Source organism: Lissotriton vulgaris, chromosome 6 (assembly GCF_964263255.1).
Source record: "Lissotriton vulgaris chromosome 6, aLisVul1.2, whole genome shotgun sequence".
Taxonomy (NCBI): domain Eukaryota; kingdom Metazoa; phylum Chordata; class Amphibia; order Caudata; family Salamandridae; genus Lissotriton; species Lissotriton vulgaris.
The window spans coordinates 1,507,465,334-1,507,609,512 of NC_141694.1; positions in this window are offsets into that span (position 1 = coordinate 1,507,465,334).

Sequence of the window (144,179 nt, forward strand, 5' to 3'; positions counted from 1 at the left end):
TAGTGACTTTTGAACAGTGGGGTGCTGCTGTCCAGTGCTCCCTGTATGTCCTCTGACCCCTAAATACATACCAATTGGCTAATCAAAGACTATTCTATTTAATTTACCTAGAAGTCCCGAGGATATGGTACTCCGAGTACTTGTTAGTTAAATGTCACTTCAGCACCTTTTGAGCCACCGCTAAAATGACACTGCAAAGCATGTCCCTAGGCCTCTTTCTGCAGCCTGAGAGTGCAGTTATTCCTAAGGAAGGCCATACATGCACTTAGGACAGATTGCATGGTATTTAAAAAGTTGGACACATACTTTAGTGATGCATGTCCTCTCAGTAAAATTATCCCCAAAGTTGTTTTTCATTTAGGCAAAGCTGGCTCCCCATAGAAAAAAACATTCTAACACCCTATATCGTATACCCTCAGTTTGGGAATAGCAAGAGCCTAGATTAGAGGAGTCAAATTAATAGGAATTTTAAATCAATCTGATTGTAAATTTGGATTTTACATTACTATTTTGAGAATGCCACTTGTAAAAAGTTCGCATTTTCCTGCCTAAAAACCTCTTATAGCCCTATCAGAGATAATTCCCAACTGTTTCCTATCAGACTCCTACTGAGAGGTGTGAATTGAAAAGAAACAAAAGGGACTTGACTGGGAGGACATAAGGATGGTATGGAGCATGGGTACTTGCAAATATTTTCCCAAGGGCCGAAAAGTTTGGTCTTTGATGTGACTGAGAGCCGCACTAATGCCAGCAGAGAGGTGGAGAGGGCTAGAGGAGGTGCGAAGTGGGTGTAACTGGACAACTTGGGGTGCAGTACACACTAGTTACTTTCTTTCTTTCATTGAAATGAACCTTTAAATAAATGATTGCTGTTTATTTAACATATTTGTAATGTTAGTGCTGTTTCCAGTAAACGATTCAGAAAAGGGGGTGGTGATGGACAGAGTACTCTGAATTAAGCAGAACACTCCTACCCAGTCCAAAGATCAGGGCTGGATCCATCACCGTTTTTTAGCTCACTGCACCATCCCAGCTCAGAACCTGGCTACATGCAAATTAGTCTGTCCCTGGCCCAGTGCATCATGGGAACAGGGCAGACCAAACGACCAAGCCAATTCTTTCACTGGAAAGGAAACAAGCTTCCGGGGACCGGTTTCTTGCATTTCAGCCGTCTTCGGCCCGGCTTGCTTGAATCCTGATGGTGCAGTGAGCAAGGGACTCACATCTGAGTATACCCTTCCACGCTTATGGTGGACAAAACGATTCAGAAAAGGGGGTGGTGATGGACAGAGTATTCTGAATTAAGCAGAACACTCCTACCCAGTCCAAAGATCAGGGCTTGATCCATCACCGTTTTTTAGCTCACTGCACCATCCCAGCTCAGAACCTGGCTACATGCAAATTAGTCTGTCCAGTAAACAGCAGCCCGGTATTGCTGTTGTCCAGGGGGCCACATGTAAAGGTCAGGAGGGCCCCCTGCAGCCCCGGGCCATACTCTGAATATCACTGGTCTGGAGGATGTGACCACCAACTGTACAAGCTTCTAAGGGGCAGCCTCTGTGACAGGCAGATATAACTCACACCTAAGCCTGCCCCTGTTATTGAACAAGTAGGTAACCTGTGAAGAAAGACCCCAAAGACTGAACCCGCACCCATTTGTACCGAGGACTGAAGAGTTTTCTCCAAGGGCTAATTGGTTAGCCTTCTATTAAGCTTAAGGAACGCAATAGCTGCAAGAAGTTTAAGACTCTGCTGAGCCTAGCTAACCAGTTTTAGTTGGATCTGCCCTGGGTCCTGTTGGTGGCTTCTGTGAGATTGAGTCCTAACCTGCAATCGGTGCCCAAAAGGTTCTGGACTCTTGGCTGAGAAAATTGTTCTCTTACCCAAAAAGAACCAATTGTCTACCACCGAGCCGCAGCCACCAACATTGCATTGAACTTGCTGACTTCCTTGCTGAAAGGCGTTTGACTTCCAAAACAGTTTCTAAGTCAATATGTTAAAATCTTCACCAAGAGAGTAGAATAAAGGTATCTGGCCAGCGATGGACCTTTCCTCAATCTGGATTTTGAATTTCTCCCACCTTGAGCTTTCCAGCAGCTATCCAGAGTATTTTTTCAGAATCGTTTCTATGTCAGAAGGTAAAACTTTCTACCAGACTAAATCTGATCTCTCTATCAAACTAGTGCTCCATTACAGTTGGCATTACTTCTGACTTTGACCCTGTCTAGCAGGCCCAGATACTCACAGTTGTAACTTTCACTTTTTGGCGCTAGAAACATCTAAAACTTTGAAAATCATATCTCTGGCTCCCTACATCGGATTTTTATAGTTTGAGTGTTTATTTGCTCTTCCTTGTCCTCTTTATTATGAATTGGAATGGAATTGTTATTGGATTTTCTACTGTCTAACTATTTTGGACCTCATAAATGTTTTACACATTTCTCCTAATTTAAGTCATCTGTTCTGTGCTACATCTGTCAAATGTTGAGACCAGGTTTAAATTATTGCCACTTAACTGAACCGAGACAAGAATAGTGCCATTATTACTAGCAGAGGACTGCCAACTAATAATCCACTTTCCTCACCAATATTTACATTTTACAGTAATATAAAAATTATTACAAAAACCTATAATTTTTAACAAAAAAAAGATATCCATTTAAAAGTCAAAGTAATTTCATTTATTTAACATTAATTCCAACAGAACGTTATTTTAAGTCCCTGGCTCTGTTGCTTTTTATAGAATGGTGTTGGAATACATGCCATGTGTGGTGCTGGACGTACTCCAAATCTAAGCTGGAGTACATTTACTACTGTTTGAGGCCTTTTTAACAATAGTACATTTAAAAGTGTAGCATGTGCACATCACTCTTTTGGAGGTTGGTTTTTTAATTTGCATATCACTCGTTCACCCCCTCCTTACTCCTCATTAAAGCACTCCCATCTACGTGTAAATATTCTGCATTTTCCAGCCACCCCTGCCCCTCTCACATTTACTTCTACAGAGAAGACCTACATGTCTGGAGATCTCTACACGTGATGGAGCCCTCCACATACAAAAGATAAGAGAAGCAGGAGGTCTACGCCCCGTAGGCTAGTGAAAACCATTTTGAAGTACATAAGAGGTTTTACTGTAGTACTTCTTCATGTACTACAAAATGCAGTTTGTGATGTGGCCCTAAAGTTGCTACTGTATGCAAAGCAATTACAGAGTTTATTGCTATCTATGGCGATTTTATAAAAAAAAAGCTAAATAAATAGATTTGCAGCAATAGGAAAGGTTGTGTATGGCTATCCAATTTCTGTAAGGTGCACAATGAACATAGCTAGCTAATGTAGCACACATCTGGTTTCACATTCTCCACGAAGCATTTTCTGATCCAACCAAAAAATGATATAAGGTTGGCCTACAAGTAAGTAAAATGGGAAATCCCATGGGCCACGGGAAGCCCAAAAATCAGTATTTGCTTAAGATATTTATTTTTGGTAAATATTGAGCATTTCCATGTGAAATGATGAAAACATGTGCAATTATCCCTTGGAATGATCAATAGTTACCGAAAATGACATCACAACTATAAATCTGCATAAAGTGTGCCCCATGTACAAAACAATTCTGCTTTCACTGCAGATTTTATAATATGAACTAGCTCTAAATCAGGGCAACAGTGTTTGTTCCAATTCATTGTTAAATGTCACTGGTTAATTAAAAAATAAAATAACGCATTGGCTCTCTCTTTATAGACCCAAACCCATTGCAATAAACGGTGAGATAGTCCATGTCCGGCGCCTGTCCTGGCTGGGGGGCAGAGCAAAGGACATTGGTGGCGATGTCGTGGTCATAAACTTTAGAGACAGGAGAGCCGTACAACATATCCTGAACTGGCCTTACGGAAATGAAAAGAACTGCATAGTACCACGCCCCCTGACATACTTTTACCCCAGATCCACTGTCTTCCCCCCACAATACTATAATAACAATACCTTTTCCTCTTCCCAGTTCCCTAACATCGAGTCCGCTCTAAACCCTGTATACATGCACCAACTGGCTCCACCACCAGCTATACACGGGTGGAATACCATACCTTTTAATCATAAAACAGGTTTCAATGGGAACATGTCAAATTTGTTACCATTTACGCCCCTAGAGCTTTCCAACAGGTTCACGGCCTTTAGCGGCCTAGAGGACTGTGATTGATGTTTAAGGAATGCAGAAGCTATGGGGGATGGGGTAAGTGCTTCATGTACTTCAAGGTCACCTGAGAAGCTAGGGGGTCGCTGCCATGATAAAAATTCATATATTGCCCAAACCATTGCTGCTAAAAACAGTAGTCCCCCTAAAGCACCACCCACAGTGTTTTCTGGGGAAATCGAGGTGCCTTTCACACCCCTACCAGATATAAGGCTAGTCAATAGCGATACATCCGAGCATCGGGAGTCAGATGCAGTGAGTACTGTGGGCCCGGTGGTGGCAGGCGCAGCGTTGCCTACTTCAACATCCACCCAATTAATCAGAGAGTCTGTTACTTGCCCTGCCCTCAATGACAGTGCAAATTTAATCTCTTGGAATATTGCAGGCTTGGCAAATAAGCTACGAGATCCAGTATGGCTATCATTTATTAGAAAATTTAGCATTGTGTGTCTCCAAGAAACCTGGATAGAGGATAATAATGTTCATATGGAGGGCTTTCTAAGCTTTATTACTCCAGCAGTTGCCTCGACCAGGGGTAGAGCCAAGGGTGGCTTGGCCATTTTCATTAACCAAGGTCTGCGATGTAATATAAGCAACTACCATAGTGTAAATTTGAATTTACAGAAGATTGATTTAAAAAATGGCAAGATCGTGTTGACACTGGTTAATTTTTATAATGCTAACAGTAGTAATGAAACTTGCAATATTGCCTCCCTAAATGATATTCTGAGCAAAAATGTTTACAATGTATCACGGCATTTGTTGATAGCAGGTGATTTTAATGTTCAACCATGTGGTAACCCAGCTAGTTCGCCAATGGGGTCTTTAGGGTGTTATAATGAGGAAGGTTTTCACTTCTCCCACAGTAGGGGTGGCAAGAACCTAAACGATCTAATGAATGAACACAATTTGACTGTAGCCATGTCGTTGGTCCCCGATATAAAAATCTTTGACACCCCAACCTTTAAAGGGCACGGGCAGGGTTCCTTTATCGATCACATATTAATATCTCCAGATGCTGTTCAATGGGTCTTGCATTTTTCTATTCTCACCAGTATATACAGTGATCATAATCCCCTTGTTATAAACTTGGGTGGACCATTTATTGCAAAACGTCAGTCACGCTTCGATCATGGCATGTTAAGGTGCGTAAATGGCAGGCGTCGCATTAGGTGGTCAATGGTAAATCAAGATACCCTGTATTCTAATATAACCAGCGCATGTGAAGAGGAGCTGTCCGTTTGTCTTTCATCTGATTCAATCCCCTCGAACATTTTGTCTAAGTTCGAGGGGCTGGTCGCCAAAATTGGTTCCATGCTCACAGCGCCAACAAAAGGTCATAGTGAGAATAACTCCAAATGGTTTGATCATAACTGCTCAAAGGCAAGCAGGGATCTGAAACTTGCATTAAAAACTAAACCAAGAGATCGTGAATTGATAAAAAATCTTCGCATGGCCTACAGGAAAGTAATAGCCATTAGAAAAAAGGAAATTAAGGCAAACGTTATTGAATCCCTTTTAGACCCATCTGTGTTGGGGAATAGCAGCAAGTTTTGGCAAATAATTAACAAACCTGTGTTTGAAAATCCAAATGACACAGGTATTGGAACAAACATCCCAGAGGGGGAGTGGGTGTCCCATTTCAGTACAATTTTTAAGAGCAATGAGCAACGGGAAGTCTCTGACCTTTTAATTCCAACTGCGACTCCACTGTGTTTCACAGTACAAGAGACCGTTAGGGGAATACAGGGTCTAACTACCAACAAGGCTCCGGGTCCGGATGGATTGCCGCCGGACCTGTTTAAGTCTAGTATCCCTTTTTGGGCCCCGGTTCTCACAGCTGTAATAAATGCAGCGGTGACAACTGGATGCCCAAGAATTTGGGGTCTTTCGACTATAGTCCCCATTTTTAAGAAGGGCGACCGCAGTAGCCCGTTATGTTACAGGCCAATTTCTTTACTGAATTCAGTAGTTAAAGTGGTAGGGGGTGTAATTCTTAACAGGTTATCTACCTGGGCTAAAGAAAATAATATCCTTTCACCCATACAATACGGGTTTAGACCAGATCATTCGACCATTACGCAGTGTCTGAACCTTTACCTTATTCTAAGTAAGTATACATTGGCGAGACAAGGCACTGTCTACATGGCCTTCATGGCCCTGTCGTCCGCTTTTGACTGTGTAGACAGAAGCCTATTATGGGCCACTCTGTTGAGAATGGGTGTAGAGAGGAACCTTGTTAATTTCCTCGCTGATCTGCATACAGACACAAGGGCGAACGTCCGTTACTCTCAAGACTTTAACGTAACGGATGAATTTAAAATAAACCGGGGCGTCCGTCAAGGTTGTATCTTGGCCCCTTTTTTATTTAACCTGTATATAAACGAACTGGAGGAATTTCTTTTACTTGTAGAAGCAGATTACCCCTTAGTTGAGCGCAAAGGGGTACCTGTATTACTCTACGCCGACGATGCTGTTCTTATTTCTAGAACAGCAATCGGCCTCCAGAAACTTTTAAATTCCTTCCACAAATTTATGGAGTCACGTGGTTTAAGTATAAATAACTCCAAGTCCTTCGTTATCAAAGCAGGTAAGGGTATTCTGAAACCTGGCCATTTCAGTATAAATGGGGAGAAAATTCCATCAACCAACTCCTTCTCTTACCTCGGGGTCCTGATAGATCACAAGTTATCATGGGGCCCAGCAGTCTCCAAAAAGAAGGGAGAAACAACAAGGGTCAATGCGGCCATCCTTGGCTTTGCAAAAAAAATCGGCAATTGCCCGCTGGCCGCATTGCTTAAATTGTACCAGGCAAAAAGCGTTGCTGTTGCCTGTAATGGGAGTGAGCTCTGGGGCTATCGTAAGACTAAAGACCTAGAGGTCGCAGAAAATAACTTCCTAAAAAAGATCCTAAGACTGCCCAGGGGTATCGGGAATTACTCAGTACACGAGGAGCTGGGGGTCCCCTATTTAGGTGACAGAATAGCAGTAAGCCCAGTCACATGTTGGTTGAAATGTTGGCTAAACAATGAAATCCCATTAACACATGCCCTATTGAAAAAAGCTTTACAGCTAGATGGGAGATTTAAGGTACCGTGGGTAAAGTACATAAAGGACAGCCTAACGGCAATTGGTCGACAGGATTTGTTTTATGCCCCAAACACAATTAGAAAATCTGATGTGAACCTGGTCAAGAATGCCATAGTTTTGTCAAGATGTACCGACAGAGAAGAGGCCGAGATACGGAAGGTCAGTGTTAGGAAACATCTATTGTTAAAAACATGCTTACAAACAGAACCTTACCTGACATGGCCTATGTCTAGCTACGAACGGTTTCTGCTAATAAGGTTTCGCTTTGACCTTTATCATCTCCTATTGGCATTCCCAAGTGGTGCTCAACGGGGCGAAGTGTTGCCAGCTTGTGGCTGCGACGGAAAGTCTCCACAAGATCTGGCACACTTCCTTTTTATTTGCCCTTATTACTCCACTCCACGGAAATTATACCTTAAACCGTGCCTTAAAAAAATGAGTTTCACACAAATTAAACCCGCACTTTATTACTTACAACTACTGAATATTGACTGTACTTTGTTTGTATGTAACTTTTTTTAAAAAGCCATCTGCTTTAGGAAAAGCATGGATGGCTAACCATGCTGCAAAATATTGCTGGTGTTTTTTAAGATCACAGTTATTTATATTTTTAACCATATATTGCCCATGCTCCTATTGTCTGATATATTGTACTGTTTACTGTGTCATTATTTGCCATTTGAAAATGAATTTTGTGTAATGTTTTTAACTGTGTGCTTATAAAATGCACTTTTATGATTGTAAATCCTACAATCGAATAAAGATTATGACTATGACTATGACTAAGCTGGAGTACATTTACTACTGTTTGAGGCCTTTTTAACAATAGTACATTTAAAAGTGTAGCATGTGCACATCACTCTTTTGGAGGTTGGTTTTTTAATTTGCATATCACTCGTTCACCCCCTCCTTACTCCTCATTAAAGCACTCCCATCTACGTGTAAATATTCTGCATTTTCCAGCCACCCCTGCCCCTCTCACATTTACTTCTACAGAGAAGACCTACATGTGTGGAGATCTCTACACGTGATGGAGCCCTCCACATACAAAAGATAAGAGAAGCAGGAGGTCTACGCCCCGTAGGCTAGTGAAAACCATTTTGAAGTACATAAGAGGTTTTACTGTAGTACTTCTTCATGTACTACAAAATGCAGTTTGTGATGTGGCCCTAAAGTTGCTACTGTATGCAAAGCAATTACAGAGTTTATTGCTATCTATGGCGATTTTATTAAAAAAAAAGCTAAATAAATAGATTTGCAGCAATAGGAAAGGTTGTGTATGGCTATCCAATTTCTGTAAGGTGCACAATGAACATAGCTAGCTAATGTAGCACACATCTGGTTTCACATTCTCCACGAAGCATTTTCTGATCCAACCAAAAAATGATATAAGGTTGGCCTACAAGTAAGTAAAATGGGAAATCCCATGGGCCACGGGAAGCCCAAAAATCAGTATTTGCTTAAGATATTTATTTTCGGTAAATATTGAGCATTTCCATGTGAAATGATGAAAACATGTGCAATTATCCCTTGGAATGATCAATAGTTACCGAAAATGACATCACAACTATAAATCTGCATAAAGTGTGCCCCATGTACAAAACAATTCTGCTTTCACTGCAGATTTTATAATATGAACTAGCTCTAAATCAGGGCAACAGTGTTTGTTCCAATTCATTGTTAAATGTCACTGGTTAATTAAAAAATAAAATAACGCATTGGCTCTCTCTTTATAGACCCAAACCCATTGCAATAAACGGTGAGATAGTCCATGTCCGGCGCCTGTCCTGGCTGGGGGGCAGAGCAAAGGACATTGGTGGCGATGTCGTGGTCATAAACTTTAGAGACAGGAGAGCCGTACAACATATCCTGAACTGGCCTTACGGAAATGAAAAGAACTGCATAGTACCACGCCCCCTGACATACTTTTACCCCAGATCCACTGTCTTCCCCCCACAATACTATAATAACAATACCTTTTCCTCTTCCCAGTTCCCTAACATCGAGTCCGCTCTAAACCCTGTATACATGCACCAACTGGCTCCACCACCAGCTATACACGGGTGGAATACCATACCTTTTAATCATAAAACAGGTTTCAATGGGAACATGTCAAATTTGTTACCATTTACGCCCCTAGAGCTTTCCAACAGGTTCACGGCCTTTAGCGGCCTAGAGGACTGTGATTGATGTTTAAGGAATGCAGAAGCTATGGGGGATGGGGTAAGTGCTTCATGTACTTCAAGGTCACCTGAGAAGCTAGGGGGTCGCTGCCATGATAAAAATTCATATATTGCCCAAACCATTGCTGCTAAAAACAGTAGTCCCCCTAAAGCACCACCCACAGTGTTTTCTGGGGAAATCGAGGTGCCTTTCACACCCCTACCAGATATAAGGCTAGTCAATAGCGATACATCCGAGCATCGGGAGTCAGATGCAGTGAGTACTGTGGGCCCGGTGGTGGCAGGCGCAGCGTTGCCTACTTCAACATCCACCCAATTAATCAGAGAGTCTGTTACTTGCCCTGCCCTCAATGACAGTGCAAATTTAATCTCTTGGAATATTGCAGGCTTGGCAAATAAGCTACGAGATCCAGTATGGCTATCATTTATTAGAAAATTTAGCATTGTGTGTCTCCAAGAAACCTGGATAGAGGATAATAATGTTCATATGGAGGGCTTTCTAAGCTTTATTACTCCAGCAGTTGCCTCGACCAGGGGTAGAGCCAAGGGTGGCTTGGCCATTTTCATTAACCAAGGTCTGCGATGTAATATAAGCAACTACCATAGTGTAAATTTGAATTTACAGAAGATTGATTTAAAAAATGGCAAGATCGTGTTGACACTGGTTAATTTTTATAATGCTAACAGTAGTAATGAAACTTGCAATATTGCCTCCCTAAATGATATTCTGAGCAAAAATGTTTACAATGTATCACGGCATTTGTTGATAGCAGGTGATTTTAATGTTCAACCATGTGGTAACCCAGCTAGTACGCCAATGGGGTCTTTAGGGTGTTATAATGAGGAAGGTTTTCACTTCTCCCACAGTAGGGGTGGCAAGAACCTAAACGATCTAATGAATGAACACAATTTGACTGTAGCCATGTCGTTGGTCCCCGATATAAAAATCTTTGACACCCCAACCTTTAAAGGGCACGGGCAGGGTTCCTTTATCGATCACATATTAATATCTCCAGATGCTGTTCAATGGGTCTTGCATTTTTCTATTCTCACCAGTATATACAGTGATCATAATCCCCTTGTTATAAACTTGGGTGGACCATTAATTGCAAAACGTCAGTCACGCTTCGATCATGGCATGTTAAGGTGCGTAAATGGCAGGCGTCGCATTAGGTGGTCAATGGTAAATCAAGATACCCTGTATTCTAATATAACCAGCGCATGTGAAGAGGAGCTGTCCGTTTGTCTTTCATCTGATTCAATCCCCTCGAACATTTTGTCTAAGTTCGAGGGGCTGGTCGCCAAAATTGGTTCCATGCTCACAGCGCCAACAAAGGGTCATAGTGAGAATAACTCCAAATGGTTTGATCATAACTGCTCAAAGGCAAGCAGGGATCTGAAACTTGCATTAAAAACTAAACCAAGAGATCGTGAATTGATAAAAAATCTTCGCATGGCCTACAGGAAAGTAATAGCCATTAGAAAAAAGGAAATTAAGGCAAACGTTATTGAATCCCTTTTAGACCCATCTGTGTTGGGGAATAGCAGCAAGTTTTGGCAAATAATTAACAAACCTGTGTTTGAAAATCCAAATGACCAGCTATTGGAACAAACATCCCAGAGGGGGAGTGGGTGTCCCATTTCAGTACAATTTTTAAGAGCAATGAGCAACGGGAAGTCTCTGACCTTTTAATTCCAACTGCGACTCCACTGTGTTTCACAGTACAAGAGACCGTTAGGGGAATACAGGGTCTAACTACCAACAAGGCTCCGGGTCCGGATGGATTGCCGCCGGACCTGTTTAAGTCTAGTATCCCTTTTTGGGCCCCGGTTCTCACAGCTGTAATAAATGCAGCGGTGACAACTGGATGCCCAAGAATTTGGGGTCTTTCGACTATAGTCCCCATTTTTAAGAAGGGCGACCGCAGTAGCCCGTTATGTTACAGGCCAATTTCTTTACTGAATTCAGTAGTTAAAGTGGTAGGGGGTGTAATTCTTAACAGGTTATCTACCTGGGCTAAAGAAAATAATATCCTTTCACCCATACAATACGGGTTTAGACCAGATCATTCGACCATTACGCAGTGTCTGAACCTTTACCTTATTCTAAGTAAGTATACATTGGCGAGACAAGGCACTGTCTACATGGCCTTCATGGACCTGTCGTCCGCTTTTGACTGTGTAGACAGAAGCCTATTATGGGCCACTCTGTTGAGAATGGGTGTAGAGAGGAACCTTGTTAATTTCCTCGCTGATCTGCATACAGACACAAGGGCGAACGTCCGTTACTCTCAAGACCTTAACGTAACGGATGAATTTAAAATAAACCGGGGCGTCCGTCAAGGTTGTATCTTGGCCCCTTTTTTATTTAACCTGTATATAAACGAACTGGAGGAATTTCTTTTACTTGTAGAAGCAGATTACCCCTTAGTTGAGCGCAAAGGGGTACCTGTATTACTCTACGCCGACGATGCTGTTCTTATTTCTAGAACAGCAATCGGCCTCCAGAAACTTTTAAATTCCTTCCACAAATTTATGGAGTCACGTGGTTTAAGTATAAATAACTCCAAGTCCTTCGTTATCAAAGCAGGTAAGGGTATTCTGAAACCTGGCCATTTCAGTATAAATGGGGAGAAAATTCCATCAACCAACTCCTTCTCTTACCTCGGGGTCCTGATAGATCACAAGTTATCATGGGGCCCAGCAGTCTCCAAAAAGAAGGGAGAAACAACAAGGGTCAATGCGGCCATCCTTGGCTTTGCAAAAAAAATCGGCAATTGCCCGCTGGCCGCATTGCTTAAATTGTACCAGGCAAAAAGCGTTGCTGTTGCCTGTAATGGGAGTGAGCTCTGGGGCTATCGTAAGACTAAAGACCTAGAGGTCGCAGAAAATAACTTCCTAAAAAAGATCCTAAGACTGCCCAGGGGTATCGGGAATTACTCAGTACACGAGGAGCTGGGGGTCCCCTATTTAGGTGACAGAATAGCAGTAAGCCCAGTCACATGTTGGTTGAAATGTTGGCTAAACAATGAAATCCCATTAACACATGCCCTATTGAAAAAAGCTTTACAGCTAGATGGGAGATTTAAGGTACCGTGGGTAAAGTACATAAAGGACAGCCTAACGGCAATTGGTCGACAGGATTTGTTTTATGCCCCAAACACAATTAGAAAATCTGATGTGAACCTGGTCAAGAATGCCATAGTTTTGTCAAGATGTACCGACAGAGAAGAGGCCGAGATACGGAAGGTCAGTGTTAGGAAACATCTATTGTTAAAAACATGCTTACAAACAGAACCTTACCTGACATGGCCTATGTCTAGCTACGAACGGTTTCTGCTAATAAGGTTTCGCTTTGACCTTTATCATCTCCTATTGGCATTCCCAAGTGGTGCTCAACGGGGCGAAGTGTTGCCAGCTTGTGGCTGCGACGGAAAGTCTCCACAAGATCTGGCACACTTCCTTTTTATTTGCCCTTATTACTCCACTCCACGGAAATTATACCTTAAACCGTGCCTTAAAAAAATGAGTTTCACACAAATTAAACCCGCACTTTATTACTTACAACTACTGAATATTGACTGTACTTTGTTTGTATGTAACTTTTTTTAAAAAGCCATCTGCTTTAGGAAAAGCATGGATGGCTAACCATGCTGCAAAATATTGCTGGTGTTTTTTAAGATCACAGTTATTTATATTTTTAACCATATATTGCCCATGCTCCTATTGTCTGATATATTGTACTGTTTACTGTGTCATTATTTGCCATTTGAAAATGAATTTTGTGTAATGTTTTTAACTGTGTGCTTATAAAATGCACTTTTATGATTGTAAATCCTACAATCGAATAAAGATTATGACTATGACTATGACTAAGCTGGAGTACATTTACTACTGTTTGAGGCCTTTTTAACAATAGTACATTTAAAAGTGTAGCATGTGCACATCACTCTTTTGGAGGTTGGTTTTTTAATTTGCATATCACTCGTTCACCCCCTCCTTACTCCTCATTAAAGCACTCCCATCTACGTGTAAATATTCTGCATTTTCCAGCCACCCCTGCCCCTCTCACATTTACTTCTACAGAGAAGACCTACATGTGTGGAGATCTCTACACGTGATGGAGCCCTCCACATACAAAAGATAAGAGAAGCAGGAGGTCTACGCCCCGTAGGCTAGTGAAAACCATTTTGAAGTACATAAGAGGTTTTACTGTAGTACTTCTTCATGTACTACAAAATGCAGTTTGTGATGTGGCCCTAAAGTTGCTACTGTATGCAAAGCAATTACAGAGTTTATTGCTATCTATGGCGATTTTATTTTAAAAAAAGCTAAACAAATAGATTTGCAGCAATAGGAAAGGTTGTGTATGGCTATCCAATTTCTGTAAGGTGCACAATGAACATAGCTAGCTAATGTAGCACACATCTGGTTTCACATTCTCCACGAAGCATTTTCTGATCCAACCAAAAAATGATATAAGGTTGGCCTACAAGTAAGTAAAATGGGAAATCCAATGGGCCACGGGAAGCCCAAAAATCAGTATTTGCTTAAGATATTTATTTTCGGTAAATATTGAGCATTTCCATGTGAAATGATGAAAACATGTGCAATTATCCCTTGGAATGATCAATAGTTACCGAAAATGACATCACAACTATAAATCTGCATAAAGTGTGCCCCATGTACAAAACAATTCTGCTTTCACTGCAGATTTTATAATATGAACTAGCTCTAAATCAGGGCAACAGTGTTTGTTCCAATTCATTGTTAAATGTCACTGGTTAATTAAAAAATAAAATAACGCATTGGCTCTCTCTTTATAGACCCAAACCCATTGCAATAAACGGTGAGATAGTCCATGTCCGGCGCCTGTCCTGGCTGGGGGGCAGAGCAAAGGACATTGGTGGCGATGTCGTGGTCATAAACTTTAGAGACAGGAGAGCCGTACAACATATCCTGAACTGGCCTTACGGAAATGAAAAGAACTGCATAGTACCACGCCCCCTGACATACTTTTACCCCAGATCCACTGTCTTCCCCCCACAATACTATAATAACAATACCTTTTCCTCTTCCCAGTTCCCTAACATCGAGTCCGCTCTAAACCCTGTATACATGCACCAACTGGCTCCACCACCAGCTATACACGGGTGGAATACCATACCTTTTAATCATAAAACAGGTTTCAATGGGAACATGTCAAATTTGTTACCATTTACGCCCCTAGAGCTTTCCAACAGGTTCACGGCCTTTAGCGGCCTAGAGGACTGTGATTGATGTTTAAGGAATGCAGAAGCTATGGGGGATGGGGTAAGTGCTTCATGTACTTCAAGGTCACCTGAGAAGCTAGGGGGTCGCTGCCATGATAAAAATTCATATATTGCCCAAACCATTGCTGCTAAAAACAGTAGTCCCCCTAAAGCACCACCCACAGTGTTTTCTGGGGAAATCGAGGTGCCTTTCACACCCCTACCAGATATAAGGCTAGTCAATAGCGATACATCCGAGCATCGGGAGTCAGATGCAGTGAGTACTGTGGGCCCGGTGGTGGCAGGCGCAGCGTTGCCTACTTCAACATCCACCCAATTAATCAGAGAGTCTGTTACTTGCCCTGCCCTCAATGACAGTGCAAATTTAATCTCTTGGAATATTGCAGGCTTGGCAAATAAGCTACGAGATCCAGTATGGCTATCATTTATTAGAAAATTTAGCATTGTGTGTCTCCAAGAAACCTGGATAGAGGATAATAATGTTCATATGGAGGGCTTTCTAAGCTTTATTACTCCAGCAGTTGCCTCGACCAGGGGTAGAGCCAAGGGTGGCTTGGCCATTTTCATTAACCAAGGTCTGCGATGTAATATAAGCAACTACCATAGTGTAAATTTGAATTTACAGAAGATTGATTTAAAAAATGGCAAGATCGTGTTGACACTGGTTAATTTTTATAATGCTAACAGTAGTAATGAAACTTGCAATATTGCCTCCCTAAATGATATTCTGAGCAAAAATGTTTACAATGTATCACGGCATTTGTTGATAGCAGGTGATTTTAATGTTCAACCATGTGGTAACCCAGCTAGTACGCCAATGGGGTCTTTAGGGTGTTCTAATGAGGAAGGTTTTCACTTCTCCCACAGTAGGGGTGGCAAGAACCTAAACGATCTAATGAATGAACACAATTTGACTGTAGCCATGTCGTTGGTCCCCGATATAAAAATCTTTGAGTCAAGTCAAGTCAAGTCATAACACTTATATAGCGCACTACATACCCAGAGGGTTTCAAGGCGCTTAGGAAGGGGAGGTGGATTATTTGTCAAATATCCACGTTTTAAGCTGCTTTCTGAACGCTAGGTGATTCTGGGTGAGGCGAAGGTAAGCGGGGAGTGAGTTCCATGTTTTGGCAGCCAGGTATGAGAAGGATCTGCCTCCCATGGTGGTTTTGTTGATGCGAGGTACAGTGGCGAAGGCTTGGCTGGAAGAGCGCAGTTGGCGGGAGGGGGTGTAGAAGGACAGTCGAAAGTTGAGGCAATCTGGTCCGATGTCGTAGAGTGATTTGTGTGCGTGGGTAAGCAGTCGGAAAGTAATCCTCTTATTGACGGGTAGCCAGTGGAGGTCTTTAAGGTGACCAGAGATGTGTTCGTTGCGTGGGATGTCTAATATGAGCCTGGCTGAGGCGTTTTGGATTCGTTGTAGTTTCTTCTGGAGTTTAGCGGTGGTACCTGCGTAGAGGGTGTTTCCGTAGTCCAGTCGGCTCGTGACTAGAGCGTGGGTGACTGTTTTCCTTGTTTCGGAGGGGATCCAGCGAAATGTTTTTCTGAGCATGCGAAGAATGTTAAAGCAGGAAGAGAATACGGCGCTGACTTGTCTGTTCATTGAGAGTGAGGAATCCAGGATGACGCCAAGGTTCCGTGCGTGGTCTGTCGGGATGGGTGCATTTCCGAGGGCTTCCGGCCACCAGGAGTCGTCCCATGCAGAGGGGGATTTACCTAAGATGAGGACTTCTGTTTTGTCTGAGTTCAGTTTCAGACCCCAACCTTTAAAGGGCACGGGCAGGGTTCCTTTATCGATCACATATTAATATCTCCAGATGCTGTTCAATGGGTCTTGCATTTTTCTATTCTCACCAGTATATACAGTGATCATAATCCCCTTGTTATAAACTTGGGTGGACCATTTATTGCAAAACGTCAGTCACGCTTCGATCATGGCATGTTAAGGTGCGTAAATGGCAGGCGTCGCATTAGGTGGTCAATGGTAAATCAAGATACCCTGTATTCTAAAATAACCAGCGCATGTGAAGAGGAGCTGTCCGTTTGTCTTTCATCTGATTCAATCCCCTCGAACATTTTGTCTAAGTTCGAGGGGCTGGTCGCCAAAATTGGTTCCATGCTCACAGCGCCAACAAAGGGTCATAGTGAGAATAACTCCAAATGGTTTGATCATAACTGCTCAAAGGCAAGCAGGGATCTGAAACTTGCATTAAAAACTAAACCAAGAGATCGTGAATTGATAAAAAATCTTCGCATGGCCTACAGGAAAGTAATAGCCATTAGAAAAAAGGAAATTAAGGCAAACGTTATTGAATCCCTTTTAGACCCATCTGTGTTGGGGAATAGCAGCAAGTTTTGGCAAATAATTAACAAACCTGTGTTTGAAAATCCAAATGACACAGCTATTGGAACAAACATCCCAGAGGGGGAGTGGGTGTCCCATTTCAGTACAATTTTTAAGAGCAATGAGCAACGGGAAGTCTCTGACCTTTTAATTCCAACTGCGACTCCACTGTGTTTCACAGTACAAGAGACCGTTAGGGGAATACAGGGTCTAACTACCAACAAGGCTCCGGGTCCGGATGGATTGCCGCCGGACCTGTTTAAGTCTAGTATCCCTTTTTGGGCCCCGGTTCTCACAGCTGTAATAAATGCAGCGGTGACAACTGGATGCCCAAGAATTTGGGGTCTTTCGACTATAGTCCCCATTTTTAAGAAGGGTGACTGCAGTAGCCCGTTATGTTACAGGCCAATTTCTTTACTGAATTCAGTAGTTAAAGTGGTAGGGGGTGTAATTCTTAACAGGTTATCTACCTGGGCTAAAGAAAATAATATCCTTTCACCCATACAATACGGGTTTAGACCAGATCATTCGACCATTACGCAGTGTCTGAACCTTTACCTTATTCTAAGTAAGTATACATTGGCGAGACAAGGCACTGTCTACATGGCCTTCATGGACCTGTCGTCCGCTTTTGACTGTGTAGACAGAAGCCTATTATGGGCCACTCTGTTGAGAATGGGTGTAGAGAGGAACCTTGTTAATTTCCTCGCTGATCTGCATACAGACACAAGGGCGAACGTCCGTTACTCTCAAGACCTTAACGTAACGGATGAATTTAAAATAAACCGGGGCGTCCGTCAAGGTTGTATCTTGGCCCCTTTTTTATTTAACCTGTATATAAACGAACTGGAGGAATTTCTTTTACTTGTAGAAGCAGATTACCCCTTAGTTGAGCGCAAAGGGGTACCTGTATTACTCTACGCCGACGATGCTGTTCTTATTTCTAGAACAGCAATCGGCCTCCAGAAACTTTTAAATTCCTTCCACAAATTTATGGAGTCACGTGGTTTAAGTATAAATAACTCCAAGTCCTTCGTTATCAAAGCAGGTAAGGGTATTCTGAAACCTGGCCATTTCAGTATAAATGGGGAGAAAATTCCATCAACCAACTCCTTCTCTTACCTCGGGGTCCTGATAGATCACAAGTTATCATGGGGCCCAGCAGTCTCCAAAAAGAAGGGAGAAACAACAAGGGTCAATGCGGCCATCCTTGGCTTTGCAAAAAAAATCGGCAATTGCCCGCTGGCCGCATTGCTTAAATTGTACCAGGCAAAAAGCGTTGCTGTTGCCTGTAATGGGAGTGAGCTCTGGGGCTATCGTAAGACTAAAGACCTAGAGGTCGCAGAAAATAACTTCCTAAAAAAGATCCTAAGACTGCCCAGGGGTATCGGGAATTACTCAGTACACGAGGAGCTGGGGGTCCCCTATTTAGGTGACAGAATAGCAGTAAGCCCAGTCACATGTTGGTTGAAATGTTGGCTAAACAATGAAATCCCATTAACACATGCCCTATTGAAAAAAGCTTTACAGCTAGATGGGAGATTTAAGGTACCGTGGGTAAAGTACATAAAGGACAGCCTAACGGCAATTGGTCGACAGGATTTGTTTTATGCCCCAAACACAATTAGAAAATCTGATGTGAACCTGGTCAAGAATGCCATAGTTTTGTCAAGATGTACCGACAGAGAAGAGGCCGAGATACAGAAGGTCAGTGTTAGGAAACATCTATTGTTAAAAACATGCTTACAAACAGAACCTTACCTGACATGGCCTATGTCTAGCTACGAACGGTTTCTGCTAATAAGGTTTCGCTTTGACCTTTATCATCTCCTATTGGCATTCCCAAGTGGTGCTCAACGGGGCGAAGTGTTGCCAGCTTGTGGCTGCGACGGAAAGTCTCCACAAGATCTGGCACACTTCCTTTTTATTTGCCCTTATTACTCCACTCCACGGAAATTATACCTTAAACCGTGCCTTAAAAAAATGAGTTTCACACAAATTAAACCCGCACTTTATTACTTACAACTACTGAATATTGACTGTACTTTGTTTGTATGTAACTTTTTTTAAAAAGCCATCTGCTTTAGGAAAAGCATGGATGGCTAACCATGCTGCAAAATATTGCTGGTGTTTTTTAAGATCACAGTTATTTATATTTTTAACCATATATTGCCCATGCTCCTATTGTCTGATATATTGTACTGTTTACTGTGTCATTATTTGCCATTTGAAAATGAATTTTGTGTAATGTTTTTAACTGTGTGCTTATAAAATGCACTTTTATGATTGTAAATCCTACAATCGAATAAAGATTATGACTATGACTATGACTAAGCTGGAGTACATTTACTACTGTTTGAGGCCTTTTTAACAATAGTACATTTAAAAGTGTAGCATGTGCACATCACTCTTTTGGAGGTTGGTTTTTTAATTTGCATATCACTCGTTCACCCCCTCCTTACTCCTCATTAAAGCACTCCCATCTACGTGTAAATATTCTGCATTTTCCAGCCACCCCTGCCCCTCTCACATTTACTTCTACAGAGAAGACCTACATGTGTGGAGATCTCTACACGTGATGGAGCCCTCCACATACAAAAGATAAGAGAAGCAGGAGGTCTACGCCCCGTAGGCTAGTGAAAACCATTTTGAAGTACATAAGAGGTTTTACTGTAGTACTTCTTCATGTACTACAAAATGCAGTTTGTGATGTGGCCCTAAAGTTGCTACTGTATGCAAAGCAATTACAGAGTTTATTGCTATCTATGGCGATTTTATAAAAAAAAAGCTAAATAAATAGATTTGCAGCAATAGGAAAGGTTGTGTATGGCTATCCAATTTCTGTAAGGTGCACAATGAACATAGCTAGCTAATGTAGCACACATCTGGTTTCACATTCTCCACGAAGCATTTTCTGATCCAACCAAAAAATGATATAAGGTTGGCCTACAAGTAAGTAAAATGGGAAATCCCATGGGCCACGGGAAGCCCAAAAATCAGTATTTGCTTAAGATATTTATTTTCGGTAAATATTGAACATTTCCATGTGAAATGATGAAAACATGTGCAATTATCCCTTGGAATGATCAATAGTTACCGAAAATGACATCACAACTATAAATCTGCATAAAGTGTGCCCCATGTACAAAACAATTCTGCTTTCACTGCAGATTTTATAATATGAACTAGCTCTAAATCAGGGCAACAGTGTTTGTTCCAATTCATTGTTAAATGTCACTGGTAGGGGAATGCCAGCTAGGGAGTAACAAGTAAGGGCAAACCCGATATGTCTAGCTGCAATTTGCTAACACTTGCAAATATAGGAATGCACAAATGCTGTTTGCAAGTATTGCAAGCAAAAATGCTGTTAAGCACAGTAAAGAAAGACCCTAATCTCTATGTTACTGTACACACATTTTGTCTTCTCCAACATTTGTAAGAGACATATGTTGAAGTGGTCCACTGTAAATGCTGCTAAATTTGAAATGACTTGAAGACATGTGAACAAGAAAGTGTCAGCATTCCTTCGAGATCATGAAATGTCTTCCATTTTTCATTTGAATATGAAATATTGCAATGCAGCCCTTATTCCTCCTGATAGTGTCCATGGACACCATCTTTTTTCTTTACAAACCTGAAAACTTAGTTTCACAAACATATTTATGTATGTTTAGTTGAAAAACGCAAAGGCTATTTTAAGAAGGAAAGGAAGGGAACTGCAGGGAGGGAGATCTGTGAAGCAAAACAACAAAGGTGAGTACAGATTTATGCAGGCAACCTTCTTTCTGTCTATAGAGCCTTGGGTACCTGTAAAACAATTAACTGTCCATATTCCAAGGAAGGACTGTATCAATAACCTAATCTTTCAGGCTCGCAGGAAAAGTGGAATTGTGCTAGGGAAAGGGGTAATAAATCAGAAGGCACCAAAATTACCCGAGCCATAAGAAGCATTAGATGGCAGGGGAAGAGCAGAAGGCCGCCCCTGTAATCCCCTGTTAGGATGCACAAACAATCATCACCTAAAATACTTCTTTTGGTTCACTGCATCGGAAATTATATGTATATTTTTGTATGCCATAAGAATTGTGCGCAATAGTCTGTATCCTGTGGACAAGTTCCTAAACACCTAATGCACCCACTGGTGCCTGTAGTTCAGCGGTAACAAAGTTTCAGGAATGAACCAACAGGTCGAGTTTAGAATACACTCCAAACCCCGGCTGGCCAAAGTTATCCAAATGGGTTTCCAAAACAAAATGTGCTTGTTCAGCATTTACTGTGAAATCTCAAAGTCTTGTAACTAGTAGTGTATGTGCACCCTTACCGGTACCAGAAAGAACAAACAGGAGCTTCCAGCACAGCGCGCTGTGAATTACGAAGAATAATCAGCTCCGTGTCCGGCATCGTCGATTCTTTTGAACTCCTCCTGCTTCCGGGTCACGTGGTTCTTTCCCATGAGGCAATCGCTGAACTTCCACTTTGCCTCATGGGAACTGTAATTTATGTTTCCTCAGACCTCGCTTTCATTGTGCTGAACACTGGAGCTCTCGTTCCTTCTACAGATGTTGGCCCACCACCCCTCCACCCAGGACCAGGATTTGCATATAGCCGCGGGAAGGGTCGCATCGGCAGGAGACATGGGGACACAACACGCGGCTACAGGTGTGCCGAGTTTGCGTGTGACAGCACATCCCTTTTCTGGCGGGCACTTAGCAGGCTGGGGTTTATCAGGATTCTTCCTATTGAAGGTGTTTGTCAGACGTGGGGCATGAACGCTTGTGGCTGGTTCCCAGGAGTTTTCCGCAGGACCGTAGTTCTTCCATGCAATGAGATACCACAAGGAACATTTCCTCCTTCTCAAGTCCAAGATTCGTTTTACTTCGTACTCTGGTTCTTGGTCAATCCAGATCAGTGTACACTGTTTCTTTACTGGTTTACCCGAGGGTTTTAACAGAGAAACATGGAATACCGGATGTATCTTCATGCTAGAAGGTAACGCCAACTTTACAGCTACAGAATCGATGCATCGCACAATTTTGTAAGGACCTACGAACCTGGGGTTGAAGATGGTGTATTTTCTGAATCTTATGTTTCTGGTCGATAGCCACACATAATTCCCCTTTTTATAGCTCAGACCAGGGCTTCGTCTTTCGTCCGCATACTTCTTGTAATGCTCCTTGGCTTCCCACAGGCATTGCCGGGCCACCCTAAACGTATGCTGTATCTTTTTGGTACGTTCGTTTAGTTCTGGGATTTTATCAGTTTTTTGAAGTTGAACCAAAGGAATGAGTCATGGGTGTACTCCATAGGTACAATAAAACGGAGTCATCTTGATAGAGCTGTGATGGGCGCTATTGTATGCCACTTCCGCAAGCCACAACAAGTCCACCCAAGAATCTTTGGTGTTGTCTATGTAACAACGGAGGTATTGTTTAAGGGTTTGGTTTACTCGCTCCATTTGGCCATCCGTCTCTGGGTGATAGGCTCTTGACATATTAGCAGATATTTGGAGGGTTTTACACCATGTCTTCCAAAATTGGCTGGTGAACTGTGAACCTCTGTCTGACACAATCACTGTCGGCAATTCATGCAAACGGACAATATTGGTGAGTAACAACCGAGACAATTGTGCCCCAGATGGGACTGCGGAACACGCTATGAGGTGCCCCATTTTGGAGAGGCTATCGTCAACCACCAATATCGTGGTGCATCCTTGGTCCTTAGGTAATCCTACTATAAAGTCCAGCGAGATGTGATCCCATGGCCTTTCTGGGGTAGGTAAGGGATGAAGGAAACCTGGGGTTTCCCTTTATCCATCTTGGCTGCATACCTCACAACTTCAAACCTGTTGCTGTATGTCTCTTCGAACAGTGGGCCACCAGAAACGTCATAACACCTTCTCCAAGGTCTTCTCTGTTCCAGTATGCCCTGCGCAGGGATTTTCATGACACCACTGGAAAACTTCCTTCTATAACTCAGGGCAAGGAATCAATAGCTGTTGTTTTCTCAAAGGCAACCCTTCCTTGAGTTGCCAGGTGGGATTACTCTTTAACCAAGTCTTCCACTTGGTTCCACTTATTGTGCATTTAATCTGATTAAAAAAATGGTCTGTATGTACAGGCTGATCACCTTATGGGTAGGAATGATGGCTTGTTTTTGGGATTACTCTGGTTCTATTGCGTGTCCTGTCTTTTCTGTTAGCTACACCTGGTCGATACGTCACCACAAAGTCGAATTCTGTGAAGTATAGCATCCATTTTAGTTGCCTCAGGGTAAGCAGATGGGCAGAATTCATGAATGGCAGGTTCCGATGGTCGGTGTAGACCGTGACGGTATGTTTTGCCTCCATCAGGTAATGCCTCCATTCTCCGAAAGCTATTTTGATGGCCAACAGTTCTCTTTCAGTGATGGTGTAATTAGTTTCGGCCTGATTCAGCTTATGGGACATGTAAGCCACTGGATGCAGCTTTCCAGTGTTCTTATTCCTCTGGGATAGTACTTCTCCTATTGTGGTACCAGAAGCATCTGCTTCTACGACATATGGGATGTTGTTATCCAGATGTGCCAAAACAGGCGCTGATGTAAAAGCTTGTTTCAACACCAGGAAGGCAAGCTGGGCCTCCTCCATCCATTGGAATGGAACATTTTTCCTCAAAAGTCTTGTAATAGGCGTTACCACACGTGAAAACTGGTCGATTAAAGGCCTATAGAAGTTTTCAAAGCCCAGGAAGCTTTGCACATCCATAACCGAGTTGGGCTGGGGCCAATCCATAACGGTCTGTATCTTGCGACGAGCCATTTCTTGTCCCTCTGCTGATAACATGACTCTCAAGAATTCCACTTTACGCATTTGGAACTCACATTTACTGAGCTTACAAAACAGGTGGATCCAGTGTAATGTCTGTAAAACCATTCTTACATGTGAGATATGTTGTTCTTCACTGGTGGAATATATCAAGATGTCGCTGATATATACAATGGCCGTTACGTCTAGGTAGTCTCGGAGCACATAATTTAGAAAGAATTGGAATGCCGCAGGGGTGTTACACAACCCAAACGGCATGACTGTACTCAAATAGACCATAGCGGGTACGGAAGGCCATTTTCCACTCATCCCCCTTGCGCATTCTTACCAAATGGTATGCGCCTTTCAGATCCAATCTCGTGACAATCACGGCTTGCCGCACCTGGTCCAATAAAGCTGGTATCTACGGTAAGGGATACCGGTTCTTTACCGTAACGCTATTCAGCTCTCTAAAGTCCACACAAGCCCTTAACTCGCCGTTAGCCTTTGGAATAAAAAAAAAGAGGCGAATCCGCAGGGGACTTGGATGGTCGAATGAATCCATTCTTCTGGTAGGTATGGAGGTACTTCTTCAGATGTTGGTTTTCTGGCTCGGTAAGCGCATATATCCTGCCACAAGGGATCACTGCTCCAGGGACCAAGTCAATTTGGCAATCATATGCTCAATGCAGGGGTAAGATGTCCGCTTGGTCTTCATGTAATACATCTTCCAGATCATGGTAAGGTAAAGGCAAGTCGATTTCTTGCTCTTCGGCGGTGGCTATGATTTATATCTGGGATAACGCAGTGGTGGGTCTCCCCTGTAAATTTCAGAAGTGTTCCAAACAATAGGGGGACCCAAACTCCAGAGAAGTATCGCTCCAATTGAAAGTGGGGTTGTGTTTTTGTAACCATGGGAGTCTCAGGATGATGCCATAGTGAGGGGCAGGTATGAGATTAAAGAGTAACATTTCCCTATGGGTATTTCCGCACGTCACTTCCAATTCCTGAGTACTGTAGCATATGGGCCCTGAAGCCAAACGCCGCCCATCAACGGCCACCACCATCTCGGGTTCTGGTTTCTTCACAAGTACTAGCTGCAAGGTTCAGGCTAATTCAGCATCCATAAAGAGGCCTGTGGCTCCGGAATCAACCATTGCCTTAAGAGAGCGCCACTGGTTGTCGATGTATACCTGCAAGGTAACGTAAAAATGAACGGAGGGGTGTTCTGACCCTTGATTGACGGAAGGTATCATTTTCATGCCCAAGAACTTCCCTTCCTGTCTTCTTGAGCTCTGGCGTTTCCCGGTTTCCGTAGTTCCATGACAGCTGTGGTTTGCCCTTCTCTAACTCTACCTTTCGGCTTGATTAAGCAATCCTTTACTTAGTGGCCTTTTCTTCCACCGTACAAGCAAAGCCCATTCTTCTGGCATTGTTCTCCTTTCTCTGTGGCGAGGGAAGCTCTGATGGGCCTATCTCCATCGGCTCTGTGCTGTTACCGCCGCTCCCCATAACGCTTCTGTTTCTCTCAAACCTAGGAGCTGGTCGATCAATACATTTTCTATCGTTTCTGCTTTCATTAGGTCTATGGTCTAGTCACAATGTCAAACTGATGAGTTCCATACATGTAGTGGGTTGGGGGACTATAGGTGCCAGTACATCTTTCAGGTCGTCTTTGAGCCACGGATAGAACAAGGCGGCTTGTTTAGGTTCAGGCAAGTCAGTTCCGGCTATCAACCTTTGGAAGGCGTTGATGTAGACTGGCAAATCCCTATTCCCTTGCTTTAATTCAAGTAATTCTCTGTCCCCGGTAAAGGCGGCAGCTCTGCGATCAAATACTCTCTCGAATTCGGTACGGAAGGCAGACCAATCGTATAGTAAAGGGTCATCTCGGCGTACCAATGGAACAGCCCATTGCGCTTCATCACCTGATAAGTTCGAAATGGCAAATGCTACCTGGGCTTGGTTGGCAGTAAAGGACTTGGGCTTAAAATTGAAGTGTAGCAGTAAATGTGTGACGAACACCTGGACCATACAGGGATCCCCAGAGAACCTTTCTGGTGCAGCAAGCGGGATAGGTGTGACCATCTCTACGCAAAAGGGGGCCGCAGGATTGGTTAATACCCCCCGTATATCTCCACACGCCTACATCAAATGGGTTTAGCTGCATCTAGTCTATCTTCTGCTTAAGGTTCTCGGTTTCTGTTTGAGAGGTGGCTAATTCAGTCTGTAGACCTTCCAGGACTCCTATGAAGTCCTCTAACATGGCCATCTTTGTATCAATCCGCCCAGGAGGAATTAATATACATGGGCTGATTATTCTATCAGCTCGATGATTCCTCAGGAAATGTTTGATGCCAAAAAGGGGTCCACCTCTCGACAGTCCCAACCCTGAATGCTATAGTAGCACAGGTGAGTGGGATGATCAAGTGGGGGAAGGAAAGGAAGGGGACTGCAGGGAGGGAGGTCTGTAAAGCAAAACAACACAGGTGAGTACAGATTTATGCAGGCAACCTTCTTTCTGTCTATAGAGCCTTGCGTACCTGTAAAACAATTAACTGTCCGTATTCCAAGGAAGGACTGTATCAATAATCTAATCTTTTAGGTTTGCAGGAAAAGGGGAATTGCGCTAGGGAAGGAGGTAATAAAACAGAAGGCGCCATAATCACCAGAGCCATAAGAAGCATTAGATGGCTCATAAACAATTATTACACATGCATTTATGAACTACTGTACAGTACACACCATCAGGCCTGGCAGTGGCTGCTTCACAGGGGAAGAGCAGAAGGCCGCCTCTTGAACCCCCTGTTAGGATACACAAACAACAATCACCCAAAATACTTCTTTTGGTTCACTGCATTGGAAATTATATGTATATTTTTATATGCCATAAGAATTGTGCGCAAAAGTCTGTATCCTGTGGACACCTAATGCACCAACTGGTGCTTGTAGTTCCGCGGTAACAAAGTTTCTGGTATGGACCAACAGATCGAGGTTAGAATACACTCCAAACCCCGGCTGGCGAAAGTTATCCAAATGTGTTTCCAAAACAAAATGTGCTTGTTCAGCATTTACTGCAAAATCTCAAAGTCTCATAACTAGTGGGGCATGTGCACCCTTACCGCTACCAGGAAGAACAAACAGGGGCTTTCAGCGCAGCACACTGTGAATGACGAAGAATAACCAGCTCCATGTCCGGCATCGGAGATTCTTTTGAACTCCTCCTGCTTCCGGGTGATGTGGTTCTTTCCCATGAGGCAATCACAGAACTTTTGCTTTGCCTCATGGGAACTGTAGTTTATGTTCCCTCGGACCGCGCTTTCAAGGCGCTGAACATCGGAGCTCTCGTTCCTTCTACCGATGTTGGCCCACCACCCCTCCACCCAGGACCAGGCTATGCATATAGCCTCAGGAAGAGTCGTGTTGGTAGGAGACGTGGGGAGACACCAAGCAGCTACAGGAGAGTCGAGTATGCATGTGACAAAACTTTTTTTAAATATAGAAAACTACATTTCCCTACCCCTGCAGAGTTTGCTAAAAAGCCTCATTGCTTCCTATACATTAAACCAACAGTAATTGTTTTACATTAACACTGAACAAATGCAAAGAGTAGTCTGAACAATACGGCTGACTTTTCATTTTGCATGGGATTTCTTTGGCCAATCATATTGTGTTTTGTCATCACCAGGTACCGCAATATACGGCAAAAGTACTGTGGTATATCACGGCCCAATATATCACTAACGTTTTGTCACTTATAACTTAAAACCAACTGAACTACGGTGTGGAAAGGACTCTTATCATACCACAATCTACATTCCTGCCAAATTTCATGAAAATCCATTACGCCATTTTGCCGCTACACCTGTCTTAAAAGTCTATAAAAAATGCATTGGTGGCAAGACATGCCTCAGACCTGCCAGTGCAGAGCCTATGTGTGTTGTTTACCCTGCAATGCCAACGTGACATTTAAAACCCCCTGCCATGCCTTAAACTTTACTTTCATTACATATATGTCACCCCTAAGGTAAGCTCTAGGTAGCCCATAGGGCAGGGGGCTGCGTAAGTAAAAGGCAGCACATGTACTTCTAAGTTTTACATGTCCTGGTAGTTATGTTCATGTTTCACTATGGTGAGGCCTACCCCTCTCATAGGATAACATTGGGGATTCCTTATTACATTTAATAAGCTGTAATTCCTAATTGTGAGGAGGTGGAGCTGTCATGTTTAATGCGTATGGATTTTATGATAAATCATCTTTAACGGCAAAGGCAAAATTATCATTACTATTTTGAGAATGGCCTTTTTAGAAAGTTGGCATTTTCCTGTTCTTAGCCCTATGTGCCTGCTGACTGTCTCTGATACACATCTGGGGAGGGTGACACATGGTCTTTGTGTATTCTACCTGGACAGCCACACAGAATGGGAGCTTACATCTGACTTGAAGGGCAATCCTGGGAGGATGGGAGGAAGGAGCTGGACCCAGCCTCACTTACACCTGAATAGGCTGTGTCCTGTTTTCACAGAAATGACTAAATACTCCTCTCTAGTGAGTCTGGAGCCAGGGTAGGAAGAGAGGACCTCTGTGCACTTCAAAGACCCTCCTCTGAAGACTCCCCCACTTCAAAGGCCCCACTGAGTATAAGAAAGGGAGCTCCGACCCTACCACTTCTGTACACTTCTCGAACTGTGGATACTCTGTCAGGACAAAGGACTGCTGTGCTGCTGAAGGACTCCCACTCTGCTGGGGTGCTGCTCTGGAAGAAATGGTATCCAGCTGTGCTGACCTGATGCCCTCCTTACCTGGGTGGGAAGGACTGGACCTACATCACTTGAACCCAGAACCCAGAGTGACTCCGAGGGCTAATTGACTGGCCTCCTGATATGATGTCTCAGGGACAAAAATGGTTTCCAACCACCCGGCTCCAGCACCCAGGCTCTGCCATCTGTGAGTCTGCTATGCCAAGTGGCGCCACCCCAGTACTGGACCCTTAGAAGTGGGACTAAGGTGCTGCTCCAGCAGAACTGATACATCGCCGTTGTTGCAGAGATCGTAATCAACGCATTATCACTGTTGCGTGGTGAGCATTGATGCTGTTGCATGGATCAGAACATATAGGATGCAATGTCCCACTAGGTATCAGTATCAAAGACAGTTTGAAAATTGCATACAATACGTATTACAGAAAAGGAACACAAAGAGTCTCAGTACATTTGTGAAAAGGTTATTAATCACCAATTTTGTTGGAAATGGGAAGCACAGTTAAGAAGCAGCACTGTACATGAAGAACATTCATGGAGCAACCCAAATGGCACTTGGTGACAAGGTGATGACAAAAGTGAAAGTGACGACGCAAGTGAACGTGGTGAACAGCGTGGTCGGCGCAAAGTGATAAAGAACAATCAAACATAGGCTTCACATTGAGTATACAGGATTAAAATGTTCCAATTTGGCACAGTTATGAGTCTATTGATAGTGCGCCATGAAATCGCGCTGTGTTTGTCGATGGCGTTTCGATCCTCTATGATTTGGGATCCTCTTCAGGACAGGGTTGACGTTGATTTGGAGTGCTGCATGGAAAAACAATTAAATTTAGGAGATCGGGCATGGAAGAGCGGTGGCTTAAATAAGGGGCACGAGAGTGAGCCGGGTGGTCGGGCAATTCACGATGAAAGAAAGAGCCAGATTTAATAAAAAGGTCTAACCATGTTGGCGGTGGCAGGGCGCATGCAATTATTGATCGCGAGTAAGGAAAGTTGGGCTAAGGTGGGGGACGGGGACACGGGAGGTAAGGGGTAGCAGTGGCGTACCTGAAGTCAAGGAGCGCTGACAGAGCGGAGGGGTCAGTCGTTCAATGGTAGTAAGCCCAGGCGATCAGAGATGAAGCAGTGATCTTGGCCGGGGGATCCAGGTCTCAACGAGTTGAGCCGGTTAGGCGCCTAGAAAAAAGGTCTAGGTTAGGACGAGGTGTATCGGGCAGATAAAGATAAAGAAAAGAAAAGAAAGATAAAGAAAGGTCCGATGCCTCCTAGCATGGATCAGAACGGCACATCTCCACAGTGGCATGGAACGGAGTCACAACACCGCCTTTATATCCACTGCTGTGCGATGCATTCTGGTGCAAGGTCCTTGCATTCTCGTCTGCTCCCTGAATCCTTGCTTTTGACAGGATCCTCAACGTCGAAGTAGCCTGAACTATGGTATTTTTTGCTCAGCGGGACAAGCCTGTTCTATGTAGCTGGCTCATGCTCCATCACCATTGGCCTGAACTCTTGACTTTGTCCCGGTCTAGCTTGACCGGATGTCTCTTGTTGGTGCTTTGTGCCTTTGGGCACAATTTTCACTTCTTTCTTTAAAATTCAACATATCCAGTTCTACTAATTGGATTTTTGTTATTTTGCATCAGCAGGAATAAAGGATTATTCATTATTTCAGCTATTGGAGTGCCAAACCTTTCTTCACTGGTGCCTTTGGTGAGTATTTATATAATTTTAGGCAAATATTAAAAACATATATTTTACATTATATTATTCTTTTCATTCTTTAATTTCACTATTCTTAAAGGATATTATATACATATTGTACATGAAATAGAAAAAATATTACCAATTCAATTCCAAAACATTAAATACATTATAAACAGATAAACTATACAAAATAAAAACACATGTATAAAAACAATTCTTAAAATCTAAAAACAAATACATTTATAAACAAATATAATAAAATTAAAATTATAAACAAATATGAATACAAAGTATATTTAAACAATATTAGGAAATGTATTGAAGTCTGAGAATAATAGATCTAGAATTCACATTCTAGTTTATGCAACAGTAGAAACTGTAGGGCTTCGGAAGGGTTATATTTATTATTACCATTCCAAACAGCACAACAGTAGGGAAGGTGTTGGACTTTTAATGGGTTACATTTACTATTCCCACTCCAGTCTGTGCAACAGTAGGGGAAGCATTTGTTTTTTTGGGGGGTGGGGGGGCTAAATTTACTATTCCCACTAAAGTCCGTGTAACAGTAGGGAAAGTGTTGGACTTCGGAGAGGTTACATTTACTTTTCCCACTCCAGTCTAAGCAACAGTAGGAAAAGCGCTGGACTTCAGTAGGGTTACATTTACTATTCCCACTCCAGTCTAGGCAACAATAGTTAAACAACTTCAAACATTCTACTTTTTTGAATAACACTGTTAATTTAGAAAAAAACATAAAACTCTAAATAAAAACATTATTACTTAACATAAAATATATATGAACATGAAAGAACAATTATCCAATTTGCAAAATGCATAAACAATGGAATAATTCGTTTTCAATTAGAAATAATGGCTATTTAGTTATTACTCAATTAACTTTCCACCGTTTACCCCACAATCCTAGCAACCTGCACTTAAAATACAATAAAAATAAATAGGTCAACACAATATACATAACTGATAATCAATTACGTAATTTATTAACAATTAATAGTTCATTATTCATGAATTATTACTTCATTGACTTCCCACAATATAACTCTCTACAAATCCACCAGCCCAGACCTAAAATATAACTAAAACATATAATTATTACAGAATTTACATAATTATTAATCAATTAAATATTGAATTATACATCACTCAAAATGTTTGTTCTAATTATTATTTAATTCACTTGCTACCCTATACTCCTACAAACCCAGAAACCTGCAAGTAAAATATAACTTAAATAAATCAGTATAATAATCAGTAACAATATTCGATTCAATAATGAAAAATAAATTATTAATTAATTGTTGAATAATTATTACTTAATTAACTTCACACCCTATACCCCTGCAAACCCAGCAGCCTGCACCTAAAATATAACTAAAATATATAATTATCACACAATTTACATAAATAATAATCAATGAAATAATTCATAATACATTATAAATTGGTTGTTAACTAATTATTACCTATTAACTTTCCTCCCTGTAGCCCTACTTACATAGCAACCCACACCTAAAATATAAATATGATTAATCAATATTGTAATATATATATATATAATGACTATCAATCACATATTTACTTAAAAATTATGAATTAATTATTACTTAATTTAATTCACATTCTATCCCTCTACAACCCAACAACCCATGATGGCACTATTAATTACTATTAACAATTCAACTTTAAAATCAAAATCATTTACAACTACAAGCTAAGGTCTTGATTTAGATCTTGGCAGATGGGTTACTCCGTCACAACAGTGATTGACGTCCGTCAACCAAAATATAAATCCCATTATATCCCTTGGGATTTATATTTCGGGGGTCAGGGTATTCGCCACTCTTGTGACAGATTAACCCAATCAGCTACGATCTAAATCAGGCCCTATATTTAAAAAAATGAATAACAATTATACAGCAATTATACAAACATACTAAGACATAAAATTATTATATAAACTAAAACACGATATTTTTTACAACTGTATTATTGAAAACGATATGTACAACAACCATATTCCTAACAACAATATTACTTGCCGGAAAAAACTATATTCTTGACAACAATATTTCTGCATCACGTTATTTTTCCATCACAATATTTTTTCCTGATATTTCTGTCCCCATATATTTACAACTTGAAATTGTGTCCAAATACCGCTCCATTTGTCCTTCAAAAACATTACAGAGAGATTGAAAATTATACCTCATATGCTCCATCTCTACACACGCCATTCCTCTCTACAAAATGCCACTGCACTATAAGCAACTACACTCTATCCACTGCCGTCTATGACACTCTACAACACACCACTCTATGACTCGCCACTAAACTCTATGCCATTCCATTCTATAATACTCTACTCATTCTATGTCCCTCAAGTCTATGGTACTCTACTACATTCTACAACATGCCCCTTCACTCCATGACACTCTAGTCTGCAACACTCTATTCCACTCTATGCCCCTCTAATCTATGGCACTCTACGACACACTAATCAAGCCTAAAATACGCCATTCTACAACTTACTATTCTACTCTACACCACGCCCCTCTACAATATGCCACTCCACTCTTTGGCACGCCACTCCACTCCACTCCAATCCACTCTATGACATGCCACTCCACTCTACAACGCTCCATTATACAACAGTCTACTCCACTCTATGCCCCTCTAGTGTACGGCCTCTACTAAACTGTATGACACTCTACAACACAACACTCTGCTCCACTCTACAATATGTCACTCAAATCTCTAACATGCAACTTCACTTCACTCTGTGATATGCCACTCCAGTCTTCGACTCTCCACTCTACAACCCTGTATTCCACTCTAAGCCCCTACATTTTATGGCACTCTACTCCACCCTATGACATGGCACCCCTCTCCCCTCTATGATATGCCACTTCACTCTATGACTCACCACTTCAATCAATGTCACACCACTCCAATCCACAACACGCCACTCTACAACACTCTACTCCACTTTATGTCCATCCAGTCTACATCACTCTACTCCAGCTTATAACACTCTAGGACATGCCACTCCACTATACGATATGCCACTCCACTCTATGACACCCTACTCTACTCTACAACTCTCCACTCCACAATACCCTAATCAACTCTATGCTCCCCCACTGTATGATACTCTACTCCACCGTACAACACTCTATGACATGTCACTCCACTTTACGACTTGATACTCCACTATATGACATGCCACTCAACTTTATGATTTGCCACTCCACTCTATAACACTTCACTCCACTGTGCAACATTCTGTGCCACTCTACTTTTTGACACACCACTCTACACTACAAAATACCAATCAACACTACAACTCTCCACTCTACAATGCTGTACTCCACTCTGTGCCCCTACATTCTATGGCACTCTACTTCCTTTTACAACACTCTATGACAAGCCACTCCACTCAACTTTATGTCACATCACTCCACTTAATGACATGACACTCAAATCTACAACATTCCACTCCAATCTACGTCATGCCACAACACTTTGACATCCCACACTACAACATCACTCCACTCTATGCCCCTCCAGTCTATGAAATTCTATTCAACTTTACTCCACTCTGTGACACTCCACTAAACTCCACTTCACTCTATGATCTTGATATTCCACTCCACTCTATGGCACACCACTCCAATCTATAACACACCACTCCAATCTACGACATGCCACTCCACTCTATGACATTCCACTCTACAACACTCTATTCCATTCTATGCTCATCCAGTCTACTATACTCTATGGTGCTCTATGATAAGCCACTTCACTCCACTCTATGATGCGCCACTCCACTCTATGACACGCTCTCCAATCTATGACATACCACTCCAATGTACAGCACGCCACTCCACTCATCTCTATGAGCCTCCACTCTCCAGCACCCAACTCCGCTCTATGCCCCTCTAGTCTATGGTACTTTATTCCACTTTACGATGCGTCACTCCACTCCACTCTATGATACGCCACTCCACTCTATGACATGCTACTCCAATCTACAACACTCAACTCCAAATAACAGCAAGCCACTCCACTGTACGGCACCCCACACTACAACACTCCACTCTATGCCCCTCCAGTCTAAGGCACTCTACGACACTCTGTGAGATGCCACTCCACTTTACACCACTCCACTCTACGCCACTCGAGTCTATGTAAACTTTAAGACACTAGACTCAACAACACTCCACTTGATGACACCCCACTCAACGAGACTTCACTCGATAAGACTCCACTCAATGAGACTCTACTCTATGGCACTTCACTACACTTTGTGCATCTCCACTCTACAACAATGTACTTCACTCTAACTACAATCAGCTATCATTGTAGTAGCGTATTATGAACTAACCATGTAGTCTAAAGCCACCATAAGGCACATGTTTAACTTACCTTACACTTACCTTTAACATAACAATATTGGGTTTCTGATACCGGAAAAAATATGGTTAAAATTGGTACAAGCTCATTATTTTTAAAATATTTGTTTTTTCTTGTTTTTTAAAAACAATTTCTGAATTTTTATTTTCCAAAGGTCCCCACGCCCAACCAACAAAAAATGTTTTCACAGAAAACAGAAAGACAACAAAGGTTAAAATAAAGCCTGAAGATGTTGTGGAGGACACTGATGAGCCATGACAAGCTTGCAGTGTATTTTGAGATCTCTCTTTCCCGCAACTATCATAGTACGGCACAGGAGAGGCTATGTTGCAGTATTGTCATACTGCTCTACAATGTGTCTTTTGTGCCTCAACTGATGGACTGGCACTCAGGTACTAGGAGTAGATACTTATGCCAGGATAGATGTAGCAGGTGGAGGCGGTGCTGGTGCTGGAGCTAAAGACTTCGAAGGTGCTGCTGGAGGGACAGATGCAGCAGGTGGTGGTGAAGGTTGTGTCAATGACAAAGAAGTTGAAAGTCTTTCAGTACCTGCAGAACTGGCAGCTGCCGATGTTCCTGCTTTGGTCTTTTCCAACTCCCACTGATGCCTTCTTTCGTCCCGCGCTAACATGGTTGAATTAATCATCTGCAGGTGCTTCTTCATTCTCGTCTTACCAATTGAGTGCTGTTTGATGCTGACACAGGAAATTACCATCTTGCAAAGGTTGCACGTTACCAGTTTGGCATTGACCTTCTTCTCTCCAGCTGGTAAGGGGAAAACCTCCCACACAACAGAATCCTTGAGTTTCTTCCATCGCTTCTCCTCCTGTTTGTCCTCCTTTATCCTTTACTCTACCTCTTTTTCCTCCTCCTGAAGCAGAACAGCATCTTGTTGGTCAGCCATTGTAGTTCACCAAAATCTCAAAGGAAGTTTGGGAGGACAAGATTTTTCCTCTGGGAAAGAGTACAGCCTTCACATTTAAAGATCTCAATGGAAATGGCAAAAAGGGGTGTACACTTCCTGTTTCCTTCAATAGGCATTCTCTTAAGCCAAAGAAATCATGTTTTATAAACGGGAAGTACTACAGTACTATTGCAAAAGTATTTAGGCAGTACTACACTACTTTCGAAATACAAAATAAATTGTATATGACAAAATCAATACACACATCATATAGGGTGGTTCTTACAACACCCCTTGCTTTGTTTTTAAATACAATTCGGAACTATGGCATTATGTGATTGGTTAATAACACCTAGTGGGGAATAAACACAGCACAATAGTACTAAATATCACTAACAATCATATAGACTATGCTGACTGTTGGAAGGTAACATCAACTGGTATATGAATACAGCCGAATACTACTAAATACCAGAAACAATCATAGAAACTTTGCTGACTTTTGGAAAGCACTAGAGCTCTAATTCTTCATGAAATGAATACCAGAGAAATTAAAAGGTGTACCTCATCAACTCAAAGAATCTTTATTCGATTTAGTTAAAAATCAAACAAAGAAAATAAAAACATTTTTATACAAGTAAAACACGATTAAACAATTTCATATCAATCAAATTCATGTGGCGAAATATTTAGGCTAAAAACAGGATTATAAAAAGGTGTTAGAATACAATTCATACGGGGAAATGTTATAATATCTTGCGTGATCTCGATCTAACCACCGCCACTAAAAAGTTTGCCATACAAAATGTGATACGGATGTTACACAAAGATTGAAGATAAAACATGGCTGGTCTCACCTGGGAGAAGGCAGCTTCCCTTAGAACAGGTAACAAATATCTTTTTCTATAATCTGAAAAGAAACCACAAAACATAACAAAATGCAGGGTATCTTGGACGGAAAAATTATCACAAGTACAGGGCGGTGCTGACTCTGGTTTCACCCATGTATTAAAACTTCCTAAATAAAAATGTATAAGATTGAATCTAAATTTGGTTAAAAGAAACCTGTGAAATGGCTTGGTGACAAAGCATAAGTAAGGTTCTAGTGCGATGGAACTCACTAGCACATAGTGTCGTCTCACTGCTGGCTTCTGCAGTTCCCTTTCCTCTCAACACACTCTTGCCCTTAGCATAAATTGTTTTTTAACGATGTCTACATCATGTTTCATGATGCCAGAGGGGTCTGTAAAGAGTTCCGGGCGGCCCAGTTCCAAAAAGGACTTCTTCTGGTAGGCCATCCACGGTACTCTACTAATGTGATCCATAGACATGACTTCCTTCATTATCAAATGATTAAGAGTTAGTTCTTTATTAAGCCATGTCTTAAGCCAGTAGATTAAAGGCTCTAGGTTTAACCTATCACAAACATGATCCAGATCCACTTCTGCATGTATGGAAAAAGTTGGTGTCGACTGGGGAACAGACAAAAGGGAACGTAAGAATCTATTTTCCGCCTTTTGGATAGTTTCCAGACATACATAACCCCATAATGGTGCGCCATACAATGCCACTGAAAAACATTTACTGTTGTAAACCTTTAAGAGGGCTTTCATCGGTCTAGAGCCCAGCCTTTTCGCAAAACCCAAAAGGGCCTTTGATGTCCTGGTCACCGCCAGGCTTTTGGCCCTTACCTGTGGGCCCCTGGTACCCCTGTCATCAAAAAGCACCCCCAGGTAGGGAAAGGCTGACGCACTAGTAACAACTTCGCCCTTACATTTAAAAGTTTTTACTAGGGCCTTTTTCCTGTGGTGTCCAACAACCATGGTGTGTGACTTGTTCGAGTTGACCTTCAAGTCTAGTTGGTCCATAAAGGTTCCAAAGGCGTCCAGGAGCTGCTGGAGACAGACACCGGTGCGGGCTATCAGCACCGCATCGTCCGCGTATAGGAGAGCAGGAATCTTAACTTCTCCTACACGCGGAACGTCTCTGCCCGCTGCATCCAGGTGGCTACCTAGGCCGCTGATATAGATTGTGAAAAGCAGGGGAGCCAGTATGCAGCCCTGCCTGACCCCTCGCATGGAGTTAAAACGAGACGTGCATCTACCCTCTTTTGTGACCCGCACAACTGCAAATAGCTCTTGGTGGAGTGAAGCCATAAACCTAACCAGTACCTCATCGATCCCCATCCTCAAAAGGATGTCCCACAACTTAGACCTGTTCACCAAGTCGAAGGCCGAGGATAGGTCCATAAACGCTAGGTACAGAGACCCCTCCTTGGCCACTGTATACTTTGAGATCAACAGGTGTAAGTTGGAGCACTGCTCTATTGTTCCTCTCTTCTCTCTGAATCCATATTGGATGTCAGCCAAACCTCCACAACTCTCCAAACTGTCCCTTAGCCTGGCCAAAAGGACTCTGCCTAGGATCTTGATTGCAGAGTCCAAAAGGGATATGGGCCTACAGCACCCTGGGTCGTCCCGGTGCCCCTTCTTAAATATGGGAACGATTGTAGAGGTTACCCATGTGGTTGGTAGAGAGTTGCCATTGGCCGCTGTAAATACATTAACTAGAATGCCCGCCCATAATTTTGGGGAGTGTATGTAGAAATCTGCCGGCACCCCATCAACTCCATCAATATATTTTTGTACAAAAAACTTCTAAATCGATCAGTATGGCTGTTCTACCTATAATAATAGCTACTGAAACTCAACCGAGTTGTGACCTGTTCAGTATAAGCTATTATTGAAAATGAATATTTAAACTGTCTACATTCAAGTACCACTGCTACAAAATTCAAAAGATTTGTATATCTAAGTCACTTTTATCTGAAAACACATAAAAAGAAAAAAATTATGGTCTTTGTGCGATACATATAAGGGGGGTCCCAAAACAAGTATTCCTATAGGACCTTTAGACATGGATACAGCCCAAACTGCTGAACGGAATTACACCAAGGGTGGCAGAAAGGAAGATGTTGTTTCATGGATTTGTGATTTGGTGTAAATTCCCCTCCCGATCTCGACTGAGATCTGATTGTCTGCAACTCTTCAAGCGAAGAATAGGAGGCAGCCATCTTGTGACTCGGCTTGAACCAAGTCAAATCCCAAAAAGTTTAAAAAAAAGAAAAGGGGCCAGGGTAGAAACACTGTGACCACTAGGCCTCTTGTGGGGTCCCACCGGGACCCAGCAGGGCCAAAAAAGACTTTATTTTTACATTTTTGGTTGAAATCACGCTGTATTAATGGCATCTGGTCAAAAATGTTTAAAAACAAAGTGCGGGCTTTGACAATTTATTTTTAATTGCCTCCTGGGTAGGCCAGGTCCCAGGGGATGGGGTCCCAGGGGCTGAAATCGTCAATGGAGGGGGTCTCCCCTTCCCCACTGAAAAATGCCTGGCCCCGGGGGATGGGCTACCAGGGGCTGAAATTGGCCCAGGGAAGGAGGGCCACAAGGCCTCCCTCCCACAATAAGTAAAAAAGATTACGCGAAAAAACTGTCATGTGTCCGTAGGCTCCGACCTCTTTCCCCAGCATGATACAAACAAGCCTCCTGACGCACAACTGGATGAGGGATGAAGACCCCTTGGCTGCAGAGGGTTCTTGGGGGCCAACAAGCCCTCCTGTTACCTACAGTAAGTCCCAAACAGCGGAATTGCTGAGAGGACTTCAGAGACCATGCCCCCTTTCTCCACCACTCTTCAAACATGCCTCCTGACGCACTGCTGGTTGGGGGTTGAAGTGCCCTTGACTCCAGAGGGTCCGTGGGGACCAACAAGCTCTCCTGTTACATCCAGTAAGTACCAAACAGCGGGATTGCTGAGAGGACTTCGGAAGACATGCACCCTTTCTCCACCACTCTACAAACACAACTCCTTGATCACTGCTTGTGTTGGGGAATGAATTCCCATTGGATGGTGAGGGTCCTTTGCGACCAACAAGCCCTCCTGTTGTCTCCAGTAAGTCTAACACATCATGATTGCTGAGAGGACTTCAAAGGCCACGCCCTTTTTCTCCACCACTCTGCAAACGCGCCTCCTGGTGCACTGCTGGTTGAGGGATGAAGTCCATTTGGCTCCAGAGGGTCCTTGGGGGCCAACAATCACTCCTTTTACCCCCAGTAAGTCACACTGAGAGGAATTGCTGAGAGGTTTTTGGAGGCCATGCCCCATTTCTCCACCACTCCGCAAACACGCCTCCTTGTGCACAGCTGGTTGGGAGATGAAGCCCTCTTGGATGTTGGGGGTCTTGAGGGCCCAGAAGCCCACCTGCTATGTCCAGTAAGTCAGACACAGGAGGATTCCTGAGAGCTGGATAAACTCCTGCGTCCTTTCTCCACCATTCTGCAAATGCGACTACCAGTTAAAAACCATAGAAATTCACTTAAAAACCAAAGTAAACAGGTACATTATAGTTAGGAAATAGAATTTGAAAATTCTTAGGAAATTCACAGAAAAAAACATAGGTTACAAGGATGTTATAGTTAGAATTTTATTTTTTTAAACCTTAGAAATTCACTGAAAAAATACCAAGGTTACACGGACATTAGTTAGGCTCAGATTTCACTCAAACAAAACCAATAAAATTCTGCATTTATATTTACCTGAGCTTACTATAACTTACTCCCCTGCAATGCACTGCATTACTCATGACATGGTCAGTGACATCACTGACGACATCTCAAATGACATCACTGATATATGTATATATATATATATATATATATATATATATATTCAACATCTAAAGGACATCTACTATAAATGTGAACAACAAGGGGTTAAACAGGGTAGGCCAAGAATATGTAGCGCCACCCCCTTTTGGGCTCCTTAAGTACCCTCATCTCTGTCAAGCAACGTATCATGTGATCAAACCTCTGGCTAGAGGCGAAACGCGTCATGCGGGCTTGCTGGGTGTTATTCTATAAACTGGAATAAAACACTGATTGCACCACATTTTGGGTCTGACTTGTTCGTTTTTGAAAAGCAGTCTGAGCAGGATTGACTGTGATGCAGCGGCTGCAGCGGCAGCAGCGGCGAACGAAGAGTGAGGATTTCTAAACACCGTGATCGGCTTCTACGGTGAAAGTCAGACCCCACCCCTGTGGATTGGCTCGGTGGTAGGAAGCAGTTGATTCCCTAACCTGGAACCACATCTTTACACAGCTTCGGCGAGAAGCACAATGTGAGGAGCCCCTGGATACCAAGGGAATTGCCTGCCTTGAAGACGGGAGTCGAGTTCGTCAGCAATTGAGAAAATCTGACGGCATTTGTGACAGCCCGGGGAAAGGTAGGACAGAATCAGAAGTTCCAGTGGGGAGTAATGCAGACTGTTTTGAGCGTGAGTTAACTCGGGGGTCCGAGTAAAAGGCGCCACAGCGGTCTCAGTGTCACAATCCCAAATTAAATCACCCATATAATACAACTTGACATTTGCAAGCAAACGATGTCCGCTGATACGTTGCGCGGCAGGGAGGAGGCGACGGAGAGTATGTTTGATAAGTCCCCGGCTGGGGAATCAAACCCGCAAGGACATTTACCCTCAAATATCACTGCAAATGCTAATCCCACATTGAGAGACTTATTTAAAAAGATGGAAAAACTTATGAAGAGGAAGCAATCCAAGTGGTGGGAGAATAAATCCCTTTCCCGGTATTTAAAAGTCGGTAGAGTACCGAGAGGTTTGAGGATAACTCTTGCTCCGAGCTACGAAACACCAGATCCTGCAATGCTCACTGAATGGGCGGAGACTAATTTGGAGTGCTCTGGTAAATTAATGGGAATCCTGGTCCGTTATGCAGAAAGTGACTGTTTAAAAATACAAGCTGAGATTGAACAACTTGAAACGGAAATAACGGGACTGGGACCGAGTGAGCAGGCGGATAAATTCAGGAGTGAAATGATGCAGAGGGTTAAAAAAGATGAGGAAATAATCAAGAAACGTAAAATGTTCAAGTTTGAACGGGACCGCCTAGACTACCAAAACGGACAAATATTCACATATGCCAAGAAATATGAGAATGTGAAAGTCCGTGCGAGGAAAATTCGACAGACTAATGTAGACAACAGAACGGTGTCAGTTTCCTCTACAGATGTAAGTTTAACATCAGGCAGTGAGGCAAAAAACGAGGCTGCAGGACCCTCCACGGTGGGGTCAGGGAAGCTTTCATTGGCGCAAGAAGTGAGCTGCCTGTGCCAAGATCGGCGCGATACTTTAAGACCAAGAGTCAAAGGGGGAACACAAGCAAACAGCACCGTGCCAACCAAAAGCGGCTTGCCAGGCGGAAATGCCGCAGGTACAAGCAACCCAGCACAAATTAAGGAGCCATGGGCTGTTGGAACAAATTGAACCGGAAAGCAACCAGAAGCTAAACAAGCAATCAATTATTAACCTCACAAACATTACCCTCTCTTCCAATGATGAGATGATCCTAGGCCTAGGGTTATCTTATTGTCCGCCATCAGACTTCAATTATGTGGATGCAAGGATGGACTCATACCGATTTGTACGGAAGTTGAAACTTAACAAATTCTTTCTCCTTCAACCAAAAAGGAAAAAACCACCAGGAGCACAAAATAGTCCCTCTTTGTTGGAAGTTGGAGATCGTCCAGTTTTTGATGAAATCTGGGGTTTACAACAAGAAGGTGAAATGACTAGTGACTTGCCCTTAATAACATCAAGGGAGGACCAAGCTATGAGCTATACCCCGTTCAAACCTAAGTCAACTTTCCAACCTATTTTAACACATGATAATCTGGAGGTCTATCATGAATTAATTATCAAGGAGCTTAAGCAACTATACATAACTACCAATTAGGCTCCCACAAATCTGTCTGCAGGAAGCTTACCAAAGGTGTGCCACAGGGCTCATGTTTGAGCCCCACGTTATTTAACGTATATGTGGCCCCTCTGGCTGAGATTATTAGATCTTATGGGTTCTCACCAATTTCCTACGCTGACGATACCCAGCTGTTGTTTCCCTTTCAAACCATCACACCTGCAGTCATGCAATCTTTTCAAAACGGCATGAGAGCGGTGGCTGGTTGGATGGCCCAGAATTTCCTCCAGTGCAATGTGACCAAAACAGAGGTCATGTTGTTTGGAGGGGCCACCCTGCTGTGGTCGCCGGATTGGTGGCCATCTGAGTTAGGACCTGTCCCATCACTCAAACAGACCATCAAAAATTTGGGGGTACGCCTGGACCAAAATCTGATCATGAAAGATTATGTCAGCCAGGTCGCGGGAACGTGTTTCCGCACTATTGGTCTCCTACGGCGTATCTTCCCCTTCCTACCGAACATTCATAGGAAAACATTGCTTCAGGCCCTAATCCTTGGACGGATAGACTACTGCAATAGTCTACTGAGTTCCGCCAACCAAGAACAAATACGCAGACTGCAGGTGGTGCAGAACACCGCGGCAAGACTCATCCTGAATGTCCCTCCCCGTACCCCTTCTCGTCCCCTCCTTTGCCACCTTCACTGGCTCCCAGTGCAACAGAGGGTGAGTTTTAAACTTTGCTGCATCATGCATAAATGCATATATGGGTCTGGTCCCAAATATCTAAAAGATATTTTTTTCCTCTACTGCCCCGGACGCGCTCTGCGATCTAGCAACACTATGCTGCTACACATACCGAAAGTTACCAGAGCAAGGCAGGGTGGCCGAGCACCCTCCCTAAAAGGCCCCTTGCTGTGGAACTCTCTACCACCGCAGCTGAGACAAATCTCCAATCTTCTTTCCTTTAGGAAGCAACTAAAAACTTTCCTATTCATATCTGGTTAACCTGACCCTTTCTCTGTCATCCCCCTAATATGATTTACCCCTCTTTTTCAGGAGCCACGCGCGGAGATATCCCTTCGGGGCTGATTCAGGCGCGTTATAAGAATATAAATAAATAAATAAATAAATAAGAAACATAAGGCAGCCAATAAAAAGAACCAATGCTATCACAACCTAATCAAAAAATTGGAGCGTGATAAAAATGTGATCGTCCGCCAAGCAGACAAAGGCGGGAACATTGTTTTATGGCCGAGAGAGATGTATGTTGCAGAAGCAGAGAGTCAATTGTTGGACTTCACGTGTTATAAGAAAAGCAACTTGACAGCACTAAAAACAGCTTGGCAAGAACAAATTCTAAAATTAATGGCATGGAGAAGTGCTAAACTGTTGTCAAATGATGAGTACAATTTTATGAAAAAAGACCATCTGGTAATACCGACGTTTTACTTAATACCGAAAGTACATAAAAACATTAATGCACCACCTGGACGTTATTTCGACCATAAATAGCTCGAAAATATCTCACGATATCTAGACTTCTTCCTCCAGGAATGGGTGAAATGCTTAAAATCATATGTACAGGACACTTCTGATTTCATCAGAAAATTGAAGAATGTTGTTTGGAGTACGGATTGTTTATTAATACCACTTGATGTAACTTCATTGTATACATCTATCAAACACTCTGATGGCATAAAAGCGGTAGAATTTTATTTAAACAAGAGGCCTATGAATTTCTCTGCACACAACAGGATGTTGTTATCAATGATCCAAATTTGCCTTGAACAAAACTATTTCCTGTTCAATAACCAAATGTACCAGCAGGTTAGGGGTGTCGCGATGGGGGCCTGCTTCTCCCCGAGTCTGGCGTGTCTCCATATGGGTCTGTGGGAGGAGCGGGTCCTTGGAGGCACCCTTAGTGAAACTATACAGGAACATGTACCCCTATATCTAAGGTACATTGATGACCTATGGTCCGGAAAAGGTGATTGGAAGAAGCATATGACTTTGTAAAAGAAATTAACACCAATGGCCTTAATTTAAAATTCACCTCACACGTAGACGCAAGGTCAGTGGTATTTCTTCACACTGAAGTCTATATAACAGATACTGGTATAGCCACTAGGTTGCATAGGAAACCGACTGCTGGAAATAGTGTATTGCATGCTTCTAGTCAGCATCCTTACCACCTGATCAGCAGCATCCCCTTCGGGGAAATGCTGCAGATCAAGCAAATAAGCAGTACGGATGCAGATTGCCAGGAAGCCCAGGAGAAAAATATACCCAACAAACACAAGATTAGGATTTGTTTGTTTCTCTTAGCTTTGGAGATAAAAATGTAAGTGTGGGGCCAGCAACTTTATTGTGCATTGCAGGAGGAAAGCAAGGCACATTTTCTTTCCCGGGGCTATTCTGCTAAAACCATCCAAAGAGCAATAAATCGATCGCCATCTATCACGAGACAAGAAGCATTAGCAGTTAAAGACAAACCCAGTGTTCAGACAACAGGAGATATCACGATAAAGCCCAGGGTCATTATTATGTACAGCAGACAACACAAGGAAATCCGGCGGATTTTCTACAAGAATTGGAACCTAATAACAGGGGATCCTGTTATTGGTAAGCATATGTTGGGTAAGCCCAATATTACATTTAGAAGATCCATATCTATGGCAGATAAGTTAGTATGTAACTTTCTTGAAAAGCCGGTATCGGATACATGGGGGGCCGACGGAGGAGGGTTCAAGAAATGCACTGTCTGCAAAGCATGCAAGAACGGGTGTATCAAAACCCACTATACGGTGCCTTTTAAAAGTGAGCCCGTACCAATTAAAAAGCGCATGTCTTGTAGAACTGATTTTGCAGTTTATGTGCTGCAGTGCCCATGTGAACTCCGGTATGTTGGTAGCACCCGCCTGCCGGTGCACAAGCGGGTACTGCAGCACATGAGAGCCATATATATATACATATATATATATATATATATATATATATATATATATATATATATATATAGCACATGAGAGCCATATATATATATATATATATATATATATATATATATATATATATATATATATATATATATATATATATATATATATATATATATATATATATATATCGCACCTAGGAACCAGTCAAGTAGCAACAGTGACCGTGGTTGCAACCTAACGCTTTTTGACACTATTTTTATTTAAAACTTTAAAACTTCATATCTCTAGTTCATCCTATTGGATTTTTGTCATTTTGGTGTCATCTTGTTTACTACATTATTCTCTATGTTTGTAAATTGGAGTGGAAGTTTTATAGGGGTGAGCGGTAAACCCTGGAAGAGCTTATCGGCGCACTCACCCCTAGACTTCATCCCCCAAGAGTAGTGCGCCAAGATTTGCGTTTGCAGAGTGGTTGATAAGGGGACAGGGCCTCTGACAAGATCTGAGCAATCCCACTGTGGGGAACATTCTTGTGGCAAAATAGGTGTTCTGGTCCCCCATCGACGATTTCATCCCTCGACCAGTAGTGCGCCAGGAGGCACATTTGCAGAGTGGTTGAGAAAGGGGGTGGGTCCTTCAATAAGGTCTCAGCAATTCCACTGTAGGAGACATACTTGTCGCAACAATAGGGGTTCTTGGCCCCCAAGGACCCTCAGCAACCAAGGGAAGTTCATCCTCCAACCAGTAGTGTTCCAGGAGGCGTGTTTTCAGGATGGTTGAGAAAGGGGTGGGCCTCCGATGAAGTCTGAGAAATCCCATCTTGGGGAACTTACTTGTGGCAACAATAGGAGTTCTTGGCCCCCAAAGACCCTCAGCAGCCAAGGGGACTTTATCCCCCAACCAGTAGTGCACCAGGAGATTTGTTTGCAGAGTGGTGGGAAAAGGAGGCATGGCCTCCAACGAGATCGCTGCAATCATACCTTGGGAGACATACATGTGGCAACAATAGGGGTTCTTCGCCCCCAAGGACCCTCAGTAGCCAAGGGGACTTCATCCCACAACCATAGTACACCAGGAGAATAATTTGCAGAGTGGTTGAGAAAGGGGGAGGGATGTCTGACAAGGGGTCAGCTATCCCACTGTAGGGGACTTATTTTTGGATACAATAGGCGTTCTTGACCCAAACAACCCTCAGCAGCTAATGTGACTTGTTTGCAGAGTGGTTGAGTAATGGGGTTGGGCCTCCAACGAGGTCACAGCAATCCCAGAACAATAGGGGTTCTTGGCTCCCAAAAACCTTCAGGAGCCAAGGTCACTTCATCCCCCAACCATAGAGTGCCAGGTGATTCCTTTGCAGATTGGTTTAGAAAGGGGGCGGGCCTCTGATGAGGTGTCAGCAATCCGACCTTGGGGGACTTACGTGAGGCAACAATAGCGGTTCTTGGCACTCCAACGACCCTCAGCAGGTAAGGGAACTTCATCCCCCAACCAGCAGTGCGTCAGTAGGTGTGTTTGCAGAAGGCTTGAAAACAGGGGTTGGGCGTCCAACTAGGTCTCAGTAATCCAGCTGTGTGGACTAAATGGTGGCAGCAATAGAGGTTCTTGGCTCCCAAGTACCCTTAGCAGCCAAGGGAAGTTCATCCCTCAACCAGTAGTGCACCAGGAGGTGCGTTTTCAGAGTGGTTGAGAAAGGGAGCGGGGCATCAGAGGAAGTCTCAGCAATTACGCTGTGTGAGACTTACTTGTGGCAACAATAGGGAATCTTGGCCCCCAACCACCCTCAGCAGCCATGGGGACTTCATCCCTCAACCAGTGGTGCACCAGGAGGTGTGTATGCAGAGTGGTTGAGAAAGGGGCGTGGACTCCAATGAGGTCTCAGCATTGCCCCCTTGGGGGACTTACTTGTGGCAACAATAGGGGTTCTTGGCCCCCAAGGACCCTCAGCCCCCATGGGAACTTCATCCCCCAACCATCGGGCACCAATGAGGTGTGTATGCAGAGTGGTTGAGAAAGGGGGTGGTGCCTCCGATGAGGTCTTAGCAATCCCACCTTGAGGAACTTACTTGTGGCAACAATAGGGGTTCTTGGCCCCCAAGGACCCTCATCAGCAAAGGGGACTTAAACCCACAACCATAGTGCACCCGGAGATTACTTTGCCGAGTGGTTGAGAAAGGGGGAGGGGCCTCTGACAAGGTCCCAGCTATCCCACTGTGGGGGAGTTATTTTTGGTTAGAATAGGGGTTCCTTGCCCAAATGACCCTAAGCAGCAAAGGTGACTTCATCCCTCAACCAGCAGTGCATCAGGAGGCGTGTTTGCAGAGTGGTTGAGTAAGGGTGTTGGACCTCCAACGAGGTCACAGCGATCCCGCTGTGTGGACTAACTGGTGGCAAAAATAGGGGTTGTTGGCCCCCAAGGATCCTCAGCAGCCAAAGGAAGTTCATCCCCCAACCAGTAGAGCACCAGGAGGTGCATTTGCAGAGTGGTTGAGAAAGGGAGAGGGGCCTCCGACGAGGTCTCAGCAATCCCACTGTGTGGGACTTCCTAGTGGTAACAGGAAGGGTTCTTGGCTCCCAACAACTCTCAGCATCCATGGGGACTTCATTAGGAGTGGACAAGCAATACTCCACCTGCTAACAAAGCTCTGCGGTATTTGGCAGAGTTTTTAGGTAACTCCGAGAATTCTGCAGAGTGCAACTCTGAGAGCTCTGCCCAGGCCTAGAGTTTTTATTGTTTTTTACTTTTCAACAGTTTTTGTATTTCTAAATGCTTTATAGGTTTGACTGGTCTATGCCATAGGTACCAGGGATTGAGCTCAGGTTTAAATTACTGGACCTAATAAGAATAGTGGCATTAATAATATTTGTGATGAGAAACTATCCACCCCAACTAATAACTTACTTTCTCACAATGGTAAATCATAGGGATTGATAGAACTCTCTAAACTGTATTGTTGTTACCCTCCCGCTCAATTTATGCATCTTCAACAATTTACATTTTTGTTCTAAACAAAAATAGGTCCATTCTCGATTGGGGGTAGTTGAATTCAGCAGTGGGACAAATAGATAGATCTTTGCTCAAGACATTACATTCAGTATCTGTTAGACAAATGTGACCCATTTTTGTATTTCAATCTACTATAACTCATGCCACTGCCATGCACAGATGATGATGTCATTTCAGATGTTGCAGTGATGTTATCAATGGTGTCATAGAACATGTCATGAGTGGTGCAATATGGGAGGTAATAAGCAGTGCATGGCTTGACACGAGTTATAGTTACTTTAGGGTACGAGTGGTAGTTAGTTGAGATAACTTTGGGGGATATCAACAAGGGGTGGCGATAATATTATCACCGCTTTAGAGCCCATTTTCAGGCGAAAAGCTGCAATAATATTATCGCATTATCAACAAGGACACGCTAGCGCATGTTTCCTTGCAATAGCGCCCCTTGTCAGCACGACTCCCATCGAATCAGTAATGAGATGCAAAGGAGGCGTGCCCGACAAAACTCCCTTGGGTAAATATCGCTAACCCAGCTTCGTCATATTGACAACAAAGGTTAGCGATATTTAAAATCACGTTAAGTATGCCTTAACGAAGGAATTCAACTTCTGTTAACTTCCTGACTAAGGGATACCGAACACGGCGTTTTCCCTAGTGGAAAACGGCGATATGCCCACTATCTCTGGAATTTGTATCATTTCGGCGATGCGCGTTGTTGATAATGAGCTAACCTGGCGATAAATTCCAGAGATAGCCAGCAATAAATATGCAAGTGCTAAGCGCGCTTTGCGATGTTTATCGCCGGCCCTTGATAATATGCCCCTATGTCTGGTAAATTTCAGTGGGTTTGTTTGTTTAAAACATTATGTTTCAACTGGCATTTTCACCTATAACATACCTCTAACCTTTGTTTTCGTAAGTGAATCTCTAAGATTTTCTGTAATGTAAAATAACATATTATTATAATTTCTAACTTTAATGTCACTTTAAATTTATTTTTTTTCATATTAATTTTGATTTTTTTAACATAAAGTAAGGTGACCATGGACATGCTTGGTGTGATGTTGGGAGCTGGGACTGTGCTCAAACCTCGCAGATGCTGAAACCCCTGCATACAGCATTCAGTCTATGGTCTACCCCAACCCGTTGCTGCGCATGGCTGGCTAAGGCATGTAATAATATAAAAGTTGTAATTTTAAGTCAGACAGACTTAATGGCTTTGCTGAAGACTCAAAAAACCATACTAGTCATCATGGGACCTATTCAGAAGGTTTCAAAAGGGGGTGGGGTCGACCACCACTCACTCACCAGCGGGATCGCCCTTAAGGACTATGGTCAGTGTAGTTTAGTATTCCGCGATGTATCCTTCTTCGCCATCCCTGGACACGTGTTTCGGGGTATTTATCCCTCATCAGCAGGGAATAGGCCATCTTCTTATCTTCTGGGGTTGCCGGTGGCTGCCAAATATTGCCAGGTCTAGTACCACACAGGCGCGCAGGTGCGGGGTCCCAGGCTCGTCAGCCCAACAGCTCGAGGGAGCTTTAAACATTTCAAAAGGGGGTGGGGTCGCCCACCACTCACTCACCAGTGGGATCGCCCCCAAGGACTATGGTCAGTGTAGTTTAGTATTCCGTGATGTATCCTTCTTCGCCATCCCTGGACACGTGTTTCCGGGTATTTACCCCTCATCAGCAGGGAATAGGCCATCTTCTTATCTTCTTGGGTTGCCGGTGGCTGCCAAATATTGCCAGGTCTAGTACCACACAGGCGCGCAGGTGCGGGGTCCCAGGCTCGTCCGCCCAACAGCTCGAGGGAGCTTTAAACAATTCAAAAGGGGGTGGGGTCGCACACCACTCACTCACCAGCGGGATCGCCCCTAAGGACTATGGTCAGTGTAGTTTAGTATTCCGCGATGTATCCTTCTTCGCCATCCCTGGACACGTGTTTCGGGGTATTTACCCCTCATCAGCAGGGAATAGGCCATCTTCTTATCTTCTGGGGTTGCCGGTGGCTGCCAAATATTGCCAGATCTAGTACCACACAGGCGCGCAGGTGCGGGGTCCCAGGCTCGTCAGCCCAACAGCTCGAGGGAGCTTTAAACATTTCAAAAGGGGGTGGGGTCGCCCACCACTCACTCACCAGTGGGATCGCCCCCAAGGACTATGGTCAGTGTAGTTTAGTATTCCGTGATGTATCCTTCTTCGCCATTCCTGGACACGTGTTTCGGGGTATTTACCCCTCATCAGCAGGGAATAGGCCATCTTCTTATCTTCTGGGGTTGCCGGTGGCTGCCAAATATTGCCAGGTCTAGTACCACACAGGCGCGCAGGTGCGGGGTCCCAGGCTCGTCAGCCCAACAGCTCGAGGGAGCTTTAAACATTTCAAAAGGGGGTGGCGTCCCCCACCACTCACTCACCAGCGGGATCGCCCCTAAGGACTATGGTCAGTGTAGTTTAGTATTCCGCGATGTATCCTTCTTCGCCATCCCTGGACACGTGTTTCGGGGTATTTACCCCTCATCAGCAGGGAATAGGCCATCTTCTTATCTTCTGGGGTTGCCGGTGGCTGCCAAATATTGCCAGGTCTAGTACCACACAGGCGCGCAGGTGCGGGGTCCCAGGCTCGTCAGCCCAACAGCTCGAGGGAGCTTTAAACATTTCAAAAGGGGGTGGGGTCGCCCACCACTCACTCACCAGCGGGATCGCCCCTAAGGACTATGGTCAGTGTAGTTTAGTATTCCGCGATGTATCCTTCTTCGCCATCCCTGGACACGTGTTTCCGGGTATTTACCCCTCATCAGCAGGGAATAGGCCATCTTCTTATCTTCTGGGGTTGCCGGTGGCTGCCAAATATTGCCAGGTCTAGTACCACACAGGCGCGCAGGTGCGGGGTCCCAGGCTCGCAGCCCAACAGCTCGAGGGAGCTTTAAACATTTGAAAAGGGGGTGGGGTCGCACACCACTCACTCACCAGCGGGATCGCCCCTAAGGACTATGGTCAGTGTAGTTTAGTATTCCGCGATGTATCCTTCTTCGCCATCCCTGGACACGTGTTTTAGGGTATTTACCCCTCATCAGCAGGGAATAGGCCATCTTCTTATCTTCTGGGGTTGCCGGTGGCTGCCAAATATTGCCAGGTCTAGTACCACACAGGCGCGCAGGTGAGGGGTCCCAGGCTCGTCAGCCCAACAGCTCGAGGGAGCTTTAAACATTTCAAAAGGGGGTGGGGCCGCACACCACTCACTCACCACCTCGAGCTGTTGGGCTGACGAGCCTGGGACCCCGCACCTGCGCGCCTGTGTGGTACTAGACCTGGCAATATTTGGCAGCCACCGGCAACCCCAGAAGATAAGAAGATGGCCTGTTCCCTGCTGATGAGGGGTAAATACCCAGAAACACGTGTCCAGGGATGGCGAAGAAGGATACATCGCGGAATACTAAACTACACTGACCATAGTCCTTAGGGGCGATCCCGCTGGTGAGTGAATGGTGTGCGACCCCACCCCCTTTTGAAATGTTTAAAGCTCCCTCGAGCTGTTGGGCTGACGAGCCTGGGACCCCGCACCTGCGCGCCTGTGTGGTACTAGACCTGGCAATATTTGGCAGCCACCGGCAACCCCAGAAGATAAGAAGATGGCCTATTCCCTGCTGATGAGGGGTAAATACCCCGAAACACGTGTCCAGGGATGGCGAAGAAGGTTACATCGCGGAATACTAAACTACACTGACCATAGTCCTTAGGGGCGATCCCGCTGGTGAGTGAGTGGTGTGCGACCCCACCCCCTTTTGAAATGTTTAAAGCTCCCTCGAGCTGTTGGGCTGACGAGCCTGGGACCCCGCACCTGCGCGCCTGTGTGGTACTAGACCTGGCAATATTTGGCAGCCACCGGCAACCCCAGAAGATAAGAAGATGGCCTATTCCCTGCTGATGAGGGGTAAATACCCCGAAACACGTGTCCAGGGATGGCGAAGAAGGATACATCGCGGAATACTAAACTACACTGACCATAGTCCTTAGGGGCGATCCCGCTGGTGAGTGAGTGGTGTGCGACCCCACCCGCCGTTTGAAATGTTTAAAGCTCCCTCGAGCTGTTGGGCTGACGAGCCTGGGACCCCGCACCTGCGCGCCTGTGTGGTACTAGACCTGGCAATATTTGGCAGCCACCGGCAACCCCAGAAGATAAGAAGATGGCCTATTCCCTGCTGATGAGGGGTAAATACCCCGAAACACGTGTCCAGGGATGGCGAAGAAGGATACATCGCAGAATACTAAACTACACTGACCATAGTCCTTAGGGGCGATCCCGCTGGTGAGTGAGTGGTGTGCGACCCCACCCCCTTTTGAAATGTTTAAAGCTCCCTCGAGCTGTTGGGCTGACGAGCCTGGGACCCCGCACCTGCGCGCCTGTGTGGTACTAGACCTGGCAATATTTGGCAGCCACCGGCAACCCCAGAAGATAAGAAGATGGCCTATTCCCTGCTGATGAGGGGTAAATACCCCGAAACACGTGTCCAGGGATGGCGAAGAAGGATACATCGCGGAATACTAAACTACACTGACCATAGTCCTTAGGGGCGATCCCGCTGGTGAGTGAGTGGTGTGCGACCCCACCCCCTTTTGAACGCTTTATCAGAAGGTCACCGCATATTTATATTTAACAAATTCCCGCATTGCAATTTTTAATTATAGTAGTTAAGGTAAAATATTTTCAATAAAGCCTTTTTAAGAAACTTTCAACATGTCTTTGATATTTTTTTGCATTTTCCAGGCTACCAAGTGGAGCCATAGAATGCAATCACTGCTGGTCCCTGCACTCCTGCTGTCATTAAGCTCCAGTTGAGAGTACTTTAAAAAATATGGTAAGCCCTCCTGGGGTCATGGATTCAATTGCCCAGGAGACTGACTGTGTTTTTTTAATGTTGTTTGATGGGGGGTCTGCAGCACTCCCTGCAGCCCTACAGAACATTAAAACATGTTTGGTGGTGCCCCTGCCCTAGGGGCATCACCAGCAAGAACATATTTAATGTATAAATGCCCTAGGGGTTTATGGTGATACTCCTTGCCAGAGCAATGAATGCTAAATGAGCGGCCCCTGCTGGTCATTTGTTATCCATTTTTTAACTCTTTTTTTAAAAGTTATGAATGCCTTGGTGCCCACTTATGGCACCCACACTATTTTTTAATGTTGGGGCTCTGAGGGAGCCCCAAACCCCTGTGGCCCCTGATGGCTTCCCAGGCACGACCGAGGCACTCAGGGCACACATATGCACAAAATATTGTGGGGGGTGGGCTCCAAGGCCGCTTTGGCTCCAGCCACTTTCCTAGCCAAAACTCGACTGGGTGCTGGTTGAAGCCATCTTCATTATTGTGCTTCCGCCAGGGCAGCAGCAACATTTCTCCCTGCTCATGCCCAAGCAGGAAACTACAGTGTCCCGGGAGATTAAAAACCCAGGACAATGCCCACAGGGTGATCTTTGGTTTGGTGAGGGGGGTCACAGCCCTATCTCCTTATTGCAATTATTGGCCCTGGGAGATGGAGGTCCCAGGGTTTGTCTATAGCTCGTAGAGATTAGTCACGTGCTCCCTTCTCCATCACATATATATACCTGTTTTAGGAGATGGAGTCCCCGTGGCAAGTCCAAATCTTGGAATGGGAGGCTATGTGCCCATCCCCATTATATAAATACAGGCTTCAGAAGACCTCATGGAGGGTTAGGAAATGGGGTGACATTTCCTCCTCCCCAAAAAATATCTATATGCCGCTCCCCCAGACCATGGCCCACCCTGGAGGAGATCGCCTCCGTTTTTTTTATCTGCAATGTGGATCCTATGCAGATTAGTGGTGCCTTTTTTAAATAAATTATCTTTTTAACCCTCATGCCTAGGGGGGCAGAAAATCCCTACCCTGCCCTATATGTTAAAATGGTTGTCATCACATCTTTAATGTGGTGACAGTCAATCAGATCTTATCTCAAGATCTATTGGCTCTGCCGATCTTCTGCGGCAAGAAATTTCTATATATTCTTAGGCCTTTATTTCCTCAAAACTATTGAATGGATTTACATCAAACCACAAAAACCATGCTTTCCTGACCAAGATCTAGCTTTCTGACAAATTTGGTGTAATTCTGTTCCCCAGTTTTTGCGGTATCTCTGTCAACTTTTCCTGTGAAAAAATGAATGGGGAAAACACATTTTGGGAGTTCCCCTTTTTTTCGGCCCCCGCTTGATGGATCACCCTGAAACTTTCCTGGAAGAAACTGTGCTGGATAGGCTTTTTTAATAAATGTTTTGTGAATATTTGTCAAACTGTGTCAAAGTTATTAGCAAATGAAAAAATGCTTTTCCAATGGAACCATGGTCCTAACTATAACTATCCAATGGTGACCACCACCTGCGACACTCTAGATCTGCTCACCTCAAAAGTCTGCTTTTCTATCAAAGTCTTTTAGCATAGGATTAGCACAGTGCTGGCCATGCCAAATAGAAAGGGACAAAGTATTTTTCTATTTCTACACTAAAGTCTTTTGCCCACATGCATCAAGCATTTTTGGAGTCGCAAACGGTGCGATTCCTTAAAATCGGCCGTTTGCAATTCCACAAATGCTTTTTGAGATGCATCATTATTTTTTGTGGAAAATTGCTAATTTTGCGATTTTCCAAAATGCAATTGCATTCAAGGAATCGCAATTTTGCGATTCCTTAAATGCAATGCATCATTTTTTTTTAAATTGCGAATTTAAAAATTGCAAGTGCAAACTACCACGAGGTTGAACCTCGTGGTAATTTGCGAAAAATGTTTAAAATGCTCAAATTAGCATTTTAAACACCGTCATGTTACAGACACACATGTCCTTAGGACATGTGTGTGTGAAACATCCATTTTAAAATACATTTTAGGGGTGCGGGGGGGGGTCCTTTGGACCCCCCCTGCACCCATGGAATGCATCAACATTTTGCGAATTCCAATTTGCGATTTCGCAATTACCATTGATTCCTATGGGCCTTTTGGCCCATAGGAATCAATGGGAATTGCGAAATCGCAAATTGGAATTCGCATATTTGCGATTCGGTAAAAATTGCGATTTTTACCGAATCGCATATATTATGCTCTTTCAATAATGCATCCCGTTTTGGATTCCTTATTTGTGATTCGGTAAAAATCGCAAATTTGGAATCGCAAAATGGGAGTTTGATGCATGTGGGCATTTAATCATAAGAATAGCACAGTGCTGTCCATGCAGAGCTGTAAAATGACAAAAGCCATTTACCACTCCAGGCACAGTATTACAGCTTTGAATTGGTAAAATACTAACCAAGTCAACCTGAAATGAGTAAAAGCACCCCCTGACACAGTGTTTCGATCTAATTAGAGCTCTTCAGAGAGGTACAGATTTATCCAGACTCAAGGGAGCACCCTTATAAGTCTAAACAATACCCTTTCAGGCATACAGTGATGCATAAATTATGCAAAAAAGGAGCAGAGAACTCAGGGTAGTTCTCAAGTTTAGGTGGAAAATAGCTCCTGTATAGAGCACTCTCAACACCAGCGACACTCTAGATCTGCTCGCCTCAAATGTCAGCTTTTCTGTCAAAGCTTTAAGCATAGGATTAGCACAGTGCTATCCACGCCTAGATAGAAAGGGACAAAGGCTTTTGCCATTTCTACAGCAAATATATATAGTATATATGAGTTCCTGGGATATCAATGCTTCCAATACTAATATGATCTAGATGTTAAAAAGATTTTAAGAACTGGTTGCTTGTGAGGACATCAGGCTAGTGAAATAACCAGGTTTGGTAGCTCATACTTTTAACTTTACCCGGTGTGTTTCTTGGTGAGTTTGCTGTGGTCTAAAATTACAGCAGTATTTTTGTAAAGGCGACCAGATCTATCACCTGATTTCAAGCTATGTCATCATAGGAACTTAAACTTCTGTAACTTTTACAAGACCAGGCTAAAGCTCAGATCAAAAGGGCACGGGACTGCTCCACAGCATGAGTTGGGAGACTGGAAAACTGGAAAACTCTTCTTCCGGCACCAAGGCCTAGAGGCTGATCATAGGCATGCGGTTACTCCATGCTGCGTGGACCTAGTGGAAACTGGGAAGGATGTGGTTGGAAGTCCCATACAGTAAAAAAAAATGGTGCTGGTGCAGGTGTTATACACCACATCTTATTTTGCAAATCTGTGTTTTTCAAATGCTGAAATATGCCTCCGGTATATTTTTAGCCGAGGCATATGAACTCATTCCCGGCATGCAATTTCTTCCTGAACTTGTTTCTGATTTTTAATATAACTTTGGAATAACTGCTTTTTGTGAGAAACAGTTTACCAGATTGCACCATTCAGCTGGAGCCTTTAACCCTCTGCTACTATGCTATTAAACAAGAGGCGAATATGCAAATCGAATTAAATGCACTATGTCCCTTTATTAAAAGAAAATGCCTTCCTCTGCCCTATTGTCGTGCCGAAAAAATAGAAACACGACCAAAGAAAAGGAGTACTTGGGGTTAACACACACACACGATCAGATACTGACAAAGCTTCATTACTCATAGTGCTCAAATAGGACTTTGCTGTAAACCCTGGAAATGACTGCACTTCATCTTGGTCAGAAGAGGTGTATCTGTAACTGTGCCATTTCCTACATGGCCATGCTAAGGGCAAGGACACAGCCGTCGATATCAATCATGTCTGATCTAAAGCTCAAGTGCCCCTCTGTGAGAGCTAGCTTGATCTTCCTCAGACATTGCCTGTAAACAAACTGAAGCATTTCCAAAGTAAACATCCTAACTGATGAATTCCACTTAATCAGATTAAACAATCATTGGCTTGGTGAATCCCTCTTAGTAAAAGAAAATACTACCGACAGCCAGGGTGCAAGTGGACAGACTGAAATATTCGGATCTGATACAACAGCAAGGGGGATGAACATATTGGGCGGGAGTGTACCTACATTATGCATACACCGATTCAGCCAGTCAATTATGTTACCAGCCTATTTGCAGACTCATATTTATGCTACTGGGATTTTATGGCATTCGTTCTGTCGGTCCCCTCAAGGTTAAAGCAGGCGCTGTCAGCAGCCCAGTGCCCCAATCGTCCGAAAGTGTTGTTCTGACTACCCTACAGATAGACAAGAATGATGAGGTGAGGTTATTGAAGGATGGGGCTTGTAGCAAATGCCTTGGAAGAGCTGTGCTGTCCGATAGGCTGAGTGGTAAAGGGATGCAAATTTCCATGTGCATGAGGACTCCTGCATTAATGATCCAACTAGTCTCTGCCTGGGTGATTCTACACAAATTTGAGAAGACTTGTCATAAAATGTGCAGGGTGTGGGATCTGATTGACATTGCTGCACATCATTCTGATTTGACTCTGTTTGTACTCAGCATCAACAGATATGGTACTAACCCTCAGGGTCGCTGCATCACATTACGAAAGGAACGCCTGCCTTGAGCTTGAGAATGCTGTCATAAAAGTAGATTATCTCTACTTCCCCTCCCTCACTTCCATTCTTTAGTATATGAGGCAATCCTGCCTCACCAGACACCCATACCACGTGATTATAAAACATATAAAAGACAATCCCCCACTTCTTTTTTTTTTTTTGCCTTACTAGTGCGCATACCACACCAGCTGTTTAGTTGCTGCGGCTGCTTTAGGTGATGTTTGCACTTTTCATTTGGTCAAGCGATAACAATAGTTTTTCTTCATCAATTCCAGCATATCAGGCACTGCGGGCGGTATGACATGCTGACTTTGGCCATACATGCTACTGCAGGGGGGCCGCAGTGCAGTCTTTGTTGGCGTGTTTTTGATGAACCTGAAAGATGGGGTTCTTCCGGCTGAGGTCAGTGACCAAACATGGGCGGGCCACAGGGGCAGTTGCACCGGGTGCAAAATTCTAAGAGGCACACATTTAAAACATTTATTTATTTATTTATTTATTTGCGGGTTTGTATAGTGCTTGATTCAACTCCCGGAGGAGTATCTCTGCGCTTTGGCAGCTACAACGGTAAGATGTATAGAAGTTTAGCTAGATTGGATGATTAGAGTTGGAACAGATGGGTTTTAAGTTGTTTCCTAGATTGTAGGTGTTCTGAGCATTGTCTGAGGGCTCTAGGGAGACTGTTCCAAAGAGAGGGTCCAGCCACAGACAGTGCCTTTCCACCGTGTCTAGCCTTCTTAGTCCGAGGGACACATAGCAAATCCTGGTCACTGGACCTGAGGGAGCGTGTAGGAACGTAGGGGATGAATTGTTTTTATTAGGTTTTCGGGCCCTGAACCGTTAAGGCATTTATGAATAATGCAGCAAGTTTTGAATTTGGTTCTCTGTTTTATGGGCAACCAATGAAGTTTTGCCAATAAAGGTTTGGAAGGGGTTCGGGTAGGGGCGTTAAGGACTAATCGAGCTGCAGTGTTTTGAACCACTTGAAGTTTTGCTAGAACTCCTTCATTAGCGGTCAGAAACAGGCCATTGCAGTAGTCTATACGACTTAAAACAAGAACCTGCACCAGAGTTTTTCTGACTGAGTCGGGAAGCAGAGGGAATACTTTCCGTAAGAGCCCAATTACGTGGAAGCATGAACCCACACCGTAGTTGCTATGCTGCTTTAATGATATGCTTCAAATATAATAACTGTGCTTGGGGCAAAGGGTCTCAATACTGGACTGGTGGCGGAAGGGACTCAGGAAGTGCTAACGGTCTGTGCCAGGTTGCTGGCTACCCACGCTATGCCACTGTTAGGGGCTGTCCTTACGAGTGATGGATGGCATTGTCAGACTGGCAGCAATCGGGGGAATGCAAGGCTCCTCTTCTTGCAGGTTCATGCAAAAACAGTAAGGGACTCATTTGAGGTCATTTACTGCATTTAGAAAGTTCTACTGATGTGTTGTAATTGTATCATTGGTGGGTTTAACAACCGCCTGTTTCATTGGTCAAAATAAAGATGACTTATTTTGGGAATCTTTGTGATTGGTTCCTTGTTGAATTTCTTTAACCTATTTAATGGGCCATTTGTACCTTGTTGTCAGTATATGTGACAATGGTGGGGAAGCAAGCATTATGGAGGAGGCATGTCTTGTCTTCTTCTGATGATGATCCAATTCCAGCTAAGAGAAGCAGATCTGGAGTCTGCAGACACACCGGCCTTGGTCTCGGAAGCAGAAGTCCAGGGAATGTTTGAAGCGGAAGTGACCAGGGCTTCAGATGAAAGAGTGACACCCAAGCCAAAAGACAAGAAGCATGTTGGGGAGTTGTGTATTCTCCCTCATTGGATTCTTCTGCTTCAGAGACTGATCTCCCATCCACCTCTTCAGGAAAATATGTGCAAAGAGAGGAGGTACAAGATATTCTTCAGCACATTCGAAATAGTTTAGGTTTTCCTCTTTTATCCACTCAAGAGGTGCCGGAGGGCATCTTTCCTCAATATATCAAACCTCCAGTTTATGCCATGCCCTTTCATGGTAGGATTAAGGATTTATTTACCAGAGAATTGCATGGTCTGGATCAATCCTCTGTATCCAGATTTTTGCAAAAGCTGTATTCGTTAGAAGAAGGCAAGGAATCTCTTACTCATAATGTTAAAGTGTATATCATTCTAGCTACCCTGATTGGAAGAACGACCATTAATCCTGGGGATTGCTCACCTTCTGATGCTACTGATAAGAAGGCGGAGGGGGTTTAAAGAAAGCTTTTTCTGTGGAGAATCTGACATTAAAGCTGGAGTTTAGTCAGCCCAGCCCCTTGTCTCACACTTTAAAAAGGTGGCTGCACCAATTCAGGAGAAAACTGAGTGTTCATGATGCTAGTGAATATGGAACAAGAGGCTGATGATTCCTCAGACATTTTGAAAGCTTCTGTCATTGAGGACTCAGTGAAATCTACTCTGCTGAAAAATCCTTCAAAGGTAAATTGCTGTTCGGCGAACAGTTGGGCAATATCATTGCCAAAGCATTAAAGGATCAGAAGCATGTCATGCTTTATAAAGGGAAGCCTTCTTCCTGTCAACATTTATGGGATCAGCGCTTTTCTTCTTTTCATTCATCCAGAAAAACTTCAGAGCATTTTTCAAATCGTAGGAGGAAATTCCAATCTAAAAAGTATTTTTCCTCGATGGGATCCAAAGGGCAGCATGGGACTTCAAAGCAAAAGTCCTGACAATTATGGAACAGGATCCAGTTATCAAGGGAGACAGACTTTTGTTTTCTCAGGAGGCCTGGGCGAAGGATGTAACCATCCGTACTCCTATCCCCAGGGATCTAGAGAAGAGACAGGCTCTTTTGAGAAGGGCCAGGCCCTTTTGGTAAAGACTGCAATAGTTCTGGTGCCCATGGCAGAATGGGGGAAGGAACATGTTCAATGTTGTTCCTAGTGCAGAAGTGATCTGGAGATTTCAGAGCAGCTTTAGATCTAAAAAGGGTAAGTGTTTGGATCTGGACTGTTCACTTCAAAATGGTCACTTTACAGTCCATAATTCCATTGATAGGCGGCACAGACTTCATGACTTCCATAGATCTTCAGGACGCTTACTTGCATTTTCCTATGGCAAAAGAACATCAACAATGCCTGCGATTTGCGATAGTTGACAATTATTTTTAGTTTGCAGTGTTGCCATTTAGTCTGAAGTCAGCCCCAAGGGTGTTTATGACAGTTCTGGGCCCCTTGGTGGTGTTGGCTTACTGCCAAGGGATCTATCTTAATCCCTACCTGAACGATTGGCTGGTTCATGCTCCAACAAAGGCAGGAGTTTCATTACATGTGCCGCAAAAGCCTGGAACAATTTGCCATTCCATCTCAGAAACGCAACAAGCTCCTCTCCTTCAGGAAAGGACTGAAATCCTGGTTATTCACGCTTTAGTCACTCACTCAACAGTAACCTTTTAGGCAGTGCTTAGCTCCAGGACACCTTAGGGTAACAGTTGTGCTTTAGAAATTTTATTAACATGACATAACATTAGCTCACAAACACACAGGGTGGTTCTTTCCATTTTTGAAAGTCAGGGAAAATCCAATTTATTTCCACAACAGGACCATCAGTTTATCAGGATACGGTTTCGCACAGATTTGGGGTTGGTCACCTTGCCAGACTAGAGGGTAGCAAAGATTCAATCCAACATATTGAATCTTTTGGCCTAGTCAGGTCAGGACAACAGTTTGGTTTCAGGTTCGGGAGGATTTGGCAGTAACCTTTTTTCTAGTTCCCTGGACCCACTTTCATTTACAAAAGCTGATGGCTCACATCTTGACTAATTGGTCTCCCATTTGTCAGCCTCTGTAATTCAGAATCGGCTCCCTCCCCAGGTCAGGCAGGACTTTCACTGGTGGCTAGAAACAGAGCATATCCTGAATAGAATCGCTCTCTCCCTTCCCGCTCCCAGAATGATCACAATAGATGTCAGTCTGTCAGGGTGGTGTCTTGGATGGAGGTAGATCATATCAAGGATTCTTGGTCCCCTTTTCAGTGCAGGAGATCTTCGAACTGGAGGGAACTGGAAGCAGTTCAAATGTCACTCAGAACGTTTTCTCGGTATCCGAAGGGGGCAGTTAGTCTGATCAGGACAGATATGTGACAGCAAAGGCATATGTCAACAGACAATAGTCGTTTTCTGCTTTTCACATCCTCGGGTATCTAACACTCTAGCAGACAACCTAAGCAGCGACATTCTGTCTTCAATGGATTTTGTATCAAAATGAGTTTTCTGTTGAGATCAGAGATGGTTGGGTCCAATGATAGATCTCTTTGCAACCATTCTCAATGACCAGCTGAAAATTTTTTGTCCAAGGAAGTTCAGGCTTGGGCAGTGGACGCTTTCTCATGAAAGTGGTCCGGGGTCTTCTTTAAGCCTTCCCTCCCTTTTCGCTCATCCTCAGGTTTCTCCTCATTGTATGGAAAGAGAGAGTGTCAGTAATTCTGGTATCCCCAGCTTGGCCCCGTCCATTTTCCTCTTCCAGTGCCAAAGAGACAAGCAGAGGAGTGGATGTTACCTCTGAATCTCTCTCCGCTGCTGTTTCCTGTGTTGCAATGAGATGCACTGTCCAGGATGAAGTTATAGACCTGTAGGTTGAAAGGCTAGTTTTGCTGCATAAGTGGGTTCTGGCTAGTTTGACTAGGACTCTGCAAGCTTCTAGATGCTCTTCTGCTAATAGATCATATTTAAGACACTGGCATTCCTGCAGTTAATGGTGTCAGAGTAAAGATGTATACCCTACTTTTGTTTGATGTAATGGTTTTTCTGCAATACAGTGCTTTATTGGGGTTGAAAGTGGCCACCCTTAAGTTTCAATGGACAGCAATTAAGGCTTTTAGAGGTTTGTTGAACAATTTGTCAGATAAAAAAGGTTTGGCTGGTCATCTGTTCAAGGGTTTGAAACATTTTATTTCTTCTCCAAGGAAGCATTTCCCTTCTTGGGAATCTCCCTTGGTTTTGGAAGCCTTGATGGGTTCTCCTTTATAACTCCTGGAATCCATAGATCTCAGAATGCTGCCTCTTAAGATCTTCTTTTTATTGGCTATATCTTCAGCTAGGCACTTGGGTGAGCTGGGTGCATTATCTTGCAAGCATCCTTATTGTCGAATATTTGGCGATAGAGTGATTGTGAAACCTTTTTTCTCCTTTCATCCTAAAGTTGATTCTCCATTTCATAGAGATCAGGAGTTGATTTTGCCCTCCTTTTTTGATTCTCCTTCCTCTAAGGAGGACCTGCGGCTGCATTGTCTGGATGTCAGGAGGGCTTTTCTGATATATTTGGATGGGTGGCTCCCATTAGGCTTTCAGATTCGCTGTTTATAAAAGGTTCCCAGTGCCTAAGGGGTTGAAGCTTTCTACTTCTTCTTTAAGTGGGTGGGTTTGGTCCTTGATTTCTCTGGCTTACAATGCATCAGGTCAGGTTTCTCCTATGGGAGCTCAGGATTGATCCACAAGATCAATATCTACCATGTGGGCTGAGATACAGGGGGCCTGAATTGCTGAAATCTGCAGGGCAGCTACATGGTCTTCTCCTTTGGCTTTTACCTCTCATTATAGGATTGTTCAGGAGATTAAACTATCAGATGTATTTGCTTCTAAAGTTTTGGCCACTATGATGTGGTCCATTACTATGACATTTGCATTTAATAAACATGTGTTTCGTGCATTACCTCTTTGGTTGTCCTGTGTGGCTTTGTTCATCTCCTCTAAATGTAAATGTAAATGTAGTAGTATTTGTATAGCGCACCGAATCGACCCCCGAAGTGGTATCTCAGGCGCTTGTACGCATACCGCTGTGGCACCCTTCCTGGCTTTTCCCTGTGAAGTGCCCACTCCTGGGCACCCCCAAGGTGAAGCCAGGCTTCCTAGCATTGTTGGGGCCGCTGTGGAGATTAAGCAAGCTATTTCCCAGAGTTGCAGAGTGGGACCCATGATTAGAATAGGCACCGAGGCGAGAATTATCAGGTCCGCGGAAATTGAGCCCAAGACCCGCCGAGGCGGGAATTGAACCCTGGTTCCGGGCTAGACCTCTGCATCAGGGTCTGCCGCTCTAACCATTGAGCCACACTTCTCCACTAGTAATGAAGGGAAGAGAGTGAAGGGACGGTGCCGTAATACCTTAATTACATACTGGTAATTGCATTACTCTGAGTCCTCCTCCTTGGTTCAATTCATTACATCCCTCCAACCCAGGTCAGGCCAATAATAAAGCTTGGGGTTGTATCAGGATAAGTTGTACATACAGAAGGAGTAAAGGGGGAGGGTCTTTTTGTATGTTTGAAATCCCATGGTGTTGGTGTCTGATGGTCGTGGACCAAGGTCAAAACGGACTCGATAATTCTTGCCTCGGTGCCTACTCTAACCAGGGAACACACTCGGCAACTCTGGGCATTAAGCTTGCCTCATCTCTACAACAGCCCCCCACAGACGCCGGGGATGCCTGGTTTCACCTTGGAGATACCCAGAAAGGGTCCATCTCACAGGGAAAACCAGGACTGGTTCCCCAGCGGTCTTCAGCGCCAGGATACTCCATGGAGTCGCAGTGCGCTTTACAAGTACACCCACATTTACTTTTACATTTACATTTACATTTGATGAGGAAGGATTGCCTCACATAGCAATGAATAGAAGCAAGGGAAGAGGACTCAGAGTAATGCAAAAATTGGTAAGTGATTGAGGTAGTCTCGAATGGGTAGAGACAATTCATCACTGCTCCGTTCCTGTTCACGTGGCGTACTGACCTTTGATGGAGCCCTGAAGGCCCACTTTAGGGTGGGTGCAGTCAGACATAGACGGAGAAGCCTTGAGTGTGCCATGCTTGATATAGTTCAAAGAGCCCAAGCTGGATGCTTCACAATGGCCCTCTACATTGGGAACATGAGTGACTTGTGAGGGTCCAACATTTCTTTACAACATTGCAGGGAGGGCTTGCTGCAGCACTGGAGATATCATGCTAAATGCAGCTTAGTGACGGTATTTCCATACCTTAGAAATGCTAACAAGTAAGAATGTCAACAATTGCAGGGAAGTAGCCCTGAACTCCATGACCTTTGATGCAGCCCAGCTCATCAGGCATTTACTCTAAGGAAGTAATGGCTAGTGTGCCTCTGGTTAAAGTCATAAACTGCACCCACCCGCATGGGGCCTTTAGGGTGCTTCTTGGTGGCTATGCTGGTCATTCTTTATGAACATTAACATCAATGTTCTGTGCCACACTTTAATTGACTCTGCAGGGCAGTCATATCCTGTCTTCTACAGGGTCCAGGGTCCACATCATAGAGTGGGTGCAGTCTATGAGTGTACATACGAGGGAGGAAGAGATTCCTGGGAGCTAAAATGGATTCCAAGTTGCTCACTCTTAAAGAGCAACTTGAGGATGGGGGCTCGCTAGCTGTGCTCCACCTCCTAGACAGCGCAGTAGGTATAGACCGCCATGGTATTTGTTTTATGTGCAAAATGGCACAGGCTCACAACAAATTATTGTGCATTCACACAATACTAAAGTAGAGTCAAAACTGTCCAAAATGAAATCTACTAAGTCGATCTATGTGAGTAAAATGGACTGAGAGTCAAGTAGAACTGTAAAACCAGTAATGTGATGCATGGTGAAGAAAGAATCTACAGTGGATTATTTTGGTTTGATTGGTTTCATTAAATAATTGCATTATTTGTAAAAGTAAAAAGGTTTGTGTATTTCCAGCTAAGAATTTGGCTTCACGTTACTCAGGCACCCAATCATTTATCACAGTATGTTAAGTGCACAATAAAGACCCCCCAGGAAACTGCGCCCCATAAATTAGTCAATTTAGCAGCACCAAAAAACTGAATTTTGTGGCATTTTAGAAGCAAATTATTTTAGTTTCTTTTTAAAAACAAAACAAAAATTTACCCCAGTTGGTCTCACCACTGGCCCAGGGGCAGTCGGCCTGAATTCGCTCTTTTTTAAAAACAAATAGTGCCCGTGCGGGTCTTGCCACAGAACCACAGGCGGCGGCGGGGCCAAATGATTTAAAACAAAAAAAATAATACCCCTGTAGAAATCCTGGAGGGTCTGGGTAGAGGGATAGTGCAGGCGCTTGTGTTGCCACGTTACTTGTGATCTGCCACGATTAGGAAAAGTGACTCTGTCCACTTCACTTGCATCTGCCACATTCAGAAAAAGTGACTTTGTCCAGGCTAGTAGTGATCAGGTGGGAGGAGAAAAGTGTCCGCATCATTTGGATTTTCTGTCAGAGGAGTGGTACTGCCTTTTATTCACTTAGCTTGTGATATGCCAATTAATGGATATTTGGGTGAATGTGGTTTGCCCTAGATAGGGAAATTTTACCCAATGCATGTGCACACTTCAAATGCCACGTGCCAGATAGGGGAATATTTCGGCACTGCCTCTCTATAACTATAGCTTCACTGACAAATGGACAATTAAAAGAAGGTGCCTGTATACACACCCAAGGGGTGGGGCTGTCCTACTTCAGTGGTGCCCTGCCATGTGTAGGGAGATGTGGAGTTTGTGTGCCGATTCCTGTCCACTCATGATCTGCTGGGGCACCAGAGATTATGTTTGGGAAGAGAATATACAGCTAGTTCGCTAGTGGTCTGACAAATGTGAGATGTTGGTGGTGTGCTGTGCTCGCTGAACATGTGATGCTCTATTGGCAGGGAGATTTTCGATTGTGAAAGATCCATGTGGTCATTCACTTTTGAAGCGGATGGATGAGATATTAGTGATTTACCACGTGCATGTTCAAGTCCACCTGTCATTTGTTAAAGATTCCGTTGTGTGTGCTGCATTCAGGCCTTTGTGATGGCACAGGTTAACAACCCCTACACGAAAAGGCAGTGCCTCAGGCAAGGGAAATATGAATGCAGTTACCAGAAATGCACGGATCCTTCAGACAGTATATACGTGCAAGAGAAGGAAGAAGAGTGGGTTGTGATCATGAAAGTTGGATGTTAGCAGCCTACCAAAAAGAAAAAATCCTCCATATAACATGAGGTAGTAAAAGAATCTACACTGCAGTGGTGTAATGACCCTTGAGGGGGCCCCTCCTGCAAAGTACATGAAGGGGACCAGACACACTCCGGACCCGGTCAGGCAGGCGCTCTCAGGCCAGGGGTCTGCCATCAGTGCAGTGCCACAGAAGGGCCTCTAGAGCTCAGGCCCCCAAAGCTCTGCAGAGCTGCGGAGGCCATTGTTACTCCATTGTATGTAACCCATTCACTATCTGGTTCAGAAAACCCTGTGCCCACCTCAAGAGCTCCAGGCAAAACAGAACAGACACCATTTCCTGCATAATAGAAGTGTCTGAGGTCACCTCGACCTTCCACCATCCACCTTTCCTTAATATATGTCACAGCTCAGCCTACTTCACTGGTGATGGGTGAATGGGATATGAGTGCAGAATGTGGGCTGTGAAAGTCGTTTGGGTCTGACAGATAAGTCCTTGTTCCTGGTGGAGTGATCTGCCCATATCAATTTATCTCCGTTGTAACATTTGTGGGACCTGAAATTATAATGATGTATCTTATATCAACTGAGAAGTTATGCCTCAGAAGATGTATTACAACACACTGTCACAGGTCGTTGGCATTTTTAATAAATACATTACCTGCACGTCTTACTATTTCTTGCTGTTACTATGGCAGCAGTTCAATTTCTCAGCAGAAGAATATGATATTTTCTGAGATAGCTCCTGACCATTTGGGCAGTACATTTATACAGCTAATAGAATACTGGCACCTCTCAGCAGGACAATGTTTCTGTTATTGGGACTGCACTGGCCCGTCTCAGCCACAATTTCAGTGAGATAGTACTGGCACATCAGAGAAGGCCTAGCACCACTTCTCAGTATGTTTGTACCGATGTTACTGAATAGTACCAGCACTTCACTCCTAGCCTGCACTGTTGGTACAGAAATAGGGCTACAGCTTTCACATTTCTACGCAGGGCTGTTCTGTAGCTACTGGGGCAGTCTCAGCAGCACAGCATTTTGCCAGGAAGATGTCAGCACTCCTGAAGGAAGTAGGCACGTTGTCACCACCCAAGCACTGCAACTGTTACTGCACATCAGGTGAGTTGAAAGGGCTCCCAAAAGCAATGCTGTGACCCTGAAGAGGCCACCAATGTTCTTCTCAATGATGCCACCTATTGAGGGTAAGAGCTGCCCTCAGATAGCTAACTACAGACCCTTTGTGAAAGTAGAAGACCAGAGTTCAAATTACTGCTTCCTCCGAGCAGCAACACTGTTTTCCAGGCACCTCCAGGCAGGTGGAAGCGATACAGCAGGTGAGTAAATAAACTCACCAGCTCGCTGACCCCCTCCTTTGATTTGGCTCAGTGGTCAAGGCTGGGCCAATTGCAGGAATTTCGCTGCTACTTTTTTTTACAAAACTGCTGATTTCTTGTATGAGGGGTGTGACAACACCCCATTTCATTGGCACCAGCCTCAACAAGCTTTCTTTCAATTTCTTTGGAGGAGGGGTTTGGGGGGGGGGGGGGCAAACGTGTCTCGTAGGTACTTCTCGGGACAAGGCCCCACCCCCTCCTCACAAGGTTAGATTTTTGTGCAAGTTGGTAGGTATGTAACAGATCAGTTCTCCAATCCATCGATCAATCCCTCAGTAGACCGGAGTTTCTGCACACCATGCCCTTCAAAGCCGACATCTTCGGCCCCCCTCCATCTCCCCCTGCTTGGCATGAAAATAGAGTTTATAATAAACAACAACGAAGGAGTGACTATAACACAACCAGGAAAACCCGATTAAACATAACAAAACAAAACAGCAAAGGGCACAACCAGTGTTAGTAAAAGAACCCTCACTCACCGATCTGGTCGGTGACATGCTTCATCATAGAGTTCTGCCAGGAGGGCCTAGTACGTCCCTGGTGTGCTTCTACGCCTGATCTATGGCGGAGCAACAGAGATGTTTATGTGTGTGAAAAAGAAATGTGAGATTAAAAGGCTACTGGCTCTAGCCTATCCACAACTTTACTCAAGGCTGGCCAATAACCATTAAAAAAGTGAACGGATGTGAACTAGATCTATAAAGTAACCAGTGTCATCCGGATTAAGTGATAAAAATTGGTCGACATGTTTCTGCTTCTATATGCAAATTTGCTAAGCGTTCATCAGGACCTATTGAAGGTTCCTCAGCGGTATGCCCACCCAAAGGCGCATCCTGACCTGGGAAATAGTTAATGATATATGACCACGGTTTTACACCGCTATGGTCTCTCCTATTGTTATTAGACCAGAAGAGCCTGCAAATGGAAAATTAGAAAGCACTTGTTTAACATTGGATCAATGTAAACTTGACAGCAGGAAAAAAATTTTTTTGCATAGGTGTATAAATGGTCTAAACCAAGCTGCAATTGCACTAAGATTAATAGAAAATAGAAATAAATGATACACTGATCATGCACAACTATTGACATTTTTCAAAAAGGTGTCCCATAGACTCTAAGAAACTATGTTACATTTACCCAAGTTTCCACAATTTGGACCTGATGATTGATTTACTACTATCAAATGTGTATAGCATATCAATGTAAACCTCCATCTTAGGAGAAAACAGCTCAATTCCAACAAGGCTCCGCTATCATAAGGAAGCAATAGAACCCCCAACAAAATGCTCGTTTCTTAAGTAAAAATATTTTTCAGCCTCATTTGGAGGGAAGAGGTGTTGTGGCACACAAAGGCATTGAACCAGAGACTCCTTCAAGATTAGGCTGACGTAGTCGCACAGACCACGAAGATTAAAATCTTTGGTGGCTAGCCTAGCGCCTGCCTTCAAATTAAATAAAACAGCAATGGAACAGTTAAGAAGCAAAAGGATGAAAAGCCAACTCGGAAATTAGAAAAACAACATGAATGTTTCAGTTAATAATAATAGTGCCCCGTTACATAAAACTGGAGCCTGACCCCGCATTTGTCTACACCTCAGCAAAATTACACAAAATATTTTGGGCCTCATTTATGAAAAGTGACACATCGCTGCCTAAAAAACAGCGATGCGTCACTTTTCATTGCGCCCTCAACACCAATGATGCATCATATTTACAGTATGATGCATCATTGAGCAAGGAGTTACAGATACGTCAGTATTTCTGACGTATCTGTATGGCGCAAAAGTGACGCATTGCTGGAGTGTGTCACAAAAGTGACAACTCCAGCAATGCGTCCTTTCACATGAGGCAAGCCCCATTTGAAAGGGCCTGCATCAGTCTTACGCCTGCTGTGAGGAAGGCGTAAGATAGTGACGCATTTGCATCCTAGAAGTGGCGCCGTGAAATCTTTTAGATTTCACTGCGTCACTTCAACGACCCTTTCTTGCGTCAATACGCCCCCCTTGCATACATTATACCTGGCACAGGTATAATGTGGCGCAGGGGTTTACAAAGTGACGCATCTACCTAGATGCATCACTTTGTAAATATGTTGCAACAAGGCGCATTTTTCATGCCACTGGTGCGTCACAAAAAGTGACGCACCGGCGGCGTAAAAGTGGCGCACAGCCTCATAAATGAGGCCCTTTCTTTTTTAGGGTGGGTGGAAACATTTACCCTTCAGTCCATACTTCTGGCTTGGTAGCAGAATTCCAAGCACACTGTACTGAATGCTCACTCCCCTGGTAGTTTACACTTGATTTGTTCGTGAATCCAGGGGCGTAGGAGACTTTAAAATTCTGGGGGGGGCAGGGACAACCTTGTGGACTTTCCAGTGACCCTATACAAATCACTGCCCCTTAAACAAATACAATCGCATACTTTCGAAGAGAAATATTGAGAAAAGCAGTTGCATGCATGCTTTATTGTTATTTATATTCTTATAGTAATCATACCAAATGCTAAATAAACATATATATGAATCTTGCATCTTCATGCACCAAACAAGCAAAGGTCGCTGACTTAGGGTGGGGGCGTCGTGTTTGCAAGTGCATTATGGTTTGAAAAGTTCCTGCTACTGCATTCCTGGTCTCCAGCAATTTTCAGGCAACAATAAAAATGTGAAGATAACTTTGATGATTAATGTTCTTTATTGAGAGAGATCGGAGGTTTGTCCAGTGGAAGTTTTGACTCTTGATAAGGTAGACACAGTGGGGTAATATGCCTGCTGCTGATAGAGCGCGCAGGTCACCCGACTCTTATTTTACCACAATATGCACTTCTGGGCCCATAACGTGTTTATCACTATATTTTATTGGTCAGGTAACTTACACACCACTATCAGTAATTCTTGTTCCCTTAATTTTATTTCCGTGTACCTGACTTACCACTCCTTGTCACAGGTACCTAAGATCTCAACGGATCAGGAGCTAGCAGTGGGTAGGAAGATAACACAAACCAAAAATACCATATACCATTGAAAATGTTTGCACTTTTATAATAACCACAAACGCAAGAAGTTTAAACACCTTTATCTAATTAATCTTCATCATCCAATGCCATGAGAATTAAATTTACACAGATCAAAACATCAATAACTAAGATTAGGAATATAATATAGCTTTGAATCAAAGTAAGAATCATCTATAACTCAAAAAATAAAGGAAAGGAGAAAATAAGGAACACGCTAAATTTTGTCTACCAGGCTTTCACGACGTTACTAAAGGCGGGTAAGGAAAAGGAACATACTAATCAATGCTGATTTCGAATTATACTAATGATTTAGAAGAAAATGAAACGTTTCAAGATGTACTTATTTTCTATAGGGAGGGTAAGAGTGGAACATACTAAATATGAAAAACAGTTCAATGTTTGACTAAAGGTAGGGAAAAGATATGGAGCATGCCAAGAAAAATACTTTACGTGAGAATCAAATGACAGAGAAATTGACATAGGCAAGAGTGCTTTATTTAAGAAATGGGAGAGATGGTTTAGATAGATAAACACCCACACAGGATATATTTACCTAGAACAGGACGGAGACTAACCCTGGCCACGGGTCAGTTGGGAAAGGCGGGAAAGGGCCCTCAAGGACTTAGGATGCCAGTAGGCGAGCAGGTACAGCTCATGGACAGTCAGGGCAGGATCACCCGGGATTTGGATCAGGACTGGGCTCACCAAAGGATACGACCAACACCTGCAGCTTCGGATGCAACGCCTGCGCCACTCCCGCAGGAATCTGCCAATAACCCTGATTGGGTTCTCGAATCTTCCAGCAAAGTGCTTCCCCAGCACTTAAGGTTTCTCCACCCCAGACTGAGTTTGTGGAAATTACGGACAGAGTGCTCTGCAGCTCTCTGTATCAATCACCTATAGAGTTCGTAGGGGCAGTGACAGGTCAGCTATTCGGACAAGTCAGACAATTTCTCTAGCTAAACCTAGGCTAGTTATACTGTTTTCGGGTCAGTGTACCACCCACCAATGTTGCAAGTGAAAGGATCCCCAACTTCGGATTGGACAAGAGAGGTGGTTAGGTCATGACACCACCTATAATTTTCTCTTTCCCAGATTAAATATTCAATTTTCGAACCCACCCCTTACATTCCAGTTCCCATGGCATAGAAATTCAGAATACAATAGAGCATACAAAAACATCATAAAATGTATGGAGTGCAGGTACAAGTTGAAGTCTTCTCGCTGGGCATGGGTCACTTTCCCAGGAGCATCTTAGCTTCAGCAGCCAGCTGGTGGATTTCCACTGCTGCAAGACTCTCTTTTCCCTCATCACGTGATTAGTACGGCACGGGCTTCAAAAATGGAAGGGCGCACCTCTCCCAGGCCCGCAAAGATCGATACATGAAAAGTAAGCGAAAACAATTTAGAAACACAGAAAAAATGAATACACTGTATGCCATGATTGGCTATACTACATCCCTTACTTTATAATAACTATAGCATTTGAAGTTAAGCAGAATGAAACGGCTGAGCAAAAGCGACAGTGCAAGCGAAGAGCATGTGAGAAACAAAGCAGCCATCTTTAGCGATACTGCGCATGAGCGACAAGTTCCCTCCAGAACTGCGAGTGCGTCACATCACATGGGTATGACCGACGCATGTGCAGACTAGAATCCCGCATAGCAGCGACCATTTTAGATGCATCACCACCCCCTTTTCTGAATCGTTTTGTCCACCACAAGCGTGGAAGGGTATGCTCATGATGTAGGCAAAGCGGTGCCTACATCATGTTTATTCATCTTCTTTTTGTCTGATTTTATGTCTTGTCATATGTGTGTTTTTGCACCTTTAATGATAAACCAGTATTGATCTAGAAATGTATAAAAGGCTTCTTTAAAATTATTTATCAGTTATTTTCTAAAAAATTCAATTTTTAAAAAAAAGTATATACTCTTTATAAAATCAAACAAAAATAATAAATTTTGAATAAAAGTACAACTAAGTGGTCCATGATCATTTATATATAGTGGGTGCTTATATCACTATTCATGTATGTGTTATGTGTACTAGTTATAGACCTTTTTCAAACTAGACATTCTTTCCCTATGTATAACTAGTGTTTTTCATATATAGGGGTCCCCTACTTCCTGAAACTAATTCAGATACTCTGTCCATCACCACCCCCTTTTCTGAATCGTTTTGTCCACCACAAGCGTGGAAGGGTATGCTCAGACATGAGTCCCTTGCTCACTGCACCATCAGGATTCAAGTAAGCCGGGCCGAAGACGGCTGTATTGCCAGAAACCGGTCCCCGGAAGCTTGTTTCCTTTCCAGTAAAAGAATTGGCTTGGTAGTTTGGTCTGCCCTGTTCCCATGATGCACTGGGCCAGGGACAGACTAATTTGCATGTAGCCAGGTTCTGAGCTGGGATGGTGCAGTGAGCTAAAAAACGGTGATGGATCAAGCCCTGATCTGTTGACTGGGTACGAGTATTCGGTTTAATTCAGATACTCTGTCCATCACCACCCCCTTTTCTGAACCCCTTTTCTGAATCGTTTTGTCCACCACAAGCGTGGAAGGGTATGCTGAGACATGAGTCCCTTGCTCACTGCACCTTCAGGATTCAAGCAAGCCGGGCCGAAGACGGCTGTAATGCCAGAAACCGGTCCCCGGAAGCTTGTTTCCTTTCCAGTAAAAGAATTGGCTTGGTAGTTTGGTCTGCCCTGTTCCCATGATGCACTGGGCCAGGGACAGACTAATTTGCATGTAGCCAGGTTCTGAGCTGGGATGGTGCAGTGAGCTAAAAAACGGTGATGGATCAAGCCCTGATCTGTTGACTGGGTACGAGTGTTCTGTTTAATTCAGATACTCTGTCCATCACCACCCCCTTTTCTGAATCGTTTTGTCCACCACAAGCGTGGAAGGGTATGCTCAGACATGAGTCCCTTGCTCACTGCACCATCAGGATTCAAGCAAGCCGGGCCGAAGACGGCTGTATTGCCAGAAGCCGGTCCCCGGAAGCTTGTTTCCTTTCCAGTAAAAGAATTGGCTTGGTAGTTTGGTCTGCCCTGTTCCCATGATGCACTGAGCCAGGGACAGACTAATTTGCATGTAGCCAGGTTCTGAGCTGGGATGGTGCAGTGAGCAAAAAAACGGTGATGGATCAAGCCCTGATCTGTTGACTGGGTACGAGTGTTCTGTTTAATTCAGATACTCTGTCCATCACCACCCCCTTTTCTGAACCCCTTTTCTGAATCGTTTTGTCCACCACAAGCGTGGAAGGGTATGCTGAGACATGAGTCCCTTGCTCACTGCACCATCAGGATTCAAGCAAGCGGGGCCGAAGACGGCTGTAATGCCAGAAACCGGTCCCCGGAAGCTTGTTTCCTTTCCAGTAAAAGAATTGGCTTGGTAGTTTGGTCTGCCCTGTTCCCATGATGCACTGGGCCAGGGACAGACTAATTTGCATGTAGCCAGGTTCTGAGCTGGGATGGTGCAGTGAGCTAAAAAAGGGTGATGGATCAAGCCCTGATCTGTTGACTGGGTATAAGTGTTTTGTTTAATTCAGATACTCTGTCCATCACCACCCCTTTTCTGAATCGTTTTGTCCACCACAAGCGTGGAAGGGTATGCTCAGACATGAGTCCCTTGCTCACTGCACCATCAGGATTCAAGCTAAGCATGGGCGGAAAATCCGTTTCGCTCGCGGATTTTGCGGATTTTCGGTAAATTCGCAATCCGCGAGATTCGCGAATCTCCCGCAAAATCTGCGAATCCGCGAGCAGCGGATTTTGCTCGCACTGCTCGCACTGTTCGCGTGAGTTCGCGGCTTCCCAGTACAACTTCGCGCCCCGCGAATAAGTGCAAAATTGCAGAAATACGATCTTAGCAAAACTGAAACTACTTACCAGGTTCAAAAGTTCAGGCTCATCATTAGTAGCCATTTCCTGTAGTGCTTCCTGAGGGGCCCCTCCAGAGTTCAGTTGCCAGTTGCAACTATTATGTGACCCTGCTCTGAACCTCAGAATAGTTACACATATGCGACAAAGGTCCTGAATTACAGCTAAGGGAGACAAGCAGGAGCCAGGCTGGAAGTTCAAATCCATTAATCAGCCCCTAATTCATTATTGTCAGTTGGGGCAGGGCAGGTGTTGTAACTAATTTTGCAACAATGAAAGCACTTAGCAAGTGCAAAAGATCACTAATCAGGAAGCACTAAGGAAGCAGGTGCCAGCTGAAAAAATATTCTGTGACACATTAATCAGCCCCAAATTAATTCAGGTCACTTGAGGCAGGGAAGGTGTGCTTGCGTTGCCACAATAATGTACACTGACTGGACAACCAGAGGGTGCTGTGATGAAACAGAGGGTGGCATGGGTGGGCCAGAGGGTGGCATGAGTAGTCAGAGAGTGGCAGTGGTGACAGAGAGTGGCAGTGATGAAGAAGAGTGTCCCAAACAGGCTGGAAACGTAGAAACAACAAGTTCGCGAAACTTGCGACCCGACAGGTGAGTTCGCAATTTGCGAAATTGTACAAAACCCTCGCGAACTGGCAGAAACCCGCGCAAACACAAAATAAAAAAAATCCGCAAATTCGCGAGAATTTGCGGATTTTGCGGATTGCGAGTTCGCAAATCCGCAAAATTCGCGAACGCGAGATTCGCAAAATTCGCCCATGCTTAATTCAAGCAAGCCGGGCCGAAGACGGCTGTAATGCCAGAAACCGGTACCCGGAAGCTTGTTTCCTTTCCAGTAAAAGAATTGGCTTGGTAGTTTGGTCTGCCCTGTTCCCATGATGCACTGGGCCTGGGACAGACTAATTTGCATGTAGCCAGGTTCTGAGCTGGGATGGTGCAGTGAGCTAAAAAACGTTGATGGATCAAGCCCTGATCTGTTGACTGGGTACGAGTGTTCTGTTTAATTCAGATACTCTGTCCATCACCACCCCCTTTTCTGAATCGTTTTGTCCACCACAAGCGTGGAAGAGTATGCTCAGACATGAGTCCCTTGCTCACTGCACCATCAGGATTCAAGCAAGCCGGGCCGAAGACGGCTGTAATGCCAGAAACCGGTCCCCGGAAGCTTGTTTCCTTTCCAGTAAAAGAATTGGCTTGGTAGTTTGGTCTGCCCTGTTCCCATGATGCACTGGGCCTGGGACAGACTAATTTGCATGTAGCCAGGTTCTGAGCTGGGATGGTGCAGTGAGCTAAAAAACGGTGATGGATCAAGCCCTGATCTGTTGACTGGGTACGAGTGTTCTGTTTAATTCAGATACTCTGTCCATCACCACCCCCTTTCCTGAATCGTTTTGTCCACCACAAGCGTGGAAGGGTATGCTCAGACATGAGTCCCTTGCTCACTGCACCATCAGGATTCAAGCAAGCCGGGCCGAAGACGGCTGTAATGCCAGAAACCAGTCCCCGGAAGCTTGTTTCCTTTCCAGTAAAAGAATTGGCTTGGTAGTTTGGTCTGCCCTTTTCCCATGATGCACTGGGCCAGGGACAGACTAATTTGCATGTAGCCAGGTTCTGAGCTGGGATGGTGCAGTGAGCTTAAAAACGGTGATGGATCAAGCCCTGATCTGTTGACTGGGTACGAGTGTTCTGTTTAATTCAGATACTCTGTCCATCACCACCCCCTTTTCTGAATCATTTTAGATGCAAGCGTAGTTAGGATTAGTAAACACATAGGCAAGCGTCACTGGGACACCCCCGTGTAGTGTAAAAGTACAATATTAATAAGACAAAACGTGTTGGTTATGACGTTAACGTTATTCGAAGTTCATGAATACAAGCAAGTCGCGTAACGTGCGAATCCTTGCTCCATCAATCCCCTCTTTGATGATATTTACTATCATCACTATTAATGGAACCAGATACCAACTTTTCCCATTCACAGTTCACCCATTTCAATTTCTACAAACTTTTTGTTGACCCTTTTTTCTGCATCCTTATTAGGATGGTAATTCTTCATTCTTTTATAGATCTGATTATTCAGCTCTTCCAATTCAAGCTCATCAACATTCCGTTTCACTCCTCTCCTATTCACAGCATACTTCTTTTTGCATTTTTGACATTTACAGCAAATTATTATTATTAGCACAATTAAACTTATTCCTGCTATTGGCATCAGTATTTTACTCACGAGACTTTTACCTATGTTAGAAAACCAACTACCTACTGAGGAGGGACCATCAGTTAGTCTCTTCCAGGCACTGTCAACCTCCAGTGGTTTGAGCTCCTTTTCCAAATTAGTTATGTTTCTCTCATATTTCTTAATTTCAACACTTTTATCAGGAATGTAAGTGCAACAATGTTGCGCTTTCAACATTCTACAGACTCCGCCCTCTTTTGCCAATAAGGTATCAAGAGCAAGTCGATTTTGTAAAACCATTGATCTGATCGCAACCATTCAGTATTGACCAGTAGGAAACCAGCAGCAGTGTCAGTTGATAACCGATCCACCACTGTAGACAATTTGCAAATTCGGTGTGTATTCAGAACCACTCCCACTCCAGGTATCAATGCACTAAATATATCACCTAAAATTTCTCCTACACTTTCTCTTCTACTATGCGCTAAACCATTAGTATTTTCATTGCTTTCAGCAGCGTCATTCACATGGTATATTTTCGGGAAGACAATTCCAAAATAGCAGCTTCCATACCAGTGATTCGGCAATTTGAAATAAGCCTTGTTTCCACATATACAATAAATTCCGGGAAACACAGGTTCTGACCCATTTTTGAAACCCCAACCTCCAATTACCAATTACCTTGTAATTGTGTTCGCATTCACTGGAACCAATGAATATATTATTATAATAACTGGTCTTTTCTCTATGAAGACAAAGTTTCCCTTTTATTTCAAAATCCTGTAACAGTGCAGGGTTTGCTTCACCATTTGAGGTGCTTTCCATGTTTTCTGCCCATTTAGGAGTTTTCTGTCTTTTATCATTGGCCTTTCTTTGGAAACTTTCCCTTCTTTTCTCTGCCATATTTAGAAACATTTTCTCTTGTTCATGTAATGAACAGGTCAAGTTATCTCTGTGTGCTTCACCTAAATGTATAGTACCTATTGTCAGAAAGTATTCTCCAATATAACGTGTCACATTACTTTTAGTATGTACAATATTCAGGTTTCCACGAATAGGAAGTTCCGAAAAGATTACGTCAGAGTTAGAATAATAATACTGTAAAGTTCCTCTATAAAATAAGCTTGCTAAAATACTACAGGAAATTCCATAGGTATGGGGTAAATGGTGATAGGTCACACCTTCAGCTATAGAAGTGGGTAGCTTCATACAAACATAGCAGTCTTCTATTTCCATGGCTTCTACATAGTGTACTAAAAGGTTTGCAAATACATTTAAATGTGTTCTGTTTTTGATTCTGTGATAATACAGTCCTCCCTCATCTGATGCATATGCGTCTATTTTTGTCTGTCTAAGACTAAATGTTTTCTCACGTCTTTCAACACTTCGTGGTGTCTCTTTTGTCGGCAGAACTTTTGAGTCTTTTGTTACTAGTTTAGTAGGATCCAGGTTAGAGTCTTTACTTATCATGAACGGTATTGTAATTGTTAGTCCTATCCATAATATCATTACTATTGCTACACTACACAAACATATTTTACAGCATGTTTTACAACAATTTCGTCTAGGTCTTCCATTCACATTAGAATCAGACATTGTGGATCAAAAGAAGTTTTCCAACCCCTCTTTGTAACTTTACACAGGTGGCTTACGCAGGGTAACTTTCAGGTTGGGTCTTCTTCTTTCGGAAACTTGGTCAGTAATCAGTTCTTCATCACTCTCGTCACTTATCTCAAGATCTTCAAATTCCTCTAGCACTAGGTAAGTCCATTCGGGTCTCCGATATCTTTCGTTTTGTCTTTTTAGTCTGCTGCTTCTTCTTTTAGGTTTGGCTCCAGCTTTCTCTTTTTCACTGGAGGCCCTTTTCCTGTCTTCTAGCTTTTCCTCTACAGTTTTCAATCTTAGTCTCAGTCTTTTTATGAATCTTGGTTCACTCTTCTACTTTTTGAGTCTTTTAACTGGCACTGTGGTTTTGCTTTCCTCTAATGGTCCTTTATTTTCGTTTAGTTGTGGCACATTTGTTTCAACACTGTCTTCTTCCCTTCCTGTCTGACTAGTCCCAGGTCTTATTTCAGTTTCTTCTGCCTGGTTACTAAGCTGGCCTTGTTCAGGGGTAAGCTGATTGTGACTTTTGTTTGTTTCAAATTCTGTTTCCTGAACACATTTGTCTATTTCTATCTGATCCTGTTCATTCACTACGAACCCTTCCGCATGAACTTCAGCCCTAATTTCTAACTCTCCCTTTTCAGTCTCTGGAGTTCTTGGAGGTGTGTCGATAACCTGCCCTGTCCTTATCTGACCTTCCTCCTCAGATTTGACTTGGATTTTGATTATCTGATTATCCCCTTCTAGTCCTGTCTCGTCCTCACTCTCCCACTCTCTATCTAAGTAGGTTCTTATTGGATCGAGAGTCAGATCGTCTGCTGGGACCCACTCGTCTTGACTGGTGCTCGGTTGTTCGTCATCAGCTATTTCAGGAACAACGTCTGGAGACCCTTCAGCTGCACAACCTTCAGCCTCAGTTGCTTCTTCTTCTGTCACCCTCTTGGTATGACTTGCATGGATCCACTTTGGCACACCTGCACACTTCACCGCAGTTGTGGTGACCAGAATCACTTGTCTCGGGTTCCCCCACTTCGGTGCTAGGCAACTCGACCGGGTGTGTTTCTTTAGAACAACCCAATCACCTGGGTTCAGATTATGGACTGGAGTTGTTGGCCTGGCAACGGCGTCTTCCCCAATCTGGTGAGAGATAGAACACACTTGGTCACCCAGTTGCTTGCAGTACTCTAGTATGACCGACGCATGCGCAGACTAGAATCCCGCATAGCAGCAACCATTTTAGATGCAATCGTAGTTAGGATTAGTAAACACATAGGCAAGCGTCACTGGGACACCCCCGTGTAGTGTAAAAGTGCAATATTAATAAGACAAAACGTGTTGGTTATGACGTTAACGTTATTCAAGGTTCATGAATACAAGCAAGTATAGTAACGTGCAAATCCTTGCTCCATCACTGCAAAGAACGTGTACCATGCAGATCACAAAATGCATATCATGTAAATAGGTCAGTGAGTTATTGCTTTTGTCTGAGAGATTCTTTTGGTATTTGCAGTTTATAAGTTAAAATCCTAACATTGAACAGTGAGCTATTAACCGCCATTAAAGACCTGCATGAAAACTTCAAGGTATAGATTAGAACGTTATGCTTTTCCCCCAGTCTTTCCATATCTTAATGTTGGAAAATGAGTACATTAGGATAGAAAATAATTCTGATTATTAAAAAGAACCCCCCAACCATGCTGTTATGTTTTAAATTCTGAGTTTGTGCTTCTTTAGTGTTGCAAAGCCATCCTGTGCCCTGGGCCCGCCACAACGTTTTAGTGACTGGTACTGGTGGTACCTGACTCTGACTGACCCTGGCCTCTGCCTGAACATGCACAGGGCCAATGCTATTCTGAGACACTTAAAGATACTGTGAAAACACCTACATACACTAGGGAGCACTAAGGGTTAGGGTACCCAAGGCCCTTGTACATAATAGGGCAGGGGGGTTAGAACTACCTTTAAGGCCCTAGAATAAATTGGGACTTGGCAGTTTAGAGGCCAGCAGCCCTTTCTGTGTTTGCATGTGTGCACTGATGAAGCCTGAGGTTAGTTTAAAAGTAGGCCTGTGTTGTAGGACTGCTTTTAAAATGCAAATTGTGCCCAAACTTGACTTTTGAGTTTGGGGAACTTACATATTGATCAACTACAATGCTGGGGCAAAATTAAGTTAAGTGGAAAAATGTTTTCCACTTAACTATGGCTGTATCATATTTGCCACATAATACATCATCGGCAGCATAATCTACAATTTTGTAACTCAAACGGATCAAACATTAGTAAAAGAAATGTGACTTATGTTGCTGTGAAGTGTAGGGCCCTTTGCAAAGGTTGACTGGTCACCTTTCCCACTGCTTATGTTACACAGGTACTAACGACTCAAAAGCTTTGCAGAGGCTGTTAGTATGTGTAACTTTGTCAAAATAATAAAGTATGATAAAATGCACCACATTACGCTGCAGCCTTTTTATTGTTGCATAATTTAGTCAAAACTGCGACATAATTTTGGCCTCCATTGCTGCACAACTCCAGTGGCCCGAAAGCAGGCTGCACATGTTAAAAGTATTTGTGCATGAAGCAGAGACCATGAAATTTGCAAACTTAAGGGCTGATTATAATGGCAGACGGACTTCAGTCCATCCGCCATCGAATCGGGGAATGGGACCGCTGGCCTTATTTATTTATTTATTTAGAGTTTTCTATAGCGCGAACTTGAACCGATTAGGTTATCAGAGCGCTTTACATAGCACAAGTTTCGTTACATGTTAACACAGCAGTTTACATAGAATCAGTTACGTTGCACATTTCAATAACTTGAACCGAATAGGTTATCAAAGCGCTTTAAATAAGACAGCATTCGATGTCCAGTGCCCTCCTCCGCCGTGTAGCGGGGGACCACTTCAAGCCCTCCGAAGTCGTCGAGCTGTCGGGACTAGGCTCCTGGAATGTCCAGTGCCCTCCTCCACCGTGTAGTGGGGGACCTCTTCCAGCCCTTCGAAATCGTCGACCTGTCGGGACTAGGCTCCTGGAATTTCAGCTGTCCCTTTACAACTACTTTGTTTGAAGTCATGACGGAGTTACTAGTGAACATAATACAACTAGAGATATAGTATTTCCATATAAGAAGGTAGACATTCTATCCAGAAAATGGTGTAAACACATGAGTGTAAACCCCGGCTATCCACCCGAGAGAGAGACTAGGCAAAGATGGCCGCCCCATATGAGGAGAAGAGACAGTAGTCCTCTTTTTATTATTGTGGCTTTGTGAGCAGGGAGGGTAGTTTCGTTTTCAAGCTAGCCCAGTTCCTGAGTTGCTGTGAGGGAGTCTTATCTTGCAGGGGCCTCGTGGGCATCTGAAGGCACAGGCGGTGATTTATTGCCTTTCTTTTTAGCACCCCGCCATTTTGAACAAAGGGTTGTGTCAAAGTACAAGCGATGGTCAAGAGAAGTATCTTTTTTGTGTAGCAGCCCGTCCGTTAGTGCTCAGTTCCAGATGTATGACCCTTTTTGTGTAGCAGCCCGTCATTTAGTTAGTGGCCTTCAAGATGGCGGCCCCAGGATAGGCATTACAATGTGACCACTACTACGGCGTTCGCAGTGCCTTTCTTTTACATTGCAGTGGGTGCTGCCATGCTGCATCATCCACCGCAATGTAAAAACTGACATGTTAAATATATCACTGCACTATGTGGCAGGCACAATGTGGTGCCTGCCACATGGTGCAGTGATATGTAGGGGGTATCTTAGATGCCCCCCAGCTCCCATGTCTGGGGGCTGGGGGAAAGGGGCCTGCTAATCCCCAATGTCCCTGTCTGCCAACTTTTCCATGGTTGGTGAACCGCCATGTATAGGCTGGCGGGTAAGGGATATCGTAATCCCTACTGTGATGCCTGGTAGGCACCACCAGCATTGTTGTAACCACAAGCCCCTCACCCGCACTGGTGGGCTCAAGGAGCCATTCGGGTGCATGGCGGTTGGTCTTTCCGACCCCCAGGGAACCACCCACAATTTTAATATGGCTGGCGGTGATGCAGTCACCGATGGCGGTAGGACTGCCACTGACGGGGTGACGTGGCGGTTCCAACGCCGTTATAATCACCCCCTAAGTTTGGTGTGCATGCAAATCCTACATGACCAACCCCAGGTAAGTTGCACCACTACTGCTAAAAAAGGCCAATGAAGGTACCAATGGGTGAGGTGGACTGGCCTCAAGGATCTTTTGACCTCAGTCACTGTCACTGTTGATCTATGGTGTGCTTCTTCGTATGCCTGCTCACAAGACTGGAGGTGAACTGCAGTATGGATTGTGGTGGACAGGCCTTCAAGGTTAACTCACACTTTCCACCATTAGAATCCACCTGCGGGTGCTAAGACACCATGGCTTCTAAGGTCTATCGGGTCTTCTAAGGTCTAGCATCGGAATGAGGTCTGGTGGACTGGTCATGAAGGCTGAAAATGGTGCTCCAGTTCCAAATTCAGCAGCTCTGGCCAGAGTGGCCACGTCCTCTCCCACACTGAACACCATAGGCGCCAAGATGCTCCTTGGAGCGATAGTTGCGCGGTATAAATAACCCCTTACATTACATTACATTACCATACTGCCCCACTGAGAGTAACTCGCACTGCCTTCAGCTACGACTCAATTGTGCTGCGACTAAATTCAAATTATGCACTAGACAACAGTAAAATGCTGCCTGAAAAAAAAATAATAACACCCTGGAAAAAGCAAACACTCATAAGGAATGCAAGAATAAGCAAAGCATGTGAAATGTATTGAAGAACAACATGGTTACCTTAACAGTTTTAAACTCATTATTCAGAAATCAGAAAGTGGTTTTGCCTGAAAAGTTCAGGACATGGCTACAGGACCAGGAAGGGACCCATTTCAATGTCCATTTCTTATATCCTTTCAAAATGTAAGCAGTTTGGTTTAAAAAAGACACATCCCCAAACACAGAGCCGCAGTACACATTTTATAAGCTAAAATAATTAAAACTGTTGGAAACAATTTTATTAAACGTTTACACTACACCTATTCCATTGCAGTCCCTTTAGAAATAGTGTACTTCCCACCCTGGGAAAACAATGTTGTTCAAAGAAAGAAGAAAAAAAGAAAGTAGCACTTTCACTGGCAAACTCTGTAAAGTGATGCTAATGTTTGTGGGTGTAATTAACAATCTGGCCTGTCTGCTGACCACTCTGTATTGCTTTATTTAGGTATTTAATTATTTTTTCTCTCCGTTCCGAGGTATTTCTTTGTAATTTTAAAACGGTCAGTAAATGAGGACATTTCCAGTCAAAGTGTTCCGCCTATTTTGGATCCATTTCACAGGGGAACAAATAAAGAAAAGGAGAGGCAAGAGAGAGTACAAGAGCTGTCTCTTGAAATCAGAACTTAAGGAGTAGCGACACAGTGACAGAAAAAGATTGAGGAATAAAGAGAGAGAGAGGGGACGAGGACAGCTGCCAGATGCAGATCAGGAGAAGTGGACACTGTCCTTGCCTTCTCTGGGTATGAAGGAAAAGAGACAGAGTTTCTTTTCCCTTCTCTGTCTTCCCAGAATGCCGAGCCTTACTGCAGAATAATAAAAGGCCAAGGGCAGGTGGCCTCTTTGACTCCAGGCAGATCATGTGCAGGGCCTTTAGGTAGCGCTTTCACGCGCTACTGGCCCTGCGAATAACAAAAGGGAGAGGGGAAATTCTTTTGTCCCCTTGTCCCCTGTATCCCCCCACTCCAAAATCTGGGGGGGGGGTATATCCCCTGTGTCCCCCACACTTCCTATGCCCACTCTTGAAGCCTTAAACTATTCCAGCAATTGAGACAGGGGGCATTTGCAGCTGTAACTTAAAATACTTTGAACGTATTACTAGTGGCATGGAGCAGTATGCCCTGGGGAATACTGTTTTGAGCCATTCCTACTTGGGCAATATCTCTGGCCCACAATTGGAAGTGCCCAGTCCACAAACTCGAGACCCAGTGTTAGACCTGGCATCTTTGAGGTGGTCCCCCTTAACTTTTTGCCTTCAGACCTCCTGCTTTTCTGACTGCGTTTTGCTGGCCCTAAGACTCTGCACACTTTAACCAGTGCTAAAGAGTGTGTGCTCTTTCCCTAAAGCATGACAACATTGGCTGATACCCAATTGGCATATTTAATTCATATAAGCCCCTAGTAATGTGCACTACATGTGCCCAGTGCATGCACATTAAATGCTACCAGTTGCAGCGCCCACTTAAGTAGCCCTTTAAACATGTCTCAGGCCTTCCATTGCAGAGCCTTCATGTGCAGTTTTAAAGGTAATAAACATGTTGCCAGGCCAAAATCTTTCTTTGTAATACATATAACTTACCCCTAAGGTAGGCCCTAGACAGGCCCTAGGGCAGGGTATTTTAACATTTTGGGCATGTACTTTTAAGTTGTACATGTCCTGGTAGTGAAACACTCTTAAATTCGTCTTTCTACTGCAAGGCCTATTTCTCCCTCAGGATGACATTGGAGTTGCCTTAATACATTTTATAAGTATAATTTCCACATGGGAAGAGATAACTGGTTCATGTTTGGTGCCTCTGGAATCCTCATTTAAAATCGTGACGTATGGTGAAGTCGAACTTTTAATTGTAATTTTGAAAATGCCACTTTTAGAAAGTTGCAATTTTTACTGCCTTAGCCATTTGGTGCCTGCAGTCTGTCTCTGGGTCACATGATTAGGTGTGGTTGGCCGTTGGGCTTTGTGTATTCCTCCTAGGCAGCCGCACACAATAGAGAGCTTATGACTGCCTGAAAGGGCCATCTCTGGCAGGATGGAAGGGCGGAGCGAGAGAATCCACAATGTGAGGCATACTGGAGAAACCACCATGGGGGTTATCCCAAATGTCTCTATTAACCAGCCACAGTCAGGGAGGAGCAGACAAATGACACTCATGTTAATGCATGCAACACTATATATATGATGCTGTTGCCCAGTGCATGCCTGAGCATGATGTCACCCACTGCTGCTACTAGTGTCTTGGGCAGGTAACTACTGAAAAGGGAACCCTCTCCCAGGATGGATATATATCTTAGGAAGCGGGGTAGTCCCAGGCCATTCCACTTTTACTCCAACAACCTCCTGCAGCCAACACAATTATTTATGAGGCATAAATCCCTCTAACATTCAATCTCCTGGCCACCAAGTTTTCTTCTCTACTGCACCTCAATCTGGATTATCTGCCTGCCATTTTTAATGAGTCTGCAATGACTTTCTCTGCTCTACCTTGAAGCGAGTGGGGACCTCCCGGTACATATTCAATCAGTACAAATACATATTTTGCAAAATAACATCAGGTATGAGTGTTGCTATTAATCCACCACCTCACATGATACATTGTAATTTGTATTTATTAAATTAAGTGAGAAGGAGCTGTTGATCTAATTTTAGGAGACGAGGAAGGAAGTAGGCATGGCCTGTACGATCCACTCATGTGCTCTCCCTCCCTGTTTTTTATTTCCCAAAATGGCATCCAGCACACAGAGTTGCAATCGAGAAGACAGAATCAAATCATATGTCCGAATTTCAGAGCCATGACAGACCTCTCAGCTTTGCAAATATGTCAAGATTGTTGTCAGATTTGCCTGGAGTAACACCTTTGTTACAAGTGAAGGTTCCCCCCATGTGAAAGTACCCTGCTCCTATGCAGCAATCTTTTTATTATAAAAGTGGATGCACACATTGGGATTCTCACACACACACACCTAACTACTCTTACCTGTGATTCTATTTACCACCTGTTACCACAGTCATGCAGCTTAGTAGCAATGTTTATGGGAGTCACAAGTACCCAAATGAGTGGTGCTTAATTTATTGACCCTAGACAAATGAAACAAGCAACAAGATATGAAATTGTCACCTTCTGATTGCCATATGTTAATCACAACCAGGACATCAACCTCTTCGGTATCTAACCAAATATATCTGCAAGGCAAGTGTATCTACTGGCAGTCGGGTTTAGGGCCCATGCTTTGGGGCTCAAGCCACCTAATGATCTCGATACATATATATCTTGCTATGGTTGTTATTGCACTTTCTTATGAGATCTGTGTGTATTCTGATGCTAGCAAGTATGAATAGCAATAAAATCAAGGTCCGAGAACAAAGAAGTGGGAGATTTACTGGTTGGTCTGGGCCATCACTTGGCCCAGCAGCAGAGCAGAGCAGGAAGCAGGATAGCAGGGCAGCAGGAGATTGTAGCCACAGTCGGTGTGGCATGCTGGAGCCGTTGTTGGAGCCCGCGTTGGTACAGAGCAGAGAGGAAAGGGCTGCATGCCCCCCATGGTTAGATTTCTGCTCCCGGCATCTCCAGCTTGCCACTGTGTTTCCCTGCCCACATGGCCTTCCATGCTGCCATTGCTGTTTCCAGTGCAACGCCCATCCGCTCTCCTTTCCTCCTAAAGTGGTCTGTCTGCTGTTGTTTAGTGGACTGCTGGCTTTGGTGCCCTCAGCCAGAAAAGGCATAAAGGCAACTAGGAACCTGCACCCCTACAGACAAGATCAGGTGGTAAGCCTGCTGGGGAGCACTATATGTGGGGCAGGACCCAGGCTCAGGATCAAGTAGCCCCCCATGGAAATCACACATTAGGTGTGACAGCATTGTCTCATCGGTGCGTGGAAGTGGCCAACTTAGAAGGATGTGCCACTTGTGCCCAGGCAGTTCCGGTCATCTTCCTTCCCTCTTCCTACAGAGCCAACTTCTCCACATATAAGAGGATTCATGTCTGCTGGCACATCTGGGCACTGCATTGTCAATAATCCCTGCTGGTGTGAGTTGGAGGAGGCTTGCCAGGAAGTGCTATATAGCGCAGGTTCATTACCAGTGCGTTAGACTCGGATGAGAGGGTTCCTGCTTGCTGATACGTTAGGGCATTACATTGCCCATAATCCCTACTGATGTGAAATTCCCTGCAGAACCACCTCAGGATGAAACCATCTGAGCTGATCTTTTGTAAGAGTCTTAAAACCTGGCTATTTTAATTACAATAGGATAGGTTTGGCTACTGGTTCTTGTTGTCCGGACCCATGCTCTTCTTAGTATAGTTCCCCAGCTTTAGAAGAGGTCTGGGTCACATTGTGTTGTGTAACCAGTGCACTTTATAACACTATTATTATTATGTGAAGTGGAGGAGGCGATGATTTTGCCAGGAAGCACTATATAGTGGGATGTCAGTACTGATGTGTTAGGATTTTTCATTACAATTCCAAAGATATCAAACACAAACTGGTTACTTGTTCCTATCTGGAAATTACAGTTTATTAAATTTTAAAAATAATCCCAGTGCTAGCCTGTGGGAGAGGTCGGCTTGCAGTAGTGAAAAACGAATTTAAGATTTTTTTCACTACCAGGACATGTAAAACAAAAAAGTACATGGTCCAATTTTTAAATACACTGCACCCTGCCCTCAGGGTTGTCCAGGGACTACCCTAGAGGTGATGTTCATGTATTAAAAAGGACATTTTGAAGCTGGTAAAAAGGTTTATTTTGTCAGGTTGACATGGCAGTTTAAAAACTGCATGCACAGGCTGCAATGGCAGGCCTGAGACATGTTTGAAGGGCCACTTAAGTGAGTGGCACAATCAGTGGTGCAGACCCACTAGTTGCATTAAATGTACAGGCTCAATGTACATATAGCTCCACTTTATCAGCAATTTACAAATTAATTAAATATTGCCATGTTCTAAGGAGAGAGCACAAGCATTGTAGCCCTGATAAGCATACAAAATGGATTCAGGAAACAGAAGGGTGAAGGAAAAATGTTTGGAGATGACCCTGCAGAAAGGGTCAAGTCCACCAAACTCTGTTGCCACCCTTTCTAAAGCTTTAGCTCAAGCACAAAATCTAAGAAATTGTCATAGATGTCTACAGTATTTTATTCAAGGGAGCAGTCCTCAACATGGCACACATCCTGTGATGGCACCTGAAAGAGAGTATGGAGAGATTCATTCATTTGCACTGGGAATGGTCTCATATTAGTCGAATGAGCCGATGTTAGAGTTTGACAGTACAATGATCCAGTAGACGTATTATTACAAATTCTTTAGAATATACATGGGGTGGGCTTTGGCTCCATTCAAAGGAGTGCGATACTCTCTCGACATATGCTATTGGCTATTTGGTGTATCATTCTGCCTACCAGGAATTGTTTACATTGAAATGTAATTTGGACAATTTTACACCTGAAAAGTACAGTCAAATACCACACTATTCGTCACATTCAATTCTGTATCTGCTATATGCACTATATATAGAAAGCAATCCTTTTTGCTACTTTTTCCCCAGCATTAGCAAAGGCAATACTATAGGCTTAAGTGTGACAAACATAAACTTGTGCAGGTAATTAGCATTTGTGAATGCCGGATTACAAACATTGCAAGACTTATTGGCTTTGCAAAGACTTGTTTATTTTTATATAATACAATAATAATAAAACAGTGTTCACTCACTTTGGCTCAATTACTAGTAATAAATACAGTCTATCTCGGTAAGCAAAACTTTCAGTGGGTGGTAATGCCGGGTATTGGGATTCCACAAAGTACAACTTACACACCAATTCAGCCTGGGAGAGAAGTAACAGACTGCATAACCATCTACCCTGCCATTTCTGTCCAACAGCCCACTAGATTGCTGAATTGAAATGCCCCCAATGAGTAGATGATGGTCTTCTAGAGTAGGGCGCTGCAGCATCCTTCCTTTGGGTGGATGGGCCCCTGTGCCATAAAATCATATTAGGCAAGCCTGCTTGTACTTTCAAATATATACTGCCCAAGTTAAGAAGGAACAAAAAAGGCATGTGCTACTCTGGACAATTTCTGCCCTATGCCAACTGTAAATAAAAAACAATCATAGTAATATGCTTTTATTCCATAATACATCACAGTTCAGTTGACTTCCTAAGTGTAGTTGGACATTGCACCTTAACAGCTGAATTGCTACATTCTCAAGCCTGTAAGATACTGGGAAGTTCATCGTCAAGTTGCCTAAAGGAAACTAATGGAAAGGGGCGACCACTCGTTCCCCCCGAACGTATGGTAGGGGGCCCGGATCCCCCCAGGAAACCATTTTGGGCGGGAGGCGTGTCTCGGCTGGTATGCCCGAAGCGGCGTAGCCAGGGCGCGCCTTTTTCCCGCCCAAGAGGGGTTGTCCTAGACACCTACACCGTTGGCCACGCCCTGTAGGCAGACCGGAGGAGGGTACACGCCCTCCCGAAGAAGAATAAAAGGAGCAACAATCCAGAGAAGCATCCTCTTGTTCCTGTGCTTGGAAGCTGCACCCCTCGTTGCACGTGAGCCCTCGACGGAACAAGGAGCCATTTTTGAGAACTTGTAATTGTTGTGTTTCTCTTTCAGCAACTCCGTACCCTCGGATCCAGGACCTCGTGAGCATCAAGGATCGAATAGCCGATAACTATGCCTGGCAAGAAGGTCGGAAAGAAGCCAGGGACTGAGCAGATGCTTCGCATGCTAATGAAGGATATGGCGAGCATAAAAAAGCAGATGGCGGCGATGAACAATACGGGCAGACCGAAGAAAGTAATCGGGCCAGCATTGCTGGGAGTAGTCCCCGCTGGGAGAGGTAAAAGGGCCAGGAATAGGGCAGCAGGGGGGAAGGCCCCAGTTTCCGAGTCACCCCCGGCAAGCCCGGTTAGTCCAGTGGAGGCCCGGTTCCGATCCCGGACGCAGGCCAACCGATTCCGGTTGTGGTTTCGCCCACTAACAAGGAGGATATGCCTCCGGAGTTGGCCGCCCAGTTGGCCGCATGGCTCGGCAAAGGTACTGAGGGTACTACAACACCAGGAGACACGGCCGAAGAGGCCAGGTTACTAATGAAGCAGTTGAGGCAATCGAGAGATGCTGCGAAGGCGAATCTCCCTCTTGTTTCCCATCAGGTTCCCTCTGAACGACCGGCGTCTGGCGTTGGAACAACAGCAGGACCAGCTATAGATTCGGTTAAGCAGCCATTGCCAATGGCAAGGCAGGGAGCGTTACCCTCAAGAAGGGAAAGGGTGGTCCAACATATCCCGCTGGCCACGAAAGAATTGATTTGGGCTGATAAATATGTGAATATGTTTTCTCTCTTGACTGACCACCACGAGGTGGAGCATGTTAAAAGTCAGAAGGATTTGTTGCACCCGAGCGTATGGTGTGCAAAAATGGCGGGATTCAGGGTGGATGAGACGATCTCTAATTAGGCCAAGGCATTTGCAATGTTCACTGCGATCATGGGGGAACGTAAGCCCGAGGTGTTGACCGAATTGGCTATGCTACCAGACACGTATAATGGATTTCTATGAAACATATGAAGGCAATCAATGGTTGGGTTATGATAGTAAGTTTCGTAAGGCCAAGGAGCACGACTCATCTCTGACGTGGGATTGTTTCGACTCCATCTCTTGGCAGAAGCAGCTCCTGCCGGGCACGACGAAGTCGTCTTCGCTCGGCGGGAATGGGTCGGAGCCCTCCCGCCATTATTCGGCGGCGCCCTTTCGAGCGGGCGTCACTAGTGACCACCAACCAAGAAGTGGTGGGAACGGGGGTAAAAAAGGGGTCTGTTGGAACTTTAACAGAGGCAAGTGCACGAGGCCACAAGGGACATGTAAGTTCAGGCATGAGTGTGCGGGGTGCGGACACTCTTCACACCCTGAGAGTTCGTGCAGAGCCAAGAATGGCGATACAGGGGGTAGAGGAGTGGCCAAACAGGTCTAATGTCGACCAAGGGGCACTGCTACCTACCCCCGTAGACATCATGGCAATGATCCCCTGGCTGAATGAATACCCTGATCATGTCTCCGCTGGGGTGTTGCGAGACGACTTCTCGTATGGTTTCCACATCCCGGCGGGGGATTTTCGGGGGGAATCATGGTGTAAAAACCAACTGTCGGTTCAGCAGCATACGGCGGTGGTGGAGAGTAAGATTGCAAAAGAAGTTGCCCGTGGCCGGGTTGCTGGCCCATATAGGCACCCGCCAGTCAATAATTTTGTTTGTTCACCACTGGGTGTAGTCCCCAAGAAGGACCCAGGTGAGTTTAGGTTAATTCATAACTTGTCGGCTCCTAGGGGTCTTTCGGTAAACGATGCAATTGATCCAGGAATCTGTTCGGTGCGGTACGCATCATTCGATGAGGCCGTCGCCATGTTGAATCGCCTGGAGCCCGGAGCGCTGATGGCTAAATCGGATATTGAGTCAGCGTTCCGGTTGCTCCCGGTACACCCACAGGATCAACGTCTGTTAGGTTTTGTTTTTCAAGGACGCTATTACATGGATAGATGTATGCCAATGGGTTGCTCCATCTCTTGTGCTTATTTTGAGAAATTCAGTTGTTTTTTGCAATGGGCATTCACCAGGGCCACGGGCTATGCCCAGGTTATGCACTACCTAGATGATTTTTTGTTCTTGGGGCCAGCCGGTGACACGGAATGTGCACAGGCTTTACGGGAATTTTGCACTCTCATGAAGCAGTTTGGTGTGCCATTGGCACCAGGGAAGACGGTGGGGCCATCGACTTCACTCGAGTTTCTTGGAATTGAGCTCGATTCTGTGAAGGGATGCTTCCGTTTGCCCAAGGAAAAAGTGGTGAAGTTCAGGGCCTCTCTAGAACTGTGCATTAGCAAAGAGAAAGTAACTCTCCATCAGTTACAGCAAACTGTGGGACAGCTTAACTTTGCCCTTAGAGTGATACCAATGGCTCGCCCCTTTTCCCGCTCTATTGCACAAGCCATGGTCGGTCTCAAGGAAGGGCACCACCGCACAAGACTGTCTGCAGAGGTTCGTCAGGATATGCGCATATGGTTGGCATTTCTGGCGGACTTTAACGGTCGAATTGTGTGGAGCAAGCCACCAGCCTCCTCGGAGGAGCTGGGTTTGTGGACCGACTCGGGGGGGGAGTGTGGGATTCGGCGCCATCTTCGGTAATCAATGGTAGGCACAAACATGGCCGACATGGTGGCACACCAGTGGGCTCACAGGTAACATTGGGTTTCTTGAGCTGTTCCCCATTTTTGTGGCCCTGAAGACATGGCCTGATGGGTTTCGTGATCGCACAGTGGTGTTTTGGTCCGACAACATGACCGTGGTCGAATGTATAAATAATCAGGCAGCACGCTGCAAGAGGATATTGAGATTACTGAAGGAAATTGTACTACTGTGTATGAGACTGAACGTTCAGTTTAGGGCAAGACACGTGCCGGGTGTACTGAACCAGGCGGCTGATGCACTCTCTCGTTCCCACATGCAGGCCTTCAGGGGTTATCTACCTTCCGCGGACTTGGTGGCGGCACCATTTCCCAAAGCTCTCTGGTTACTCGGTGCCCCGGATTACAGGACCTCGTGGGAGCAAGTCTAGCCCCCAGGACAAGAAAGGCATACGAAGGAGCGTTTCGTTCCTATTGGGCATTTTTGGGTCCAGCAAGAGGGGATCATTGGGGGCAGGAGGAGTATGTCCTGAGGTTTCTAGTGTCACTCCACAAGGCAGGCTGATCAGCGGCAACGGCCAATAGGCACCGGGCCGAAATTGCATTCATGGCGCAGGCGCATGGCATCAAGGACCCCACATCGTCCTTTTTGGTAAAGAAGGCACTGCGAGGGTGGCAACGCCTCGAGGGTCATAGAGTGGACGAGAGGCACCCGATTGGGCTCGAAAGGTTGTCCCTGTTGATGTCCGTACTCCCTGCGACATGTTCATCCCAGTCAGAGGCAGTGCTGTTCCGGGCCGCTTTCGCATTAGCATTCCATGGAGCTATGCGGGTGAGCGAGCTGGTGGCAAAGAAGAAGCAGGATACGGGAGGAGGTTTGTGTCGAGAACACATTCTCATCAAGGGTGATTCGATGGTAGTCACAATAGCCAGGTCCAAAACCGATCAGGGAGCTATCGAGACAGTGTTGTTGTCCAGCGCATGCGAGGGTCCCCCATGTGCCCAGTGAAATGCGTTGAGGAATATTTAGCGCAAAGGGCGGTGTCATGGGGGGGAAGCTTGCTGAGACACACCGACGCCACCCCACTGACTAGGTTTCAGTTTCAGCGGGTGCTAACAATGGCAATCGCTGCAGCGGGCTTGGACCCGAGCGATTTTGGGACCCATTCCTTTCGGATAGGGGCTGCTACAGAGGCTACAGCCAGGGGTCTGAGTATTGAAAAGGTGAAACAATTGGGACGTTGGTCCTCGAACTGTTATAAAAGGTATGTGCGGTTGCACATGTTGTGAAGCCAATGTCATGCACTCACGCTTCTTGTTTTCTGTTTGGTTTACAGTTTCGCGAGCATGCTATGCGGGGCGGACTGTGCAGTTGACCCGACACCTGGGGACCAGCGGTCAAAGATCACCGGCTGAGGGAAGAGTGGTGTGGGTCGTTGGCCACTCATACGTGAGGCGTGCCGGGGACGTATTCAAAGCAGGTGACATGATTCACGTGGCTGGGGAATACGGGTACAGGGTGACCTTCCACGGAAGGGGCAGGCTCTGTATTGACCAATTTCAATGTTTTATTGAGGGACTGTTAGGGCGGACAAGGTCACCGCCGTCTGTAATTATAGTACACCTGGGAGGCAATGATTTGGTGACAATTGGTCGTCGAGTACTGCTCGAGCGAATTCTATCCACTGTTAGTTGGTTGGCGAGAAGGGTTCCGGGGTGCACGACAGCATGGTCACACATGATCCCCAGGAAGGTGTGGCGGGGGGCCCTCTCTGTGACAGCTTTGAATCATTCAGTAAAGAAAGTCAATAACAAACTTAGTAGGTTGTTTCGCTCAGGACAGTTGCATTGTATTCCACATGGATGTATTCGGGGGGACCACATGTATCTCGAAGATGGGGTCCATTTGTCCCGGGAGGGGAATGTCTTACTCATAGGAGACTTCATAGCATGGTTAAGGGGTTTGTAAATCCATGACCTTTAGTAGGAGTTTGTGGGGGGTCCGGATAGCCGGTCAACTATCCGGCCTGTGGCGGTAAGGTCATGATCGGTGAGCAGTAATTTCAAGATCCCTAGAGGGGGGGCGCCACCCATTATGGATGGGAGCGCCCGGGGGGAGGCGGCCATTGTCCCCTCACACGGGGAGGCAGCACCCACTAAGTATGGGGTCGCCTAAAGGGAAGGCGGTCATAGGCCCCTCCCAGGGGAGGAGGTGGCTACGTGCCCCTCCTACGAATTTCCCGGGGCCAGGACATCCGCGACGGCGGATGTGGTAAGCAGTGTGGGGTGGGAGGGGGGTCTACGCTAACTTCTAGACACCTCACACGAGTCCTCGGACGACCACTAAGATGGCGTCGAGTTAAATAAGGGGCCCCCGCTAAGACAAGGGAAATTGGAAGTTGGCACGGAGGTACAGTCCTCTGTGCGCCCGCCCCTCACAAGTGAGGGGGGAGTTCTGGTATTAGGAATCTGACACCGGTTACGACCTTGCCGTTGGCCCGTAATGTTAGGATGTACAATTTTTATTTTAGAAAGTATGCATTTGCAGGATGTCTAGACTCGGCTAGGAGAACCTTTGTATTAGAGTTTTGTTAAGGTTAGCCAATAAACGTGTCTGCATCGTAATGTCATAAATGAAAAATTGTACATGATATGAAACTGTTATTTTAATGTTTTAATTTTTTTTCATATTTTAATAAATACGGCCGGGAGGGTAACTCCCTCCCACCTTCCAAAAGTTCAAGAACTGTGTCCGTCTTCCCATCCTTGGGGATTGTGTTGGGAGGGGGTGACAGGCATCCCGGCCATATGGAAAGGGGCGACCACTCGGTCCCCCCGAACGTATGGTAGGGGGCCCGGATCCCCCCGGGAAACCATTTTGGGCGGGAGGCGTGTCTCGGCTGGTATGCCCGAAGCGGCGTAGCCGGGGCGCGCCTTTTTCCCGCCCAAGAGGGGTTGTCCTAGACACCTACACCGTTGGCCACGCCCTGTAGGCAGACCGGAGGAGGGTACACGCCCTCCCGAAGAAGAATAAAAGGAGCAACAATCCAGAGAAGAATCCTCTTGTTCCTGTGCTTGGAAGCTGCACCCCTCGTTGCACGTGAGCCCTCGACGGAACAAGGAGCCATTTTTGACCCACCCGCCAGCCCCTTATGGCAATGATCAGTACTGCAATAAAGTTAATTTTGTTTGGATAAGTATCTTTTTTCTCCCGGTTTAGTGGTTAATAAAAATGTCAATGTTGATAATGCAATAAAATTATTTGCCTCATATCGTTTTCTCAGTTGAACAGAGTTTTCAGTCTAAGGGAAGATGTGTTGAATGTTTAGTAAGTGCTGCAATGTAAAGTTTATTTTCTTTCTTCAATAGGTAGTTAAACGTCGTATTTATTTTTTGGTCGGGCGGTAAGGTCATGATCGGTGAGCAGTAATTTCAAGATCCCTAGAGGGGGGGCGCCACCCATTATGGATGGGAGCGCCCGGGGGGAGGCGGCCATTGGCCCCTCACACGGGGAGGCGGCACCCACTAAGTATGGGGTCGCCTAAAGGGAAGGCGGTCATAGGCCCCTCCCAGGGGAGGAGGCGGCTACGTGCCCCTCCTACGAATTTCCCGGGGCCAGGACATCCGCGACGGCGGATGTGGTAAGCAGTGTGGGGTGGGAGGGGGGTCTACGCTACCTTCTAGACACCTCACACGATTCCTCGGACGACCACTAAGATGGCGTAGAGTTAAATAAGGGGCCCCCGCTAAGACAAGGGAAATTAGAAGTTGGCACAGAGGTACAGTCCTCTGTGCGCCCGCCCCTCACAAGTGAGGGGGGAGTTCTGGTATTAGGGATCTGACACCGGTTACGACCTTGCCGTTGGCCCGTAATGTTAGGATGTACAATTTTTATTTTAGAAAGTATGCATTTGCAGGATGTCTAGACTCGGCTAGGAGAACCTTTGTATTAGAGTTTTGTTAAGGTTAGCCAATAAACGTGTCTGCATCGTAATGTCATAAATGAAAAATTGTACATGATATGAAACTGTTATTTTAATGTTTTCATTTTGTTTCATATTTTAATAAATACGGCCTGGAGGGTAACTCCCTCCCGCCTTCCAAAAGTTCAAGAACTGTGTCCGTCTTCCCATCCTTGGGGATTGTGTTGGGAGGGGGTGACAGGCATCCCGGCCATACCTGGTATGCAGGAATCTCCCTCATGAAACCCTTACTTGCTTTTTTTATATTTATTGCACATTTTCTTCAAATACATCTCTAACATCCCCCACCCCACACATACTGCTGTTAAGAAACAGCTAAAACCTGTAATTATTGACAATCAGGGTGACAAAATAATTTAAATGCATTAATTGAGCTGACAAGCGAAACGCCTGTTAATACATTCACTACAAAAAGAAACATAGATCAAACAGTTCAAAGTGCATTGTGCTGAAGAAACGGAGATCCATGGGCATCAGCCATACTACGCCAGGAGCATACATGCTACATTAATTTTCCCATCTGGATAAAGGTGTGCATATTAACAGCCCTTTCCTCCTTGCCTGCTGACTTTTTCTAGCATAGGCTGCTAGGAAGCGAGCCAGCCACTGCTGAAATAGTGGGGGTTGTGGGTCTAGCCATGCCGAGGCAATTGCTAGTCTTAATATAGCCATTGCAACGGCGAGAAAATATTCTATTTCCTGTGTCGCTTCCTCTTCTAGTACTCCTAGTAAAATTACCTTTGGAGTCAATGATACTTCAATATTGAATTTACAATGAAGTAAATTTGGAATTTCGTTCTTTAAGAGGATTAAAGAGGTGCATATAGCAAACATGTGATTTATATCTGCTGTGATGTTGCACACCGGGGGCAATTAATTCCCCTACCCATTCCCCATTACGTATATCTAGCTGTTGTGTAATATAGCATAAAACAGGTCTTAAAAAACTGCACTTGTAATTTAGCAGACATTAAAGCAGTTTGAGATAATATCAGAGCTTTAGTGAACTCGGCTTCTGAAATCACCATCTTCTCTTGCCATTTAAGAGAGAGTTTGTCAAGATTGCTTTTCATTCATTATTTCATTTCATTATTTATTAAATGATATATTGCACCAATATGGATGTGATTCTGTGTGAATAAACTCTCCACCAATTCCTTTTTATCAAAGCCATTAGGACCACCACCTTAGTGCTGAAGGTGATCCCTTATTTGCAGATATTTTAAAAAACTCCTTATTGATTATAACAAACTCTATCTTAACTTCATCAAAAGTTATCAAACCAGAAGTTGAATGAGTACCTAATTTATCTATACCTGCCTGCACCCAATTCTGTATATAGCCATCCCTAAATATTTCTGGCAAGTTTGGGTTAATCTGTATCTTCCTAAACTCATCAATTTCCGAAGAGATGGCCATACCTTATAGAATCCCAAGAGACACTTAAAACATACTTTTCATAATAGCTCAATTCCAATGGTCTCCAAACGCACCCCTATGCCTCCCTTCCAATTAACAACTCAAATATAGAAGGGATGGATTTTACGGGTTCGCTCATTGCTGGTTCTGTAAGCAAGATACAGCTATATTGCAGCATGGTGGCCCAATAATACAATTTAAGATTTGGCAAAGAATGACCTCCTCTTTCTCTTGGAAGAGATTGATATTTGAGCGCCCTTCTAGGTTTGGCATAAACCCATAAAATCCTTGTAAAGATAACGTCAAATGCTTTTAACCATTCATTTGAGAATTCCAGGGGGATGGAGCTATAGAAATTCAAAATTTTGGCGAAGAAGATTATCTTTTTCACATTGCATTTTCCAATCATTGTAAGGTGCAAAGTATTCAATCTAGAAAGTTATTTCCTAGTCTTCCCTATATGGGGCTCTAAATATTCCTTTACAATTTTCTAGACATTGGAGGATATGCAGACACCAAAATATACCGCTTTTTCGACTACTCGTTTGTCTTCCATGAAGATCTTGTCGATTATTTTGAGAGCCATTTCTGGTTTGGGGATCACTACTGCAATATCTTCCGAATATGCCAGAATTTTACTTTCATATCCTTGCAATAATATTGGGGGAATTGCGGTAATCTGCTCTATTTTTCGTATGAACAGATCAATATACAGTGCAAACAGGAGTGGGGACCTTGCCAAGTTCCCCGGGCAATCACCAGCGGCCCATTCATGTCCCCGGTAATACAGATATTGTTTACGGGTTCATAATATAAGGCTTTAACTCCCTTTATAAACCTTGGTCCAATGCCCATTACCTGAATTGTCTGCCAAAGATACTGCCAGGAGACCCTGTCAAATGCCAGTTCCACATCAAATAGAATCAAGACCATAGGGTCTCCTGACACATGCACTTCATCAAAAAGCTAAATTACGCCCCTAATGTGGTCTGTAGTGTTCCTCCCCACAATGAAACTATGCTATTGATTAGACACTAGTTTTGTTATTACCTGCGCAAATCGTGCAGCTAGAACTTTGGAGTTGATGTTTTAATCCCCATTTATTAACATTATTCGGCGAATTGAGCCTAGTTCTACAGAGGGCTTGTTCTTTTTAAAAAATACAACAATTTTGGTAATGACCCATGAGCCTGGAGGTGAAGCTCTGCTATATATTTTATTAAATACTGCAGTCATATAGTCTTTCAGTTGGGGAGCAAATATTCTATAAAATTCCAAGGGGATTGCAACAACTCCTGCCGCTTTACCAGAATGAAGATTAGAAATTGCTAAATAGATCTCTTCCCACAGTAGACCTCCTTCCAAGGACTCCCCCTCATTGACAGTAAATTAATTTACAAATGCTGTTTTCAAAAATTCTTTGGTCTGCAATGGATTATCCCTAGTATCTTCGGAGTATAGCGCTTGATAGTATGTTTTAATTGCATTTCTAATTTTACTTGAGTCCGAGAGTAAGCAGAGCATAGGGTCTTGAACATCTTGTATCTCGTATCTCACTAGTCATGCTCTGACTCCCAGATAGTGCCCTACTTGCTTCCTACATTTATATGTTCTTTCCTTCCAGACCATATACTTTTCTGCTGCCCTATTAGAAAAATTCACTTCAATTGCTGCCATGGCTGTTATTACCCCCAATTGGACTTCCTTCATGTCCCCTCCTTGTTGCAATACTCTGAACAGATTTTCTTCAGCTGCCACTAAGCTGTCTTGTTTGGCTTGTATGAGTTGGTTCTCTTCCTTCCCACGATTCAGTGAGAACCTCCGTGTCTCCCCCCTTAGGCATGCTTTAAATATTTCCCAAACCGTACTAAAAGAAATGCTAATGCTATTCTCTTTAAAGAATATTGGAATCCACTTGCTAAAATATCTGGGGTAATCCTCATTTGCTAGCAGGGCCGGCTCAAAAATCCATGTGTTTTGAGTTTTCCCCCTATTCCCTGTATTTCTAAAACCAATGGATTATGGTTTGAGAGGACCATAATCCATGCATTTTGTTATAAATGCATTTGACGCAAAAGAATAATTCAGTCGAGCATGTGTGTGCGATGCAGAGCGGAGAAATACGTGTATCCGTACTCCAGCGATCTTTTCCTACTTCAAACATCTAAACGGCCGTGATCCTTATCAACCTCTTCTAGGGCTTGAAATACTTTAGGTTTTTGGACAATGTATTTTTGTTGCACTCCCATATCCCAATTGCCAGGGAGATTGATGTTAAATTTTCCACATAGTACAATTGGTAAGGGTCGATAGGTCAGTTAATTAGATGTCTGGTTAAAAACAAAGGGGTGCAATAACCCATCTGCCCTGTGTATCAGCCCGTACTTGTGTGAATTATAACCAATTAATTTGGGCTAAAATTCTGACCCCCCCCGCCCCCCCAGTGCGCACTCCTTGTGATGTCCCACCTATTAGTCCATAACCCATTGTGTTTAGCAGATCCCTTTGTGAGTGTTGAATGTGTATCTCTTGCAGACACACATTGTCTGCTTTCAGCACCTGTAGCCTTATTGAGGTTCTAGATCTTTTCTTAGGGCTAATCAGTCTGCAAACATTCATAGAGGCGATACACACCTTCCGATTACCTCTCATTACCTTACTTTGTAAAACGGACCTTAGCTTCTAGCCAGTCACTTTTCTAAAATACAACACCCAATCTTTATTTCACTCAGAGCAGACCTCCTATATCGTTGTTCTTTTCTCATGAGCATGTGGGACTCACTCTACCTCACCCCCTACCCATCCCAACCCAACCTCTCTTGAACCTACACCCAGCAGCAAAGCCCCTCTCCACTCCCTCAATACCCCACCACCCTTTCCCAAAACGTGAGCAACCAGGCATGGCCTGTGTGAAAAAATTTGAAGTACCAAACTCACCTTTCCATCCTCCCTCATCTCCCCAATCACCACTATTAGTACCTTTGTAACAGCCGGTGAAAATAAGTGCGTTCGCTTTTCTCTTTTTCCCCCTTTTAAACATTCTCCGTTTTATGATTCATCTTCAAGTTTCCCTTCCTACCCCTTTTCGGAGTTTACTGCTTTTGATCTTATCTCATACATAAGGAGTCCCACTGCAATTCATCCAAATACTCCTGGGCCTGCACCTCTGAAAAATCTTTGTGTACGCCCCTTAAACAAAACTTTCAATTTAGCTGGATTTTGTAGGTAAACTTCACCCCCTAGCTTCATAAATGGTGAAAACATTTGTCTTAAATGCCACCTCATCTCCACTGTGGCATGGGCAAAGCCTGGCCGTTCAAAAAAGCACACTCCCTCAAACTCTCTTTTAGTGTTAGGGCATGCCAGATCGTAAATGCTCTGTCTCAGTAAAAAATTGCCAAAGTACACCAGAAGCGCCATGGGGTATTCAGTGTTGCCCGCATGCTGTTTCTTGGGCATTAAGGGGAATCAATGCTGTTTACTTTTTTTCCCAGCCCCATTCAATGAGCTCTGGAAATTAGTCCTTTAGGAGTTTCACTATATATTTTTTGGAGTTTCCTCCTACACTTACCTCTGGAATACCCAACAGTCTCAAATTGTTTCTCATCTGTCTGTTTTCCTGTTCCTTTAGTTTCCACATCATATCCATTAACTTGGCATCTGGGGTTAGCCTCTGGGTCTTTAATTCTGCAGTCTCTATTTTAGGAGTTTCTGTGCGAGCTTCCACCATAGTCATTCATTTTGATATCTCAGAGCAGGTTTTACTTATATTTCTGATCACTCCCTCTAGTTTTCTTAGGGTTGTCAAGCCCAACGATTATCATTCCTGACCTCCTCCTGCATCTGTTTGATAGTAGCCAGAATAACCGAGGGTGAGGGTCCCGTCAGACTAGTAGGCTCCAAACCTGCTGTAGCGCCTGTCGCTTCTGTTCGATCCCCCATGATCTACCCCTCCATTCTCCCTCCTTGCTGATCGAGCAGTTGAATTGCTGAGTAGTCCCGTCTATGCCTGGGGGTATCCTTCCGGGCTGAGCCATCTTGTTGTGAGCTCATGTTTCTACCACTCACAGTGTTTCTTTCTCCGGCTTGTGGACTTCCTCTTTCCCTCCCTTCCGTCAGACTTATTCTTTCCTCTAGTGATTACAACAGGTTCTTCCAGGGAACTGCAACTACTCGAACATGACAACATGTGGCTCATAGATTCTATATCCCGAATTGAGGAGTCGGATTCATCGGTTAGGGAAAATAATCTTTCTTACCGCATAGGCTCCGGTGACACTATCGCTTTCATGCCTCTAATAGGGTTATGTTCTAGCAGAGTGAGGCTTACATCTTCTACGGTAGTCGGAGGCGAATCCTCCACCCCCCCATGTCCAGGGTTTTCAATGTCTTCCAAATTAATCAATACTTGATCTACTATTGGTTCACCCTCTGGTGCCCCTAGAACCACAGATGGTATGTCCTCTTGATCAATATCAGCACTTACTTCTTTCTGCTTAATGTAGTGTAGTCCTGCTACCGCAGCCTCAGGAGCAGACGAAACCGATGAGGCTGACAAAGTGGCCGCTGCCGCAACATCCTGATTTTTTAAACCCTTATTTTGCATGTGTGGAAACAGTTCGGAAACTGAAGGTTGCCCTTCTGCAGGTGCCGTGACGTTGCTCCCGCTGGCAGATCATTGTGTTGTTTTCTTCGCCATGCCTTGATTCTCAGCAGTGCTCCGGCTTTGTAGCCGTCCTAGAAGTGCAGGATGGAAGTGAGACTGAAGGCTTTGCTTTGGGTGTCTTTGTCCCTCTTCCCACCATTTGGTTCAATAACCTGTTTGCCTGGAGATGGCTTCAAAAAGAATCCGCAGCAGCCTCCAACTCGACCTCAGGAGATTTGCGGTTATCAGAAACACACTACACCTTCAGCCAGTGCTATACTTTGGATTCCGGAAACTATAGCTCCCAGCTTATTTTTGGTTGAAATCAAAGCTCCACCGCCTTTCCCACATCTGAACAGGCTGTTGACGAATCTCGCATGGTTCCAATATTGTGTTCAGCCATAAAACTAGGAAGGTAAGGAGATGAGTGGTAGCAACAGGAGTGCTACACAGAAGTCATCTTCCTCCTAGTGCAATTATTTGTTTAAATCAGCTATATTCAAGCTCACAAAATTCAGTTTTAGGCATGGATCAATTGCTAAACACCATTAGACAGTCATAATGATTAATGTAGCATGGATGTAGAGTGATTGTTGTTTCTCAAGTGGAACAGCAAAGCAGGAAATCTACTAAGGTGAACTTCCTGTCTCTGTCCCTTCCCTTCTGGTCATTATAGTGAAAAAGATGGCTACAAAAGAACCTCAGTTACCTCCTCAAACCATTTACTCATTCCACTACTTTCTATTTGAGGTGGTTAGGCTTTTCCCGGGCACCATATGACCTAGCGGGAGCCAAAGAAAAGCATAAAAATAAAACACTCCCTATCTCTCCTCCATGCCCCTGTGGAGTTTAAAAAAAGAAAATAAATAATAGTTAATCTTTAGAAAATATGAAAAATTTAAATAAAAAATATATATAAATTGGATAATATAAAAAATGTATACGGAAATAAACGTATATGTTTATGACTGCAAACTGTAAAAATGTTTGTTAAAAAATAAAACAAATTATTTTCAATAACAATTGTTAAAATAAACATATTTTTTGTTCCAAAAATGTTAAAGAATGTGAAATATTTTTCAAATTGTTTGTTTTTAACTAAATAAAATATAAATATTTTAACACCAACGTAATAGACCTAAATAAAGTTACCCACATTAGAGTAACTATTAGATTTTGGGAGATTGGATCCAATATTCTCACTCCAAACTAAGACACACTAGGGAAAGCAAATGCCTTAGGGGGTGAGAGGTTTAAATGTACTATTTCGACAACTAAATTCACCTCATTAGGGAAAGTGTAGGACTTACCAGTGGTTACATTTACTATCTCCATTCCAAGGTTAACCACATTGGGGAAAGTTTTGGACTTTAGCAGTTTAAATATAGCATTCCCCTCCAAACAAGCCAAATTGGAGAAAGTGTTCGACCTTCACTTGGGCAAGGATAGATTTATTATTCCCACTCCAAATGTAACCACATTTCTTAACCACAATCTCAATAACATGCATTTGTACATTTCAGTCCGCGTTTGTTTGACCCAGAAATATAAAGAGCATTCGTTTTGGTATTCATGTTACTTCATTTTCTAAACAGTATTTCATGGAAAGTAATCAGTTAAGGAAAAAAAAACCTACAGATCCCTTCTATCATGCTATGCACAGTGATAAAAGGGATCTGGATTGGATGTTACTCAATGATGAAATATAGCCCTTCTGCTGATTCTGTAAGCCTGTCTGCACCAATCCTGGCCATTCCACCAGACTACCACATCTTGGCAGAAAAGCGAGGAAGGGAGAGTGCTGGGGGCTGGGTGGCTATTATCTTCGAGGATTAATTTGAAGCATCTATGACCCCACTTACCCAATGTGGAAACATTGAGGGCCTTGTCTTCTGTTTTAAAATCACTCTTTTTTTCTCTTTCTCTGCCTTCCTGGTGTACAGGCCTCCTGACTGCTTTAACATCTACTTCTCTAGGCTGTTTGACACCATAGCACATTATTTGCTCCATTACGCCAACCTGACTATTTTGTGTGATTACAATGTCCATGCTGATGATCCCACCTCCTCCTTAGCCACCCAACCGATTCATACTTTGGCTGTTTTTACCTAATCCAACATGCCCAGGCCCCTACCTATCAGCCTCGAACTGTTTTCCAATAATATTGCTAGCATGCAAGACAAAGACCCAGTGCAGCTGATCTGGTCTGATCACTTCAGCATTCCCTTTGTATTTCAAGGTCCCTCCTTGCTGATTAGGGACTCCCCCACCCAAAAAATGACAAGGAGGTGACAGAATGTGTCAGAGGAATCACTGACTTAGTCCCACAGCTCCTCTCCTATTCTGCATGGAGCAAGTGAATTGGACATTTTGTTGTTTGATAGTTGGATAGCTAACTCATTAGACCACCTTGCTCCTTTACAGAAGTATGTGGTAAAAATATTGAGACAAACCCCCTTGGCTTTCCCAGGAGTTAATAACAGAGAAAAGTCTGTGTAAAAAACTGTGAAAGGAATTGGAGGAGATATTATGATCTCAATGCTGAGTCTCTCTCCAAAGTGATGCTTAGGAGCTGCTGCAAAAAAACACGCACTGCCATGAAAGAATATTTTGAACTTCAGCTTAAGACAGCAGTTCATTCCTCCAAGCAGGTGTTCAAAATAGTGAGCTCTTTTGTTTTCCCTCAAGGGACCAAGTCAGCTTTCATCCCCTCTGTCAAAGCCTGCGAAAAGCTGTCTGTCTTCTTTGATGAAAAAATCTAAATCCTACACTCCTCCTTTCAGGAGTTTCTAAGGAAGGCTTCAGTCACTAACCCAACAGATATAGGGAAGACTGAAACCATCTCTGGTACTTCCTCCTGCCGCAAACCATCTTTTGATGATTTTGCCCCTATTTCAAAGCAATTGCCCTTGCATATGTTAGTAAAATGTATGTCTGGCACTCCAGATGATGTTTGTACCCCATATATCTTCAGACTTATGGCCCCCTATCTCAACCCTCCTCTAAATAAGATCTGGAATACCTCGTTAACATCTGGTGTTTTTCCCTCATGTTGGAAACAGGCATATATTCTGCTGCTCCTAAAAAAACCTAATGGTGGCACTAGTGTGTTGAGTAAATATAGATCCATATGCCTCCTCCCAGCACTGGCAAAAAGTTTGTAGAGGTTGGTAAACCAACAACTCTCCACATTCTTTTCTCCACGATTTGCAGTTCTGTGACTGAGTTTGTCATGGAGAATTTAGTCAAGAACACACCAGGCATGGTGTTGTTTCTTTATTTGTTGGCTTCTTTCAACACTGTATCTCACACCATTCTGTTGAACAGACTCAGCAATCTGAGCATTGTGGTTCAAATTCCTCCTGGAGTGCAGATTCCAAACAGTGTATCTACACCCACATTTATCTTCCCCTAAAAAATTCATATGTGGTGTACCACAGGGTTCTTTCCTTTGACCGCTCTTGTTTAATCTATAGCTTTCCCCCTTGGAGGATCTCATTGAATCCTAGGGTGTTAAGGTATTGCTGTACGCAGACGACACTCAGGTGCTTTTCTCCTTCCAAGACAAAAACTGAGGCCGCTTTCTATTATTTTAAAGAGCCTCTCAAAGGAGTTGCGGCCTGGATTTAGTAAATGTGCCTCAAATTGAATTCCAAAAAACGGAAGTCTTGGTTTTTAATCAGAGTGGTCCTCCACCACCAACACTTTGTTGGCATGATGAACCTAACGCTCATCCTATTCCAACCTCTTCGGCTACGAATCTTGGCATCATCTTTGATTCCTCATTCTCCTTTCCCACTGAAATTAAGCAAATCTCGTTGGTCTCTTTCTTGAAGCTGAAATAATAATAAAAACAATTCAATAGCTCATGCTCTAGTCATGTCTCGCCTAGACTACTCGAACAACCTACCTTGGTCTCCCAGCATATCTAATACCCAGACTCCAGTTAATCCAGAACACTGTGGTGAGAATAATTAGGCTAGCCCCATGTTGCCCTCATAGCTCAGCTCATCTGCGACATCTGCAATGGCTACGAGTTGGGACTAGGGGTGGGTGGCAAACTCTGCTCCCTCCACTTGCGGAGTTATGCTACTCCGCGCTCCGCTTTCAGCCCAAAGCTCTGCACAAACTCTGCCTCAACCACATAGTATAGTTGTTTTACTGATACTCACCCTTGCAGTCCAGTCCAGGACAGCAGTAGCCCAGCCAGGGACAGGTTGTCACCACTTGGTCAGTTACAAACTCACATCAGATGAAGTTTCAAGTAAATCCCACTCGCTCCAAGCTGGGCGACACTTGTCGACTTTGAGAGGGTAGATTGGATAAAACTACGTGCGGGCTTAACAACCAAATATCATTTCCAATTTCTGCATGGGGCACTAGGATTGGTTAGGGTGTCTCCAATACTGCAGTCATATGTTATTACACAGTACCATCCACATAAAACTGCCAGAATATGTTTAGCCATGGGCCTGTTTGGTATGCGACTGCAACTTCTAAAATGATTGGACAAGTGGCATCAGTGAAAAGATCGACAATGGACTACGAACATGAGCTTGAGTCCATGGACGGTCCACGTATGTAGCTGAAGGGATCTCACTATTGGCTCGGGTGCAGGAGATGGGATGTGTAGAGGTGGCCAGGAGAAGGGGAGGTTTGGGGGTAGAAAACAGGGAGAAAGGGGTGTCAGGGACCCCGGGCATCCAGAGAAAAGAATGGAAAAGTAAATTGATGCAAGACCTGCTAGGTGCCAAGGCATTTATTTCAATGACTTTGTGAAGGCTGCAGCAGTGTCATGACTCGGCAGGTCAGTGCTGCAAGTGTGTTGCAGAATCAGGGGAGAATTGGGTTATGTGTTGGGGGCACTACTGGCTGCCCAGAGAATGGTAGCATGAACTAGGAGTGCCTCTGAAGTCAATCTTGCTCTTCAAGGAGCAGTGAAACGGCTTAGGATGTGACCGCTGGAAGATATCCTGCTTGATTTGCGAAAGTTTGCACAGTTCCCCATCTGCTGCATGCAAAGGTGTCTCCCAAGAGCTAAAATATACCTTTAAGCAATTTATGCCATCTCCCTCAAATACAACACTTTATTGGCACTGGAAACTGAAATCAATATTTTATTTGGGATCCTGTCACCCTTGCTGGCATATTTGCTTAGTGACATGAACATTTTCCATTTGAAACTACAATGCTGCAATGTGCAGACGTCTGCATTCTTGGCAATAGACCAAACAAGGCTTTTACTCCATATTGGATGTTAGAGTAGCCATGTTTTCATTATACTTTAATTTCTCATTGACACCACACACAGAACAATGTGTACTGATGTGTTATGATGACATACTGTTCTTGGAGAACATCAGGGGAAGTTATTTGTTTAATATATTTATCTCCAATATCTCTTCCTGCTTCCTTCACTGTGGATCTATTCATTTATGAGACTTTCATGTAACCAGATTTGTACTACTGTTTCCGATGAGAGTGGAGTTCATTATTATTCATTTAGTAGAATAGTGCTAGGATGGTGGCATTATATGATGTTGTATTAATTCTGCATTTTGATTTGTCAACATGTCATTCATTCACTCACCTTATGCTGACTGTGTGATTTTTATTGGTTTCCATTATGAATTTCCTACAGAAAGCCATCATATGAGTATCTGTTTGCCCTTTCTCTGAACCTATGAGTGCACGTTCACCCAAAGGTATCTTGGTGCTGAATAGCAAATGTTTATTGTTACCCAACTAAATAGTACTCATTTTATCGACCTCAGAAGGATGAAAGGGTGGGTGGACCCGTCAGGATTTGAACCTGTGACCACAAGGTCAAACACAGGCCCCTACAGCAATATATAACATTACAACACAAGCATTTACAACACATGCTTTTACAAGGCAGTCTTTACATCGCAACTACCATTACATCGCATGATGTTACAACGCATGCCATTTTAACACATTTTTAAAAACTACCATTACAACACATACCATTACAAAGCATAATACTTTTAGGGCAACATTAGGGTAAGTGTTGTGTAGTATAGGAGTAAAAAGTATTATTCCCACTCCAGTGAGTGCAACAGTAGGGTAAGTGTTGGATAGTGTAGGGGTAAGAATGACTATTCCCGTGTACCCCAAAACCCATACCCACCCTAAAAGTAAAGAACTCTCCATTACTTACCTTATAATGCATTGTAATGGCATGCGTTGTAATGATGTGCATTGTAATGACATGCGTTGTAGTGACATGCGTAGTAATGGCATGCGTTGTGTTGGGTATACACCTGTTACAACGCATTTGTTACAACGCACTACCGTTACAACGCGACTTTTACAACGCATACCATTACAACGCATTGCGCTGGGGGGCGCTCTAGGATAGGGAATAAGTATAATTTACTATCCAACACCTTCCCTAGGGTCCACGGGGACTGGAGCTAGAATAGTAAATTATACTTACCACTATCCAGCACCTCAAAGCGCTATGCGTTGTAATGGTATGCGTTGTAATGGTCGCGTTGTAACGGTAGGTAGTTGTAATAGTATGCGGAGTAACATGGTACATCCGTTGTGTTGGCATGCGATGTAAAGGCAGTTGCGTTGTCACAGTTGTGTTGCAAAGGTAGGTCGTTGTAATGACTGCTTTGTAAGGGATGTTCCCTCTACATTGGACGCATTAGTTCACTAAGCCAAAAGACAAGATAATGATGTATCAATTTAAATGCTGTCAGTCTTAATTGTAATGATGTCTGAGCCTTACCTTTACGTCCTGTGACCGATCTATAATGCATTTTGACTGCTTTTTGAGGCTAACTATATTTTAGCTTTCTGTATTGCACATTTATATTTGTAATAAACATTCATGGGTTTTAACTTACTGGTTTCTAGCCTTTTGCGTCTCAAGGTTTATAAATTGATTGCCATTGGAAATGCGCTTTGAATCTTATCTCTAGGGGCTCGTTTTCTCATCTATTTTTGAGGAAAGCACTGTCCCAAACCCAGGTGCTTTAGTTCTTTGTTATCGGACTATCTGAGACAGAGTCAACACTCCTCGTGTGAAGATCATCGAGAACCAGGCTCCCCCTGCTTCCTGCTGTAATACCTGCATTCTGCGGGTCTGTGGTGATTACTCTTTAGTATTGTTTGCTTTCCCATCCAGCAGCCACCAGCAGGGAGTTTGTAGTCAGAGGAACAATACATCTATAAGCACTTTTTTCTAAATCTGTTCTGTAAAAGAAAAAGAAACTGTAAATGTTCTTGTGCTATACATATATTCTAAAATATGTCTATCAGACTCATATTCTCTGAGCAATTCCTAAATTTCTACCAAAACAGTGTACCTGATGAATGTTGTACCTTTCTGTAACTGTTCAAATTATACAGGAAGCCTTAATGCTGCATTTATCACTACTGGAACCAGACTAGTCCATAGCACAAGTATTATTCTATAGAAAGTTAATTTCTGTAACAGTATTTGAACCACCATCCTTCCAGCTTTTGATCCTTGATTTAGCTGTACCTTTGGAATCTGCACGAGGAGAAGAGAAGGGGGAAAGGTTGGGCTTCTTTAAAGAGTGCTTGTCTACAGAGACAGATACATCGGAAAGACGGGTATCATTCTGCCTTTAACACCTTGGATGCTGATGACGGAACCGCTCCGTCATCAGCTGCGGGTGCGCTGTGCTGATGATGGAGCGGTTCCGTCATGGCCCGCTCGGAACGACTGCGCGGCGCGAATTCTGCACCTGCGCTGGACGTTCCATTGAGCGGGGCGGGCCATGACGGAACCGCTCCGTCATGAGCACAGCTCAACCGAGGCTGGTGACGGAGCGTTTCCTCACTGATTGAAGGGAGTCTGGTGCTATGGTCACTCCCACGAAGTTGGGGTCACTGCCATTCAGTTATCAGGACACAGTTACACATGTGGGATCGGCATGTGTTGAACAGGGTTAGTTGGTACCACGTGTCACGGGTCTTCCACAGTGTAGGCGGGAGGCAGTGGTCAGCAAAGGCCCACAGGCAGATTGGGAGCATTTGGTCTTCTTAACCCATTATAGTCTCTTACACAATTTACGTCGCTACTAATCTTGAATTGTGAACCGTGCTAACCCCAGTGTAGGGCGGAGGCAGCAGTCAGGATGGGCGCACAGCCACGTGACGTTGAGTTGAGCTGCACAGTTAGTGGCATCTGGAGCAGTCAGCGTGTACGCACCCTGCGATGATACGTGGTCCCGGTGGGCCGCACTGTGAGCAATGTCTTTTGTCTAATTAATTCTGCCTTGATAAGGCACGTGGTGATGACTTATGGTGCAGTGAGTTAGTAGCACCTGAAGCACACAGCGTGTGTGAAGTCTGTGATCATGTGTGGTCTGTGCGAGCCACACTAGGAGCAACGTGTCTTGCCAACTGGACTGTGTCATCTTCAATCGCCACTGCATCTGAATTGTGAGCCCTGCTGTCCGCAGTGTAGATTGAAGGCAGTAGTCGGTACAGACATAAGTCTGCGGTGCTGTGCCCCTTGGTTCGCAGGGGGCTTGTGTGGAGAAGACCTGCGGTCATCAATCAATCAATTATCTGTAAAGCGCACTACATACCCGCAAGGGTCTTAAGGCACTGGGGGGGGGCGCTACTGATCGAACAGCCAGGTCTCGAGTATCCTCCTGAAGGTCAGCAGGTCTTTGGTCTGTCATAGGCTCAGTGGGAGGGTGTCCCATGTCTTGGAGGCGAGGTGGGAGAAGCATCTCCCACCGGTGGTTGTTCTTCGGATATGCGGGATGGTGGGGAGCATAGCTGGCAGTTGGGCATGTAGAAGGAGAGCGGTCTGTTGAGGTAGGCTGGGCTGGTCTTGTGGAGTGCCTTGTGTGCGTTGTTGCAGAAAAACGATGGATATAGGCCCAGATCTCTTTACTGGGGTGAATGTATGGCATTGTTCTGCATTCTGTCCATCAATTGTTGTTTTTGCATTTGTCACCCCGAGTGGGATGGGTATGCTCAGACGTGAGTCCCATGCTCTCCACACCACTGGAGTCAAGCTATTCTGGCTGTAGACAGCTGATAGCCAGAAACCAGTCCTAGGATGCTTGATTACGGTCCAGGAAAGACATTGCTTGGCAGTTCCGGCTGGACTGTTCCCATGAGGCACAAGGTCAAGGCTGATTTGCATATGGCCATGTCTGAACTGGGGTGGTGTGGAGTGCAAAAAAACGATGGATTTAGGCCCAGATCTCTGTACTGGGGTGAATGTATGACATTGTTCTGCATTCTGTCCATCAATTGTTGTTTTTGCATTTGTTTGCGTTGATGAGGCGCTTGAAGGATATCCTCTTCTTGACGGGGAGCCAGTGCAGGTTTCTCAGGTGGAGGGTGATGTGGCCATGGCGTGGTACGTCGAGGATCAGTCGTGCCGAGGCGATTTGAATGTGTTGTAGTCGTTTGATGAGCTTGGTCGGGGCTCCCGCGTAGAGGGCGTTTCCGTAGTCAAGTCTGCTGCTAACGAGGGCCTGGGTTACGGTCTTTTTTGTATCTGTCGGGATCCATCTGTAGATCTTGCGGAGCATGCGGAGGGTGTTGAAGCAGGAGGAGGAGACGGTGTATGTAGACCTAGGAATTAGTGAGTGGATATGTACTAACTGGTATTGGTGTGTTCATATACTCTGTATTTTAGAGTGGGTGTATCAAATGTTATATTAGGGTCTGATGAGGTGCACCAGATTTTCACATGGATGATGTCATCAGTGATGTCATTTAGGATGTCATCAGTGATGTCATCATTGATGTCCCTGACCATGTCATGAATGATGTAATATGTGATGTCATCAGCAGTGCATTGCGAGGCGCGAGTTATAGTTAGCTCAACTAACTATAACAGGGAATTTCTATAGTTTTCTATGAGTGAAATGTCCAACTAACTATAACGTCCCTGAAACCTATGGATTTTTCAGTGAAGATAAATATATATGTATATACATACATCACAAAGTTTTTATCCACCGCATGAAGACGCACTCCAAAACAAGGTCATTCCACTGAATTCTTTATTGAGGCAAACCGGCACTGGCATCTAGACAGTGAGTTGCCTAACGCAATTTGGAGCTGCCTCGCTCCTTCATCACAGGCTGTTGGTGCCCCTGTGCAGAAACAAAAGACACTTGTGTTACTTCAAATTTATTGCCCTCTGGTGGCCCTTTCTAGTAAGTTACATTGTTGGTGCAGGCTGGGACCTGTAGTGTCCTTTGTACAATTCTCGCCTTCAGTGGGTTCTGCGCCGTGACACACTCTGTAAATTCAAAATACCCTCCAGTGGGTTTCTGGGTAACCAGAGCCAGTTAATTTTATTATTTTATTAGCATTGTTGATGTTTGCTTGTTTGTATGCAATATTATTAATTACATTTTTTATAGAATAAAGACGTAACATTGTTCTAATTTTTATGTTTTCAGAGTTTATTTATTGTATAATTTGAAATGTATAAACATATATATATATCTATATATCTAAATCTATATAGATATATATGCACCTTAAACATAAACAATTATATAAAGGTAAGTAAATAAAAGTTATTCATTATTGTTTATTTAAATAATTATTATTGCATGTTGCATAGTTTCCACTTTTATTTTCCATTGTTACTTTTTTAAATCATTTATTACATTGTTTTATATACATGTTTTCAACATTTTTTTAACATATGTTTTTCAGCATATATTTAATAATTATATTTATTTAACACTATTCCTTAATTTATACTTTATAATCTTGTAACTTTTTGAGGGGAATATGATTTTTGTGAAAAAATTTGAGGTTTGAAGGAGTTTCTGGGTAGGAAAACTTTGGGGGTTCCACGCTAGCCACACTTCCCTGGACACCCCTGGTTGTCTCATTTTCAGAAATGTCAGGGTAGGTGTCCATAGATGGCTGCCGAGCCCGGGTCTAAAAGGCATTATCCTCCTCAGTAAAAGCAGGTTGTATTGTCGTGAGCACCTGGGGTTTTGATTCCCAGGTTTGGTGGTCATCTCGGTAAACCCACCAAACCCGGAAATTTCTGAAAACTAGACATCCGGGAGTTTATGGAGGTGTGGCTTGCGTGGATCCCGCAACGTTTTCTTACCCAGACTACCCTGCAAACCTTAAATTTAGCTAAAAAATTACATTTTCCTCTCATTCCAATGTGGGATCTGCCTACTGGCACAAATTTCCTGCCACCCAGCATTCCCCTCTGTTCCCCTCACTTGAGTGGTTGCCAAAACCAGAGTCAGCCTAAAAACTTATGAAATGGAAAACTGAAGGGGAACAAAGGCATGTCCTTAAGGTCAGTTTTCTTAATACATTTTAGGCTGAATTTGCTTTAAGCACCCACACAAGTGAGGTATCATTTTTATAAGAAGATCAAGGGAAACGCTGGGTGGTAGGAAATGTGTGCTAGTGCGGTGATCCTTCAACTGTCCCATACAGACATGTGAGGAAAAGGTGACTTTTTAGTTAAATTTGAGGTTTGCAGTGGATTCTGGGTAGTAAAACGCTGGGGGAATTCCCATATGCCACAGCACCAGACAAGCAACAGTCCGTCCACACTGAGAGTTAAGTGCCATTCCACACACACCACTAGCCAAGCACAAGCCAATGTAAGCCACAAGCCAAGCGTCAGTCCACACACACCAGGCAAGCACTAGTCCACACACACTACTACCAAGCACTAGTCCACACACACCACCAGTAAAATGACATTCAAAAATACAGCCAACCAAACACCAGTTCATGGAGACGTCATCTGAACTACAATTCATACACACACACAGAAAATTTCCCAGGTATCTAGGGATTTTCTGCCCCCTTTGGGGGCAGATGAGCCTAAGGATACCACTAATCTGCCCCCGGTGGGGGGCAGAAAGGGCTAAAATGTGTGCAAAAAAAGGGGAGTGACCCTTGACTAAGGAGCCACTCCATGATATGCCCATAAGCACATCTCTGATACCTAGTGGGCTTCATGCCCCCACCCGAGGGGGCAGATCAGGTGTAGTAACCATCATCTGTCCCCCGTGAGGCACATACACTGTGCCCACTTTTTAGAGGGGCATCTGCATGCCTATTCTGGTCAGCCCCACCCCTACACAAAGTAAAAATAGTCCATTGTGCCTAGTGGGCTTTCTGCAGCCCCAGGCAGGCAGATTGGAGGCTGTTTCCCATATCTGCCCCGCAACAGAGGCAAAAAGACTGTTTCTTTTTTCTTTGGGGGTGAGGGCATTGACATGCCCCTTAAGGGCAGCCCCCACCACTACATAAGGAAAAAATGAGTCCCCTGTGCCTAGTAGGCTTTCTGCCCCCATGGAGGAGCAGATCAGGGGCTATTGATGCAATAAACACCCTGGGGGAAGAAAGACTATGCCCATTTTTAATGGAGGGGTGGGGGCATTGTCATGCCCATTCTGGGCAGTCCCGATTCCTACACTATGAAAAGAAAATAGTCCCTTGTGCCTAGTGGGCTTTCTGCACCCACAGAGGGCAGATTGGGGGCTATTGCCCCATTTGCCCCAGGGGGACAGAAAGGCTGTGCCCATGTTTTGGGGGGTGGAGCATTGGCATGGTCATTCTGGGCAGCCCCCGCCCCTCTTTTATAAAAATAATACACATCCATGGTATCTTGTGGGCTTCAGGGGCAGAAAAACTGCCCCTTTTGTGTTTGGGGGACAGGCGCATTGGCATGCCCATTTTGGGCATCCCCAACCCCTAAGCTCTAAGCTGTCATTAAAAAAACACCCTGGTTCCTAGTGGGCTTTCTGCCCCCCCAGAAGGAGTTGGGGCTAATAACCCCCATCTGCCCCTCAGGGGCAGAAAGACATATTATTAGGTTCTGGAGGGTAGGGGCAAGGGTGTCTCATTGTGAGCAGCCCCCACCCCTCTTTTATAAAAAGAACAATAATCCCTGGTGTCTAGTGGGCTTTCTGCCCCCCCCCCCGGGGGCATAAAGACTAACCTTTTTGGGTTTTTTGGGGTGGGGGCTTTGGCATGCTCATTCTGGGCAACCCCACACTCCTCTTTTAGAAAAGAAATAACCAATAATCCCTGGTGCCTTGTGGGCTTTCTGCACCCCTGGGGGACAGATCGGGGGCTGTTGCCCCATCTGCACCCCTGGGGGGCACAAAGACTGGCACTTTTTGGGAGGGGGTGAGAGCATTTTAATGCCCATTTAGGGCAGCCCTTACCCCTAAATATTACAAATAAATTCCTGGTGTCTAGTGTGCTTTCTCTGCTCCCCGGGAGGCAGATTGGGGATACTGCCCCCATCTGCCCCCCCGGGTGGCCAGAAAGACTGAATATGGCCATAATCTATGAGGGGAGCAAAACCCCTTCCCCAGGAGGCTGCTCCCACCTCCCTGGTGTCTAGTGGGTGGATCCCTGCTTGGGTGTCGCTCTCCTTCATCACACAATACGTATATACATGCATACTTGCAGGGTATATACAGGGTATTTTGGGCAGCTCCTCTGAACCCTTGGCCACTGTGCTTAAGCTGGCTTTAGTCATTGACTTTAAAGGTTCTCCATCAGCATTAGTAGAAGTCCAGTGTGTTTCCTGTTGGGAACTACTTTAAAAAGCAGTTCACACATATAATGCCAATAATTTCTTGAATTAAGAAAAATATTCTGGTGCACTCAAGTGCATTGGGTGGCATTCTCTGAGCCTCCGAGATTCAGCAGCTAAACATGGGCATCATGATGGCTTCTGCCTTCCCATCGCATTTAGTGGCCCATTACCCAGATATGTTACCGAGTGGCTGTAGCGTCAGTCCAAAGTATTACACTGCCCATAATCTGGTCTCCACCTGCGGCAGCAAAGACTTTCACACGGAGATCAAGGAGCTTGGCAGGTAGGAGTTGTTGCTGCCTCCTCTGTCATCCAAAAACACCTTCTGCTTGCTCTAGGGTGAGGCCTAGCTCCTCGTAGAGAACAGACACGTCAACCCCCTTTCCCTGCAGCTGGGGTTATGCGGGGCTGCAAGGTAGCACATGGTGTGTGTGTGTGTGAATAATTCCTATTCTTGCTCAGTACTATTCCAATTGTGCAAGCATGAGTGTGCTTGTTCACTTACTGCAGCGCTCTACACTCCTCTCAATGACAAACTGGACTTCTCTATAGCATGTCCTGTGGCATACAGCCTATGAAACAGGTAATGAGCTGAATATCACTTGCAAATCAGGATAAAAAAATAAGGCAAAGCTGACCACATGGGAGTAAATGCCTCTTATCTCCTGCTGCTCTTTGATTTATGACTCCCCCTGGATTTGCGAACTGAAAGCACATGCACACACTCACATGCGTGTAAACAAACTACAGTTTACACAAATATACACTATACATGGAAAATACCATAATACAAATATCCCCTTAATATATCTAACTGCTCCCAAACAAGCAATGAACAACCAATAGCAAACTTTTGACAATAATCAAACAAAAATAAATAATTACAATCCCCCAAAAATCATTATTAATCTTGAACAAGCGATGATTTCCACAATTCTAAAAGATGACCTGCATACAGCAGAACAAGGGTACTGCTACTACTTCAACCAATTATATGGAGGACCCATAACAAATAAAACTTTGTACAGAATACTCCACAAAAGCAGTTTTCATATGGAGTAAAACATATGAATACAATTAGCCTACGTCCCTGTCACAGCAAGCAAACACTGCGAAATTATGATAGAATAGCCATATTCTCAAAACAAAAGGAAAACAAACCTTCATCACTGATAAACTATTTTGATGGCACTTTAGTTGGTCATCTACACTGATCAGAACACATGGCCCACTCCAAATTTCACACTTAAAAGTGGAATGTTTACTATAGCACCATCTCTCAAGAAGCAAAAATGAATAATGCAGTGAAAGAGTGGCACAATCCCTTCTGAGGAACATTTTCAAGAAGTCACCAAACACTACCAATTTCCAGAAATACTAAAAAAGGATTAATGCTACCAAGAACCTCCCCTGTCATCCAAAAACGCCTTCTGCTTGCTCTACTGTGAGGCCTAGCTCCTCATAGAGAACAGACACCTCAACCCCCTTTCCCTGCAGATGGGGTTTTTGCGGTTCTGCAAGCTAGCACATGGTGTGTATGTGTAATTAATTCATATTCCTGCTGAGCACTATTTCAATTATGCAAGCATGAGTGTGCTTGTTCATTTACTGCAGCACTCTACACTCCTCTCAATGACAAACTGGAGTGCTCTATAGCATGTCCTGTGGCATACAGCCTTTGAAACAGGTAATGAGCTGAATATCACTTGCAAACCAGGATAAAAAATAAGGCAAAGCCTACCACATGGGAGTAAATGCCTCTTATCTCCTGCTGCTCTTTGATTTATGACTCCCCCTGGACATGCTAACTGAAAGCACATGCACACACTCACATGCGTGTAAACAAACGACAGTTTTTTTTGTTTGAATTTTTTTTTTTAGTCCTCCTTTGCCTTACCCTCAATTTCGGAGATACCAACCACCTTGCGTGTCCTTAGCTTAGAGCCGGAGCAAAATGAATTTACCCGTCTCCTGTGCCAGAACGCGAGTATAATATAATGGTGGCAAAGAGGTCCCAGGGGGAAGAGGGGCTTTTAGGGGCTTGCGCTGACTCCATCAAGGTATGTTTCAACCTGTAGGATCAATATCGTAACGAGGCTAGACCCGGTCCAATGAGTCTTAATGGCATAATCATAGGACCTGGGGAAAAAAAAAAGGAATAGTATCTCCACTTGATCAACAGGTCCCAAGAAGCCAGGTTACACTTACTGCATGATCTAGTCAGGTCAACCTTCGATGTTTTATATAGGGACGTGAGCCATCCAGAGTGTGCTGGGGCAGTTTTCTCTACCCAATGTAAACAGATTTGCATTCTGTCCAACAAAATGGCATAGAACAGGAGGGACCTAGCCGTACCGGTGATACTGTCCTCCAAGCCAAAGATGATAAGTGGCAGAGTAATTGACAGTGTTGTATTTAAGATGGAGTTTAAAGTAGACTTCACTTCCTCCCAGAAACAGCCGATGTCCGGGCATTCCATGAACATGTGGATGTCCGATGCTCCCATAAGGTTGCATTTATTACATTTCTTATCCGGGAGAAATTTAGAAAGTCTTAGCGGTGTGATGTATAAACGATGAACTCTGAAGAGATGGTTTTGTCTTAGCCATGATGGTTTCACAATTTTGTATAGGAGGGCAAAAGAATTTAACCATACATCCTCACACTGAAAGCCAGTCGCCTCCCTCCACAGCTCATCTGAGAGGGCAAACTCCCCATCAATTTCCTCCAACAGCTGCCAATAGCATAAGGCTACCTCCTTTCCTCCCCTAGCTCATTCCACTAACAGCCCCTCCAAGTTGCTGGCATCCCCAAGTTGTACACCTTTACGACACTGGGCTCTCACCCAGCTGTCCAATTGGATGAACTTAAATCTGTAGAGCCCCGGGCCAATGTGGTCGCGTAACTCATCCCAGGCTATTACCGATCCTTCCACCAATAGCTCACCCCATCTTATAGTTCTGGCGTCCTCTAATGAGGAAGACAGGCTGTCCCTTAAACATATTGGTAGACCCGGGGCGTCCCATATTGGGGCGAAATTAGAGTAATAAGACAGCCCCAATCTTTTTCTGATGGTTAACCAAGCATTAGCCCATGACTGTAAAATTTTAAGCTTGATGTTTAAAAAAATATTCTGGCTCCCAAACTTAAACAAAAACCCGTCCGCTGGTAAATTTTCCCCAGTTAACATGGCTCTATAGATCGACCCACTGGGAAGGTTAGATGGTGTTTTTAAAAGCATCCTAGAGTGAGACAGCTGAAAAGCCTATGCATAGTATAGTAAGTCAGGTAGGGCAAGACCTCCCTTTTCTCTCCTCCTCCTTAACTTTTTCCAAGCGAGTCTGGTAGATTTATAATTCCAGATTGCATTAAAAATAAACGTAAACTTTGGGAGAATACACATTTTTACCAGATTCACCCTAGCCAATATAGAAAGTGGCAGGTGAGTTCAAGATTTTGGAAGCCTTTTACTCTCATTAAATATTCGATCCAGGTTAGTTTGTCCAATACCACCCACTTCTTGAGTGATTCGTATCCCAAGGTAGCGCATAGAAGTGGAGATATTTACACCCACCCGTATATCAGGTATATTTCATGCCATAATTTCAGTTTTACTTGAATTGATGCTGTACCCCGAGATACGCCCAAATTCCTCTGCCCTCTGGATGACAACGGTAAATGACAGTCCCTCGTCAGATGTAAAAACCAAAATGTCGTCAGCATAAAGTGCTACCCGCCTTTCCCACTCCCCAAACTTGAAAGATGGAATATTGGCCTCCGCCCGCAAGACCTGGGCAAACGGTTCAATAAACAAATTGAAAAGGAGGGGAGAAAGCGGGCAGCCCTGCCTCGTACCTCTAGTGATCTTAAAGGCTTCTGTCAAGACCCCATTAATTAGCAGCCTAGCCGAAGGAGCCCCATACAGCTGGGCGATTGTTCTACAGAAGCCCTCCCCAAAGTTAAACTGTTTTAGTACGTCATACAGAGAGGGCCAATTAACCCTATCAAAGGCCTTTGTTTCGTCTAAGGTGAGGGTGGCCAGTAGAAGGGAAAAGGCCGAGGCGAAGTCTATTGCCCCTACCAAGTCGTGTGTTAGGTCTGATAATTGTCGCCCTTTAATAAAACCTTTCTGGTCTTGATGGACTATGGTGCCAATTACACTGCCCAGTCTTGCCGAAATGATAGTAGTGAAGATTTGTAGTCACTGTTCAGCAACGATATCGGTTGATAGGACCCACATTCCGAGAGAGGTTTCCCTGGTTTAGGGATAAGAACAATTGTGGCCTCATCCCATGATTTTGGCGCTGAATCTCCTTCTCTTAGAATGCCATTAAAAAGGGCCGTCAACACTGGGATGATAGCATCGTCCAATGTTCTATAAATCTCTCCCGGAAGACCATCTGGGCCTGACGCTTTTCCTTTTTTTGTTTGGCCAATTGCTTTCCTCACCTCGACCTCCGTTATTTCCATCTCTAAGCTATTGCTCTGTATTGTTGATAGGATTGGAAGCGTAATTCCCTCCAACCATCAATCTCTTGCCACCTGGTCGTTGGGAAGATCTTTCCTGCAAATCGCCTCAAAAAATTCAAAAAAAGCATTGCCGATCTCTAAATTAGAAGATCTTAACGTAACCTCCCCGTCTACCCTAATTTCTCTAATGTATTTGAGGGCTTGGTCGGCCTTTATCTTCCATGCCAATACCCTACCTGCGGCTTCCCCAAATTTGAATTGGGAAATCTTGCTCACCTCCCACCTTTTGTTTACCCTCTCTTGCAGGATGTTTTCCAATTGTAGTTTTAACTCCCAGACTACAGCTAGAACTGAGGATTCAAGATTTAATTAAAAAAATAAGATGGTCTTTGCTACCAAAAAGTTAACTTCTTCGTCCTCAAGCAAGAGTGTCCGGTCAAACAACCAAGATGGAAAATTAATCTTACTGTCGGATCTCAAAGTAAATACCAAAGCAGAATGGCCCTACAGATGAGAGGGGAGATAATCTATCACTGTCAAATTGTGGAAAAAGGTAGGGCTAGGACCTTTCTCAAGATTTGCCCGGCGCTAACCGCCCTTGTACCCTTCAAATTTACCAAGCAATGAGGCAGGCGCCGGAGACCAGAAGGCAGGAAACAGAAGTTTATTCCGACGGAGCAGAACACATCAGATCAGACAACAAGGTATCGTCTCGAGGTGCTCTAACAGCCTCTCGGAGGCCTGGCCTCTTTATACACTGGTTTATGGCATGTGACCTTCCTTTATTACAATCACAACTTTGTAAGGCAAGGAAAAGACATCCCCGTAATCCTCGTGTTAATCCCACCCCCATATACCTTCACAATAGAGGTCCTCAACCTGCTGATAAGAGGAAGAGTCATCACGCAGCTGAGTGTTTCGTCGAGTCTTAGGATGTGTGCGCCTGATCATGTCACAGGGGGTGGGGAGGCCTGGATCAATAGAGGGTCCTTTGAAGGAGAGCGACCTCATACAATAAGGGTAGTAAATGATATCTCTCGGCTTAGGCAATGGCCTCGGACCTGTGTGGACAGTCGGACACGGGGTGAGGGGCCATCAATGGAGTGGTATTCATGCCGCGTGGACAATCCAGCGCAGAGGGGAGGTTGTTCAACAGAGGGGCATTCATGGGAGGGGAGGAGGTGTTGGTCAGGCGCTGGCATGACTCCCAAGGACAGGGTCATGCAGAAGGGTCATGCTCATAAGGAGGAGGGAGGGGGAGCCAGGGCGCGCGGAGGATGCTTGCTGGGTCACAGGGGCGCGCTGGCGATCGATCGTGGGCAGGGGGACCATGATATCTAAAATGGCTGCCGTGCACGTAGTACATAGGTGACAAGTTGGCGCAGATAATGTTCAGATCGCAAACTAAAATTCCACAAGAGTGTCCTTCAAGCAATAGCTAAAAAGGGCATAATCGATTCTAGATTTATGCTTAAATCGGCTATTCCGGAAGGACACCCCCATTTTCTTACCTACTCTTTCCCTCCACAAATCTGCCAAGCCAAGCTGGGTCATAATCGCAATGAGGGTTTGCCTAGATTTAGCAGAGCTACAGGCTCTAGAGTTTACCAATTTGTCTAGCCTGGGATTAAGCACGATATTAAAATCCCCCATCCTGATCATTGGATCCTGGGATGTTACCAGATGATTCCTAACGGCATCCAAATGTGATGGGTCATCTAAGTTAGAGCCATAATAGCCCACCAAGATACAAATCTGACCGTCCAGTGAGACTCTCAGTATCAACCATCTCCCTGTGTGGTCTTCTTTGTGATCCAGAATTTGGGCTTTTATGGATTTTTTGAAAATAAATAATACCACCCTGATGTTAGCATTGTGGTCTGTGCAGCAGAATTTGTCAATCCATCTCTGTTTTTTTGAGTATAGCAGTGGCCTCTGCTTTAAGAAGATGTGATTCCTGGAGGACTATGATCTGCGTGGGGGAGTCTATCAAGTATTGTAGAATACGATCCCGCCTACTTCTCACGCGCAGACTATTGACGTTCCAGGACATATATTGAACAGAGGTCATGATGTTGCGCCTATCCATAGCTCCTTCACAATTTTTAGCTCCCACTGGCGAAATCCTAGTCTTAACATTTTAGGATTCTGGTGTTGAACAAGTAACAAAAAAGGACAGGCTAAAAAACAAAAAAAGGCAGACTCATGAGGAATTTTTACTGTTTTTAGTCTCCCTCCCCGACCCCTCCCCCCCTGGAAAACCCACCCCTACTTACTCTGGCCTGATGTCTAGCCAGATTTACGCCCAACAACAGCCTTGCACCTCAACCCCACACTGCTGCTCTATTCAAAGGGAACAAGCTACAATTACCTGCCGAAATGGACACAGAGGAAAATCTTAGGTTTATATCCCAGGAATACTCTTACAGTGTAGTGCAAAAAAAAGAAAAAAAAAGAATCTTTTTTTTTCTCCTTATCCCCATTTTTTCTTCTTTCCCTCCTCAGTCATTCATTTTATCTATGTTTTTTTGGGGGGGGTTTAGGTCTTTGCTACACCACTTAGTGATTTTTTTTTTCTTACCCCCTTTTATTTATTCATTATATCCTCTCTCTTTTTTTTTAAATTTATTTATTTCTATCTTGATCCTTACTTATCCCTTATACCCTTTTAGGCTTAGTAGTTTTCATTTGATTATTTCGAAAATTGGAAGATCTTACACGTAGGAATAGCTGTGATATCCAACTGGACCTAAGTTAACTTCCACTTGCACTCTGAACCTGGGCATGATCTCTGATGGTCTCTAATAGATCGTCAGCATCCAGTGGGGAACGAGTGTTGTGCATTTTATTATTGTACATAATGCACAAGAATACCGGAAATCTCATCTGAACTGTGGCGCCTAATGACCTAAATTTTTCCATGCGCTGCCCCAACTCCCACTGTTTATCCAGAGTGGTTTTGGATAGATATGAACGTACCTCAAAAGAGAAGTCCGGCCCCTGTAGTGTTCTGGCTTTCAGTGCGAGGTTAAAGATCTTATCTTTGGGTGAGTATGTCAGGAGGTTTATTAAAACCTTTCTAGGTTTGTTTCTGCTGGATTCAGGCGGAAAGGATCCCGGTGTATTCGCTGGATGTCCTTATCTAAGTCCTCGACCGTTTCCTCGAGGTTAAGGGAGTCCTTCAATAACTTAGTTATGAAGCTTTTGAGATTTGCGCCTTCCTTTCCTTCCTGGATCTTCTGGAGTCGAATGTTATTCCGTCTGGAATAATTTTCCAATACTTCAATTTGCTCCCGCATACTCTCCCCGTCTCTTTGCAGTGTTTGTATTTTAGATCTGGCATTTTCTAGATTCGATGTCAGGAGACCCACAGAGCTTTCCAAAATCTCAGTCCTTTCACACAGGCCATCCACCTTTTGTTCGAGCACCTCGCAGGATGTTCTTAGATCATTTTGATTGGCCTTAGAGACCGCTAAATCACACCTAATCTCCTCCCTCATTGCAGTTATTGATCGGACCAGAGCCTCAAGTGTATTGCCTATTCCCAGGTCACCTTGACTCCGTTCTGCACCATCGCCCATTGTCTCCTTTCCTAATGAATTTGTGAAATATCTAATACTTGGGGCAGGACTTTGAAGAAGGAGCAGAGATGGTGTTATGCCACCAGAAATCATTGGGTTTTTATTTTTTGTCTTTCTTTGCTTTGTGCCTTTACCTTTACTTTCCTCCTTTGTGATTGCCCCCTTAGCCTCACTTAACTTTAATTCGTGCTCCTGACCTGCACTTTGAACCAACCCTGTGGTGCACCCTGGGACCTGTGTTTTTTTTCATCCGACCTGTGCCCCTTGCCTCGCTTCCTACTTTTACTCCTTGTATCCCTTACGAACAGTTCTTTGCCCTTGCCGCCCGTATTTATTCCACCCTTGGCCAGCCCAGTCACCTTACTTCTGGGAGAGAAGGAATCCTCAGAGTCGTCCGAATCAACCGCCTCACCGTCGGCTCTAGGAGCAGCCTGCACCGATGTTGCACCGGCCAGAGAAGAAAGAGATCCTGGCAGGACAGTGCCCTTCGTTCTCGGCCCTCCTCCCCTCCCACCACCAGCTATTGCGCCGAGGAGCCCACGGGCAGCGGCTGCACGACAAACAAACTACAGTTTACACAAATATACACTATACATGGAAAATACCGTAATGCAAATATCCCCTTAATATATGTAACTGCTCCCAAACAAGCAAAGAACAACCAATAGCAAACTCTTGACACTAATCAAACAAAAATAAATAATTACAATCCTCCGAAAATCATTATTAATCTTGAACAAGCGATGATTTCCACAATTCTAAATGATGATCCACACACAGCAGAACAAGGGTGCTGCTTCAACCAATTATATGGAGGCCCCATAACAAATAAAACTTTGTACAGAATACTACACAAATGCAGTTTGCAAATTAAGTAAAACGTATGAATACAATTAGCCCTCTTCCCTGTCACAGCAAGCAAACACTGCGAAATTATGATAGAATACCCATATTCTGAAAACAAAAGGAAAACAAACCTTCATCACTAATAAACTATTTTGATGACTAATTTGAAGCATCTATGACCCCACTTACCCAATGTGGAAACATTGAGGGCCGTGTCTTCTGTTTTAAAATCACTCTTTTTTTCTCTTTCTCTGCCTTCCTGGTGTACAGGCCTCCTTACTGCTTTAACATCTACTTCTCTAGGCTGTTTGACACCATAGCACATTATTTGCTCCATTACGCCAACCTGACTATTTTGTGTGATTACAATGTCCATGCTGATGATCCCACCTCCTCCTTAGCCACCCAACCGATTCATACTTTGGCTGTTTTTACCTAATCCAACATGCCCAGGCCCCTACCTATCAGCCTCGAACTGTTTTCCAATAATATTGCTAGCATGCAAGACAAAGACCCAGTGCAGCTGATCTGGTCTGATCACTTCAGCATTCCCTTTGTATTTCAAGGTCCCTCCTTGCTGATTAGGGACTCCCTCACCCAAACAATGACAAGGAGGTGAAAGAATGTGTCAGAGGAATCACTGACTTAGTCCCACAGCTCCTCTCCTATTCTGCATGGAGCAAATGAATTGGACACTTTGTTGTTTGATAGTTGGATAGCTAACTCATTAGACCACCTTGCTCCTTTACAGAAGTATGTGGTAAAAAGATTGAGAAACCCCCCCCTTGGTTTTCCCAGGAGTTAATAACAGAGAAAAGTCTGTGTAAAAAACTGTGAAAGGAATTGGAGGAGATCTTATGATCTCAATGCTGAGTCTCTCTCCAAAGTGATGCTTAGGAGCTGCTGCAAAAAAGCATGCACTGCCATGAAAGAATATTTTGAACTTCAGCTTAAGACAGCAGTTAATTCCTCCAAGCAGGTGTTCAAAATAGTGAGCTCTTTTAATTTCCCTCAAGGGATCAAGTCAGCTTTCATGCCCTCTGTCAAAGTCTGCGAAAAGCTGTCTGTCTTCTTTGATGAAAAAATCTAAAACCTACACTCCTCCTTTCTGGAGTTTCTAAGGAAGGCTTCAGTCACTAACCCAACAGATATAGGGAAGCCTGAAACCATCTCTGGTACTTCCTCCTGCCGCAAACCATTTTTTGATGATTTTGCCCCTATTTCAGAGCAATTGCCCTTGCATATGTTAGTAAAATGTATGTCTGGCACTCCAGATGATGTTTGTACCCCATATATCTTCAGACTTATGGCCCACTATCTCAACCCTCCGCTAAATAAGATATGGAATACCTCGTTAATAACTGGAGTTTTTCCCTCATGTTGGAAACGGGCATATATTCTGCTGCTCCTAAAAAAAACTAATGGTGGCACTAGTGTGTTGAGAAAATATAGATCCAAATGCCTCCTCCCAGCACTGCCAAAAGTTTGTAGAGGTTGGTAAACCAACAACTCTCCACATTTGTGGAGGCCACTTCTTTTCTCCACGATTTGCAGTTATGCTGACTGAGTTTGTCATGGAGAATTTAGTCAAGAACACACCAGGCATGGTGTAGTTTCTTTATTTGTTGGCTTCTTTCAACACTGTATCTCACACCATTCTGTTGAACAGACTCAGCAATCTGAGCATTGTGGTTCAAATTCTTCCTGGAGTACAGATTCCAAACGGTGTATCTACAGCCAAATTTATCTTCCCCTAAAAAATTCATATGTGGTGTACCACAGGGTTCTTTCCTTTGACCGCTCTTGTTTAATCTATACCTTTCCCCCTTGGAGGATCTCATTGAATCGTAGGGTGTTAAAGTATTGCTGTACGCAGACGACACCCAGTTGCTTTTCTTCTTCCAAGACAAAAACTGAGGCAGCTTTCTATTATTTTACAGAGCCTCTCAAAGGAGTTGCAGCCTGGATTTAGTAAATTTGCCTAAAATTGAATTCCAAAAAACTGAAGTCTTGGTTTTTAATCAGAGTGGTCCTCCACCACCAACCCTTTGTAGGCATGATGAATGCAACGCTCCTCCTATTCCAACCTCTTCAGCTACAAATCTTGGCATCATCTTTGATTCCTCATTCTCCTTTCCCACTCAAATTAAGCAAAACATTTCAATAGCCCATGCTCCAGTCATGTCTCGCCTAGACTACTCGAACAACCTTTACCTTGGTCTCCCAGCATATCTAATACCCAGACTCCAGTTAATCCAGAACACTGTGGTGAGAATAATTAGGCTAGTCCCACGTTGCCCTCATAGCTCAGCTCATCTGCGACATCTGCAATGGCTACGAGTTGGGACTAGGGGTGGGTGGCAAACTCTGCTCCACTTGCGGAGTTATGCTACTCCGCGCTCCGCTTGCAGCCCAAAGCTCTGCACAAACTCTGCCTCAACCACATAGTATAGTTGTTTTTACTGATACTCACCCGTGCAGTCCTGTCCAGGACAGCAGTAGCCCAGCCAGGGACAGGTTATCACCACTTGGTCTGTTACAAACTCACATCAGATGAAGTTTCAAGTAAATCCCACTCGCTCCAAGCTGGGCGACACTTGTCGACTTTGAGAGGGCAGATCGGATCAAACTACGTGCGGGCTTAACAACCAAATATCATTTCCAATTTCTGTATGGGGCACTAGGTTTGGCTAGCGTGCCTCCAATGCTGCAGTCATACGTTATTACACAGTACCATTCACTCACATAAAACTGCCAGAATATGTTTAGCCATGGGCCTGTTTGGTATGCGACTGGAACTTCTAAAATTATTGGACAAATGGCATCAGTGAAAAGATCGACAACGGACTACGAACATGAGCTTGAGTCCATGGACGGTCCTCGTATGTAGCTGACAGGATCTCACTATGGGCTCGGGTGCAGGAGATGGGATGTGTAGAGATGGCCGGGAGAGGGGAGGTTTGGGGGTAGAAAACAGGGAGAAAGGGGTGTCAGGGACCCCGGGCATCCAGTAGAAAAGAATGGAAGAGTACATTGATGCAAGAGCTGCTAGGTGCCAAAGCATTTATTTCAATGACTGTGAAGGCTGCAGCAGTGTCATGACTCGGCAGGTCAGTGTTGGAAGTGTGTTTCAGAATCAGGTGAGAATTGGGTTATGTGTAGGTGGGCACTACTGGTTGCCCAGAGAATGGTAGCATGAACTAGGAGTGCCTCTGAAGTCAATCTTGCTCTTCAAGGAGCTGTGAAACGGCTTAGGATGTGACCGCTGGAAGATATCCAGCTTGATTTGTGAAAGTTTGCACAGTTCCCCATCCGCTGCATGCAAAGGCTAATATACCTTTTAGCAATTTATGCCATCTCCCTCAAATACAACACTCTCATGTCACTGGAAACTGAAATCATTATTTCATTTGGGATCCTGGTACCCTTGCTGGCATATTTGCTTAGTGACATGAACATTTTCCCTTTGAAACTACAATGCTGCAATGTGCAGAAGTCTGCATTCTTGGCAATAGACCAAACAAGGCTTTTGCTCCATATTGGATGTTAGAGTAGCCATGTTTTCATTATACTTTAATTTCTCATTGACACCACACACAAAACAATGTTTTCCTATTGCGTTATGATGACACACTGTTCTTGGAGAACCTCAGGGGAAGTTCTTTGTTTAATTTATTTATCTCCAATATCTCTTCCTGCTTCCTTCACTGTGGATCTATTCATTTATGAGACTTTCATGTAACCAGATTTGTACTACTGTTTCCGAAGAGAGTGGAGTTCATTATTATTCATTTAGTAGGATAGTGCTAGGATGGTGGCATTATATGATGTTGTATTAATTCTGCATTTTGATTTGTCAACATGTCATTCATTCACTCACCTTATGCTGACTGTGATTTTTATTGGTTTCCATTATGAATTTCCTACAGAAAGCCATCATATGAGTATCTGTTTGCCCTTTCTCTGAACCTATGAGTGCACGTTCACCCAAAGGTATTTTGGTGCTGAATAACAAATGTTTATTGTTACCCAACTAAATGATACTCATTTTATCAACCTCAGAAGGATGAAAGGGTGGGTGGACCCGCCAGGATTTGAACCTGTGACCACGAGGTCAAACACAGGCCCCTACAGCAATATATATCATTACAACACAAGCATTTACAACACATGCTTTTACAATGCAGTCTTTACATCGTAACTACCATTACATCGCATGATGTTACAACGCATGCCATTTTAACACATTTTTAAAAACTACCATTACAACACATACCATAACAACGCATAATACTTTTAGGGCAACATTAGGGTAAGTGTTGTGTAGTATAGGAGTAAAAAGTATTATTCCCACTCCAGTGAGTGCAACAGTAGGGTAAGTGTTGGATAGTGTAGGGGTAAAAATTACTATTCCCATGTACCCCAAAACGCATACCCACCCTAAAACTAAAGAAATCTCCATTACTTACCTTATAATGCGTTGTAATGGCATGCGTTGTAATGATGTGCGTTGTAATGGCATGCGTTGTAGTGACATGCGTAGTAATGGCATGCGTTGTGTTGGGTATACACCTGTTACAACGCATTTGTTACAACGCACTACCGTTACAACGCGACTTTTACAACGCATACCATTACAACGCATTGCGCTGGGGGGCGCTCTAGGATAGGGAATAAGTATAATTTACTATCCAACACCTTCCCTAGGGTCCACGGGGACTGGAGCTAGAATAGTAAATTATACTTACCACTATCCAGCACCTCAAAGCGCTATGCGTTGTAATGGTATGCGTTGTAATGGTCGCGTTGTAACGGTAGGTAGTTGTAATAGTATGCGGAGTAACATGGTACATCCGTTGTGTTGGCATGCGATGTAAAGGCAGTTGCGTTGTCACAGTTGTGTTGCAAAGGTAGGTCGTTGTAATGACTGCTTTGTAATGGATGTTCCCTCTACATTGGACGCATTAGTTCACTAAGCCAAAAGACAAGATAATGCTGTATCAATTTAAATGCTGTCAGTCTTAATTGTAATGATGTCTGAGCCTTACCTTTACGTCCTGTGACCGATCTATAATGCATTTTGACTGCTTTTTGAGGCTAACTATATTTTAGCTTTCTGTATTGCACATTTATATTTGTAATAAACATTCATGGGTTTTAACTTACTGGTTTCTAGCCTTTTGCGTCTCAAGGTTTATAAATTGATTGCCATTGGAAATGCGCTTTGAATCTTATCTCTAGGGGCTCGTTTTCTCATCTATTTTTGAGGAAAGCACTGTCCCAAACCCAGGTGCTTTAGCTCTTTGTTATCGGACTATCTGAGACAGAGTCAACACTCCTCGTGTGAAGATCATCGAGAACCAGGCTCCCCCTGCTTCCTGCTGTAATACCTGCATTCTGCGGGTCTGTGGTGATTACTCTTTAGTATTGTTTGCTTTCCCATCCAGCAGCCACCAGCAGGGAGTTTGTAGTCAGAGGAACAATACATCTATAAGCACTTTTGTCTAAATCTTTCTAGCACAAGTATTATTCTATAAAAATTTCATTTCTGTAACCGTATTTGAACCACCATCCTTCCAGCTTTTGATCCTTGATTTAGCTGTACTTTTGGAATCTGCACGAGAAGAGAAGGGGGTAAGATTGGGCTTCTTTAAAGAGTGCTTGTCTACAGAGACAGATACATCGGAAAGACGGGTATCATTCTGCCTGTAAGGTGTAGCATAGTGTTAGAAATGGGATTCCTGGTTAGCTGAGGTGGGCACCCAGGCCAGAAAGGAACCACCACTTTAATCATGGTAAGCTAGATACACACTAAAAGATAACCTGTGCTCATCCTCTGGTAGCTTGCCACAGAGCAGTCAGGCTCATCTAAATAGGCAATATGTAAAGTATTTGTGCGACACACACACACACTAACACAATGAATACACCACAAAAAGACTCCAGAGAGGTTTAATTAGAAAAATATATAATATTTATATGAGCAAATTAAGAGAAATACACCAAAAATCTAATTAGTAGAATTCAAGATATGAATTTTTAAAGATTAAATGAAAAAATAGTCAGTAGTGGTGAAAAGGTTACTTGAGGTTGCGAGGGACCGGTGCAAAACCAAAGTTCAGGCCAACAGCGATGTTGGGCAGGCCGGTTACAGGACACAGACAAGTCCAGCTGAAGAAATACTTTGTCTGGTGCAAGTGTCAACGTCAAGAGCATACTGCGTTGTCGTCGAGCCGTGCAGAAGGGGACCTGTGTCATCGTTGAGCTCCATTAAAGTGAATGCAATAAGTCATCGCCAAGCCGCATAGAATGTCGTCATCGAGCTGTGCAGGCTGTGGATCTGCTGTTATCAAGCAGCCTATGTGTCTATGTCGAAGGTAGTCAATGCAATGCATCGGTTTTTGTAGAAATCAGCTGCAGAACTCACTTATGAGGTCTAGAACTTGGAGGGGGCACCACAAGCAAGGGTAGGACCACAGAAGGCAGAGTCCAGCAGCACCAGAAGAAGTGCAGGAAGTCTTTTGTGTCCCTGAAACTTTAGAAAACAAGAGGCAAGCCAGCAAGCCCTTGGAGATCACTTGGAGGGAAGGCAGAGCCCAACTCTCCTTCCAGCAGAGTCAGGGGGCAGCAGGCAGCAAGGTAACAAGCAGAAAAGCAGTCCTTCTAGAAACGCAATCCAGTGGAGTCCTTTACACAGCACATCAGTCCTTCTGACAGAGGTTAATTTCAGGATCCAGAAGTGTCTGATCTTAAGGGGTCAGAGACCCAGTACTTACACCCGAATGTACCGAGGATGTGATGTAGGGGTGACTTCATAGGAGCTCTGTGAAGGGCACAAGGATCTCATTCAAGCCAGTCCTGTTTGCAAGCTATCTGTGGGGGGTAGTCATTCCTTTGTGTGTGGATAGGACAATGCCTATTAAAGTGTAAATGGCAGCTACTCTCAAGCCTCTCTATCCAGGAAGACCCATCAGAATGCAGATGAATGCTCAGAATGCTGATGAGCCTCACCTTCCTGTGTTTGTGTCTGTCTAGGGGGAATGCACAGGAAAGAAAAGTGTAGCTGTCACCCACCCCAGACATGTATTGGAGTCAGGTTGTCAGGCACAAAGAGCAGTAAGTGCAAAGAAATATCCACTTGTTAAAGGTGGCATTTTCAAAGCAGTAATGATAAATCCAACTTCATCAATAAGGAGGATTTATCATTACCATTCCAAACATATGAAAGATGAAAAAGCAGCTCCTCTCTGATCAGGAATTCCAGTTTAAAAGTCTATTTAGGAACCCCCAATGCTGGCTGATGAGAGGGGTAGGCCTCACAGTAGTGAAAAATGAAATAGGCTGATTTCACTACCAGGACATGGAAACCATATAAGTATATGTCCTACCTTGTACTTACATAGCACCCTGCCTTTATGGTTACTTAGCTAAGTGGTGACTTATCCGTATCCATACTAATATAATAAAGAGGGAGCCCAAACCTTTGAGGCGGGTAATCTCAGGAACCACAGCACCAATCACAACACCCAATACAGCGTTGGAAAGGGCAGTTGCAGCAGAAGGACATAGGCTATGCATACACCCACCATATACATTTAAAAGGTAAAAGAACCGTGCCAGCAAAGTAGTCCCTTGTGGGTGTGTCTGCGTTGTGCTGGGGGCTTGACAAACGCTGGGGGAGAGGGTGGTACGTTCCACCCTTCATACCATGTCTCATATTGTGTGCTAATCCCACCCTGCTCCCTTTAAATACCCCTGCACCCCATAATCATAACCCACCCTTACTCCTTAAAATACCCCAACACCCTTAAACACTAACCCATCTTAACCCTATAAATATACCCTGTACCCCAAAACCCAAACCTATCCCTAAACCCTAAAAATACCCCTGTACCCCAAAACTCAAACCTAGCCCTGAACCCTATAAATACCCCTGTACCTCAAAACCCAAACCTACCCCTCAACCCTAAAAATACCCCTGTACCCCAAACCGAAACTGTGGTAATCAGTCCAAGGAAGCAGAGAGAAGTTGGAAGTAGTTTATTCTGAGAAGACAGCTTAACAACCACCTCCAGCATAACACCAGTAGTAACTGACCAGCTAGTACAGATAGAATGTTAAGCCAGGAATGTACAATAACAATTCTGAGAAGGAATGGTGCACTAACATAGGATAACATGGGATACTACACACCTTCCCCCCTAAAAAAAATAAAAAAAAATAAAAAAAAAAATACAACATAAGTAAAGAAATTCAACATAAGTAATCATGTAGCTTTACAGGTAATTGCTTGACGCGAGAACTTTTCCTTTGCATTGTGAAAGGAACAACACTGTGTTTGGTAGAAGAACTTAGGGAATCAGGAGCACTTTCCAGAACATTGGAATTATTGATAACACAATCATCAGAGGACGGGGAGGATTGAGGAAGAGAAACATATGCAGGAACACTGGGAACCGGACTCTCCGGTGCAAAAGTGTCAACCATGGCAGAGTAAGAGGTGTCATCTTCAACAGTGGGATGACTAGGTACAGAGATAGGAGGACACAGGCTGTTATTTTCCCAGCTGGGGTTCTTGCATAGAGACACTCTCCTGAAATTCCATACCTTCCCCCCCTCGACACGAATAGCTTTTGAGAAAATTTCAATCACCCTACAAGGGTCAGACCATTTGTTCCATTTGTTCCCAACAGACCTACCCAACTTGACTCGTACGAAATCGCCAACTTTGATTTTGGTGCTTTGGCTATTTAAAGACAAAAAACTGTTTTTCATCTTCTCCTGATATTTCAAAACCCTGTCTTTGACTTCATTACAATCAAAAGAAGATTCAAATGGGAGTTTGGATTTTAACCACCAAGGAAGCAGTTTGGAACCAGGTTTCCTACCCCTGAGCATTTCAAAAGGTGATAGACCTGTGACGGAATTAGGAGAGGTACGGTAAGACAAAAGCATAGCACGTAAAGATTTCTTCCAATCAAGGTTACTCTTAATGGCCAATTGGATAGATTCCTTGACGACTTTATTAAAGCGTTCTGTTTGACCATTGGCCTGAGGATTATAGTTGGACACCCTCTTATGCACAATTCCACATCTAGCAAGAAAAGATTCAAACTCCCTACTCACAAATTGTGGCCCATTGTCAGACACAATTTCGGCTGGTATTCCTTCCTTGCAAAAAACTTCATCCAGAAACTGAATAACCTGTGTAGAACCAACCTTATCCACAACTTTAAGTTCAGGCCACTTAGAAAAATAGTCGATGAGCACTAAAGCAAAGACCTCCTTGTTGGAAGATAAGGATAGGGGACCAATAATGTCAATGCCCAATTTTTTCCAAGGACAGGCTACAAATTCAATAGGAGAAACACTCGTAGACAAAGGTTTGACAGTCTTGTCACTTTTAGCACACGGGGAGCAGGAACTAACCCACTTATCCACCATCCTGTCAATGCCGGGCCACCAGTAGAATTCACGGATGCGCCTCTTGGTGCTGGACATGCCCATGTGGCCTTCATGAGCCATAGAAATAATTCTTTCTCTCAAAGTAAGGGGAGGAATGATTTTGTCACCTCTGATTAAAAAACCTTGATCAAACATAAGTTCATCCTGAATTTTAAAAAATGAGAGAATGTCACCAGAAAGATACCTCTCTTGAGGCCAACCATATTGCAAATGATCCACTACACTTGACAAACAAGTGTCCTTGGTCATGGCTTCTCTCCAAACAGTCTCAGATATGCTATCAGCAGAACAAGCAGTGGCACATTCATTGACATCATCGATGTTGAACACAACATCAGAATCGCACTGTTCACACCAAATAGCGTTAATTAACGGTAACCTGGACATACAATCGGCGTGTACGTTAAGACGACCAGGAATATACTCTACAACGCACTGAAATTCTTGTAGTTTTGCTGCGAGACGGGCTAGACGTGCAGTTAACGTTCTACCGCCACCAGCTGCCAACATGTTTATCAAGGGCTTATGATCAGTTCTTAAACGGAATCTGGTTCCCCAAATAAATTGCCTAAAATGTTCACAGGCCCAGGTGCATGCTAAGAGTTCCTTTTCTATTGTAGAATAGTTATATTCAGCACCACGTAGTGTCCTAGAAGCATAAGAGACTACACATTCATCCCCTTTGTCTTTCTGGATTAAGACGGCACCCAAACCCACATTGCTTGCGTCCACACAAACTATGCATTCATTACCCAAAGTGAATGGTTTAAGAAACGGGGCATTTGCTACTTCTTGTTTCATCAAATCGAAAGCCAGTTGTTGTTCGTGGCTCCAAACAAACTTTATATCTTTCTTTAGCAGAGATCTTAATGGATGTACCTTTGACGCATAACCCTGGACAAATTTGCTATAGAATTCAGTTAAGCCGAGGAAAGACACAAGTTGTTCTTTGTTCAATGGTGCTGGTGCCTTTAAAATACTCTGTATATGATTGAATTTGGGCTTTATACCTTCTGAGGATATTTCGTGACCCAGATATTCGACCTTGTTTTGCCTAAACTTGCATTTTGATAATTTTAAAGTTAGACCTTTCTCTTGGACACATTTTAGAACATTTTCTAAATTAACATCATGTTCTTCATAACTTTTCCCGTAAATAAGGATATCGTCTTGAAAGGCGATGGCACCAAGACAACCCTCTAGAACAGTCTTCATTAGTCTTTGGAAGACCGAAGCCGCACTGGCTAAGCCGAAGGGCATCCTGCAATACTGGAACATGCCTTCGGGCGTAATAAATGTCGTCAAAAACTTTGACTCTTCATGGAGCAACACTTGGTGGTATGCACTAGTTAGGTCAAGAGTTGAGAACACAGTAGCTCCTGATAAAGTGGAAATGAGTTCATGGATATGGGGTAAGGGGTGTCTGTCAATCCAAATTTCCTTATTTAAACTCCGAAGGTCAACACATAAACGGAGTTCGCCGTTGCTTTTGAGGGACAAAACTACTGGCGAAACCCACGGAGAGGATTCTACTGGTTCGATGATTTTCTTATCAACTAAATCTGCTAAAATTCCTTTTAATTTTTCACGGTAGGCTAGAGGGACGTTCCTTACTCTGTGTCTGATGGGAACAGCTGAATCTTTAAGTATTATGCGGTGTTTGAAATTTGTGAAAGTTCCTAAACTGTCTGAAAAAATAGATGAAAATTTTTGCTTCAACTGAAGGATGAAATCATTTTCAGGAGGAACAACATAGACAGGGGGTGATGCATTTGGGTCAAGCTTGATGCCAAGATCATGTTGGTGAGGCCAACATAACAGTGACGCACCCTTAGATGAAACATAAACCTTCCCTTTTATGGTCCTGTCTTTGAATTTGATGTCCGCCCACATGTAACCTTCCATGTCAATCTTCTTACCAGTATACCCACCTGGGTTTACGTCAGGTGGTAGTAACTTAGTAGAAGGCCAGTGGCGATCAAAAACATTTTTACCAATTAGGGTGTACCAAGCACAGGAATCTATTAGCATAGAAATATCCTTACCATTAATACTGATGATGTCAGAGGGAAACCCTTCACATTTTGTGTCACTTACACATAACAACGTGTTAATTTCAGAAGGTTGTTCGACATCTTCACAATCTTCATAGGACAAAAAGTTAACTTTTTGAGGAGACTTACACATTTTACTGAAGTGCCCAGATTTTTTACACTTGACACAAATTTTGTTCCACGCAGGACAACCTCTATAATTGCCTACGTGGTCATTTGCCCCACATCTATAGCAAATAATTTGACTTTTCCTAATAGGAAATCTATTCTCCCTTCCTGCAAAATCTTTTCTGAAAGGAACAGGAGTTTTCTTAAAATTATTGACGTTTTTGACTAAAGAAACTTCAGGAATAACCACTTTACTTTTAACATCCTGGTTTCTAATTTCGTTTACAAATAGTTCAGACTGTTCGATGCCCTTTGCAATGTTCAAAACAGCACTGAGAGAAGAATCCGTCCCCATCCAGAGACGTTCTTGAATTTTTTTGCTTTTAGTGCGCATCATAATTTGATCTCTAAGGACCTGGTCAAAGTTTATAGTTTCAAAAGCACAGGAACCAGCTAAAGTGCGTAAAGCAGCTACGTAATTTTCTATGGATTCATCATCCTTTTGTATTCGAGAGTAAAATTTGAATCTCTCCATAACAATGTTGATCCTTCTTCCAAATCTAGTACTAAGTTGTTTTATAACTATATCAATTACATTTACATCACCAGAACCAACATTTTCAATGGGAGGTAAATTTTCCAATTCTTTAAGTCCTGCACCCCCTAAACAGTTTTTTAGCAATGCTAGCTTCCTTTTCGGAGAACAACCATCTTCCTCAATAACATCAACATAAGCCAGAAATGTGGGGTACCAAAGATCCCATTCTACCTTTGGATCTCCAGCAGTAGGTAGAAAATGTGCAGGAGAAGTAATGTTATTAGACATTGTGAGTTGAAAGATACTTAAATTAAAATAAATGACAATAAAAGAAAATGGTAGAAAAGTACCCAAAATAAAGAAAGTAGTCACCGTTGTCTTGTAGTGGAGAATGAAGAGATGGAAACATCCACACTAAAGTTCTCAAAGTTTGTTCTTCTTTTGTTTTGAGAAAAAAAAAAAATTAATAAGAAAAGTTAATTAAATGACAAAAGTGTAGTTCTTGTGAGGAGTTAAGGGTAAATGCAGTGAAAACGAGCGAAAACGGTGAAGAAATAGTGGAGAAATGCTTATAAACAAGATCGTAGTCTTGTAGTCATGGAAACGGAGGAAAAGTCACAACCAAAATGGCCGCTGAAACGCACACGTTGCAGCGTGATGCGTGGTGACGTCGGAATGACGTGTAGAGTATTGCTTCTTTCGTTCGGGAAGACACGGAAGCAGTGCGAGGCAGGCGCGCGTTGGTGAGTATGGCTTTGTTATTTTTTAAAAGGCGCTGTGCAGAGACAACAACATGAGTGGCGCGCGCTAACGAAAGGCCAGCGATACCACTCAGAAACCAAGTCAAATGTTGCCAAACTGCTGAAAAACAGTAAATAAAGCGCACTTCATCAAACGCGGTTGACAGATAGGTTAGACAGTGAAGGTCCTTCAGCGCACCCCACCAAACGCGCTCGACAGTTAAAATAGGCAGTGAAGATCCTTAAATGAGGCTCAGGTGCGGTGAGAACTTAGAATAAAACTCCCGCTGGTGCAATCAAGGCACTTAATATAGTAGACAGCCGCTGGTGCAATCTTTCACACATAAGAATAATAAAGAAAACAAATACCTGGTAATTTTTTAGCTGTAAAGGCGAACGCTGTCAGGTTTTCAGAATTTTTCCAAAAAAAAAAAATCTTTAAAGGTGGAAATTCTTCTCTTGAAGTTGGGTAGTGAATCCCGTTCGTCGCCAAATTTATGTGGTAATCAGTCCAAGGAAGCAGAGAGAAGTTGGAAGTAGTTTATTCTGAGAAGACAGCTTAACAACCACCTCCAGCATAACACCAGTAGTAACTGACCAGCTAGTACAGATAGAATGTTAAGCCAGGAATGTACAATAACAATTCTGAGAAGGAATGGTGCACTAACATAGGATAACATGGGATACTACAGAAACCTAGCCCTGAACCCTAAAAATACCACTGTACCCCAAAACTCAAACCTACCCCTGAACCCTAAAATACTCCTGTACCCCAAAACCCAAACCTAGCCACGAACCCTTAAAATACCCCTGTACCCCTAAAACCCAAACCTACCACTGAACCCTAAAATGCCCCTGTACCCCAAAACCCAAACCTAGCCCTGAACCCTAAAAATACCCCTGTACCCCAAAACCCAAACCTAGCCCTGAAACCTTAAAATACCCCTGTACCCCAAAACCCAAACCTACCCCTTAACCCTAAAAATACCCCTATACCCAAAAACCCAAACCTAGCCCTGAACCCTAAATATACCCCTGTACCCCAAAACCCATACCTATCCCTAAACCCTAAAACTACCCCTGTACCCCATAACCCAAAACTATATCTGAACCCTTTAAATACCCAAACACCCCAAAACATATACCTCAGTACCCCAAAACATATTCCCCTATACCCATACTTACCTTATCCAAACATTAAAAAAAACATGCTTTTACAATTCATGCATTTACAACGAATTTCGTTGTAAATGTATGCATGGTAAAAGCATATAAAATGTAATGCCATGCGTTATAATGGCATTGCGGAGTCATGCTACTTTCGTAATGAAAGTATGCGGAGTGATGGTATGCGGAAAGAAAGTTGCGGAATAATGGGTGTTTACCCTCCCCCGATAAGTACATTGGTGGCACGGCGGCCCACATCTCCAGCAACATACTCATATTTTTTCACCACCCATTTGAAGAATGCACAGGTCTCTCTCATTGATGGCCAGCACTGACATACACTTTTAGACACACCTCCCGCCACAAGTTCTAGAATTACGAACTTTAGAGCTGGGGAGCTACGTTCGAATCTCGGCATCAGCTCAACATCCTGTGATTCCAGGCAAATCGCTTTGTCTCCCTCTGCCTACCACAAATGAATGTGTTGTTCTGTAATGTAAATTGTGCTCATGCCATGTTGTTGAGTTCGCGCTATATAATATTGCAAGGAAAACTAAAGTAGGGAAACTCGAGTTCACACACTACTGAACGCGCACTCTTAAGTGCATCATCAGTGCACTGTGAATCGGAGCGTTTCACAGGCCTTTCACAGATAGGAAATGCTATCTAAACGAAATCCTACAAAACAATATACTACTGGCCGGCAGCAATTCATACCCGGACAACGTCGGGACGGGCTGCTAGTACGTAATAAAATGAGAGTTTAATGCTTGGCAAGTAGTTTTAAATACCATGGCAAAGTGGCAGTAAACTGCACACACAGGCACAGCAGTGACAGACCTGAGACAGATTTGAAAGGCTACTTGTGTTGGTGACACAGTGAGTGCTGCAGGCCCACCAGTAGCTTTGAAGTACAGGCCCTGGATATCTTATATACCATTTTTCAGGGGACTCACCAGTACAACAATGATGCCAATCAGGTATACACCAATGTCATCACGTTTAGAGGAGAAGCACATACCCTTTAGCACTGGTTAGCAGTGGTAAAGTGTTCAGAGACCTATGGCCAACACAAATAATCAGCAAAAATGGGAGGCAAAAGGCAAATGGTATGGGGAAAGACCACCCTAAGGATTGCAGGTCTAACACACAGAAACACATGAATACAACATATTTGCTAACTTGTCAGATTTAGCAGATTTTCTAGTGATTTTGTATCACCACTACAGCCTGCAAATTCCTCAGAGTAGCTGTTGCCTTAGAGTAACTGTGATTTGAACCTGTGTGAGGTCAAAGCCAGGTTCCTAAGCAGGACCAAATTAGGCAACAGCCCATAGGCTGTCAGCAGCCACTGTCCTTTGATCAGAGCAGGATTAACAGGCGTGCTATAAAGAGCTGCCTTTAGCACACATGTATTTCTCCCCCTTCCACTGAAGCAATGAAGAAGGGCTATGCTGCAATCAGTTGTTATCACTCCATTTTGCCTCATGGAATTGTCCTTTCTTCCAGTGTCACATAAAAAAGTGTTGTTATTAATTTCAAGCTGCAGCTTACTAATGATGCCCAAACAGGCAGCAATTGGTCTAGGATTGCCTATGTAATGCTCAGGCTGGATTGTCCTATTGGATATGGACAATGGCTGCATTAAATCTGGTTGTCATCTTGTATAATGCTAAGACAGTGGGGGTTTCTATACCTTAATCTATGAGTGTTATCATTAAATAGGCCATGCGACTGGTCGTATGAACTTTTGATCATCGACAAGCAGAAGTAAGGAGCAATCATCTACATCAGCCTAATAACTTGTTAAATCATAAATTACTTTTAGTGCAGTCAATAAAGAGAATAAGTATGAGTTAAAGAGTTTTGTTTTCAATTTTTTCAAGTTTTTGTATTGTTTATTCATTAAGCATTAATCTTTAGATCTTAGCCTTAAAAATTAATATAATCCATCAATCGATATTTGATTATAAAATAGAATACAATATTCATTATAACAGTTAATATTGTAATAATGTCACAGACGTGTTTCATAAAGGAAATTCTCTAACCTAAATTAAATTGGACTATTAGGAGAAAATGTGTCAGGTCAGATATTCAATAGAGTGTTCTGACGAGAGAGTCAATGCGCAAGCATAAAGCCTTCGCATTATAAGCTGGAAAGTATTCTTAGCTCTAAAATCAGCAGACAATCAATGCAAACTAAGTAAGGCAGCCTCTCATGAGTAAAGGTATTAGAAACTCAAAGTTGAGGCTCCTGTCACAGAGATGTGGAAGGAATCCGGATTCTGTCTGCTACTCTAGGAACTCACACGAATATAACATAATATTCAATTTTGCAACATAATTTTCTTTTATCTTCAACGTTCTCCAATTGACTTTTAGCAAACTCCTAGGAATAGGCAAACCCCCCATTTCCCCAGAGTGGTTCAATAGTCTTTAGACATTAGACTTTGAAGATTACATCTTTTGGATTCTGTGTTGCAGACTGTTCTTCTCATGACTCATTATTTCTGTTTCCTCCTCTCCTCCCGGTGCCAACCTCACTATCAGTTGCCTAAAATAAAAAGTGCTTATTCACTAGCTAACAGAAGGCTTCTGGAAAATTACAACATCTGCAACAAAGAGAGAAATACATTGTGCTCAAACAACTGTTCAATATAAAAAATAGGCCTTTCAGTGTTAATGTATTTTTTTTCAGTTAGCATCGACAGTTAGGCTAACTTAAATCAGCACTTTTATTTCACGCTTAGCACTATTATATTTAAATATGATTACCTACTCCAAATTTTGTGTTTCACCTATGCGCTATTTAAACTTAGGTTTTGCACATTATTATTAAAAGCATTTTTGGTAACAAATGAAATTCGTGTTTGCAAATGCCAAAGACAAGCCAAAAAAGATGGTATGAAATTCACCCAGAGTAATTTTCTTTTCCATCATTTTTTATGAGCTTATCTGCAAAACACATTGTTAAAGGCCATGCCAGCCCTTAATTAATTACCCTGACCAGTGTTTTCTCCAAATACATCCCAAACTACCTCTCCAATAAGTATACTGACTATATGCTGTTTTCAGAATAGCAAAGTCTTATAGTTGGAAGTTGCCTGAGTCATCTGTTGTTCATTTCATGTAAAAAAAGATTACCTGTCCCGCCTTTCTTTCTGTGAATGTCAGCTTATATTTAAAAGCTTCTCAACACAGTACCTGCATTTTTCATGCACATATTCAGTATGTGTCCTTCTGTACCCAATGAAAATGGGCACAATAATGCTAGGAGCCCCAGGGGTGATGTGTGGTTATTAATAACATAATGCATTTCTTATTTCTAATTAGTTAATGTATGCAACTTTTATTCACCACAACAACTGCTGAATGTTCACCTTTGTCTTTGAATGACTTGGCACAATAAAGCCAGTCCTATTGCCATTGCCAATGCTTGTTTTTGTTTCATGTTAGCTACGCTAGAAAGGAGAGTATTTTTTTTTAAAAAACTAATTACCCTCTGCGTATCATTAGACATGCATCATGGACATGTGTGTCCAGGTATGGAAATGTGTACGATATGAGGCATTCCCATGTCTATGAGCACATAGAAGCCTAAACGTTTAAAAAATGGCAATGTGTGTTCGTACTAGTCAAGACACATGCACAACCTTACTTCGCCATGAATGGTAATGTCTTGGCCTGGGCGGTGAACTCTGCTCCGTTCTCGGAGTTTGCGGAAATTTCCGCACTCTGAAAAACTCTGCTCCGTGCAGTGTACGAGGCCTTTTTTCTCACTCACCAACATCAAGTTGGGGAGTGCGAGCAAGGAAAATCCATCCCCTGATGAGATTTCTTAATGCAGGTGGTCAAATTTCTCAATGCAGGTGGTCGCGGAGGTGAACAGCCTTTACGACGCGGCTGTTACACCGCCGTGCCGTTACAACGCGGTCTTTTCAACGCAAGTCGTAACCACGACTTGCGCTGGAGGCCGCTGCAGGACAAGGATTTTTTTAATTTACTATCCAACACCTTCCCTACTGTACGTAGGCTGGTGTTGGAATAGTAAATTAAAAAATTCCTAAGTGCGCACCCCCTCCAACGCAAGTTGTGGTAATGACTTGCGTTGACAAAACTGCGTTGTAACGGCACGCGTTGTAAAAGTACGCGTCGTAAAGCCGTACATCCGGTCGCGGATGGTCGCAACCGTTCGCATTGAGGAACCTTCTATTCACATTGAGAAAGCTGCCGCTCAGGTAGAAAATCTACTTGAGCGACAAGACAAGGAGCCGCGCCATCTCGTGCTGCGCATGGTGCTGTTCAGGCTGATTTTACAGCATGGTACAAACATCTGGCGCTGAAAATCAACGCGAACGTTATGACCAAACGCTCTCCCCTGCTTGCGAAACTCCGCATAGCGTGGAGGAATTTTTTTGGTCACAACTCCCTCCAGGCCTACTAATTACGCTTGCATTTTGACTCACAACAACCATTTGCCTGCACAAGCTGGCAGTCATGTTGGAAAGGTAAAATGAAAAGCTTTGACAAAGCCAATATAGCAGAATACCTCTGGTAACTACAATATCTATTGGCCTCTCCAATGCTTGTTTCTTCTCGGTAGAAAAAACACAAAGCCAATTAAAGTACACGTGCAAATTGGAGAATGGTTTGATGGCACATAAATAAAATAAAAGAGAAATAAAAACACAGCTTCAAAGAAAACAAGTCAATATTGTCCCTCAACAGACACATGCCTTC